General features: G+C 45.7%; 1 protein-coding gene, 1 long non-coding RNA gene and 1 pseudogene across 2 annotated transcripts; 1 reads left to right on the top strand and 2 right to left on the bottom strand.

The window, feature by feature from the left end:
• The first annotated feature begins 48,446 nt into the window (after positions 1-48,446).
• Positions 48,447-49,321, top strand: LOC105093242 (small ubiquitin-related modifier 2-like). Its single transcript, XM_064479559.1, has one exon. It carries the CDS (start codon positions 48,447-48,449, stop codon positions 48,732-48,734), a length of 288 nt encoding a protein of 95 aa, XP_064335629.1. The 3' UTR covers positions 48,735-49,321.
• Positions 49,322-63,616: 14,295 nt separating this feature from the next.
• LOC135319387 (RAC-beta serine/threonine-protein kinase-like) lies at positions 63,617-65,453 on the bottom strand (annotated as a pseudogene).
• A 289-nt stretch (positions 65,454-65,742) lies between these two features.
• LOC135319414 (uncharacterized) lies at positions 65,743-120,816 on the bottom strand. The gene is made up of 3 exons (XR_010377994.1): positions 120,710-120,816; positions 94,807-95,017; positions 65,743-67,725 (listed from the first exon to the last, which is right to left on the bottom strand). It is a non-coding gene; the product is annotated as an uncharacterized LOC135319414 (long non-coding RNA).
• Between the last annotated feature and the right edge of the window lie 1,080 nt (positions 120,817-121,896).

Here is a 121,896-nt window from a genome sequence, read left to right on the forward strand (position 1 = left end):
CTAATGGAAGATTAAAACCATACGATCATCTCAACAGATACAGAAAAAGCATTTCACAAAATTCAACACCTTTTCCTGGTGGAAACTGTCAACATGTTTATTGCAGTAGTATTCACAACTCCGATATACAGGAACAACCTACGTTTTCATCAGTGGATGAATGAATGATGACATTCACTTGGTACATACACAACGGAAATGCTGCCATTTGTGACTGTATGGATGAACCTGGACGATGTTATGCTAAGTGAAATAAGCCAGAGAAAGACAAACACTATGATTTTGCTTACGTGTGGAAGTTAAAAAGTCCTATTTTTAGAACCAGAGATTAGAATGGTGGTTGCCAGGGGCTGGGGGATTGGTGAAATGGGGTGACACTGATTTTGTTGTTGTTGTTGTTGTTGTTGTTGTTGTTGTTGTTTTTTAACATTTTTTACTGATTTATAATCATTTTACAATGTCCTTTTTTTTGTTTGGCCGTTTTTTTTTTTAACTTTTTTATTGATTTTGTTTGTTTTAACATTTTTTATTGATAGGGTGACACTGATTTTTTTAAAAAAAAGTATAAACTATAAACTTTCAACTATAAGTTGCATAAGTTCTGGAGATCTAATGTACAGCACAGTGTTTACAATTCACAATAGCATTGTACTGGATACCTAAAATTCTTGAGAGTAGATTTGTTCTCACCACAAGAAAAAAATGGTAACCATGGAGGTGCAAAACAAATCACTGAAGATATCCTATGAAAATGATTTGTATATTTAATTTCAAGACAGCTTAAACCTCAAGTAGCAAACATGAGTGTCAACAAATAACCAGAGTATCACTCATCTGAATCTTCCTCCCACCTCCCAAAAAAAAGGGCTTTCTCAACTAAAAAGGAGAAATTTATTCTTTGGAGCACATCCCTGTCCCTATGCAACTTTTAATGATGGTGTTCTTGAATAGTGAATAATTACACCTTAAACAGTTTCCTATCTATTGTGAAAGCTACCTAATCCAACCGAGCGAGGGATCAGAAGCCAGATATTTCATAGCCAGCAGTGCCCAAGAGAACTTTCTAACAACAGCCATAGGTGGCTGCAAAGCACTTGAAGTGTGGCTAGTGTGACTAAAGAACTGGTTTTTTAATTAAATTGAATTGAATTTTAATAGCCACATGTCCTGGTGCCATTTCAAACCATTAAAAATTTCAAATAAGAACAAGCTGCTAGACTCTCTGATTTGATCCAGCAGCTCTCTGTGTACAGTGTAACACCTAACCATTATCTTACACTCATTACTAACTACATACCCACTCTTACTGTTTTTAATTCTTTTAACTCTTACATTTTACTCACTTAGGTTTGGACGTTTCCTTGAAGGAGTATTTACACTTTCCTTTAAGGCAATTTCTCAGCTCTTCAAGTATCTGTAGCTGCTTTGCTAGTCGTGCAATGCTTAAACTGACTGTTTTATCAGGTAATGGAAATTCTGCTCTTGAAAAAGTTTGACCTTTACTTATCTAAAATAATAAAATCAGCCAGTTACTTAGGAAATACCCATTTTGTTCCCATGCCTCAAAGAGATTTCATCATTTCATTTATCATATTCAAGTAACTTTTATATTACTCTTATCTATCTATAGCTATAATCAAATACTAGTATTTTACAAGGAGAACTACATAAGCTATTGCCTAGCAATAGAATTATAGGTAGGTGTTGACTTTTACATGTCGAAACTCAAATCCAATCTTCCATTTATTATTTTAATACAGAAGAATTCTAAGCCAGTTAAATAACAATTATAGCAGGATCAGTTAAAGACAATTCAAAATATTTAAAAGAGAATTCTAATCCTTATGATGGAGGAAAAGCTAAAAAAAAAAAAAAAAAAAGCTGTCAAGGCATGGTCCTAGCACCAAGCGAAGAGAAATTCCAACAATGGGAATTTAAATCCCACTCCCTGGAGTGGGATTAAGATACGACAGTAGAAGGAAGTCTGAGACCGTGGGAAGCAGAACCAGTGGCGGGGAAGCAGGGGGTGTAGGAACACCCTGTGGACAGGGGCGAGATCCCAAGTGAGAGGGCAGCGACCATAAACTGAACCTGAGGAGTGACACAGCCATCAGCTAGTCACCCACTTACTGCTGCTCGTCTCAAACCCACCCTTCATTGTCCAGTGTACATTAGTGGAACAGTTCTATCTTGACAGGCAGCATGATGCCAACCGTTGTCAGCAGAGGGTCCCAGACACTAGAGGAAGAGGAAACTTCTTCTAGGACAGTACACTGTACCCAGCAGACTCACCTCCAGGGAGTTTCAAAAGCACCACCCCCACGCTGGCTTCCGGCAAGGCCCCTGGCATGGCACAAGCCCCACAGGCGGTTTCTCCCAGAACTTCTCAGCAAGACACACTAGTGCAGAACCTCCCTTCGGGGAGCTTTCCAGCATGCCACCCTCATGGACAATTTCCCAGCAAGAGGTACAGCCCCTCCCGGGAAGATGGCTTCTTCCAGAACCACAGAGGACAGCTTCCCACTGTGCCACCCTCGTGGGTAGCTTCCCAGTAAGCTCCAGTTCCACCAGCAGGGAACCCCAGGAGACGTCTCTGTCATCCAACAGTGACAGCCACTCCTTGTGCACGAGGCCTGGATCCTAGCTCTGGGCAGGGGGAGGCAGATGGGGGCACTGTTCCTTCCCTGTGAGCTCTGCTTCCTTCCCAGAGGCACAGGCTGCCCCCCTGTGTCGAGTGTCCTTGCATTCTGTGGAGTTGTCTTCACCTCTTTAGTAGCTATATTTTTGTTAGAATTCTTTACATTAAACTCCCCTACTCATTATTTTGTGGTTTTTGTCTTCTGATTGGACCTTAACTGATACAGTGTATTTCCCAGTATGGATTAAATCTGAACATAAATCCTCTCTGGGAGAAGAGCTAATGCCACAGAATTAAAGGAATATGGAATTATCAACCAAGACTTCATCAAAGAGATGTACTGGGCACAGGTTCCAGCAGAAAAGCTGAAACATGAGGCTATACGCTTATCCTAAATTTCTCTAATGCCACTCACCATACATTCTAAAGGCTTCAACATGTGTCTCTGTTAATATAACACAACCACATGCATTACCCCTACCAGTATGTACTGACAATAAACTGTGTCAACAATGAAAACAAGATTATTCCAAGATTCTGAAGTCTTAGTGTGCATAATAATCCTCTATGGGAGTCTGTTAAAGAGGCAGATTCCTAACTCACACATCAAAAAAAAAAAAAAAAAAACTAAAAACACAACAAAACAAACAAAAAAAACTAACTCAGTAAGTCTGATTTGGAGCTCTGCAATGTACATTTGTATCTTGGGTGATGTTTAAACATGATCCACCAACCATTTAAAAAACACTCCTCAAAGGGCAAAGGTAATACAAACACATAGGCAACATATCTGATACAATAAATTAAGAAAATAACCAAGGAGAATAATTATGGCTTCAAATATGAAAAGCTTAAAATTCCAGACAGGAAGTTCAGCTGTCTACTGAATATTATTCCTGATGAACATGAATGCATAAATCAGGACCCAGGCACACTGGAGACAACCAGAACCAGCATTAAGATGCAAAGAATAGACAAAGAGAAAAGAAGACACATTCGACAACTATTTGGGACATAAAATCAAAATCAAAGGACTGAACGTTAAGGACAGACTCAAACTGCCAAGGTGAATTACTGTATTTCTGGCTTATCCAATTGGATAGATGGTACTATCATTCACTGAGATAGGGAACACTTGGGTATGAGTTTAGGGGTAAAAAGTTCTTGATTTTGACCAATTGGGTCTGAGGTGGAACAGTCTAACAGGAAATTATACAAACATTAGGAGTTCAGAGGATGGTTTTGAGCAAGAATATTTCTAAATTACCAGCATAAAAGTAACACTTGAATGGAGAAACTGGATGGGGCTGCCTAGGGGAAAAGCCAAGAGTAAAAAAAAAAAAAAAGGGAACAAGATAAAATCTTCAGGCACTCTTGACATTTAATGGTCAGATAAAGAAGCTGACTCTAAAAAGAGGACAGCCAAAGTGGAGGAAACATTAGCCAGGAAAGCATAATTCACAAAAGCCAAAGTAACAGTGTTTTAAAGATGAGGAAGTCATCAACAATGTTAACATGTCTGAGGTAAATAAAACTGTTCCATCTAACAACATGTAAGCTGGGGAGAACCATACAGAATGTCTCCTGCGTTCTGAAGACACAATCCAGTCTGGATAGGCTGAGAAATGCTTCAGCAGTAAGAACAGAAAACACAGTAAACTGATACAGAAAAAAAAAGAGCTCTGTACCTGTAAAATACGGTGCTCAGCTAAACTGTTAAGGTTTTAAAGGAAATTCATAAACAATTCTAATCTGTTTATTTGCTATGCCTAGTTGGTTCTTTAAAGGAAAGAATGCCCGCATTAACTGCTTCACTAGGTGCCAGTTTCAGGTGATTTAACACTTTTTCTTAAATTCAACTAGTTTTACTGCTCCTAAACTATCTGCAAGGTTTTTTCCTCCCCTATTTTACAAATCTTTGTTTTTGCCTTTATTCTCTGACAACAATCTAACTTCTTCCCTCGTGTGAGTACTTGAATATAATATAGTTTTAAAAAATTGGTTATGAATGTCAAAAGAGAGACAGGCCTACAACCGAAGGGGAATGTGGCATCAAATTGAAGACATGAGCACACTGAAAAACTAAAAGGAAGGACACAACTGAATAAAAAGTTGAGTCTTACATAAGAGAATGATTAATCAAGTTTCTTAAGAGATAAGATCCAAAACAGGTGCGAGACTGAGTTCTGCATGGGACAAGGAACAGTGTCTCTTTTCAGCGGGATGAACGAAAGAAAGAACAAGTATGATATAAGTAAGTTTTTGTTTGGAAGCAAGAACTGAAGGGGTTCTAACCAGTGGCGTGTATTTAAAGCATTTCAAGAGGCTGGCTGAGAGTGAAGATGGAAACACAGCAGAACAGCTGGGTTTCAGATGGCAGAAACTCATTTCAGAAATCCAACAGAATTGCCAGGCAGTACTTGTAATAATTGTGTCTGACCTACTGTGTTACTTTCTTCAGCAGTATTTCAAAGGTAAGCTATAGGCCCAAAGAGTATATAATTACATTTACTCAAAGTTTTGTTCTGTTGACTGAAATAAAATCACACAATGTGAGAGTTGTGGGTTAAGTTTTATTTGAGGCAAGATGAGGACTACAGCCCAGGAGACAGCATCCCAGAGAGCTCTGAGAAAGAGGCCAGGAGAGGCCAGGAGAAAACTCAGTACTAGATACGATTTCAGTGAAGGGGGGTACATGCAGTCAAACACGTTTAGCCAGAGGCTGCTGCTGGTCATGAGGAGCAGATGTCACCGTTAATGACTTTAGTGCTTTTCTAGATATGAGGAGATGCAAGAATTGGGCTCATAAAATCTCTTCCTGAAAATACCTAACTATCTGAAGACCTATTCAGCCAGTTTCCCCAGAGCACAGACCACCCCATTCCTGACCTCCACCCTGAACTCCTTTCAGGGGATGTTGGAGGTCAGTGGCTGCAGTGGCTTGGGACTTAATCCAAGCAGAGGCAGATGGTAAGTGCCAACATGGTCCAATGCTTGTAGAGGCAGATGGCAAGTGCCAAGTTTTAGTTAGCAGTTCTGTTAGACAAGTACAACAAAAAGAGATGAAGGGATTGGGAAGGAATTCACTGACACGAAGTACATAGTCTCCAAGCTGAAAAGAAAAATGAGTAAAAAGACAACAAGAAAGTAAGGGAATAAATGAACTGGTGGTCTTGATGAAGTCAAAGAGTGGCCAGAGCAGTATTTAAAGTAGTAACTGGAAAGACAGAAATTTGTAGTTCAAGAACAAGTTGCTTAAATTAATGATTTTTTAAAATAAAGCTATTTGATTAATGATAAGGTTCAGAGTGTGACTGGAAGTTGGGCCAGAGTTTTTAAAAAAAAAAAAAGAAAGAAAGAAAGAAAAAGAGGGCCCTAGACGTCTGAAGATAAAGAGGTCAAGGACCTGAGAGGTCAGGGGTTTGGGAAGGTCTTACATGCTGACAGGACTAACTGTGAAAAGAAGAAAGTGAGACAAATCTATAAATAAAATAGAATAAAAAGAGGATGGAAGATAAAAGAAGACATAAAGGAAGCCAAACTGCCCAAGTTGCAAAAAAGTACACATTTTACAAGAGGGTCGGGGATAGTGGGCTTCACCTCAACCCTACTTCTCTGCAAAGGTAACAACCAACCCACTACAGTCTAACAGGGACCACTACCGCCGTTCTGAGGTCAGGGATGTCCATGCTCAGGCCAAGAGGGTAAGAGCACAAGAGCTTCCTGCTCTAGTGCCAGAGGTAAAATAAGAAGATGCTAAGAGACAGTTATGATTTCTACCTTTACTCTCTAATTTTATATCTCAAATAAATGAACCTCTCTAATTTAAAGTACCTGGGCTTCAGGAGTATTTAATTTGGCTAAATTGTAAGCATAGCCGAGATAAAACTAGAATAATTCTACAACTCACTAAAGCTACCCTGGAAATCATTCTGCTATAATTAACAGCATACATAAAATATTTTTCAAAATAGAATTTAAAACCCCTAAGGATAGAGACCAGCAGTTTTCAAGCTGGTAGCAAAGTACCTAAAACTAAAAGTTTAAGAAGAAAAATCATTCAAATAACATTAAATTTAAAGAAAACCAATATATAACTTTATGAGTAAGCATATATCATATTATATATGACTTTTTAAATACAGGAAAAAATTTTAAGTTGGTAAGTTTTCTCTTGCCACTTGTTTACTATTTTATTTAAATTATGAAAAAATACTAACTAAATTTCCATTTTTTAATTTTAGGAGAAAGAATGGGCCAAATTCAGAGTATACCAGATACATGCAAGAACACTGTATAATCAATCACTGAGAAATACTTTATTCTGCCCATTTACTCCTCTACCTGAATCAAAAGATTATAACCAATAATTATTTTTAAAATTTTACCTTATATCTCAAACTGGTTTTCAAATCAGTCATAATATTAATTTAATTAACAATTAAGAAATGTTGTATTTACCTCTTCCATCTGATTGACCTGTCGTTGAAACCACTTTATAAAAAAAGGAATAGAAAAGAAATAATATTGACAAATTAATTTCTTCAGTGAAATAAATAGGTGTGTGGGGTGTGTGTGTGTGTGTGTGTGTGTGTGTGAATATCTATCAAATATTAGTCCTGAACAAAACATCATTTATCCTAGGGTTTAGAATGGGGCTAAAGCAACATACAACTGAAACATAAAATTTTTAATATATATAGTAGTAAGTTGGGGAGTTACCTTTACTTCCTCAAAACTTAGAAAACTCTTTTTCAATTACATGTATTTCTACATTAAATTTTAGTAGGCAATATACTGAACATACCTTAAAAAGAGATTCCAAAATCTGGAAAATAAAGTTTTAATTAAAACATTTATAAGTAAGATTCCTCACAATGTATGACATGATAAAATGTTTAAATCAAGTCTGTTGAAATTTTCAATCACAAAAGTGCACAAGTTACTAAAATAAAACTATAAATCTATAACCCAAAATAACAATATGTTTATATTTACAGATAGAGTTTTAGTATACCTTGCATAGACAACTTAGCTCTAGGAAAAAAAAAGAATTTTCCATTCTTACAGATCTATATTAGAAGATCCCAAAATTCACACATATGATCTATTTTCTTAAAATAGGTAAGAAATATTTAAATTCCCCTCAGAAGAGCATTATTTTTGCATATAGCAGAGTACAATAATGAAAAGCATTATCTCACCAACATTACCTCTTCAATGTAACTCTGCTGTGTTAACAAGCCTAAAAATCAAAATACAAAATATTACACTACTACTTGATATTTTAATGGAAAATGCAAAGTACTAGTTTGGAAGATTGTGAGAGAGAATGAATACATAAAACCAATCATACTGTTCAAAATACCAGCATTTATCACTTAGAAAATATGTTACACTAATTACATTTGCCACAAAAAAAAAAAAACCCACTACCAAACCCACTCTATCATATCCAAATAAAAATTCTGAATTAGTTATTAAAGAAATTTTTTATTGCATGCATTCAGGCAGAAGAAAAAAATCAGGCTAGTCTAAAATTTCTCTTCTTCAACACTTACTCTAGATCAAGAGTTCAAAAAATGTGGTCCCACAACCAGCAGCAACATTTGTTTCTAATGCAGATCCCTAGACCCCACCACACCTTGTAACTCCAAAACTCTGGAAGAAGGACCAGCAATTTGTGTTTTAATTAGTCCTCCAGTTGATTCCTTCACATGCTAAAGTTTGAGAATCACTGCACTAAGCAGTAAGAAAGAGTAAGTCTTGGCAAAGAAGACAGAGACGCTCAAGAAAATATACCACAGCAAATTAATGTCCACGTCTGAAGGAAAATATTTTCATCTGTATAAGGATTCAGAAAGAAATGTCCAATTAAGACAAACTGCCTTGGAATAAAGTCATTCTTTCCATTAATCAGAGAGAGTCCAAAATCCTCAAAGTTCCCCTTCCTGCCTGGGAAGACGATGGGAACCCCTAGCATACATCAACGCATCTCCTCTGGACCAGCCACGGTTCTGCAACTATTTAAACTACTTAAAGCCAGGAGGACAGAGGCCATCTTACCTACAGGACCATCAGTAACATACCAACAGTTCCTGGGACTACTCAATCTAGAATCTTACTGATAAAAATAAGTGGGAAATGAAAATTGACAAGTGAGGAAAATCAACATTAGACACATAATACTAAGTAGAAAGAAAAGTCTACAAAATTGTGGAGCAAAGTCTATAAAGTTCTTGGGGAAAATGTTAAACCTCTATTCTAATTTTAAAGATACTGTCATTTAAATGTGAAGCCAAAATGAAACTATTTTCACAAATCGAAAAATTTAGTAACTATTTCACAATAGCCTAACCTAGCAAAACAAAAAGCTAATCTCAGAAAAGTGAGCACAAGAAAAAAGTATGAGTAAAGCAACCCCACTCACAAGACACCCCACTCAAAAAACCGTTAATGGGGCTGGCATTTAATGCAGCTGAGAAGACAGCTTCCTGGAGAGGAAACAGCATGTTTTTCTCGTTTTGTCCATTTCTTCTAGGTTTTCTAAACTTTTTGGTGTATAACTATTCATAGCAATCTCTTATGACCCTTTGCGTTCTGTACTTATCAGCTGTAATGTCTCCTCTTTCATTTCTGATTTTATTTGAGTCTCCCCTCTTTAGTTTGTTTTCTTTTTCTAGTTCCTGGAAGTATAAATGTAGGTTGTTTATTTGAAATCATTCTTTTTTGCTTAATGTAGACATTTATGGTTGTAAACTTCCCTCTTAGAACTGATAGAAACACAAAAGATTCAAACCTATTTCTATTTGTTTCAAGATATTTTTAATATCTTCTTTGACCAACTGGTTGTTCAGGTGTGCGCTGTAAAATTTTTACGTATTTAAATTTTCTTCTAGCTTTGTACTGCAGTAGTTTCTGGTATCATACCAATGTGGTTGTAAAAGAGTCTTGGTATGAGTTCAATCTTCTGAAATTGCCCACTTGTTTTATGATCTATTACATGATCTATCCAAAATATTCATTCTGCACATACTTGAGAAGAAACTGTACCTACTACTGTTGGACCAAATGTTCTGCATTGTCTGATTGAATTATTTGGTAAAAACTATGGTTCAAATCGAACATTTCCATTGATTTTCTGTCCAGATGGCCTATTCACTGTTGGAAGTGGAGAGTCCCCTTACTACTATGGTAGTGTTACTTATTTCTCCCATCAGATCTCTCAGTGTTGGCTTACTACATTTAGGTGTATTTACCATGTTCTATCTTCTTGATGAACTGAGCCCAGTTTCATTATGTAATGACCTTCTTTGTCTCTTAGAACTATTATTGGCCTAAAGTTCATTTTGCCTGATATAAACATACCTATCTCTGCTCTGTTGCTTTCCACTTGCGTGGAATATCTTTTTCCATCCCTTCACTTTGAGCCCACGTGAGTCCTTTAAGTCTCTTGAAGTCAAAATGAGTCTATTACAAGCAGTATTTAATCAGGTCTTCTATTCTTATCCATCCATCACTCTATGTCTTCTGACTGAAGAATTCAATCCATTACATTTAGAGTACTCATTGATCAGTAAGAATTTACTAACGCCATCTTACTGTTTTCTGGATGTCTTGTATTTGCTGCTCCTTTCTTCCTCTCCTGTTCTGTTCCTTTGTAAATTGATTATTTTCTGTAGTGGTATAACTCAAAGTGACGTCAGAAACATGATGCAGTGAAAAATCTACCTCTGTCTCTCCCATTCTATCTACAACCAGTAAAACATCCTAAACTCAACAAAGGTTCTTCTGATCAGCACAATAGGAAGCCAGAGAATTCCACACATCTGTACATCTAAAGGTGGGTGAACTACAGCACACACAGCAGTGAAACGAGTGGAGCAGTGGAGACAGCGCCTGCAGTGCCCACACTCTGACCTTGGCAGTGACGCTTACATTTCCAGAGAACCCAGAAACAACAGGAAAGCAGGGCACACAACCTTGGCCACCCACCCACAAGGGCACCCTTGGCCACAGCTAGCTGGGACACAGCAGCAGTGGAGCCTGTGGCCCTGTCCCTCCAGCAGCTGAGGTGCCACCCCACCCCTATCCACAACGGTAGAGCCCAGCCAACCTCACAACAACAGACAAGGAAGAGGCATCTGTGTGACCCTGGCCCTCAACCACCAATGTGTCTCTCACAGCAAGGCCTGCATCTCAGGGGATTCCAGATGGAATGAAAGAGCCTACCACCCTGGTGGCAGCAGCAGCTCCAGCAAAAGCAAGGCAGCTATGACACCCTAGCACAAGAAGCAAAAACAAAGGCACGGAGCCAAACCTCTTAAAGAGAAGTACCACTCTCAAACATATCCACAGGCAGCGCAGGTAAAAGAAACCAAAAACTTGTACAACAGCGCCACCTACTGGAAAACAAAACAGGCCTCTAACTACTAACCTGTCATTTAGTATCAAATATGCTGGGAGAGAAACAATTTACCAAACGAAAGAACCACATTAACACTATACCACTAAGAGAAAATGACAGGGTTCCAGAAATCAAACTTAAAGTCATAGAATATCGCGATCTACTAGAAAACTCACAATAGCTGTCTTGAAGAAATTCAGTGAGATATAAGAAAACTCAGAAAGTCACTTAAATGAACTCAGGATAAAATCAATGAACAGAAGGGAAAAAAATTAACAGAAGGAATACTTTACCAAAGAGACTGAAACTCTAAAAAAGAACCATCCAGAAATTCTGGAGCTGAAGAATGCAATAAATGAGATGAAGGATGCACAATAAGCAATGGAAATAGAGCAGACCACACAGAAGAGACAATTAGTGAGCCTGAAGTCAGAAATCTAGAAATGATACAGGTAAAAGAAGATACTCAAAAAATGAGGAAATCCTATGATAGCTATCCAACTCTTTTAGGAAGAGCAGCATTAATATGAGTATCTCAGAAGAAAGGGAAAAGAGTACACAGGTTATTCAAAGAAGTAACAGCTCAGAATTCCCCAAATTTGGAAAAGAAACTAGATATACAAATCCATAAGGCTAAGAGAAAACCTAATTGCCTCCATGCAAAAAGATGTTTTCCAAGACACGTTAAATATTAAAGTTGTCAAAAGTAAATGACAAAGCAAAAATTTTAAAGGCAGCCAGGGGAAAAAGAATCATAACCTACAAAGGAACCCACACTGAGCTATCAGATTTCTCAGTAGAAACTCTAAAGACAAGGAAGGAGTAGAGTGACATTTTCAAAATACTGAAAGATAAAAACTGTCACTAGCAACGTTGTCATTCAAATGTGAAGTCTCTCCCAGACAAAGGCTGAAAGAGTTCATCAGCACTTACGAGAGACGCTGAAAGGAGCTTTCCTACCAGAAACTAAACAGCCAAAATACATAAATACATAAAGCTTTTGGGGAAGGTGGTAAATAGGACCAGAAAACTACAACTCTCCATAGGTTTCCAAACACTCTAGTATAAAGGTTAGAGGGAGAAAAGGAAGCAGAAAAATACATACACTATTTTTGTTTGGTGACACACAACACAGAAAGGGATAAATTAAGGCAAGAGAAACATGAGAGCAAGAGGGAAAAACAGTACTCATAGAGGTAAATGAAGATAAGATGCTGTCAGCAAGAAAAGAATTACTTTATCTATGAGGTATTTTACACAAACCTCAGGGTAGCCACAAAACATAGAGCAGAGATATGAAACATTTTTTTTAAAAAGAGGAAACAGAAAATATAATAGAAAACTACAAAACCAAAATCACAAACTAAAGGAAAAAGAAACAGAGATATAAAGAAATTAAAAAATAAAAAATAAAATGACAATACTAAATCCTCATCTATCAATAATTACCCTAAATGTAAATTGTTGGTGTTGCGATATCATGTACACATACACACCGTATGCAGAGAGCTGATGGCTACTCTGTTTATTGATTCTTGTAAAAGGGTTTATATAGGACATGCATGATGCCTTACATACCATCTAAGTTATAACAATGTTAATAATCTTAAGCTATTTAGGTTCCCAGGCTCCTGCAGTAAGCACAGGACGTTACATTATCAAGGACAGATTGTTTTAAATTTCGTCACAAAACTTCATTAAGTAGGCCATCTCTTATCCAGCCAGCTCTGCCTGTCTTAGGTTGTCCTCCTCTGAGGATCTTACCTGTCGTTGGCTACCCAGCCATCCATGCTGGACACATTGAGTAGGCCATCTCTGGTCCAGCCGGCTGTGCCTGTCTTAGGTTGTCCTCCTCTGAGGATCTTACCTGTCATTGGCTATCCAGCCATCCATACTGGGCATATTAAATAGGCCATCTCTTATCCAGCCAGCTACATGACATTTCTCACAGCTTGTTTATCAGTTCAGCCCATGACTTATTCTCTAGAGCCTTCAGGCAGGGGCCTACATAAATGGATTTAATTCATGAACCAAAAGACATAGAGCAAATGGATGGTTTAAAAAAAAAAAAGACTCAACTATATGCTGCCTTCAGGAGATGTAGCTCTAAAGACAAATATAGGCTAAAAGTGAAGGAATAGCAGATAATATTCCAAGCAGATAGCAGCCAAAGTAAAGCAGGTGCAGCCATACTTGTATGAGACAAAACAGACTTCATGACAAAAAAAAAAAGGGTAACAAGAGAGAAAAATGGACAGTACATAAAAATGAAGGGGACAATTAATCAAGACTTAACTGATTAATATATGTGTACCTAACACAGGAGCACCAAAATACATAAAACAATTATTAACAGATATAAAGGGAGAAAGTGACAACAAAACAATTGTAGGGGACTTTACTACCCCACTTACATCAATGGATAGATCATCTGGGCAGAAAGTCAACAAGGATAAACAGTAGCCTTAAATAAAACATTAGACCAGATGGATTTGATAGATATGTACACAACACTTCATCCAAATGCAGCAGAATACACATTCCTCTCAAGAGCACATAGAACATTCTCAAGGATGGACCGTGTTGGGACACAAAACAAGTCTCAGTAAATTTAAGAAAATCCAAATCATATCAAGCATCTTCTCTGAGCATAGTGGAATAAAACTAGAAATCCACTACAAAAAGAAAACTGGAAGAATCAAAAAATATGTGGAGACTGAACAACATGCTACTGAACAACTATTGGGTCAACAAATAAACCAAATAAGAAATCAAAAAAAAAAGATAGATGAAAATTAAAGTATGACATACCAAAATCTATGGGATACAGCAAAAGCAGTACTAAGAGGGAACAACAACAATCTCAAACAATCTAACCTTATACCTAAAGGAAGCAGAAAAAGAACAAATGAAGTTCAAAGCTAGTAAAAGGAAGAAAATAAAGATTAGAATAGAAATAAGTGAAGTAGAGACTAACAGGATAGCAGATAAGAGATCAATGAAATTAAGAGCTGGTTCTTTGAAAAGATAAACAAAATTGAAAAACTGTTGGGCAGGCTCACTAAAAAAAAAAGAGAAAGCCCTAAGAAATTAAATAAGAAATGAAAGAGGAGAAATAACAACAGACGCCACAGAAATACAAAGGAGTATAACAGACTTATGAATATACACCAACAAACTGGACAACCCAGAAGAAGTGGACAAATTCTTAGAACCATACAATATTCTAAGACTGACTCAGGGAGAAAGAAAATCTGAAAAGACCAATCACCAGTACAGAGATTAAAAAAGTAATCAAAAAGCTCCCATAAAATAAAAGATCAGGTCCAGATGGCTACACAGGTGAATTTTACCAAACATTCAAAGATTTAATACCTATCCATCTCAACTGAAGAGAGGCCAAAATCACCCTCATACTAGAACCAGACAATGCAAAAAAGGAAAATTACAGGTCAGTATCTCTTGAACATAAATGCAAAAATCTTCAACAAAATATTAGCAAACAAAATTCAACAATATGTCAAAAAGATCATACACCATGATCAGGTGGAATTTATTCCAGGGACACAAAAAAAAACAGTTCAAGATCCACAAATTGATCAACATGATACACCACATTAACAAATTAGGAGATCTGTACATGCAGAAAAAGCATTTGAAAAGATTCAGCACCCATTTATGATAAAAATGCTCGATAAAATGGGTATAAAAGGGATGTATCTCAACACAATGAAGGATATATACGACAAATCCACAAATAACATTATACTCAATAGTGAACAATTGAAGATCTCTAAGATCCTCTAGGATCAAGAACAAGACAAGGATGCCCATTCTCGCCACTTTTATTCAACACAGTATTAGAGTCCTAGCCAAAGCAATTAGTCAAGAAAAAGAAACAAGCATCCAAATTGGAAAGGAAGAAGTAAAACTGTCACGGATTGCAGATGACATGATATATAGAAAACCCTAAAGACTCAAAAAAAGCTACTAGAAATAGCAAATGAATACAATGATGCATCAGGATACAAAATCTGCTGCATTTCTGTGTGCTAACAATGAGATAACATAGACAGAAATAAGAAAACATCGTCATTTACAATCATACCAAAAAAAAAAGAATAAAACACCTAGGAATAAATTTAATCAAGAAGGTAAAAGATGTGTACACTGAAAACTAGTCATAGTCATATAACATATTGATGAAAGAAACTGAAGAAGACAAATAAATGAAGATATTCTGTGCTCATAGATTGGAAGAATTAACATTGTCAAAATGTCCTTATTACCTAAACAATTTACATATTCAATGCAATCCCTATCAAAATCCCAAGGACATTTTTCACAGAAATAGAACAAAAAATTCAAAAATTTATATGAAACCACCAAAGACCCTGAATAGCCAAAGCAATCCTGAGGAAAAGAAACAAGGCTAGAGGTAACACAATCCCTGATTTCAAACTATATTACAAAGTCATGCTGATCAAAACTGCATAATACAGGCAGGAAAAGCAGGTACACAGACAAGTGGAATAGAATTCAGAACCCAGAAATAAACCCACACATATATAGATAATTTATGATAAAGGAGCAAACATACAATGGAGAGAGGATAGTCTCTCCAATAAGTGGTACTGGAAAAACTGGGCAGCCATATGCAAAAAATCAAACTAGACCAATATCATACACCAAAATTAACGGACTTGGTTTTTAAATTTAATTATTTTAATCAACATGGATTAAAGACTTGAATGTAAGACCTGAAACCATAACACTCCTAGAAAATAACATAGGCAATACATTCTTTGACACCATTCTTAGCAACACCTTTATATACATATGTGTGTGTGTGTGTGTGTGTATGTTTCCTCAGGAAAAGGAAGCAAAAGCAAAAATAAACAAATGGAATTACATCAAACTAAAATGCTTCTGCACAGCAGAGGAAACCTTCAATAAAATGAAAAGACAACCATCAACTGGGAAAAGATATTTGCAAATGATACATCCAATAAGGGATTAATATCTAAACTGCATGAAGAATTTATACATCTCAAAAACAACAAAAAATTTTTTTAATGGGCAGAGAAGCTGAATAGACATTTTTCCAAGGAAGAATACAGATGGCCAACAGGCAAAATGAAAAGATGTTCAACATCACTAACCACCAGAGAAATGAAAATCAAAACTGCAATGAATATCTCTTCACATCTATTGGAATGGTTATTAAAAATGCAGACAATAACACATGTTGGTGAAGATATGGAGAAAAGGAAACCCTCATAATAGTATCAGTGGGAATGTAAAATGGTGCAGCCAACAGGGAAGACAGTACGGAGATTCCTCCAAAAATTAATAGTTACTATATGACCCAGCTATCCCCTTTCTTGGTATTTATCCCAAAAATATGAAAATACTAACCTGAAAAAATATTTGTACCCCCATATTGATTGCATCATTATTTACAATAGCCAAGATATGGAAATAACCTAAGTGTCCATCAAAAGATAAATGGATAAAGATGTGGTATATATACATACAACGGAATACTACTCAGTTGTTTAAAAAAAAGATAAAATCTTGCCAATTGTAACAACACAGGTGGACCCTGAAGGTATTATGCTAAGTGAAATAAGTAGGCTAGAGAAAGACAAATACTATATGATTTCACTCACATGTGGAATATAAAAAACTAACAAACAGGAACAAACAAACCAAAACAAAACAAAGCAAACATCTGGACACAATGAACAGAGTAGGGGTTACCAGAGGGGAAGGGGTAGAGGGAAGGGTGAAATGGGTAAAAGGGATAAACTGTATCATGATGGAGGGAAAATAAAAGTGATCACACTGTAGGGTATACAGAAGTAGAAATATAATGCTGTACACATGAAACATGTTATAAATTAATGCTTCCTCTATTAAAAAATAATAAAATGAAAATAGGATGTCTTTACATCACCAAGAAGTCAGTTCTTTCCAGATTTAAAATTTGAATACAATACAAATGTTATATAAATGAGCTTTCTTATGAAGCTATTTAAGTGGATACTAAAGTTCATATCAAAAAGTAAACATAAGAACAGTTAACATATTAGTTTCCAAGGGTTGCTATAACAAATTACCGCAAGCTGGGCAGTTTAAAACAGAAATTCATTCTCTCACAGTTCTGGAGGTCAGAACTCCAAAATCAAGGTGCTGGTAGAGCTCAATTCTCTTTAGAGGCTCTAGGCGAAATTCTGTTCCTTGCCTCTTCCCAGCTTGCGGTGTTCCTAAGTATCCCTTGGCTATTAGATACGTAACTCCAGTCTCTGCCTCTGTCTTCACGTGATCTTGCCCACTGCGACTTCTCCTCTTCTATCTTTTATAAGGATACTTGTCATGGGATTTAAGACCCACTTGGGTAATCCAAGATGATCTCATCTCAAGAGCTTTAACTTAATTATGTATCAAAGACTCCTTTATTTCCAAATAAGCTTACACTCACAGGTAATGGGGATTAGAACTTAAGACACATATTTTTGGGGTCCAAAAAAATCAATCCACTATAGCTAAGAAAATACTGAAAAGCAAAAACTGTGAGGAAAGATGAGTTAGTCCTGAAGACAGCAAAGCATTATAATTACTTTTAATTATAATAAATTAAAACAACATGGGATATGAATAGAGAGACCACCCAATAGAGTAGAAAAGGTCTAGTAAGACACAAAGGTGTTACAGTTCTAGCATACAATAATGACAGAATCACCAGAGCAAAAGTAGTCTTTGAAAGAAACAGTATGGGAACTGAAAGGCCATTTGGAAAGAGAAGATTAGATCCATTTTTTACATGATAAGCAAGAAGAACCTCTGCATGCATTAGACATCTAAATATAAAAATATGAACTAGGAAAGAAAAGGAGGAGAAAAAAAAAGAGGAGGATGACAATGACCTTGGCATGACCCAAATTATCACAAACAAAATCAAGATAAATGACAACATATATCATAGATACAGGTCAATAACCCATATACAAAGAACTTTCAGAAACTTACTTAGAAAAAAATAGATGAAAACCCTACACAAAACTGGTCAACAATTCACAAAAAATAAAAATGCCCCTTAAGCATATGAAAAAAATGTTCAGTTGTAAAAATGAAATTTAAAACTACAACCAATCTACTAGCAAAATTTCAAAAGGAGATATTTACTCATTTGAAGAAGTTGTGGGGAAATTGGTATAATTTGGTACAATTCCGCAACGCAGAGAAGTTTCCCAAAATCTAACAAAATTCACATGCATTTTTTACCTTATGACACAGCAATCCCAATTACAGAAATTTACCTTGAACATACACTCCTAAAAACATTAACATACATATACCCAAGATTATTCATTGAAGCATTATTTCCAATTGCAAAATATTAAAAAACACCTAAATGTTCACACAGGTTAACTGAATAAACTATGATATATACACTATAAACTATGGCATATTATAAACTCCACAGTATAAGCTATGGTACGTACTCTGACACAAAGAGCTGATCATACAATTGTAAAAAGAATGAGAAAGATCTCTAAAATCTGATATGGAGTAATTCATAGGAGTTAGTGGGAAAAAAAAAAGAACATTTGATATGCTATCCCCTATGTAAGAAAGAAGGCGAAATAAAACAAATATATAGAGAGACAGAAAAATATTTATATTTAAAAGAGAAATATATGAAAGATAAACCAAAAACAAAGTTGGTCACCTACAAGAGGAGAGGAAAGTAGCTGAGGAATGCAAGGGAAAGGAGTACAGGAAAGAACCATACTTCTAAGTATCCCTTTTTACATTATTTTTCATGAAAAAAATTAACCTACTTATGAAAGTAGGTTAACGTTCTACATAATCCTGAAATAAGTCAACAAGGATAGAAAGTGGGAACTAAAACTAAAAAAAAACTTAAAAAGGTGAAACTAATAAAGAAAAAAGAACTAATCCAACTAATTCATGAATATAGAATTTAACATTCACCTTATGCTCAGTCTTGGACAAGGGTGCTAGTGGGGGATGAGCTGCAAACAAATCAGGAGCTATTTCTGGCAGGTCTGGTTTTGCAGTGGTATGGGGGAGAAGATTCTTAATGTTAGAAGTACTATAGAACTGAGCAAATGAATAAATGTGCTGCTGTTCAGAGTAGGATTTTCACTGTGGAAGAAAAGACATACAAATATGAAATGGAGGAAGGCAAGACAAGCCCTGAGAGGAGGGAATAGAGCCGAAGGTGTCTGTGAGAACGCCACACTTCTAGATATGTCTATTTATGTGTATATACAAGTATATGTACACTTCATACATAGCTAGGAATATTTGTGTATGAAATATGTGAATGTATGCTTAGTTGCAGACATTTCCTAGTTCTGTCTGCTGAACAGGCATAGAAGCAAAGACACTCCAGGATCAATGGGTATAGGTAATTATCAGATCTTGGTTTCCATTACCATTTCCCTTAAAAAGGAAGGCTCCATCAGCAAGAAGACAAATAGGACACCAAGATCCTCCTTCCCCCATAAAGACAGGGATTTAACATGAAACCAACCAAATGCTTCTATGAGAAATCAGAAACCAGTTAAAAGGTTGCTGCACCCCCAAGTGAGGACAAAGCCAACCATATCAAAGCCCAGTAGGAAAATTTTTGACACTTTTCACTTTACTTTGGGAAAGCAACACCCCACTCCCACACTTTCTACCTTCCCCTTGGGGATGAAAAAGAGTAGAACACAGGTCCAATATTCTGATACTAGGGGAGCTGCAAAAGAGACCAGTTTCTTTCCTCTATCCAAGTACTGATAGGAACAGAACGGCAGGTTGAGGCTCTCTGATAACAAAGACCATCCACCATGCACCAGAATCTACAGTACCTAAGACAGACACTGGGTAGAGCTCCAGTACTGTGACTTACAACAGCATGAGAGAGGCTGCAGTTACCAGAGACAGCAGGGAGCATGCCTGAACTGAAATCTACAAGCCTCTTCTAACAGATTATATATGCACAAACCAAGAGGGAATGCCTATATAGAAAAGGTTTGGGAGGGCTCCAGAATCCAAGCAGGCTAAGTGAGGAAAGCCCTCCCTGCAGTAAATCAAACCACAAAGTCTGGGTGAATTGGCTGATTCTTCAGATGCCAAAATCCCAACAACAAAAAATAACAAGACATACAGAGAAAAAGGGAACCATAATACACCCAAACAAAAAAGTTAAGTGTCCAGAAACAAATCTTAAAGAAATATATGTGAATTGCCAAAAATTTCAAAATCATCATCCTAAGAAGGTGTCACAATTCAATACAAAAAGAGTTAACTACTGATTTTAAAAAATTAAAAAAAGTTAAAAAGAATAATGAGTTAAAAGAGTTCAGATAGACAACTAAATAAAAGCAGGAAAATGATCCGTGAACAACATGAGAACATCAACAACAACAACAACAACAAAAACAGTATAAATAAAACCAAACAGGAATTCTGGAACTAAAGACTACAGTAACTGAATTTAAAAATTTGTTATAGGGACTAATGAGAAGACTTGACCAGGTAGAAGAAAGAACTAGCAAACTCAAAGACAAGACCTTCAAAATTACTGAGGAAGAAGAGGAAAAAGAAAAAAAGAATGAAGAAAAATGAAGAGAACCTAAGGTCCTTATGAGATATCACGAAGCAGAACAAGACAGATATTATGGGCATCCAAGAAGAAAGAAAGAGACAGAATTTACTTGAAAAAAGAGTGACTGAAAATTTCCCAAGTCTGATGTGAGAAATGGACGTACAAATTCAAGTAACTTAAGGAACTCCAGATAGAAAGATATCTAGAGAAATCTACACCAAGATACATCACAATCAAACTGTCAAAAGTCACAGACAGAGAGAATCATGAAAACAGCAAGAGAAAAATGACTCTCTACAGATAAGGAAGTTCCTAACAGATCATCACAGATTTCTAACCACAAAGCTTTCAGACGAGAAAGGAAAGAGATGATATATTCAAAGGAAAAACCGCCATGAATACTCTATCTAGTGATACTGTCCTTCAAAAATAAGGGAGAAATCAACACTGTTTCAGATAAAATACTGCTGAGAGAGTCCATCACCACTAGACCTTCTTTACAAGAAATGCTGAAGAGAGTCCTACAAATTGAAGAAAAAGAATAAACATCAATACAAAATCATATGAAAATATAGACTTCCCTGGTAAAGGTAAACATGTCAACAAATACAGAATCCTGGAGTATAGTAAAGAAGGTGAGTAAATCACTTATAAATCTGATATAGAATTTTTATTAAAAAGCATAAAAATTGTAAGTTTGTGTTAATGGAGATTCAGTATATAACCATCACCAGTAATAAAGTAGGAGGCAAGGATGTAAAATACCACTTCTTATTTGCAACTGAAGTTGTAATTGGTTTAAAATAGGTTGTTACAACTATAAGAAGTTTTATGTAATTGCAGTGGTAACCACCAAAGAAATAGCTATAGAATACACACGGAGGTAAATGAGAAAGGGATCAAGATATGTGATTATAAAAATCAACAAAACACAAAGGAAGAGAGCAAGAGAGAAAAGAAGAACAAAACAGCCACCAGACAGGCAAAAAACAATTAAAATAGCAATAATAAATCTTTCCCTATTAGTTATTATATTAAATGTAAATGAATGAAATGCACCAATTAAAGGGCAGAGATTAGTTAAACTAATTTTTTAAAAAAGGTCCAACAATATGCTGTCTAGAAGACACTTTGGATCTCAGGACTCACTCAGGCTAAAAGTAAAAGGTTGGAAGAAGATATTCCATGCAACAGGAACCTAAAGACAGCAAGAATAGCCTTTCTTATAACAGATGAAGTACAGCTTAAGGTAAAAAAGACTGTCAAAAAAGACAAATAATAACATTATATAATGATAAAAGAGTCAATTCAACAGGAAGATTTAACAATTATAAATATATGTGGACCTAACATTAGAGCATCCAAATATATGAAGCAAACACTAAAAAGAAACTGAAGGGAGAAACAGAAATCAACAAAATAATAGTAGATCAGTACCCCACTTTCAGTTATGGATAGAATAGACAGAATACCAATAAGAAAACACAGGACTTAAACAATATTATAAACTAAATACACATAACAAACATATACAGAGCACTTCACCCAACAGTAGAAAAATACATATTCTTCTCAACCACACATGGAACATTCTCCAAGACAGACCACATGCCTAACATAGACACATTCTAACACAGAACAAGTATTAACAAAATTAAGAAATGAAAATTATACAAAATATCTTCTTGACCACAAGGAAGTAAAACTAGAAATCAATACCAGAAAGAAATAAGAACATCCACAAATATGTGAAAATTAAACATGCTCCTAATTCATGGTTGAAGAAAAAGATCACAAATTTACAAAATATCTGGAGACAGATGAAAATGAAATACAAAATACCAAAACTTATAGGATTCAGCAAAGGCTGTGCCAAGACAAAATTTATAGTGGTAAATGTTTATATTAAAAAAAAAAAGATTTCAAAACAACAACCTAAACTTACACCTAAAGGAACAACAGAACAAACTGAACCTAAAATGTACAGATGAGAGAAAATAATAAATGTTAGAGTTAAGTGAAATAGAAATAGAAAAAAAAAATCAGTGAAACCAAGAGCTTTTTTTAAAAAGATTAACAAAAGTAACAAGTCCTTGGCTAAATTAAGAAAAATAGAGACAGCAAATAACTAAAATTAGAAATGAAAGAGACATGATGTCCACTGAAAGACCAAATCATAACAGACTCTGAACAATTATAAGACAAAATATTGGATAGCTTAGAAGAAATGGAAAAATTCCTAGAAAAACAGAACCTACCAAGACTGAATCGTGAAAAAGTAAAAACAATATGAAAAGACCTATATAACTAGTGAGGAGACTGAAGCAATAGGCAAAAACCACCACCACCACAGACCCAGAACCAGGTGACTTTGCTGGAGAATTTTAACAAACATAAAAGAATTAACATCAATCCTTCTCAAACTCTTCCAAAGAATCAAAGAGAGAACACCCAGCCTTTTCTGACACTACCTGCTGGGGATGAGGCCCTGATACCAAAAACAGATAAGGACACAAGAGGAAGCTACAGACCAACATCCCCGATTAATGTTGCTGCAAAAATCCTAAACAAAATAGTAGTAAATAAAATTCAAAGGCATATTAAAAGGATCATACAGTATAACCAAGTAGGACTGATACCTGGAACATAATGATGGCTCAACATCTGTAATGATACATAACCATGTAATACACCACACATAAACAAAATGGACAAAAATATGATCATCTCAAGAGATGCATGAAAAGCATCTGACAAAATGTTAATACTCTTTCATGATAACAACACTCAATAACCTAGTAATAGAAGGAAACTAACTCAACATAAAAATCCTATGAACTTGCCAACTGACATTATTTCAAGGAGGAAAGACTGAGAGCTTCTCCTCTAAGATCAAGAACAAGCCAAGGCTGCCCACTCTTGCCACCACTGTTCAACATAGTTCTGAATGTTCTAGACAGAGCAATTAGAAAAGAAGACAATCATAAAAGGCATACAAATAGGAAAAGAAGTAAAATTATCTGCTTGCAAACACCATGATCTTATATATAGAAAATCCTAAAGATTCCAAAGACAAAAATGTTAGAACTAATAAATCCAACAAAGTTGCAGGATAAAAAAATCAACACTCAAAAATCAGTTGCATTTCTATATGTTAACAATGACCAATCAAAAAAGAGAATTAAGAAAATGATCCCATTTACTAAAGCATCAATAAAAGATTAAAATACCCAGGAATAAAATTAACCAAGGAGATGAAAGATTTTAACACAGGAAACTATAAAAACATCACTAAAAGAAATCAAAGAAGATACAAATAGATGGAAAGACATCCCATGGTCATGGATTGGAAGACTTAACACAATTAAAATCCCCACATCATCCAAAACAATGTACAGATTCAGTGCAGTTTCTATCAAAATCTCAGTGGCATTTTTTTTCTGCAGAAAAAGAAAAAATACTAAAATTCATATGGAATCTCAAGGGACCCCTGAATAGCCAAAATAATCTTGAAAAAACAAAACAAAGTTGTAGGTCTCAAACTTCCTGATTTCAAAATACACTACAGCAACAGTAATTAAGACAGTGCTGCACTGGCAGAAAGACAGATTACATATGTACACCTAACACTAATCCAGTGTTACATGTCAATTGTATCTAAAATTTTTTAAATAAAAATTAAAAAATTATTTTACACATATAAACTAGTGGAACAGAACTGAAGCCCAGGAATAAACCCTTGCATACACAGCAAAGTGACTTCCCACAGGAGTGCCGATGAGGGAAGGAAAACCTCTCCAACAAGCAGCGCTGGGAGAACTAATGTCCACGCGTAAAAGAATAAAGTTCGACCCCTCCCTTACACCGCGTACAGAAGTAAGCTTGGAATGGGTCCATGACCTAAACAAAAGATCTAAACCTATTAAACCCCTGAAGAAAACACAGGGGGAAAGCTTCAGGAAACTAGACTTGGCAGTTATTTCTTGAACATAACCAAAAGCTTAGGCTTAACAAAAGCAAAAATAAACAAGTGGGACTTATCAACCTAAAAAGTTACCACACAGCAAAGAAAACAATCAACAAAATGAAAAGGCATCTATGTAATGGTAGAAAATATTTACAAACCATATATATCACTAGGGGTTAATATCTAAAATATATAAGCAACTCATACAACTCAGTAGCAAAAACCCCCAAATAATCTGATTTTAAAATGGGCAAAGAAATCGCAAAATCAATAGACATAAAAATGTCCAACAGGCACATGAAGAGGCTCTCAACATCACAAATCATCAGGGAAATGCAAATCAAAACCACATGAACTATCACCTCACACCTGTGACAATGGCTATTATCAAAAAGAGAAAACAAGCATTGATGAGAATGCAGAAAGAGGGAACCCTCATGCGCTGCTGGTGGGAAAAGAAATTGCAACAGCCACTATGGAAAATAGTATGTAGGTTCCTTGAAAATTAAAAATAGAAGTACCATATGATCTAGCAATCCCACTTTGGACTATATACCCAAAGGAAATAAAATCAGTATCTCAGAAAGATATCTGCACTCCCATGTTCTTTGCAGAATTATTCACAAAAGCCATGATATGGAAACAACCTAAGTCTCCACCAACAGATGCATGGATAAACTGATTTATATACAAAAGGGAATATTATTCAGCCATAAACAAGAAGGAAATCCTGCCATTTGTGACAACACTGATGAATCCATAAGACATTATGGTAAGCGGGATAAACAAGACACAGAAAGACAAATATTGCAGGATCCCACTTATATGTGGACTCAAAACAAACAAAACCTCATAGTAACACAGTAGAATGGTGGTTACCAGGGCCAGAAAGTGGGGGTCATAGGGACTTATTATTTAATACATAGTTTCACTTCTGCAAGATAAAAAGAGTTCTAAAATGGAAGGCAGTAATGGTTACACAATATGAATGTACTTAATATCACTGAACTATACACTTAAAAATGTTTAAGATAGTATGTTTTATGTTTATTTTACAATAAAAAATTGGGAAAATATGTATATAAATGTGTGTGTTATATACATTCACAGAAAACATACTAATATATAAGCACCAATAACATTATAGAGTAAGATTACACATGATTTATTTTCCTATGTACTTTTTTCACTTTGTCAAATGTTCTACAATACTTTCATAATCAGATAAAGCACAATGAATGTTACTTTTCAAAACTCAGAAAATAAGAAAATGCATTACCAAATAATATATAGTATTAACTTTAAGAATAATATGGGTAACTATGGAAAAACAGAAAAGTAAACAAAAATATGTTAACAATAGTTGATTATCTCAGGGAAACAGGATATGGTGATTTTTATTTTCTTCTTTTTGTACATCTTCTTTAGAATTTTTCATTAATTATGACATTTTTGTAACTTACTTATTAAAAAACACAGTAAAACACAAATATTACATATGAAAATACTAATGATCCAGTCAATGTTGTACTTAAAGAAAAATTCACAGATATAAACGGCTGTGTTAAGAATAAAATAAATTTTAAAATATTAAAAAAAATTTTTAAAGGATAAAATAAATAAATTATGCTTTCTAATGTCCTTTTAACTAACTGAGGCACCATATGTAGACCAATATTGCTGACTGGATTATCATATTCAAGTTTAAACAACCAATATAACATTTAATATTTTATTACTACAATGACTGCTAATAACTAGTAATTTAATTAATACCTATTATTAGTTAATATTGCCTTATGGCTAACTAATATTATTGGTAACTAATAACGAAAATACTAGGTAATACTTTATACTTGGCAGTTTATACAAAATACATACATTACATTTTTCGTCAGCTGCTTCTTCTAACTGAGTTGCAAATTCTGAACAATTTGTCAAGAATGAATTCAGATCATCTCCAACCTTATGAAAAAAAGCAATAAAACAGAAAATTACTTTCATTTCACAATCCATATGCACATGCATCTATGTTTTAGTATGTTTAACTACTTTTAAAAAGAGTTTCATGTGTGTAATTTATGTCCTTTCAACTGCATAAGACAAGAAGCCAATGCTATATGAGCAAATTCTCCCAGAAAGAAAGCATGAAAGAAAGCACACTCTGGGGAGCGGTCCATTGATGCCACAGTCCCAGCTGTGCCTCTCCTCGCATCCTCCTCTACACAGCTGCAGAAAATCAAGCACCCCAGCCTTGGACTCCTGAAATTGAAGAGTAGCCAAAAAAAGTACACACTTGTATATGCCTTATAAATAACTTCTTTTGTTGAAAACTGAATGCTGATTATGACTTCTAGGTACACTTGCCCAGAGACATAGTCTTTCACCCTCACTTAATGAACAATAGAAAATTTTGAGGAAAGAAAGTTATGTATTAAAACATCACAATGAATGAATCTCTTCTAGTAGAGCAGTGATTTATAAGTCAGAGAACTGGCCCATGATAAATGAATCTCAGGTGCTCACATACAGTTAGAATTTTCATAAAATGTTCTCCATGAGGAATATGTTCCCTCAACATTAAATTTTAAACACACTCAGTGATTCATTTTTTATCATAGTAGAAACCTATAATCATATAGGAGAGAGGGGAGAAAACTCATTCAGGATGGGGGAAAATGAATGAACTAGAGTTACTAATCACAAGTGTTAACTGACACCATTTCACATACTTCAGGATTTTCTTCCACCCACATTCAGGTGTCACAATAGAGAGAAGATGAAGAACAAGCTGATGAAGGCTGCAGTTTAACTAAGTAAGATCAATAAAGCAGGACAGGGCAAGAGGGATAAGGACATATGCACAGGAGCAAAAATAGTGGACTATGAAATTCAAGCAAGATAAGTAAGAACGCAAGATGGATTTGGGACAGTAAAAAGTAGCAGGACCAATGGATTATGTTTCCCAATGAATCCAAAGGACCTGGACAGACAAATAACAAACTGAATGGGAAACACAAGAGGTAGTGGCCAGAGATTAGGATGACTGAAACTTAAATTACAGAGAAGTTAGTTATGGGTTACAACAAGGACATAGAGGGTACCATCTTGTCAGTAAGTGGCTGATGTGGGATAGAAGACAAGATCACAGGAGGAAAAACTTCCATGAATTGTGATGCCAGATAATTTGGAAAGGTCTTCTACATGGATGTCAAAATCTTCAAAATTTATGAGAGCAGTCATGTTGTGAGACAAGCAGAGCATCTTTGTAATAGAAACTATTAGTCGCCTTCCTTACACTGATTCTTCTTTTCTTCCTTACTAACAGGACCTCAGTTTTGCTGGGGATGGCAATGTGCAGAGGTACTAATAACAATAACTGTAAAATTTGCCAACCTCCCTTACCAACGGGGTAGCCGTGTGTCCCAATCAGGCCAATGAAACAAAAGAAATGTTGGGCAGCTCTTCTACAAAGGATCTCTAAAAGAGGTGCAGAAATAACACTCATGATTAGGGTACAAATAGAAACGAGAGAGAGGCCTTCACTCCAGTGTTAACACCACTAAAAGAAAAAACATATAATATAAAATCATCATCATGCTTTCCTTGAGGATACCAAGAATACGAGGAAAACTTGATGAACTGCATGCCACAGAACACTTTGTACATAAGCAAAAAACCAAGGCCACATCCATACGTAGAGGGAGTAAGGCAGTGGAGACACTTGGCTTAGCACGTGCAGTCAGAAAGCGGGGCTGCCACTGACAAACAGAATTCAGAGGATGAAGAAAAACCAGCTGAGGGTCTGACAGCCATTAAGGCCGGCAGATAGACTAGAATGACGGGGAGCTCCCTAAGCAAATCACTCAACACAACTGTTTTTCTCCCAGCAAACTCCTTCCCGTCTGAAATCTGCCAAGAATGTGGCAGAAAAGGAGGCCTTCATACCATTAGGAATTTGGGTCAGGATGTGGGGTTACTGAAACTCTTATACAGAGCTGGTAGAAATATACAATGGTACTGCCATGTTGGGAAACAGTTGGCAACTGCTCATAAAGTTAAACATATACTTCAAATATAACCTACTGATCTACTCCTAAGTAATTATCCAAGACTAATGAACATGTATGTCCTCACAAAGCCTTGTACACAAATGTTCATAGAAGTTTTATTCATAACAGCCAAAACAGCTACTGGATCCGGCAATCCAAATGTCTATTAACCAGTGAATGGATAAACAAATTGTGGTACAGCCATGAAATCAAATACTCTTCACTGTAAAAGTAACAAACTTTTATATACAGAACAACATGGATGCATCTCAAAAACATTATGATGCAAGGGGAATGGGGAAAGCTAGCTACACAAGGTTACATATTGCATTATTTTACTTAGATTACTTCCAGAAAAGGCAAAACTATAGTGACGAATCAGTAGCTATCTGGAGCCAGAGCAGGAGGAGACAACTGACTGCAAATGGGTACAAGGAGCTTTTTGGAAAAATGAAGATGCTTTATAGTTTGATTATGGTGGCAGTTATTAACAACCACTATAAAGGAGGAATTAAAAAGCAGACAGATCTCATCCTACACATTCTTGCAGTAATTGCACTTTGAAGCTCTGCCAGGACTAAATCAAAACTATCTAAAGTTGAGGTCTAAACTCCTGCTAGCTAAAATATTGGCTTGGAGTTAACAGATACACACTATTGTATATAAAACAGATAAACATTAAGAACCTATGGTATAGCACAGGGAACTGCATTCAATATCTTATAATAACCTATAATGGAAAAAAATTTGACAAATAATACATATAACTCACTTTGCTGCACACCTGAAACTAACATAACATTGTACATCAAGTATACTTCCATTTTTAAAAATTTAATGAGATAAAAATAAAATAAAACACTGGCAAGATCAAAGGAATCAGCCGCTTAGGGGAAGCAGCCACAGGAGAGATTATGGATGAGACAAATTAGATAAGAGCTCAGCCTGACTAAGCACATGCATCAGCTCCTGCTCAACTCTCAGAGGACAGGGAATGAGGAGCCCTTCACCCTAAATGCCAGAATGGAAAGGGCAAGCCTTCTTTACAAAACAAAATATAGTATCACAATTTTCAGCGTTCTTCTAAATACAAAGCTTGGGATCCAATTTAAAAAAACTGCAAAACATACAAAGAGCCAGGAAAATATAATCCATAATGAAAAAATAGTTCAGGCAAACACACTGATAACCCAGATACTGGAATTCACAGACACAAAATTTTTAAAACTCTACTATTGGTAAGACAAAAGAATTTGCAGGAAAATATAGATATACTAGGTAAAGAGAAGTACCCATCTCTAACAGGAGAAATATAAAAACCCCTAAGAAGGAGCCAAAAGATAATCTTAAATGTGAAAACTACAATGCTTGAAATAAAAATTTCACTAGATAAAGCTTATTAACAGATCAGACACCACAGAAAGGAAGAGTGAATCTGAAATAATAGATATTGTCCAAACTGAAGCACAGAAAGAGAAAACATCAAAATAAGTAACCAGTTACTTATTACATCATATCAAGCAGTATAATATATGTATAATTGGAGTCTCATAAAAAAGGGAAGAGAGACAGTAAATAATATGAAGAAATAATGAATGGAAATTTTCCACATCTGATGAAAAACATCATCTCAAAGATTCAGCTTGATGATTTCCAAACAGAACATACAGAAAACATCTCCTAGGCATGTCTTACCAAACTGATGGAATCCAATGATGAAATCCAAAGAGAGAGAAAATCTTTAATAAAACAGTCAAGAAAAAAGGGTAGACAATAATCATAATACAAAACACATAAGTGTGGTAAATTGGCTTATACTGCTGAAAAGTTCTCACATTAGAAATGAAGTAAGATAATATTAACTGAAGATAAATTGTGATAAGTTTAACATATGTACTGAATCCCTAGAGCAAGCCCAAAAACGGACATAGCTATAAAACAAAAAAAAAAAAAAAAAAAAAATGAAAGGCTAAAAAAGAAAACACATAATTAACCCAAATAAAACAGAAAAAAAGTGACTTCCGGGAGAAGATGGCGGAGTAGAAGGACGCTTGCAGGTCACCCTCTCCCACAAATACACCAAGACCCACATCCACAGACCCACTCAGCCAACCAGAGCACCTGCGGAACTCCGACAGAACATCGCCCTCTTCAAAAGATAAAGACGCCAAAAATCTGGTAGGAGAAAAGGAAAAAAGAAAGAACAAAAGGCAAAGCAGCGCAGGACGGGTCCCGCGGGGAGGGAGCAGCAAAGGAGGACTGGCGCTCGCTCGCTGGGTCTCCCCTTTCCAACTGAGAGGCCAGCGGGACGGAGGGGGAGCCTCCTAGGCTCGGATCTGTACATAGCAGCCCTTGACTGACAGAACTAAGTTAAACGGGCACAGAGCGTCCCCCCGACACCCAGCCTGAGACGCGGGCCGGCAGCGGCGGGCAGGGCCAGGCTGCCCAAGCCGGGCGGAGGACGGGGGCGGCTGCACGGAGGCAGCCCCGGGGGAACGCAAGGGGCTGCGCGCCGTGGCTGTGGGTGCACAGGGCAGAACAACCTGGGCCCTCCATAAAAGAGCGAGGTTGATGTGCTCTCGGGGGAAGGGTGCACACCCCCATCTCTGAAAACCCGCGGAAAGTTTTTGGGGGAAGAGAGGCGGGGCTCAGGCACAGCCGCCATATCCTCCGCGCTGAGCACCCAGGCGGGGGCGGGGGCGAAACCTGCATCCGCACCGAAGGGCTTAGCAGCCTCAAAGGCCAGACGGAGACTGGCCTGCAGCCCGGGGCAGATAGGATCCTTCCATCCTGGTCCCTCAGAGAACTTGCTCCACGAAGACAAACAAGGAGCTGGGTTTTGGCTCGGAGCAGGGACAGGGCTGTCCCTCGGTCTTCCCGGAGCCCACCCGTGGAGCGGCGACCAGGGCGGAGCGCGCAGCCGCACAGAGAGTGGAACTACCGGCGGTGCAGGTAGAGGGAGAGCGGCCCCCCCCCGCCTTTCGGGCAGGAACACAGCCCCTGACCGAGGTGCTGGGAGGGGGCACGACCCACCCTCTTACCCGGCCAGTCTGCAACATCTGACTGCGGCATCCAGAGGGGCAGCGACCCGCCCGCCCACAGCAGAGAGCTGCACCTGACCCAGTGTTAGGAGGAGGCGCGATCCGCTTGCCGACAGGTGCTGGGAGCAGCACAGAAGAGGGCGCCAACGGAGGGCCTCTGAAAACAGCAAGCTGAGCTTCCAAAACAGGACGAAGACAGAAAGACTTCACATTAAAAGCACACAGACTCCAGGAGAACACTGACAAACACCCCCCCCTTTTCTTTTTTAAATCTGTTTTTACCTGTTCTATTTTCTATTACTTTCTTAATCTTTACTTCTTAATTCATTTCTATTTCTCTTGGGTTTTGATGTCCTGCTATTGATTAGACACAGGTTTCAAATACATCTATTCATCTCCCCCCCCCCTTTTTTTGTAAAGGTTTTAAAAGGACGTCTCAACCCGATTAATACTCTGCTTCAACTCACTCTTCTATTATTCATTATACACTGTTTTCAAACCCTCTTTCTCCCTTCTTTTAAAATTCTTTCTCTCTCTCTCTTATTTTTTTTCTTTTTTTCCTAAGTTCTATTCCTAAATAGGCATCAGATAGATAAAATCCTTAAGGACCAAAATAAACAACTGATACTCCATAAACCACAGTGCCAAAGAGGTATGAGCAAGATGAGGAAGCAGAAAAACCTTTCCCAATTAAAAGAAAAAGAGAAATCCCCTGAAAGAAAGATCAACGAAATAGACGTCGATAACCTACTAGATCAAGATTTCAAAAAAGGAGTGATCGAATTGCTGAAGGAATTAAAAGAGATAGTGTTTAGAGATATAAAATATGTCAAAAATGAAATTGAAGCTATAAAGAAGAGCCAAGTAGAATGGGTAAACTCATTGACAGAGATGAGGAATGATCTAATAGCTGTGCAAAGCTGACTAGATAATGCAGAGGAACGAATTAGTGATCTAGAAGACAGGGCAATAGAAAGCACCCATTCAGAAGAACTACAAGAGAAGCAAATAAAAAATAATGAAAATAGCGTAAGGGGCCTATGGGATAATATAAAGCATCCCAATCTTCGCATAATAGGGGTCCCAGAAGGAGAAGAAAGATCAAAGGGGATTGAAAAGGTTTTTAAAGAAATCATGACTGAAAACTTCCCAAACTTAAAGAAAGAATCAGATATCCAAGTACAGGAAGCTCAGAGGGTCCCAAACAGGAAGAACCCAAATAGACCCACACCAAGACATATCATAATCAAGATGGCCAGAGTCAAGGATAAAGAAATGATTCTAAAGGCAGCAAGAGAAAAGCAAAGAGTAAGTTACAAGGGAACCCCCATAAGGCTCTCAGCTGATTTCTCTACACAAACACTACAGGCCAGAAGGGAGTGGCAAGATATATTCAAAGTCCTGAATGAAAAAAAGATGCAGCCTAGGATCCTTTATCCAGCAAGGCTACCCTTGAGGATAGAAGGAGAAACAAAGAGTTTCACAGACAAAAAAAAGCTGCAGGAGTTTAGCAACACTAAACCCATGCTAAAAGAAATATTGAAAGGGCTATTCTAAATAGAAAAGCAGCAGGATGCTACAGAAATGAGAAACACACAACTGGAAAGGTGATAACTCATGAATTACAAATAAACATGAAATTATAAAAGAAGACATACAAATCACTAAGAGTGGGAGAGGGAGGCAGGGAAATATAGAATATTTTTTTCTTTCTTTTTAAATTTTTTTTAACAGTAGGATGGGTTTGAGATCATGTTACTATCAGTTTAATAAAAACAGTTATAGTAATGGGTTGATAGATTTACAAAAAAGGGTAACCACAAGCCAAAAATTTACAAAGGAGTCACAAAAATTAAATAAAATCCATGATAATACAAAGGAAAATTACCAAACCACAAAAGGAAGAAGAAAGGAACAAAGAGGATATACCAATTCAACTGCAAAGATAAGTTCAAAATGGCAATAAACACACATCTATCATTAATTACTGTAAATGTTAATGGACTAAATGCTCCAGTCAAAAGACACAGAGTGGCAGACTGTATAATAAAGCAAGAACCTTCAATATGCTGCATACAAGAGACCCACTTTAGGGAGAAGGACACACATAGATTGAGAGTGAAAGGATGGAAAAGGATATTCCATGCAAATGGAAAAGCCAAAAAAGCAGGTGTTGCAGTACTGATTTCAGACAAAATAGACTTTAAAACAAAGGCCATAAAGAAAGATAAAGAAGGACATTTTATAATGATTAAAGGAGTGATACAAGATGAGGATATTACACTCGTTAATATATATGCACCCAATATAGGAGCACCTAAGTACATACAAGAATTACTAACAGAGATAAAAGGGGATATTGATGGGAATACAATCATAGTTGGAGATTTTAACACTGCATTAACATCACTAGACAGATCTTCCAGACAGAAAATAAACAAGGCAACAGAGAAATTAAATACTACAATAGAAAAACTAGATTTGGTGGATATTTTCAGAGCATTACACCCCCAAAAAATAGGATATACATTCTTTTCAAGTGCACATGGAACATTTTCCAGGATCGATCATGTACTTGGGCACAAAAGAAACCTCAACAATTTTAAGAAGATACAAATTATCTCAAGCATCTTTACTGACCACAATGCCATGAAACTGGAAATCAACAACAGAGAAACAAAGGAGAAAAAAAGGAAAGCATGGAGATTAAACAATATGTTATTGAAAAAACAATGGATCAATGAGGAAATCAAAGCTGAAATTAAAAAATACCTTGAGACAAATGAGAATGAAAGCACAACCACTCAAAACCTATGGGACACAGCAAAGGCAGTGCTAAGAAGGAAGTTTATAGCGATACAGGCCTTCCTCAAAAAAGAAGAACAATCTCAAATAAACAATTTAACCCACCACCTGAATGAATTAGAAAAAGAAGAACAAAAAGCCCCAAAAAGCAGCAGAAGGAAGGAAATAATAAAGATCAGAGAGGAATTAAATACAATAGAGATTAACAAGACCATAGATAAAATCAACCAAACCAAAAGCTGGTTTTTTGAAAAAGTAAATAAAATCGACAAACCTCTGGCCAAACTCACAAAGAAGAAAAAAGAGAGAGCACAAATTAGCAAAATAAGAAAGGAAAATGGAGAAATTACAACAAACAAAATAGAAATACAGAATATCATATGAGAATATTATGAAAAACTATATGGAACCAAACTGGATAACCTAGAGGAGATGGACAAGTTTCTGGATACATACTGTCCACCAAAACTGAATCAAGAAGAATCTGAACACTTGAACAATCCGATCACTAGAAAGGAAATAGAAATAGCAATTAAAAACCTCCCTACAAATAAAAGTCCAGGACCGGACGGCTTCACCAGGGAATTTTACCAAACATACAAAGAAGAACTCATACCAGTCCTTCTCAAACTCTTCCAGACGATTGAAAAGGAGGGAATACTCCCAAACTCATTCTATGAAGCCACCATCACCCTGATACCAAAACCAGGCAAAGACACTACAAAAAAAGAGAATTATAGGCCAATATCACTGATGAACATAGACGCCAAAATCCTCACCAAAATTTTAGCAAATAGAATCCAACAACACATAAAAAAGATTATACATCATGACCAAGTGGGGTTCATCCCAGGGACACAAGGCTGGTTCAACATACGCAAATCAATCAGTGTAATACATCACATCAACAAGAGAAAGGACAAAAACCACATGATCATCTCAATCGATGCAGAAAAAGCATTTGATAAAATTCAACACCCATTTATGATAAAAATTCTCACCAAAGTGGGTATTGAGGGAATGTATCTCAACATAATAAAAGCTATATATGACAAACCTACAGCCAGCATAGTACTCAACGGTGAAAAACTCAAAAGCTTCCCACTAAAATCTGGGACAAGGATGCCCACTATCACCACTCCTATTCAACATAGTCCTGGAAGTCCTAGCCACAGCAGTCAGGCAAGAGAAAGAAATAAAAGGGATCCAAATTGGAAAAGAAGAGGTAAAAGTGTCATTATATGCTGATGACATGTTACTATATATAGAAAACCCTAAAAGGTCCACACAAAAGCTACTAGAGCTGATTGAAGAATTCAGCAAGGTAGCAGGTTACAAAATTAACGTTCAAAAATCAGTTGCATTTCTTTACACTAACGATAAATCAACAGAAGAAGAAAGTAAAGAAACAATCCCCTTTAAAATAGCACCCAAAGTAATAAAATATCTGGGAATAAATCTAACCAAGGAGGTGAAAGAATTATACACAGAAAACTATAAACCATGGATGAAGGAAATTAAAGAAGACTTTAAAAAATGGAAAGATATTCCATGCTCTTGGATTGGAAGAATCAATATTGTTAAAATGGTCACACTGCCCAAGGCAATCTACAGATTTAATGCAATCCCTATCCAATTACCCAGGACATATTTCACAGAACTAGAAAAAATCATAATAAAATTCATATGGAACCATCAAAGACCTAGAATTGCCAAAGCATTACTGAAGAGAAAGAAAGAGGCTGGAGGAATAACTCTCCCAGACTTCAGACAATACTATAGAGCTACAGTCATCAAGACAGCATGGTATTGGTACCAAAACAGACATATAGACCAATGGAACAGAATAGAGAGCCCAGAAATGAACCCATAAACTTTTGGTCAACTCATCTTTGACAAAGGAGGCAAGAATATACATTGGAATAAAGACAGTCTCTTCAGCAAATGGTGTTGGGAAAACTGGACAGCAGCATGTAAAACAATGAAGCTAGAACACTCCCTTACACCATATACAAAAATCAACTCAAAATGGATTAAAGACTTAAACATAAGACAAGATACAATAAACCTCCTAGAGGAAAACATAGGCAAAACATTATCTGACATACATGTCAAAAATTTTCTCCTAGAACTAATAAAAGCAAGAATAAACAAATGGGACCTAATGAAACCTACAAGCTTCTGCACAGCAAAGGAAACCAGAAATAAAACAAGAAGAAAACCTACGGAATGGGAGAAAATTTTTGCAAGTGAAACCGACAAAGGCTTGATCTCCAGAATATATAAGCAGCTCATGTGACTCAATAAGAAAAAAATAAACAACCCAATCCAAAAATGGGCAGAAGACCTAAACAAGCAATTCTCCAAGGAAGACATACAAATGATCAAAAAGCACATGAAAAAATGCTCAATATCACTAATTATCAGAGAAATGCAAATCAAAACTACAATGAGGTATCACCTCACACCAGTCAGAATGGCCGTCATTCAAAAATCCACAAATGACAAATGCTGGAGAGGCTGTGGAGAAAGGGGAACCCTCCTACACTGCTGGTGGGAATGCAGTTTGGTGCAGCCACTATGGAAAACAGTGTGGAGATTCCTCAAAAGACTAGGAATAGACTTACCATATGACCCAGGAATCCCACTCCTGGGCTTGTATCCAGAAGGAAATCTACTTCAGGATGACACCTGCACCCCAATGTTCACAGCAGCACTATTTACAATAGCCAAAACACGGAAACAGCCTAAATGTCCATCAACAGGTGACTGGATAAAGAAGAAGTGGTATATTTATACAATGGAATACTACTCAGCCATAAAAACTGACAACATAATGCCATTTGCAGCAACATGGATGCTCCTGGAGAATGTCGTTCTAAGTGAAGTAAGCCAGAAAGAGAAAGAAAAATACCATATGAGATCGCTCATATGTGGAATCTAAAAAACAAAAACAAAAACAAACAAACAAACAAAAACAAAGCGTAAATAAAGGACAGAAATAGACTCACAGACAGAGAATACAGACTTGTGGTTACCAGGGGGGTGGAGGGTGGGAAGGGATAGACTGGGATTTCAAAATTGTAGAATAGACTACACTGTATAGCACAGGGAAATATACACAAAATATTATAACTCACAGAGAAAAAAATGTGACAATGAGTGTGTATATGTCCATGAATAACTGAAAAATTGTGCTGAACACTGGAATTTGACACAACATTGTAAAATGATTATAAATCAATAAAAAATGTTAAAAAAAAAACAGAAAAAAAGTAAAGGAACAAAGAACATATGGAATAAAAACAAAGCCAGATAGTAGACTTAATTCATATTATTTCTATAAAATTTTATAACAATAAATCATGTGACATGACATTGAATTTTATCAATTAAATGTAAATGAACTAAACACACCAATTAAGACAGAGATTATCAGACTGAATAAAAAAGCAAGACAACTATATGTTATTTCAGAGAGATACACAGTAAATACATAATCACAGATAGCTTGGAAGTAAAAGTTTGAAAGAAGACGTACACGCAATGACTAATCATAAGAAAGGTGGTATCAGATAAAGACGACATCAGAACACAGAACTGTATCAAAGATAAAAAATAATTTTGGATTTCCTGTTCTGGCCATCACAGACTAGATCCATTCCTCTAACCTTCCCTCCTACAACTGAACACGCTAGACACAGCACAGTGACAAACACAAGAAGGTTCTGAAAGGTGGAAAGAGAAGACAGGGATACTGGGACTTGAGGAACACGTGAGTTCCTTGGGTTTTCTTTTACCTACATATAAAATGGATGGGGCACAGGAACAGCCTGCAACTGTCAAGCACAGATCCAAAAAAAAAAAAAGCCCCAAGAAAATCCAAAGAACTGTGAAAAGGCACCTCTGCCGTAACACAAAACTTTTGACAATACTATCTTGCCTGAACCAAATACCAAGGAAAACACTACACCACCACCCTACGTGTCAACAGGGCTGAAAAATAATGTGGCGGTGAAAGTTGGCCCTCCATTTCCCCCACCAGGGTGGTGTCAGCAGGAGAGGGTGAACCTCCACCTGACAGTCGCAGGTGGCACTCCAATTCCCCCACCAGAGTGGTGTAGGTGGAGTGAGGCAGGGAAGTAAACTTCCATACTTGTCTGGAAGCAGCAGTCAGAATGAGCAAGGATGCCTGCTCTCGTCACTATTATTAAATATAATACTGGAGGCCAGAGCCAGCACAGTAAGTCAAGAGAAGGAAATAAGAAGCAATCAGATTGGACAGAATGAGGTAAACCTGTTCCTATTTGAAGGTGACATAATTGTCTAAGAAGAAAACCCCAAAGAATCCACAGAAAAACTCCTAGAGTGAAAAAGTACACTGAGCAAGCTTGCAAGATGTAAGATCAACACACAAAAATCAATCATACCTCTATATACTAGTTACAAACAGGAAGAAAGTGAACTTAAAAACGTAATACCATTAAAAATCACTCCCCCTAGAATGAACTATTAATGTCTAAATCTAGCAAGTCATGAATAGGATCTGTATTATGAAAATTACAAAATGCTGATGCAATAAATCAAACAAGACAAAGGACCAATCAAATAAATGGAGAAATAGACCATGTTCATAAGTTGACTCAATACATGTGTTTTATTACATGGAGCCAAATTCAGTTCCTAAGTAACAAAAGTAATTTTAAAAAAACTAATTTTAACATAGAACAACAACACTCTATTAGTAAAGTGTATTAAAGCACAGATGACTATTAAGAAATATGTAAAATAATTTCTCTCATCAATAGATTGAAGGAAAACAGCATCACTTTAACAGTTATATCACTTCAACATACACAACAAAGACATTTGTCAAAACTCAGTAACCTCTATTGTTTTCATTTTTTTAATTTAGCAAACTAGAAATAAAAGAATATATTCTTAACATACTAAAGAATATACATCTCAAACCAACAGCCACCCACCAACTTAACTATTAAACAAGAGAGGCATTAGCATTAAAAGTATGCTCAAGATGTAGGTATGCCTTAATTAAACCTTAAGATAAGTGTTGGCAGAGGATGGGAAAATCAGCACACTACTTTCAAGTTTCCTAAGAAGATTGTTTTCATGGATGAGGAATTCATTCTGAGAACGTATACAGACTCTAAAAGAAAACCTTAGCCCTTTTCAGTGTTAATGTCTCTATGTTACAGTTACATATACTTACAGATGAAGTTAATCCTTCATCTTCAGGCTTTACAACTTGTTCTTTTCCATTTTGAACATTAAATCCGTAGGTTTCTTCGAAAGTAGAAACAATCTATAAGAAAAACAAAGCAAATTATGAACACACATAATGTAAAAATATTAGTTAAATGTAGGAAGATATTAAACAATCATGTCAGAACCATAAGACTTATTTCTGCCAGTGCCATAAATTTTCCATCTCATATCACCCTGAAGAAGTAAGGGCAACAGTCCTTGATCCTCCTCCCTAGCAATGAAGAGAGGCCCTACGACTCCTTCATTTCTGTGCTGAAGAGAGTCTATGAATCGTTGAAACATCAACTCTACTTACTACCAAAGTACCTTCCAAGTCTGCCCAATTTCCTTCTTTGAAGAGAGTGGGGAAAACACAGATGGAGACCACAAAGCAATACATTTTTAAAGGAAATTCTCTGGGATAACCCCTTGAACTTTGAGCAAACTTGGATTTTGAAAGTACGTCTGCTATTCCTCATCGTTCTCACCTGGTAGTCGGAACACTTACAATGCAATTCTGGATAACTATGCAAAAAAGAAATCAAAGAAAGGGAGATTTTTCCCCCAACATTAAGAGCCAGTTTCTACAGTGCAGAGAAGAGTTAACACAGCGGGCACTCACTATTCACTAACAGTAGGTCACTGTCTCTAAATTATTGGTACAAACCATATGATTGATTCTGAATTTGTTTCCTTCAGAGAGTCTGGAATTTGCTACATGCTAGGCAGAGTGCCTGGGTGACCAATCCCCAATGAAACCCTGAGTGCTCAGTCTCTAACGAGTTCCTCTGGGAGACATTTCATATGTGTGGTCACAGTCTGCTGTTGGAGGAATTAAGCATGTCCTATGTGACTCCAAAGAGAAAGGAATCTTGAAAATTTAGACCTGATTTCCTCCAGACTTCATCCCACCCTTTTGCTGACTTTGCTTTTTACCCTTTCACTGTGATATATCTTAGCCATCAATATGACTATATGCTGAATCCAGTGAGCCCTCCCAGCAAATCACTAAACCTGGGGATGGTCATGGGGTCCCCCAACACAGGCACCAACAAGTATCTTACCCTCCTCAGACGTTCGCTAATTTTCCTGATCGATTCATCTTCTGCTATTAGCTCCTTTGTCTTCCTTGATGGAATGGGCAAAGCATACCTTATCATGGATTCTCCTGTTGGTGGAGATCTTAAGACCATTGGTTCAAGTTTATCACGGTCTAATTTTGCACTATGTTTTTCTTTAAGTTTAGGTGACAATGGTGAATTAAGTAGTCCTCTTTTATAAGTTAATGCTGGAACATTTGCCAATTTACTACTAGAGGCCAACAGATGCTTTACTGGCTTCATTGTTTTTTATTTACTTAGCTTCTGAATTACAGATGAAAAAATTTTACTCCTCCCTGTGAACAAAACATTAAGATTTCAGATTAAAAATGACAGCAGGATTATCAGTTGCCATGAGGATGGTGAATCCCAAAATCAACTCAGGAGAAACTACAAAACAGAAAGGAAAACATTCCTAACTAACAACAAATTTAAAAAAAAAATCAGTGAGAAATTCCTAAAGGCGACTGAAAGCTGATCCATGTGCGGGCATGGGAACTGAAGGGAGGGAACGGGACAGTGGCAGCAATAAGAGAATGTATTTAGAAAACTTTAAAAATTTTATTCTTCCCTTTCCCCTATTCTTGAACTAATATACACCTTTTATATATATCATTATTTCCACAGAAGTAACAGCCTGTTCTCAGGGTATCAGCAGAGTAATGTCAGGGCGGCACCAAACCCATGCTGGGGTAAGGAAGTACAGACAGGGCAGGCCTTAAACTTTCTTTCCTCTACTTTTCTCTTTCCAAAGCTGATTAAGACTCAGGACAATGCCTCCTCCCCGAGCAGTTTTAAATTATGCGCCTGATCATGGGAGTTGTCCCGTAGACTGGCAAAATTAAGACAGAAGAGCATTGGTCATTCTTTGTTGTCTGAAGCACTCCACACCTAGACTAGTCCCGTTGTGGGTTAAACTGTCCCCCAAAAAAGATATGTTCAAGTCCTAACTCCTAGCACCTGGGAATATGACGGTATTTGAAAATACAGTCTTTGTAGCTATAATCAAGTTAAGAGGAGGTCACATTGGATTAGGCTGGGCCCTAAATCCAATGATTGGTGTGATTATAAGGAAGCCATGTGCAGAGCCTCAATTAAACCAAAAAAGGCAAAATTATTCACAAAAAAAAAAAAAAAAGCCACGTGAAGATACCTGCACCAAGACATACAGGAAAGGCCATGAAAGCGCAATAGCAGAGGCTGGAGCCGCGCAGCTGCAAGCCCTGCTAAAGCCTGCCAGCATCCACCAGAAACCAGGAAGCCAGGGAAGATTCTTCCCTAGAACCTTCAGGGGAGACACTGATTTCAGCCTCCGAGACGCCAAAGCTGTCAGACCGTAACCCTCTCTCACAACGGTTTCAAGCCACCCTGTCGGTGGCTCTCTGCCACAGCAGCCCTTTACTGACCTAAAGGATCAGCAGAGAGCAAACTGGATATGGCTGGGAGTGAGGGAACTGCTCCGACGATGGCCTTGGGCCAACGGGAGGAAATGGGTTTTCATACACAGACCCCAGGGAAAGTGTGTCTAGAGCAGCAGGCAGGAGGGGGCAGACATGTGGGCTCATTCAAGACGCCAACAGGAAAGGAAGGGGCACTCACCAGGGGCCACAGAACCACCTAATAAATGCGCCCACGGAGCTCACAGAGATTCAAAAACAAAAACTACAGACAATGAGTACTTGTATTCACAAGAAAACACTCAAGGTCACACATGTCCTTCAGCTCTCCTGACGACGGCAGGAGGCGGATACTGCCCCACCCCCACTGTGCCCACGTTCTAGCGGTCACTTCCACCACGAAGACAGACTTCTGGCTCTCCTTCAGGGATTAGCCGGGTGGCCACTCCCAGGCCTTGGTCGGTACATGGCCCACGGGGTCGGAAGGACGCGAGGACAGGGACGCTTGGCCCCGTTTCTCCACCAGCAGCAGCAGGCCCGGCCCGAGGCCACCACGCAGCAGGAAGACGGACGGAAGCAAGGCAGCGAAAACCCGGAGAAACAGACATACAGGCGAGCCAGGCAGGAGGCACTCTGCACCCTTGTTCGGCGGCTGCTCGGCCTTTCCTGGAAGCAGGCTTTGGGGCACACAGACATGGGAACACGTGAACTCTCCCCAGGCAGGCCAGCCCCGCCCGTTTTTGGCTACACTCGTGTTGGTCAGCGTATTTCAAATAAAAAAAATCTTACCACAAAAAAAAAAAAAAAAAAAAAAAAAGAAGGAAAAAAAGCAAGGCGGAGCCCAGCGACAGCCCCCACCAGACCCGGGCCGCGCCTCGCCCTTCGGCGTACCTGCGGGGGCTGCTGGAGGGCGGGCTCCGGCGTGGGGCGGCGAGGCCCTGGCCAGCGGGCTGTGGTGAAACCGCTGGACGTGCTGAGCCACCCAGACTTCCTCCAGGGCGGAAGCCTGCAAACCCTCCGCACGCCAGCCCCGCCGTTTCACAAACGGGCATTCGCGCTGCAGGAGGAGGCCCGGCCTCGGTGTCCCTGGGCCCCAGCAACAAGCAGCGCGGGCTGCCAACCGCCGCCCGGCCGTTAGCGCGACGTCGTGACGCAGACGTTGACGTCAGACGCCGCGGGCGCGAACCGCACATGCCCGCTGGTGGGGGGGGGGGGGGCGAGGACTTCCGGCAGTGGCGGGGTCCTGGAGATTGGTCCTGGGCGAACCGTGGCCATTCTTTCGCGGGTCTGAGTACTTCCGGGCGCTTGGCTCGCGCGGTTCCTTCCAGGTGTTTGGCCTGAAGACAAAACACCTGCGTAGGCGGTGCATTGAGAGCTTGGCCTTCATCAGCAACACCTGAGACCCAGGCCCGGGCCCCAGGCTGCCGTCCTCTGAAGCGCTTTTCAACACCAGGTGTTGTGGAGTCCGTTACCAGACTTTTTTTTTTTTCTTTTTTTTTAACTACTAAACAGTTTTTATTCCGTAATTCTTAGTATGGACATCAAATAGGCAATTGGAAAAATAGCAATGATTGGGATAATAAGAAAGAATTATTCTTAGGGGGAGGGGTATAGCTCTGTGGTAGATTGCGTATGCAGGAGGTCCTGGGTTCAATCCCCAGTACCTCTACTAAAAAGAAAAATTCGACAATAATTTTTACATCAGTCTATGGTAAAATAAAGTAAAAATTCTTTCCCTGTTCTGGGTAAAATAGATAGAAATGATATTCACTTTTTTGAAATTGAGATATAGTTGATGCAGAGTATTAGTTAAGTTTTTGATGTGCAACGTACTGATTCATAATTTTATTCCCTGTGCTGTACAACCTACAACCTACCCTGTAGCTTATTTTCTTTATACCTAGTGCTTTGTACCCCTGAATTCCCCCACTTCCTTCTCCCCACTGATAACCACTATTTGTTCTCTGTATCTGTGTGTCTGTGTCTTTGTTATATTCACTAGTTTCTTTTTTAGATTCCACATATAAGTGATATCATACAGTATTTGTCTTTCTCTTTCTGACTTATTTCACTAAGCATAATGCCCTCCAAGTCCAGACTCTAATCTTCTGCAGAATTGTGCAGCAGCTTCATAGTTTTAAAGGTAAGGTAAACTAGAAAGATGAAGTGTGTTATATAAGTAGTCTCTTGCCATCAGTTTCCATGCACTGCTTTCATATGCAACTATCCAAGGTAGATAGTGTGACTTCAAGGAAATTTTGTCTTTAAAAAAATTGAAGATTATTCATTTAAAACACTCCCCAAATAAGAAGGTTTTTCACTGACCAAAGTAAAATGTTCTCATATGAAAAATATTAACTTGGTTGTCGTTAATTTAATTGTTAATACTGGCTATGCTTAAGAATTGCCTCACCAAATTCTGAAAATTTAACAGCTCTCAAGAGGGGATGCAGGCTACCTCCAGCATACCTTTGGTAGTTAAGAGTTGTTAATGACTAGGAAAGGGATGCAGAAGCCTTCTGGAGTACCGGAAATATTTCCTGCTCTAACTTTCTGGATGTGTCCAGAAAGTCATGAAGGTTTGCAGTTATCATTTGTGCATTTTTCAGTATGCACAAATTACATCAGTAATAAAAAGCAAGAAATACAGGTTTAGTGATCAGATTTATTAAGCAGTATAGCAAGTGGCGGGAGAGGAGAGCTGGCAATAAATTTAATCTGAGGAAATTGTTTACAAAGGATTAAATTACTAAATCCAAAGTCTTCCCAAATCATTGTAAATGAAAGAGGTAGGAAAGAGAAATGTCTCAAAATGTCTCAAAATCATAAAAGACATTTGATTTAAAAGAGATCTCCCCAAACTTTCTAGATTTGACACAGCAGATTGCTACTATTTTTCAGAACCCTGAAGATTGATTATGTCTAGTCATTTCGAATTTTGCTGTTAAGATCTGAATGGTCAAGTTGTCAAATTAACCTTCATGAGCAAACCACTCAACATGAGTTCTAGCCAAAAATCGAGCATCCATATAGCGTGGTGGCCTTAATACTCAACACGGCTGGGAACCAAAGACTAATATTAGTGCTGGTGAAGTAAAAGTGAAGAATTCCAGAAAGTGAATAATAGGTATGGAATGTCAAACTATATAGTGGCTCAAACATTTGACATGAATTAGTCCACTATTCTTTGAAAACAGGTGAACAATACCTAGGAATAGGACACTTTTTCAACTGATGAAGGACATTTGTGAAAATTCTAAGGCTAACATCATATTTAATGGTGAAAAATCAGAAGAGATCGGGCGTGTTCAGGGTGATATGGCCGTAATGGTGAAAAATCAAATAACTTTCCCTTAAGATTGAGAATAAGACAAGGTTATTTGCTCTTACTGTTTCTATTCAATATTGTACTAGAGGTCTTGCCAGTACAAGGTGAGAAAGAGAAATAAATGACATAATGATTCTAATGAAAGAAAGAAAACTTTTTATTTCCAGATAACATGATTGTATTCAAAGAAAATCCAAAGTAACCTACAGACTACTAAAACTAATAATTGATTGTTCCAAGGTCATGAGTTGAAGGTAAATATACAAAAATCAATTGTTTTCCTACATACTGGCAACAAACAATTGAATTCCTTCAAGGCAGAATGTATACTTTTTATAAAATTATTTATACTATGACTAAAAAATATTAAATATTCAGGAACAATTTTAACTTCAAATATGCAAGACTTTTACAAATAAAACTATAAAACATTATTGAGAGAAATTAAATAAGATCCAAATAATGGAAATAAATACCAAGTTCCATGACTCAATATTGATAAAATGTTAACTGTGCTTAAATTGATGTATGTTTATCAACATTAAATTTATAGATTAAATGTAACTCCAATCAAAATCCAAGCAGACTACTTGGTAGAAATTGACAAAATAATTGTGTAACTTATATGGACATGCACAGATCTAGGATAGCCAAAACAATCTTGAAAAATGAACATATATTTAAATAACTTACTCTATATGATTTAAGATGTTATTAGAAACCTGTAGTTATCAAAGCAATACTGTATGGCACAAAGATAGACAGAGTAATGAAACAAAATAGGTCAGAAACACCCACTCATACACATTCAGTTGATTTCAATGGTGTCAATGCACTTCAATGGGAAAAGAAAAATCCAACCAGTAGTCACAAAACAGCTGATATCATTAAAAGGAAAAAAATTGTCCATGACTCCTGGCTAGAGTCATACCTGAAATTTAATTTGAATTGGATCATAGACCTTATACTTTAGACATATACCATTTATATCATTGTTCAAAGCATCATATGAATATTTCTGCTTCCAACCAAAATGGTGTAACAGGGACTGGGTTTATCCTCCGGTCTGGGTCAACTGAAAAACCAGACAAAATATATGGAACAATGAATTTCAAAACATTGGCTAACAGGTAGTGAATGACAGTTTTCTCTGTGTAACAGGAAACAAGCAAGATGAGCCCTATGATTTCCTAAGCTTACTTCCTGAAGAGGAGTTTCCAAGCCATAATGCAAAGAGTGGGGAACACAGAAATATTCCAGCAGTCTCCCTGAGCTGAGGCGAAAAGGATGTCCAGGAAGGCCAAGGAAGCTCAAGTTCAAAGGCGGGAATACTGGAGAAGATTGAAGAACAGACTGTTCCATAAGTCCTCAGACTTTTCAAGTCCAAAGCTGGTCACCATATGCATGTATGGATGCATACACGCTAGACTGGGGGAGGAACCACCTGAAAGCCCCATAGGGTATGATACTCAGCTCACAAACAGCTGGGAGTATTTCATGTTCCCGCCAGCTAGAGTGAAAAGTTGTGTAATTTGGGGTACTAATAAGTACTCAGAACCATTTTGTCCCAGGACGTGGTCAAAATTATTCTTACGCTAAACACTCCTCTGGACCTGCCAAATGAATCTTCAAAGTGAGACCTGAAAGGATCAGTTCTTCCAATAACTTGATGGAGACCCAGAACAGAACTCAAAAATGTTTATAGATGTATCAAAACATCCAGCACCCAAAAAGGTACAAATCACACTGTCCTAGCATCAAATCAAAAGTTGCAAAGCATGATATGAAAGGAAAATACAATGTGTGACATAAAAATCAGTCAAAATAACCCCAGACGTGACAGATGAGCATTAATAGACAGACAATAAAAGTTATTACAACTCTATTCTATATATTCAAGAATCTAGAGGAAAGACTGAACATGTTAAGTAGGGAATAGAAGACATGAAAGCACTCAAATCAACTTTCTAGAAATGAAAATTACAGTGTCTGAGATGAGACAGTTCACTGGATGAGAGAAACAGTAAGTTAGCAATTACAGAAGAGAAGATTCATGAACCTGATGTCATAGCAAGAGAAACTATCCAGAAAGATACAGAAAAGATTTTGTGAGCAATTTCAAGTGACATACATGTATGTGGAGTCCTAAATATTTTTCAAAGTATGATAAAAAGTATAACTCCACAGGTCCAAGAATTTCAATAAACATCAAACACAAGGAACATAAAGGAAACAAGACACATTGTAATCAAGTTGCTTAAAAACACTGAAAAAAGGAAAATCTTTAAATAAACCAGAAGGGAAAGAGCACGTTACATACACAGTAACGAAGATAAGGATGACAACGGATATTTTATCAAACATAGTGCAAGAAGGCAACATTGCTAAATGAGACATCAGACAGAGAAAGACAAGCATGACAGCACTTACATGTAGAATCTAAAAATGTCAAACTCCTAAAATCAGTGAAATGGTGGTTACTAGGGACAGGGGTCAGGAGGATACGATTGATGTTGTTTAAGGGTACAAGCTTGCAACAGCTAAAGAAGCCATAGAGATCTAATGCACGGTATAATGAGTATAGACAACAATATTGTACAAAAGGTAATGTGATAGTGCTAAATATCATCACAATGACAATTATATTACAATATATAAAGTATCAAAAAAATTTTAAATGCAATACAGGACACACTCTCCGTCCTCCACCGCTGCCGCCTCCTTCTTCTGCCACTCCTGGTGCTGCTCGTGTGCTCGTTCGGTGTGGACCTGGTACCTCTTTTGTGAAGCGGTAGCTGAGGAGACTCCAGCACTTGCCATGGCTGACAAAAAGCCCAAGGAAGGAGTCAAGACTGAGAATGACGATCATATTAATTTGAAGGTGGCGGGGCAGGATGGTTCTGTGGTGCAGTTTAAGATTAAGAGGCATACACCACTTAGTAAAATAATGACAGCCTATTGTGAACGACAGGGTTTGTCAATGAGGCAGATCAGATTCCAATTTGAGGGGCAGCCAATCAATGAAACAGACACAACTGCACAGCTGGAAGTGGAGGATGAAGATACAATTGATGTGTTCCAGCAGCAGACAGGAGGTATCTACTAGAAAGGGAACCTACTACTTTACTCCAGAATTCTGTTGCTCCGGACCAAGAAGACATTCTCAGTTAGAAAACGGCAATTTGGTTCCACCACATCCTGACTACAACAGTATAGTTTTCTCTATTCTTTCATTTTCCCTTTCCCCATTCCTTTATTGTACATAAAGACATAAAGTAACTGGTGTATGTGCACAAGCATATTGCATTTTTTTTTTAAACTAAATGGCCAATGGTATGTTTTGATCAACATCAAATGGAGATGGGATGGGGAAAACTACTGGTTCTGTGAAAATACACCCTTTCTCCACTAGTATCATGCTCATTCAGCTCTTATCTTTACATTCCAGTAAGTTATTTTGTGCTCACTGTTTAACAGAAAAAGAACAACATAAAAATCCTTGCATACCTTGTTCGATTGGAGAATTCTAATGTTTTTCATTTATCATTGTAAAACCAAGGACAATTTTATAACTTTTTTGTATGTAGCTGTTACATGTGGGGCAATCTGTCTTTAAGTAGGTATAAATTACTCTAAAAGAAATGAATCCCAGATAGTTTTCCCTTCAAGTCAAGCATCTTGTTGTTTAAATAAACATTGTTTAAAATGAAAAAAAAAATACAGGAGACAAAAGAGCAACATAATTAAAGTACTGAAAGACAAAAAAAAAAAAGCTAATCTACAGTTCTTTACCCAGAGTAATTATCTATCAAAAAATGAGGTGAAATACAGAATTTGCAAAATGCAAAAGCTGAAAAAATTAATCGGTAGCATACAATGTTGGAGCAGTTCTTTCAATCAGAAGGAAAATGACACCAGGTGGAAATCTAAATTTATCAAAGAATTAAAGAGCACTAAAGGAACAGAAACCATGTGAATATATATAAAGATATTTTTCTTATTTAAATTCTGAGAAATAATCGTTTAAAGAACAATCAGTAACAAGGTAGTGAAGAATTTAGAACGTACATAAAAGTAAAATGTAAAACAGTAATAGCCCAAAAGCCAATTGGGAGACGTGGAAATGTATCATTGTAAGGTTTATTCTATACATGAAGTGTTATAATACCACTTGAAAGTAGGCTGTGATGTGGACTGGATAATGGCCCCCAAAGACATTAGGTCTTAACCTCTAGAGCCTGTGAATGTACCTTTTTTGGCAAAGACTTAGCAGATGTGATTAAGTTAAGGATTTTGGTATGAAGAAATTATCTAGGATAATCTGAGTGTCACCAGTCTCCTTACAAGAAGGAGGCAGAGGGAGATTTGACATAGAAAAGGAGAATGCAGTGTTACCATGGAGGCAGAAATTGGAGTAGTGTGGTCACAAGTCAAGGAATGTCAGCAGTCACCAAGAACTGGAAGAGGCAAGAAAGGAATTACACTCGAGAGCTTCTGGAGGCAGTGTAACCCTGTCAGCACTTTGACTTTAGCCCAGTGAAATATTTCAGACTTCATGAGAGAATATGTTCATTTTGTTTTAAGCCACCAAGTTGGTAATAATTTATAATAGAAGCCCTAGGAAGCTAATACAAAGTTTAGTCTTTCAAAGAAGACATACAGATGGCCAACAGATACACGAACTGGTGCTCAACATCATGAATCATCCGGGGAACGCAAATCAAAACCACAGTGAGATACCGCCTCAACCTGTTAGAACGGCTGTTATCAAAAAGACAAGAAATAGTAAGTGTTGGCGATAAGGTGGAGAAGGGAGAACATTTGTGCACTGTTGGTGGGAATGTAAATTGGTGAAACCACTGTGGAATACAGTATAAAATTTCCTTAAAAACTTAAAAAAAAAAAAAACTACCATATGATCCAGCAATCCCACTACGGAATATATATCTGAAGGCAATGAAATCACTAAATCACTATCTCAAAACGATACATGGACTTCCATGTTCATGGAAGCATTATTTACAATAGCCGAGACATGAGAACAACTTGTGTCCATCAACAGATGGATGGATAAAGAAATTGTTAGAATATTATTCAGCTATAAGCAAGCATGAAATCTTGCAGTTTAAAACAACATGGATGGACCTCAAGGGCATCATGCTAAGTGAAATACGTCAGACAGAGGAAGACAAATACAATAGATCTCGCCTATATGTGGAATCTGAAAAAACAAACTCAAAGAAACGGTAGGTTGGTGGTTGCCAGGGGTGGAGGGGTGGGAGGAAGGTAAAATGGGTTACGGTGTACAAAATCAAAGAGTATGATTTCCCAGTTTTAGGATTAAGAAGTTTAAGGGATGTAGTGTTCAGCATAGTGACTATAGTTAACAATACTGTGTTGAATATTTAAAAATTGATAATATGGTTCTCACCACAAAAAACATAAAATTGTAACTAAGTGATCGATATGTTAGCTATCTAACCTTCCTGTGGTACGTATTTCACAATATATACATATATCAAAGCCTTACATTGTACACCTTAAACTTACAGAGTGTTATATGTCAATTTTATCTCAATAAAGCTGAAAAAACAAAAGAATTTTTCATACATAGAGAACTGAAAGAATTCATCATCAGCACACCTGCTGTACCTGAAATGTTAAAGGAAATCCTTCAAGAGGAATGAAGACAAGATCAAATGGAAATCTTGATCTACACAAAGAAATGAAGAGCACCAGGAACAGTAAGTAAGTAGGAACATAGAAACACATTTTGCTTATTACTTAAAGCACATTCAAAGACAGTCAAGTGTTTAAAGCAAAAATGATAACATATGGTGGGGCTTGAAACATGAAGAAGTAAGATGCACGACAATAATAGCACAAAGGCGAAGAAAGAAGAAATAAAAATATACTGTTATGAGGTTCTTTGCTATATATATATAGTGGTAAAGAGTCACGTGACAGTAGACTGTGTAACATTAAAGATATATAATGTAAATGCTGGAGCAACCACTAAAATAATATAACAGAGTTATACGTAATCAGTCAACGAAGGTGATAAAATCATTTTTTAAATAATCAAAAAGATAGGAAAAGAGGAAGAGAGAAACAAAGAGTAAGTAGAAAACATAACAATATGGTAGATAATCACATTAAATATAAATGCTCTAAACACTTCCATCAAAAAGTGGAAATAGGAAAGCAAGATCCAATTATATGCTACCTTAAAGAAACTCACTTTAAATATGAAGGCACAAATAAATTAGAACTAAAGGAATGGAATGATAAATTGTACTAAAACTAAATCAAAATAAAGGAGCAGTGGCTATATTAATATTAGTCAAAGCAGAGTTTAAACCAAAGAATATTACTAGGATAAAAGGGATTATTTCATAATGATAAAAGTATCAGTTTATTAAGAGAACATAGTAATTCTAAATGCTTATGCACCTAATACTGAGCTTTGAAATACACAAAGCAAAAATTAAAAGAACTGCAAACTTCAATTTCAACACCTCTCTCAATAATTTATAGAGGAAACACAGAAAATCAGTAAGGATATAGAAAGTTTGAATACTATCAACCAACTTGATCTAACTGACATTTTCAGAACACTCCATCTAACAACACAAGAATGTATGTTGCCTCTTTCAAATTCACACATACCACGAAACAGAATAGACTGTATTCTGTGTCACAGAACAAGTCCCAACAAATTTATAAAGGTTCAAGTCATATAAAATTTTCTCAGACTGTAATGGAGTAATGCTGGAAAGCAATAACAGATATCTGGACGATCCCCCAAGTATTTGGAAACAAAGTAATGCAGATCTAGAAAAAACAATCAAAGGGGAAAGCATAAAGTATTTTGAGTTGATAGAAAACACACATATAAAAATGTGTGAACTGCAAGAGAAGCAGGAAAAATTGCACTGATTGTAGGTATTAGAAAATTATATATGTCAAATCAATGCCCTCAGTTTCCACCTCAAAAAAAGAACAAATGAAAACCCAAATTAAACATTAAGAAAAAAAAGAAAATAATAGCAATCAGACAAAAAACAATTAACTAACAAACCAACATATGGGAATACTAATAAAACTCAAAGCTTGTTCTCTAAGAGGATAATAAAAATTGATAAATATTTAGCCATAGTGATCAGGAATAAAAGATAGAAGATATAAGTTACTAATATCAGGAAAGAAATGACATCACTACAAATTGTAGAGAAAATAAAATAATTTTAAGAGAATAGTATAATCATTTTATGATCATAAATTCAACACTTTGGATGAGTAGATAAATTCCTTGAAAAGTACAAATTACCAAAGCTCAGTTTCGAGGAGAATTTAAGGCATAGATTCTTCTCAAACTCTTCTAGAAAAATTTGGTAAGAATATATCTTAACTCTTCCAAACAGCATTACTCTTTTACCAAAACCAGATAAAGACACTACAATAAAAGAAATAATAAAAGAAATCTGAAGGCCAATATTCCATATGAGTATATGTGCAAAAAATTCTAAACAGAATTTTAGCAAAATTAAATTCAACGGTATAGTAAAAAATATAATTCATCATGAACAAGTAGGGTTTAATCCCAAGAATGTAAGGTTTTTTAACATTCAAAAATCAATCAGTGTAATTCACTATATTAAAAAGAAAAAGGAAAGACAAGCCATGTCATAATATTACTGTAAAAAAAAAATAGAATTGCCAAAGTCCAACATCCATTTCTGATTTAAAAAACTATTTGCAAACCAGGAATAGAATGGGACTTTCTCAACCTGATAAAAGGCATTAATGAGACAACTGTGTTTAATTTTAAAAATACCATTTGCAATAGCATCAAAAATAAGAAATACTTAAGAATAAATCTGACAAAGTGTGTTCAGTACTTGCACACTGAAAACTATAAACCATTGCTGAGATGAATTAAAGACTGTTTTGGTCCATTTGGGTTGCTATAACAAAATACCGCAGACTGAGCTGTTTATAAACAATAAAAATTTATTTCTCACAGTTATGAAGGCTCAGAAATCTATCAGCAAGTTGCTGGCAGATTCAGCGTCTGGTGAGTTCCTGCTTCTTAGATGCTTGTCTTTTCACTATAACCTCATATGGTGAAAGGGGCAGGGGACCGCTCTCTGGTGCCTGTTTTATAAAGGCACTAATCCATCCCATCCATGAGGGCTCCACTCCAGGACCTAATCACCTCCAGAAGGGCCCATCTCCTAGTACCATCACCTTATAGGTGAGTTTCAACATATGAATTTGGGAGAGACACAAACACTCAGACCATAGCAAAGACTTAATTAGGGAAGTGGGGGAATGCAGAAACAAAGGGACTGCAGGCCCAAATGGTCTTGAAGATACCAGCAGGGGCTGAATGGGGATTGAAATTCATAACCTGTCACATAGGCTCTAAGTAAATATAATGCCAACCATTGCTTCTGCTGTCTCCTAGAAATTAGTTAAAAGATCACAAGACCGTGAGTTACCAATCTGCTTTGCAGGAACACGTAGATCAATCACGATTACTGGGGACAAAGAAAGTTACAAGGTGACGACAAAAAGTCTACAACTGAGATCTTATTGAAAACTTGGAATCACAGAGACCCCTCCCTCCCCTCTCCCCTTTCGCCTTTAAGAATCTTACCCCCTGGCCAGCCAACATGATGAAGTTGTGGCAAATCTAGGTCCCCATTTTCTGGGTTGGTGATCCCTCAACTAATAAACCTTTTCTGCTCCAAATGCCAATGTTGCAGTTTGGTCTCACTGTCTGCTGGGTGCATAAACTTGGGTTCAACAACAAAGTGAGAAATATGTTATTGGACAACAGAGGAAAAGCAATTCTTTTTATAAACTGGCAAATAAGTTCATTAAATTGTGTTCATGTCCTCATCTTTTGCAGAAGGTAGAACAGAGAGGAAAGAAGGGGGCAGAGCATAACCATTAAAAGAATGACAGCAATTGAGGATAGAACATAAACTAGTTAGAACCAATTCAACCCAAGATGGCCGAAGAGTTGACTTCAAGTAGACCTTGCACCTCATCACACACTCATCATAATACATTAGCTGCTAAATGACACACCCACAGGTGCCACGTGTTCCCAGGCTGACCACAAAAGGCCTAAAAGTGGGTGGGGGCCCATTTCCTGGAAATCCCCATCCCTTCCCCAAAATAGTTGGAATAATCCTCCTACACATTAGCATATGAAATTATCAAGCCCCAAACACTAATAACCCCATCTCCAGCCACCTTTCTTGCCTTCTGAGACCCACACTCTGTCTATGGACTGTGTATCTCCCTGAATAAATCTACTCTTATTTTACTATGGCCCGCTCTTAAACTCTTTCCTGCGCAAGACAAGAACCTATTCTCCAGCAACAGAAGTCGTGAGTTATGAAATTAGGTATTTGGCTGAGAAACATCTAAGCAAAGTGTTGAAGGTGTGGCTTGGCTTCTAACTGCTTATAATTAAATGCAAGAAACAGAGCTTAAAATATTTGGAAAATTCTCAGCCTATCTATATTGGAAAAAATGAGAAATTCTGTTAGGGAGAGAACAGAAGGGTGTGGCCAAAACTGATAAGGAAATTACCATGGATAAGCCAACTCAACAAAAAGCTAAAAGCCAAAAATGAAGAAGAAGCTAGAAGCTATTCATCAAGACAATGGGGAGATTAGTGAGCCACCTAAATGAAGACAATGGAAGAATGACCCCACAGGCATTTCAGAAATCTTGAGGGTGCCCCTCCTGTCACAGGAGCAGAGTTAGGATTGTGCAAGCATGGGGCCACTGCAGAATGCCCCTATTAGGGCAACATTCGGCAGAGCCTTGAGGGTGGAACCACCCTCATAAACCCAAAGTGGTAGAGCCACCACTCGATTCCCGCAATGGTGAGCCTCCAGTGCTGTGCCCAGGAACAGAGCTGCCATGGAGGTGGGGACACTGCAGAGAACCCCACAGTGGGCCCAGGAACAGAGCAGCCCCAGAGTCTGGCCACCCAAAGCCGTAAGTGCAGGGTCATCCAGAGCCTTGGGGGCCCAAGTGCCCCAGTGTGCAGAAGGCAGGACCTCTGCCCCAGGGTGCTAGAGGGCCATGCATCTAGCCAAAGATTCTTGAGCCCAGGGTTTTAGACTTGTTTGGGATCTGTTACCCTTTCTTCTTTCCTACTCCATTTAAATGGGGTTGTCTAACCTCGGCCTGTCCCACCATTGTATTTTGGAAATGCAGACTATGTTTGACTTCACAGGCTTACGACTGAAGGAAAATTTGCCTCAATAGAAATTGTGCCTTGAGTTTCACCCATATGTGATTTAGATGATACTTAAGGGAGACTTTAGATTTAGATTTTTAAGTTAATGTTGGAACAAATTAAGACCTTAGGGGCTTTTAGGATGGAATTAATGTATTTTGTATGTGATAAGAGGACATGAATGGGGGGGCAGGGAACAGAAGCAGGAATGGTAATGGTCTGAACATTTGTCTCTCCCTAAAATTCATATTTTGAAATCTAACCCCCAAGGTGATGGTATTAAGAGGTGAAGCCCCTGGAAGATGATTAGGTCTGGAGGGCAAACTCTCATGAACAAGATTAATGTCCTTACGAAAGAGACCTGAGAGGGCTCTATCACCCTTTTCCACCATGTGGGGACTTGGAGAAAAAGAACCTACGAGGAAGTGGGTCTTCACAAGATGCCAGACCTACTGGTGCTTCAACCTTGGATTTCCCAGCCTACAGACTGTGAGAAATACATGTTTGTTGTTCAAAAGTCGCCAGGTCTATGATGTTCTGTTATAGTGTCCTAAACAGACTCAAACAGGGACCAAGGTATAGTGTCGATGGATTTTCAACAAAGTTGCAAATAATCTTTTCAACAAATTGTGCTATAAAACTAGATATTTGTATGCAAAAACAAACAAACTAACTTGGTCCATACCCCCATCATATAAAAATAAAGTGGGTCATAGAGTTAAATGTAACTGAAAACTATAAAATTTCTAGAACAAAATATGGAAGGAAAATCTGTGTAACCTTGGGTTAGACAAAGATTTCTTAGACACTACTCCAAAAGCATAAACCATAAAATAAAAAAAATTGGTACAGTTTCTTAAAAAGTTAAACATCCCTATCATATAATCCAGCCATTCTACTCCCGAGTATATACTTAAGTGAAATGGAAGCTTGCATGTGAATATTCATAGCAACTTTTTCTGAATGCTGTGTGAAACAAGCTAAAGATGGCACATACTGTGTGATTCCATTTTTGTAAGATTCTAGAAAATGCAAAAGCTGCAGTTCCAGAAAACAGAGAAGTAGTTGCCTGGGATGGAGGAAAGGCGAGGAGGAGAGGAAAGGGCTGTTTCAGAGAGGCACAGGAAACTTTTGGAATGATGGTTATATTCCTTGTCTTACTTGTGTTGATGGTTTCACAGGTATATAATTGATACATGCTTTCATACACATGTGTATGAAAATATTAAAGTATGTATTTATAGCAGCTTACTGCATATCCATTATATTTCAATAAAGATGGGGGGTTTTTTTGAGTAAAGGTAGATTTATTTAGAGAGATACATACCACTTAGAGCGCAGGCTGTTTAAGAAGTCTCAATAAAGATACTTTTTAAAAGTAGAAAATAACTCTCTAGTCCCTGATCATAATTAGAAATCCAAATAAAAAGCAATTATTAACAAAAAAATTTATGGAATTAGGTATCCACTGTAGGCTGAGCACTGTGCCAGTTGCTTTTGAAGAACACAAAGAAGTAGCAGAGTCCTTGCACTTAATCACATATCAAAACCAAAATATTTACAAGGCAGCATATCTCAAGAGTATTAAACCCAAGAACTACTAACTAATTTGCATTATAATTAACTTCTTAGATACACACATATAAATATCTATATAAGATATATGTATGCATACATTCCTACACAAGACAGAGATTAATTATTCCCATTTTAGAGTAATATACTAGAGTTCTTTCAAACCAGAGGTTGCTCGTGCATTAAAATACTGTATCTGTAAAGAGTAACTTGCAAGCATTTCAGGAATTGTTCTCCTGTGTAAATTATAATGTACCTTCTTGTAAACAGATTACTACAGAGAGCAGTGTTTCCTTTTAATCAGGGAAAGATCCCCAAAGGAGGTGAGTTTTGGATGACTTTTAAAAGACATGAAAGCTACGGAATGGTAGAGAGGGGCTTGGGTGAGTTATAATGGATGAGGGAAATACCTCATGTGGCAAGTCTAAAATAAAGTGAAAAGTGGGGATACGTTGGAGGGCCAAGGTTGAAGGTCATTAATAAAAAATGTTTTAAAAAAAACCCGACTTTTAAACCTGGCAAACATTACTCAGGAAAGCTATGATAAAGAGTCACCAAGTGTATTTCCACAAGTAATGTTGACCCCACTTGGAACGTTCTCCACAGCTGGGTCATCCTTCCCCCCAAATTCAAAATGGATTGAAGACTTAAATGTGAGACCATAAAACTCCTAGAAGAAAACATGGAAGTAAACTCCCTGACATCTGTTTTAGTGATGAGTTTTGGATATGACACCAAAAGCAAAGGCAACAAAAACAAAGTGGGACAACATCAAAGGAAAAAGCTTCTGCACAGCAAAGGAGACCATCAGCAAAATGGAAAGGTAAGAAAGGAGGAAATATTCATAAATCATATATCTAATAAGGGGTTAATATCGAACCCAAATCACTCATAAAACTCTATAAAAAAAAGGACAATCTGATTAAAAAGTGAATAGATATTTTTTCAAAGAAGATATACAAGTGGAACAACCGGTGCATGAAAAATGCTCAGCATCACTAATAATCAGGGAAACAAAAATCAGAACCACACTGAGATTCCGCCTCGCAGCTGTCAGATCACTGTCATCAACACAGCAAGAGAAAGCAAGTGCTGGTGAGGACATAGAGCGAAAGGAGGCCTGTGCACTGTTGGTGGGAATGTAAATTGGAGCTGCAACTATGAAAAACAGCATGTAGATTCCTGGAAAAAAGTTAGAAATAGAAGTACCATGTGATGTAGCCATCCCACTTCTGGGTCTACGTCTGAAGGAAACAAAATCGTTGTCTTGGAAAGATATGCACCCCGTGTTCGCTGCAGCATAATTCACAAGAGCCAAGACATGGAAACAACCTAAGTGCTAAGCGTCCATCAGCAGATGCATGCATAAACAAAATGTGAGCTGTATATATATATATATATATATATATATAAATATATATGTGTGTGTGTGTGTATATATATGTATATATATATGTATATGTGTATATATATATATATATATATATATGTATATTTTTTCAGTCATTAAAAAAAAGAGAAGGAAATCCTACCACTTGTTACAGCATCAAAGAACTTTGAGGACTTTACTCTAAATGAAATAAGTCAGACAGAGAAAGACAAATACTGCAGGACTGCACTTATATGTAGAAACTAAAAGAACACAACTCAGAAACAGACCACAGACCAGTGGTCAGAGGCACAGGTGGGGAGTGCGTGAAGGAAGTCAAAAGGTACAAACTTCCAGTTATAAGTGAATAAGTCCTGGAGATGTGAGGTACAGCATGGTGACTACAGTTAACAATACTGTTGTATATTTGAAAGTTAAGAGAGTAGATCTTAACAGTTCTCATCCTAAGGGAAAAAAAATTGTAATTATATGAGGAGATGGATGTTAACTAAACTTATTGCGATAATCATTTCCCAACGTATAAGTATTTCAAATAATTATGTTGAACATCCTAAACTAATGAGGGAAATGTTAGCCCCACCTGGGGGTTACCCTCCTCCAGCACACCCCACCTCCTCTTCCTCGTGGTGCAGAGGGAGAAAAGAAATTGTTCCAACGGCTACAAAGAGTGAATAACGGTTGCACTAGGTTGAATCCAAGAGAGTACTTTCTGCTAACCACCAAGACTGCCTTGTGCCTGTTTCCAAGGGGCCAGCTCTAGGGAAGTCAGCCTGCATTCAGTGAAGGTCTTGGAGGAGACCCAAATCACTACATTCAGAAGAGTTCCAGGAACTCTGGGAAGCTGTGCTTTCCAAACAGAGAGAAAGAACAGAAAGCAAGGCTTGACGTGGAGCCCAGGAAGAAATCTAGTAACAGAAGGCATGTGTGGACAATGAGCGTTTTCAATTAAAATTGCTCAGGAATTCCAGAATCCATGGAGAGTCTACATACTTCATGTTTGAAATAACGCTTTTTGACAGCATTCCTTTTTGTTCATTAAACGTCTTAAAACAATGCTGAACAAGAGTGCTAACAGAGATGAGCCTGTGGACAAGAACACTGGCTGATTGCGGGTAATAAACATTCCCATGTGTACATGCACCCAGGTATACCAAGTAGGGTATTAATAAGGAGCATGTTAGTGACTGGAGGATGCTTTCTAAGAACATATTTCACTTTTTACAGTTTCACCATAATAACATGCAGTGTTAGGGGCACTTTTAACACATGAAAAAATGTAATGTTAAATGAAACCTAGGAATTTTGGCAAGTATATCTCAGAAAATTCATTTTTAAAACTAAGTCCAGGAAAGAAAATTCTGACACAGGCCACATCATGGATGAAACTTGAGAGCATTATGCTAAGTGAAATATGCCGGTCACAAAAGGACACTCTACGATTCCACGTGGGTATGTAGCTAGAATCATCAAATTCATGGAAACAGGAAGTAGAGCCGTGGCTGCCAGGAGCTGGGGAGAGGGATACAGGGCTAGTCGTTTAACTGGTGTAGAGTTTCACACTTGCAAAGATGAAAAAGTTCTGGAGATTGGTGGCACAACAATGTGAATATACTTTACGATGCTTCAAAATGTTTAAGAGGGTAAATGTTACGTGTATTTTTCCACAATTCAAAGGCATTTTAAGCAAGAAAAAAAAAAAAAGGAATTCCACCAAGTACCCAGACTTTCCAAGAAGCAATGGCAGAAGGACCAGGTGAACCTTAAAAGCCATGAAATGGATTATTTTTAAGTACGTACTTGGAAGAGAGAATAAATGGGCATTTGTTGGGTTAGCCCAGTACAGACATATCAAGGCCAGATCCTTATACATATGTTTTATCGAATTCTCACAATAAACCTGAAAGTAGATATTCTAGTCTTAATTGTGATATGCTAGTCCTGAAAAAATAGGGGGAAGGGACAAACATGTTGCTTAAGGTCTCGCAGCTGACAAGCAGCCTTGGGGAATAGGGTTGCCTCCTACTGGAGAAAAAGAGTGTCGTTACCATGAGACTTTCGAAAATTAAGGGAAGAACTATTCTTCTATCTTCCCCACTCTATTTTCACTTTCCTTTCTTATTTACTGAACCCTCAAAATAAATTTAAAAGCTAAGTTATTCTAGCATGTATGGCAGAAATTTCAGGAAAAAGATGGCTTCTTAACTTAATTAGCATAAAATTTTGGAGCTGAAGGTAATATAAAGGTACCTGATGGAAAAGGGCCCCCTGAAAAAGTTCTTTTGAACCACGTCATGTACAAAATGATTCTCCAGGGGAAAATAAAATAAGGTCTGGAGCCATGCGCGTGTTCCACGTGGGTCCGCTTAAGTTTTCTTTTTGATATAAAGTGTGTCAGTCAGGATACCAGGTTAGACTGAACTTCTGCCACTGAATACAATTTGACCAAGGAATTGTACTACCAAGATCACAGCAGGAAACAGACGGTACACTCAGACTGAGCACTTTGGAGGAAGTTTAGTAACAGGCTATTCATGGAGGTGTGGGCAGGCTGTGAGGGAACCATGAGGGATGGTGCCGTACCTTGGTGCTGGTGCCCGGGATGTAGCCACCCCGAAGCCCACACGGACAGAGGGAGGAGCTATGACGGAAACGCAGACACACAGGGCTGCCTGGTTGATGCTGTGACTCATCCATTGATGCACAAGTAGGTTATTTCCAAACCTTGGCTATTGTGAATAATGCTGTAATGAACATGGCCGTGCAGGTGTCTCGTTGATATCCTGTTTTCATTTCCTTCAGATACACTCTGAAGTGGGATTCCTGGATCATATGGCACTTCTGTTTTTAGTTTTTTCAGGAACCTCTGTACTATTTTCCATAGTGGCTGTAACAATTTACATTCCCACCAACAGTGCACATTCCTGTCAACGTGTATTGTCTCTTGTCTTTTGATGATAGCCATTAAGAAGTGCGAGAGGGTATCTCATTGTAGTTTTGACTTGCATTTCCTTGATGGCTAGTGATGTTTACCATCTTTTCACGTGTCTGCTGGCCATTTGTATGCCATCTTTGGAAAAATGTCTGGTTCCTCTGACTATTTTTAATTGAATTATTTGTGGGGTTTTTGTTTTTTGGTTTTTTTTTTGCTATTAAGTTGTATGAGTGTTTATATATAGTTTGGATATTAACCGCTGGTCAAATAAATGGTTTGCAAATACCTTCTCCCATTTAATAGGTTGCCTTTTCACTTTGTTGACTGTTTCTTTCACTGTACAGCCTTTTAGTCTTAGGTAGTCACACTTGCTTATTTTGGCCTTTATTTGTGATTTTGGTGTCATATCCAAAAAAATCATTACCACGCTTGATGTCAAGGAACTTTTTCCCTATGTGTTCTTTTTTTTTTTTTCCTGAAATGAGTGTCTTTATTGCTTGTACCGTACAAATACAAGGAATGGGGAAAGGCGAGTGAGAAGGAGGAAGAATTGTCAGATTAACGACATACACACACAGAAAGGGAACAGGACCCCACCCACCCAAGCCAACCCCCACCCCACCCTAGGATGTGTCTCTCTGTGAATTACCTAGCAACAGAAGGTGGGGTGGGGAGACGAAACCCAGAAAAACTAATTCCAAACGCCAAGAGATGTTGGGGGGCAGGGGACAACAGGGCAGCAAGTGGACCTCTGGTGCGGCTTCCCTGCTGGGCCAGCACCCCTCCCCTTGGGATGAAATGCTCAGGCCAGGGGTGGGGCTTGAGCCCACACATACCACACACACTTGAGGCCAGGACACACTGCCCCCGCACACACATACCCAACACAAACGCACACGCACACACACACACACACCATGTGTATCTGCTTCTCAGATGCACGGGAACGCCCACGGACACACAGTCCGAGGCAGGCACACAGGTGCCCACGGCACTGACACACGTTCTCCTTAAGGCTGCAGAATGCGGGGCCCGGAGAGGGGGAGGGGATGAGGTGGCCTGGAGCATCCCTTCTCAGAGGCCCCCACCCTAGTACATACCAGAGACACCCACCCCCACCCCCTCCTCGACCCAAGTCCACGGGGCCCCATACTGTCTCGGTGTGAGATGTGTAACAGCCAAGGCTGGCGCCCCTCCACCCCAGGCAGACAGAAGGGGGAGATCCCGGCCCCCATCCTCAGACGGGGCCGGGGCCAGCAGGAGGTAAGGCTGGCTGGAAGGAAGCCCTGGTAAGGCACGGGGCCAGTGGGCGGGGCGGTTAGCCCCCAAATGTTCCTCCTGCCTCATCCACAGGGTCAGGAGAGCAGCTTGGGGGGGGGGGGGGCAGGGCCAGGAGGCAGTGCTCGTCCTCTGGGCCCCTCCTGGTTTCCCACACGGTAATTCCCCCATCCACTTGAGGGAGCCCTAAACCCCCAATCCTGCACGCAGCTTCCAAAAGCCCACCCCACCCCCTCCCCCGGTCCCTGGACATTATTGCTTTTCTGCCCCCATGGGAGGAGGGTGCTGGACTGCCCCACGCCAGGCCTGTTGGAGCCTAACGACAGGGCAAGGCAGCACCAGGGCGCTGTTCACCGGGCAGCCCACCAGGGGGCAGCCTCTGACAGCAGCAACGCAGAGGCAGGCTGCCTCGGGGCGCTCGGGCCAGAAACTCACGTAGGCCCCACAGCTCCGCCCTTCGCCCCTCAGTGGGGCTTGTGTTGATTAAAAATCGGAATCTCTCCAACTGCCCAAAGGCCTGGTCCTAGGGCAGGCAGTGGAGTGTCCTCAATCCTGGTCTGGGCACAAAGGCGAGGGCAGGACAGGATCCTGGAGGCAGGGCTGCTGGGACCGCTGAGGTGAGTTTGGCAGAGGGCTGAAGAAAAAACTGGAAATGGGGGTGAGGAGGTGAGGGGCGCGGACACAAACAAAAAAGCAAAATAAAAACTTGAAAGAAAGAGAAAGAAAGAAAGGAAAGAAAGGAAAGAAAGGAAAGAAAGGAAAGAAAGAAAGAAAGAAAGAAAGAAAGAAAGAGAAAGAAAGAAAGAAAGAAAGAGAAGGAACGAAGGAACGAAGGAAGGAAGGAAGGAAGGAAAAAGCCCCCCCGCGGTGATGGCGGCCGGGCTTGCGTCCCGCGCGGCGGCGGCGGCGGCGGCGCTGCTCGCTCTCGGATGCTGGCCGAATAGGAGAACTGGGGGAAGTGGTCCGCTGGTCCGGTTCGAGCGAGCCCCGGCTGTCACCGCGGCCCGGGGTGGGGGTGGGGGTGATTGGGATGGACGGGGCGGTGAGCTCGTCGTCAACGTTCCTTGTGCCAACCTCAGATGAGACCTGAGGCTGGAAGGGTGGCAGCAGCGTCTTCTGCACCACGTCCTGCCAGTTGACACTGAGGAAGAACCTGTGCTGCGCGACCTCCTTGGCATCGCTGCGCCCCCCGCCGAGCCTCTGCCTGGGGTCCTTCTTGGGCAGCCCCGCGAGCAGGGCCTTGGCCTCGGGGCTAGCGTGCGCGGGAAGCGGATCTCCTCCGTGAGGATGAGCTCGGAAAGGCGCCCGCGGTCCCGGCCGTAGACGGGCAGGCGGCCGCACATCACCTCGAACGTGCGCACGCCCAGCCCGCAGCGGTCCGCCGCCCGGCCGTAGTCGTCGTCCTCCAGCACCCGGGGGCCGGGCGCTCAGCGGTCCCACAGAAGGGTCTGGTGGCGGCCCCGCCACTGACGCCCTCTCTGCACAGGCCGAAGTCAGCGATGTCGACGTGGCCACCTTTGTCCGGCTTGATGTCGCGGTACCCCGCGTCCCCCGAGAGCAGGTACTCCGGGCCGAGACGATCCCGCGCCGCAGACGCGGGCCCGCCCCTCCGTGAAGACGCGCGCCCGGGGCAGGCGGAACAGCTGGCCGCCGGTGGCTCCGTCGCGAAGCACAGGCGGCCGTGGGTCTGGAAGGCAAGCTTCGGCGCGGGGAGGAGCGGGTGCCTGGTGCTCTGGGGGACCCGGCTCTCGGCGGCTGCGTGGGCGACCCCGCCCTTGGCGACGGTGACCTCCCAACGCGGGATCCTCACGGCGCAGGAGCGGCCCGGGCCTCTTCCCGCGGCAGGATGGCCGTGCCGAACGTGCCCGGCCCCGGCAGGGGGCTGCGGCAGTCGAAGCCGCTCGTGGTCACCGTGGCCCAAGCCCTGCTGACTGCCGCTTCCAGCTCCTCGGCCGCAGAAGGGCGGCTGGGGGAGCCACACGTGCAGCCCCCGGGGTCCCTCCCGCGCCCGCTGCTTGCGGCTGCTGGCGACCCTCGGATGGCCCTCGTCCGCTCCTGCCTGTCCGCCGCAGAGTCTGCACGAAGGCCCTCTCAGTGACCGTGGTCCGCGGCCCGCAGCGCACGACCAAGGCGTTGGGCCGCGGTCTCTCGGTCTTCGTCAGCTGGCTTCTGCGACAGAGACGTTGTTTAAGGGGCGCAGGGTCTGGTCGCGGGCTTCGGGCCGCTCCTTGCCCCCAGTGAAGGAGCCGTCGCTCTTCGGCAGGAAGTACCGGGGCCTCCAGGCCTTGACGTATTCACCGCGCTCGAGGAGCCGGCCTTCCGTGATGACAGACACCTCGCTCACGGTGGCAGCGTGGCACGCCGTCACCCAGTCTGGGGCAGCTCAGGGCAGCAGGACCTGCAGGAGGCGCGGCGGACGGAGCACGGCCCGTCACCGGCGGCCCGCTAGCCTCCCTGGCGGGGTTCCGGCCCTGACCACCGCCGCGGGGCGCTTGCTCCCGCTCCGCGTGCTTCCAGGCGGCGGCGGCGGCGGCGGCGGCGGCAACGCCTTTGCCCCTTCGCCGAGCCAGGCCCCACGGCTCGCCGGCGCGGGCCCCCGCCCCTCCCCCCAGCCCCGCTATGTGTTCTTCTAGGAGTTTTGTTTTTTTTCTGTTACAGTTTCAGGTCTTATGTTTAGGTCTTTAATCAGTTTCATTTTTATGAGTGGTATAAAATAGGAATCCAACTTTTTTTGGGGGGTGAGGGGGAAGGTAATTCGGTTTATTATTTATTTTCAGAGGTTCTAGGGGTGGAACCCAGGACCGCGTGCATGCCAAGCATTCACTCTGCCACTTTAGCTATACCCTCCCCCTCAGCTTGATTGATTTTTGCATCAGATTGTCCAGTTTTACCAGCACCGTTAATTGAAGAGACTGTCCTTTTCCGCTAAGTATTCGTGGCTCCCTTGTCAAATACTAGTTGACTGTAGATGTGCATATTTGTTTCTCAAGGACAGATCCTATGGTAGGTCACAAAGCAAGCCTGAGGAAATGTAAGAAGCTAGAAACCACACCAAGCCCCCCCACCCCCGCGCAGTGGGGCAGAACTCGCTGCTGGACCTTTTCTGCCACGCCCAGTGGTGACACTGATTGTCCCTGGGGACAGATTTCCTTTGTTTTGGAAAAATTACACGAAAGAGCCCTTCAGTTATATTTCCCCCAACTGTTCTGTGGCGGCACAGAACAAGCATTTCGGTTGGTTTTTGTTCGCTTACACGGACGAATGGGTGAAACTAGTCAGTGCTAAGAGGCTCCCAAGCGGTATTATTGAGTGAGAAATGTAAGGCGCACAGGGGTGTGTATAGTGATCCCACTTACGTGAAAAAGCATGCAAGTGTATAAATGTGTTCGTCAACAACCATGTGAACATAGAAGCAGCACATCAGGCTGTACAGCGACCTGTGAGCAAGAGGCAGCCTCGTGGTGCGGGAGAAAAGCAAGACCACGGAAGGCAAGTAAAAACGGGGAAAGACTTTTTAAAAAAGGAAAAAACAAAACAAAACACAAAAAGCAACAGTACCCATGTTACATGAGCCAAAGACTAGACTTCACTAAACTAGTGGTGTGGGGTTCAAAGTTACTATTTTTCCAATATAAAAGGAATGAAACCTTATTTTGTAGCCATAGTCTTGTGATTGGGGTCATCTGTGTTGTAACATGAATACCAAAATACAAAAAAAACAAAACAAAACAAAACAAAAAAACCTCTGTACGTAAACTGGAAGAAAAGTGATGGCAAAACCCTCTATGACAAAAACAAGTACAAATTATCTCAAGTGTTTCTGTTAATCCATTTTAAATTGCAGTTTGAGAGGATAGAGTAGAAGTGTCTCATCCTCAAGAGCAAAGAAAAGAAACGCTAAAGCAAACTTGATTCCAGATCATGGAATGGAGGAGGTAGCCAGGAACAGCTTCTCTCAGTTCTGACTTCCAAGTCCTCCACCACACGTATTGATATAACCATTTTACAGATGATGAAGTTGAGTCTTGGAAAGTTTCAGCAGCTTTCGTGAGATTTCTCTGCTTAAGTTTCAGCCTGCTTACATAATTCCAAAACCCATGTACTTCTCTCTATATAATTGTACACTCTGGTATACTCTCCTTTCTTCCTTCACTCCAGCCTACTTGTTCCATAAACACATAAGCACTTCCTGCCCCAGGGCCTTTGCACTTGCTGCTTCCTCTACCTGGAATATTCTCCCTTCAGATAAGCACTTGCCTTTCCTCTCCTCCTTCACAGTGAATCCTTTCCAGATCAACTAACTTAGAATTATTCTCTCTGTGGCCAATCTTACTCCTCCTAATCCTGCCTCCTGGTTTGTTTGGTTTTTTTCCTATCACTCATCATCATTTGATACATTCTATATTTACTTACTTATTTTGTTTGATTCCTATCACAAGAATGTAAGCTTCATAGGGCTGTGATTTTTCTCTTGCGTTCACAAGCATTTGAAATAGTGCCTGGGACGTATTAAGTACTCCCGAGTGGAGTAAACGAGTAAGTATGCTGCTCTTCTCCTCTCCAGGCTTCAGAGATGATAGCACGGAGTTCGCCAGGTGTGCCCTCTCATCACTACGTCCTGGTCATGCATCTCATCCTAGAAATGTCTATGATTTCTAGACAGAAAAACAGGAGAGACGGGTTACAGGTGAGGAACATGAATCAATCATGTTACTGAAGAAATTGTAATTGTGTAATTGGAAAACATACTTTTTATCCATGCTCATACTTCACACAAAAATGAATCTAGGTAAATTACATACATACTTTTAATAGTGCAAAGCCACAGAAAATAGAATTTTATCTTGTCACTAGAGAGGTAATAAACAATGTCTATATTGCAAAAAAGAATAAATATTTAAAAAATAAAGTTAAGATTTTAGTAGGCAAATGGGAAAGATGTGAAGAAACAATTTACATAATAGATAAACAACTTGTAAACAAACATGGAAAAATCTTCAACAAGTTAATAAAAGATGCAAATGGAAACAATAATATGGTGTCTCTGTCTTGACAATTATATAGCAGTTTGGTGAAACGGTTACGACAATGCTAAATGCAAAAGGCAGAATCCAAAATTACATCTGTCATGTTTACAGTCATGCACATGGACGTGGACAGGGAGGGAACCCAAGAGTGGAAGGCAGTTTGGTCTGCTGGGTTTGTGAGCGTACCAAAATTCAAAGTTTACTTTATTGTTACCCTTACCCTATGTTATGGTATCTCAACTTCTGAGGTCAATACTTGCCTGGCCAGTTTTGGGTTTTGTTGTTGTTGCTATTTTAAAATAAGAAATAATTTTTCTGTCTCTGTCACACAATATGTATATATTTTTTTAGAGCATTGAGCAAATGCAGCATAGTGCAGAGGTTACAAGCACCGATCTAGAGCCAGACTGTCCCAGTGTGAATCCCAGTGCAGCCTCTTACGTGACTTCGGACAATTCACTCAAATGGCTTGGTTTCTGCATCTTTAAAACGGGCATAATAAGAACCCCTAACTCTTGTGGTTATTGCAAGGATTGAATAGTTAATGCATGTAAATCACTCAGGACCGTCCCTGGCACTGGATAACAGTACCTATTACTGTTAGTTAACTATTGTAATTACATGTGTAATTCTCTTCTCTCTCTCCCTCAATATTCAGTTTGCAATCCTCTTGATCAGATTGAATCTCTTAGCAAACATCCTTTCCAACCTTAATAAGAATCACAAGGTTCCTTGCCATAAGTCTGTTGTTTGAAACTGTAGTGATGGGTCAGGTCATCAAAATCTGATCTCTGACGCCATCTCTGTAGACATCCAACCACAGAACACAGCCAGGTTAAGTCACAGTTTCTCCAGGTGGCAGAACAGACTGGAAAATGTTGGCCTCTGGAGCTAAATCACCAACTATATGGGACAGACATGGAAGGGCAGACAGCCTCCTTAGGTGCTAGGAAATTCGGTCAAAACTGAATTTACCAAACATCTGTCATGTCCCAGGTATTGTGCAAAACCTAAAACCAGAGTAGTAAACAACACAGGTGTGGCTTTCATTGGGCTAAAGACAAAGACACACATCAGATAATCAAAGGTGTAGTGAGTGTGCTGAGGGGCGCAGGGGCCGTGGGAGCTGGCGGGCTGGCCAGCAGCTGCTCCACGGCCACAGGCGGCATAACCCAGGTTTCCTCAGCATGGGCTGTCGACAGGGGTGGTGGCACTCGGCACTAAGGAATGAGAGCAAGCATTGCTCAGACATCCCCTGAGGCAGGCAGGGACTCTTTACTCTGGAAGCCCTTGGCAGCAGGCAGGTTCAGGGAGAGAATGTTAGACACTCAGATGGGTAAGATAATGTCACCTCCTGAAGGAGGTGACAAGGATATACCATATTCTAGCTCTGCAAGTCATTCAGGTTGGCTGGAGCCTAGAGTGAGGAGAGCGCAGAGAAATGAAGCCGGGGCGGCCCACGGGGGCAGAGCGCCGCTCACTGGCAGTGCGACCCTGCAGCTCACTGCCCTCTTGCCCCTTCCACCTGCTTCTAGCGCCAAACTGAGCCTCAGCTGGCGGGGAGACAGGAGCCTTTTCCCACCACATTAGTGATACCCAAGTGGTCCAAACCCACACTCAGAAGAACTTGTAACGAGTAGGGCTTGTAACTTTGTACATAAGGGCACAAATAAGAATGAGATTCCCTCTCCTGTCTGTCTCTCTGTCTCATTTTCTCTCTCCTGCTTTTTTTAGCTTGAAGTCCAACAACTTCTCCTTTTCTAATAAATAGCTTAATGTTTACTTTACCTTCTCCCTCATATTCTAAAGGAAATGATAATATAGCCCTTAATTTTTCTTGCAAAAATGATATTTGCTGAAGGTGGGGTTAGGGTTAGTGGGCGGCTGTGTGGAAGGATTCTCTGCTGGGAGCTCTCAGTCCACAGGAAAGAAACATGCTCGTTTCCACCGGAAAAGTGGGATACGCCCCTTTATCTCATCCATTAGTTGTTTTTCTGCAACTGCGTTTCTTGGAATCATGCTGATACTCACTTTTTTGTCTTTCTGAAACTATACAACTTTGGAACCCTATTTGTTTCAGAAACACTGTATGCTTAGAGTGCACAGATTACCTTTTTGGAAATAATTTTGGATTTATAGAAAAGTCGGCATCCTTCTGTAAGGAAAGCTTTCCCTCTCCCTATGTATTTATGTATTCACCTCTGACTGGACTTGTGGATTCCTGTTTTACTTAATGCGTGGTAATCGGTCACTGTCGCTGCTTACTTTGATGCTTAACGTGGCTCAGATTTGGCCAGAGAGGATCCTTGCAAGCCGGCGTCTATGGTCTTTGAAAATGTCTGCAATTCCTTGAGCATTTCCTTACTTTCTTGAGCAACAGGTGACCCACAACCATCTTGTAGTTCCTCTGCCTCAACCCTGCCTGGAGCCAATATTTCCAACAAGTACTGGTTCCCTTTAGTGGATATTGATATGAGGACACCAAGATCTGGGCACTCAATGTGTTTATTTCCGCCGGAGTGTCATTGTTTCTAAACCCTCTTGGAGAGCAGAGCTGGGAAGTATGCACATGTGCACACGTAGACACACAAACATACAGACACATCCAGCTGCATTTCTCTCTCTCTCAGTGTAGCTATATTTTAAACGCATTAGTTTACACACCGGTGCTTCCAATTCCAATCCAACACCTCAGGGTTCTCTCCAGCCCCTCTCTTTCCATATTTATAAAAAACACCTCCAACAGGATGTACTTCTTGGCTCAGTCTCCTTGTGTGTAACTGATCTTTCTACCATGCCAGTTGCCTCCTCAGCCTCCAGGGGCTGCCACCTCCATGGCTACTGCCTCTTTCAAGAGAGAAGAATGGGTAGAAAGAGTGGCCTGATGGAAAGGAAGGGAGGAAGGAAGGGAGAGAGGGAAATAGAGAGGAAGGGAAAAAGGCAGGCACTCATTCTATCTCAAGGCTTATCACCTACACATTGTTCAAAAAACCAAGAGCTTACTCAAAGCGAAGGGTTCAATACTGTTTCCAAAAGCTAAATAGGAAAAGAAATGGATACAATTACAATAGCCAAGAGATAGCAACAACCCAAATGTCCACTGACAGATGACTGGATAAAGATGTGGCAGGATATCTATACAATGGAATACTACTCAGCTATAAAAAAAGAGTAAAATAATGCCATCTGCAGAACCATGGATGGACCTGGAGATTGTCATTCTAAGTGAAGTAAGCCAGAAAGAGAAAGAAAAATACCGTATAATATCACTCATATGTGGAATCTTAAAAAAAGACAAAGGAACTTATTTACAAAACAGAAATAGACTCACAGACATAGAAAACAAATGTATGGTTACCAGGGGGAAGGGGTGGGAAGGGATAAATTGGGAGTTTGAAATCTGCTGTGATTTTCTTCCTCATTTGAACAACTTCTAAGCCTTCTATTACTTCAAACAACTTTTATCATTTATTTTTAAAACTTTTAATGGAAGTTTAGTTGACTTACAATGTTGTGCTAGTTTCAAGTGTACAGCATAGTGATTCAGTTATACACACATATATATGTATTCTTTTTCAGATTCTTTTCTATTATAGGCTGTTACAAGCTTTTGAATATAGTTCCCCGTGCTGGGGGACCTTGTTTATCTATTCTGTATAAAGTAGTTTGTATCTTAAGCCCTTTATTCTAAGCATACACTGTTTTTGCTCTTCTTGGCCTGTCTTACCACTCACAATCTACATGTCGGGTTCCCCAAACTTTCTAGGTGGAGCCACAGTGGGGGAAATGGTGTCAAGCCTGGTGCCCTCTGGCTTCAGCGCCATGTCCTGCCACTGGGCTCTCATTTGCAGTTGCAAACCTCCATTAGCTCCTTCAAAGCCTGATGCCTGATGGTCCGGCGACTCCCTGCACTTGGCAAAGGAACTGTCTTCTCTCTTCCTCACAGATAATGGCCAGTGATGAAAAAGATAAATGGTTCTGAAGCTTTTCCAGATGGGGAAAGCGATGGCACAGAACATGGTGCCGCCTGCGCGCTGGTCTGCAGTGTGTGCGGTGGGTCCCGTGACTGTCAGAGATAAACGACACCCTCCTGAATTCCCAATCCCTGTGTCGGGACAGCAGTGAAAAGTATTGTCTTATTGTCTTATATGTCAAGGTGATCTTCTGTTCTAGTAAGTGAAACTCTTCTCCCACTAACAAAATCCCCCTTTAAAATAACAGTTAAGTAAAACTGTCATTAAATTAAAGAACTTTTAAATAAATAATAGTAAATAATAGTAAAAGTGTACAAGGACATGGCAAAAATTGTGATAATCCAATGACTGAAGTCTGTGAAACCTCACTATTTTGGAAACACTGTGAAGTCTGGTAGGTAACTGACTGAGCAACTGAGATTCCGCTGTCACTCGCTCTGTTCTCTGGAGGACACATAAGGACAGCTCCCCTTCTGACATCGATCTAGGTCATAACGGCCAGAGCCCTTCCTAGGTTTTCTGTTCGGCCTTAATGCAGCCAAAGGCTGACTTCGTCAGGGAATATGCTGACAGGGTCCAATCTGAGTGACAGTCTTCAAGTCCTGTGAAAAGCCATAAAATTAACCCAAATAAGGAAGCAGGCAAGTTGGCCAGGACCGGGCGTAGAGACTGGCGTGCCGCCTCCCACTTGGAACAGCAGTCTAAGGGCTTCCCCTTTTTGGCTCTTTCTGGGAGGCAGATGCACGCCCTGGGGCGAGTACAACAGGGACAGCAAGAGCAGTGCTCTCGGAGACCCTGAAAGTCCACCAGGACGTCGTAAGTTGGGGGCCATCTTTGCTTGACAGGGTTATGGTATTTCTGTTATAGCAAGTATTATTTTAGCTTAAAAAAAAGATAAATATCTTATTTAAGTGGCAGGTTGTAGGAATGGTAATTCTGTTCTTGGCAAAGTCTTAAGAGGAAAAGCCATGTGGTGGGGCGGCAGGGGCAGAGGGGCAGGGGGAGCGGGGGAGATGAATGCAGAGCCTGTTTATTCCTTATTTATTTTGCTCACCTCAGCCCCTTTACTTCTGGGAGTGATTCCAACTCAAAAAAAAAAAAAAAAACAACAAAACAAAAAACAACCGAAGAAACCAACACACACAATCAATTAAGAGACAAGCTGCTTGCAAATTGCCAGGAAATGAGAAAAGGCCTCCCCTACTTGCTATCAGGCCCCTCTCCTTAAACATTTGGATTTCATCTTTAAACAGAAACCACTGATGAGCTGTGTGATCTGACTCAGGCAACTCTGGGCCCAAGGTTCCTTCTGTCCACAGTGAGGGAGTCATACTATTTCTCCCCAGTCTGTAATCTTTTTTGGGGTCACCGACTTCTTTGAGAATGGGAAGAAAGCGGAAGATTTACCCCCCATTTCACCTTCTAGACATACACAAAATGCGGCCTGTAGTAGCAGGGGCCCCCGGAACCCCGAGCAGCCTCACGAGAGGGGTCCCGGGGTCTCCCGCAGCCCTGCCGGGAGAGGCAAACTGAAGACCGACATCCCTCCTCAGCCCTCTGCTCCAGGGACAGACAAGGACCAGGCAGGCCTTCCTGGGAGGCCCTGAGAGTGGAAATCCAGCTTCCCTGGCCTAGCCTGAGGCACTGCTTTTGGAACGCTGCCGTTTAGGCAACCAGCGCTGATGTGACATTTGTTTAATTTGCAGGAACACACTTTGCCTTTTTTTTCCTTTTTTTTAAGACAGAGCCAGGGAAGGTGGGGGAGTCACCCTCATAAAACCTTTTACTTTCTTGCTCTAACGGGACACATAAAGGCTGATGGGACAGGAGGAGCCTGCAGGCTGTGCGGGGAGGGCGCCAGCCGCCCCAGGGTGGGAGGGACAGCCTTAGGGGGACAGATGATGCAGCCTTCGGTGGTGTAGCCTTCAGGCCCCCACACTGGGGTCTCACCTCCTCCTTCTCCCCCTCTCACTTCCACCTGAACAAAGCTGCCAGCACCACCCCCTGGAACCTTCTGCCAGAGGATTTCAGCCGCCCACTCGGTGGTCAGGGGCTGAGGGCCCTGCTGGGACATTTCTCCTGTGTCAGGCCCTGGGCGAGGTGCTCAAGCCAATGAAGGAAAGAATAAGACCCACACCAGCCAATATTTTTAACCAGTCCTGGTTGCACGAGGCACCAAAGGCCTTTCACCTTTGGGTCCCAGGCCTGGGGGCCCGGCTCTGTCCGACTTGCCCCCAGAGTCATTCACCTGAGAAAGCTGAGCTGGGGAAGGGCCACGGTGTTCACACGGCTGACAGCCCTGTTCTCCCCCTGTTGGAAGGTTTCAGGGGAACCTTGAACTAAGGCCTGAGGGCCTAATAGTACCCAAGGCAGGCTGCCTGGGAACTGGTTTCCACAAATCTCTGATTATAGCAGTTTCTACTCAGAAGACAGGTCGCCATGGCCTTGGAAGCACAGGAAAGAGGATGGTGGGGGGAGGGCAGGGGGAAGGAACAGAATCCGAGATGAAGCTGTCAAGGCATACAGAGACTCCATCACTGCACAGATCCTTCTGAACCTCTCCCTCCTTCAAAGAGCCTAAAATTCTCTGGTCTGCATTTCCCAGGTCATGTGGGAAAAACCATGTAACGTTCAGATGGACAAACCAGAACACGCTGTGAGCCCTAGAGAAGGGACAGGAAGGGGGCACAGAGCTGCTCCCTCCTTCATCTCTGCAGCTGCAGACGGAGCAGGGACGGTCCCCACCACCAAGTCCAAACATGCACTCCCAGGCATCTGAAGCATCTGGTCCAGAGAAATAAGAATAATAAAAAGATAATGGCCGGTTATGAGAACGTGGATAAACTACCAAAGGGCGGTTTTGTTTCCTCATTCTCTACATGTTAAAAACAATACAACAACAGGAACCAAAAAAAAACAAAAACAAAAACAAAAAACCATCTGTCTGGAAACAGCCTTGGTGACATCCTGTCCAGATATCAGTAAGTCCCCTCTCCAACCCGTAGCTGACAGGACCAGGAGTCATGAAATGATCTTCCGAAGAACACTGCCCTTTGCGGTGGACTGCAAAGTGACCGCGAAGCTTCCCATCTCTGGATGCGTGCGTGTGGCCCTCCCATCAAGAGCCGGAGTCTCTCCTCCACCCCGCGAATCCGGCCTTGGACACATGGCTTCCTTGGCCAACTGGACATTAGAAGACATGTAGTAAGAGGGGCTCTAAAAGTGCCTGTACGTTGGGGCTTCCCTCCCTTGCTGCTCGGAACCTTCCATCCAAACATGAATGAGTCCAGAAAGACAGGGTTCAAACCAGCAGAGCTACTTTCAAAGGGGAAAGATGTTTATCTAGGGCTACATCCATGTCAGTGGCTGTATCTACATATGAAATTCAAAGAAGAGGCCAGGCCTGGGCAAGCCTCCTAGAGGACGCGACCATCTGGCCCTTGCCCCAGGGGCTACTGACGCAGGCCGCCCCGGACCTGCCAGTCCCCCTCAAGCCACCCCAGACCACAGGAGCCACGCAGCTAACACAGAGCCGTGAAAAAGCACAGTTTGTTGTTTGAAGCCTCTAAGTTTGGGGGAGGTCTGTTATGCCGCAGAAATTACCCTCCCTGCCATCCACTCTCAAGGAAAAGAACTGGCTGGTTCCTAAGGGATGCTGGGCCGACTGGACCCAGTGGGCCAGGAAAGCGCCCCGGGGCCAGAGGGAAAGAGCACTCAGCACCGGAAGCCTGAATTCAAACCACCGTCCCGCCGTGTCGTTCACCGCGCGCGCCCTTGGCGAGAGGCAGAATACGTCTCCGAGCCTCAGCGTCCCTACCTGCACGCTGCGGACGGCCAGCCACCGCGTCCCGTCCTCGTGGGAAGGAAGTGAGGGCGCGTCTGCGGAGACCAGTGCCCGGTAAGAGCCTGCCTCACTTTTACTTGTCTTCACCGGCTCTCGCAGACCCCAGACCTGCTCACACGGGAGGGCCTCGCCAGGGCGGCAGGGAAAGCCTGTCGCTCAACCAGCCGCTCCGATCTGCGGCCGAGGCACTTGGGTTTTTAATCTCTCTGAGGAAAGAGACATTTCATCTAACATTCACCGCATCAGCAACTCTGTAAGTAAAATGTAGAAACTACAATGTCTTTATTCATTCCATCAAGCGGTAATTAGGGCCCGGAACAGGAGCCTTCCGTCGGCAGGCACTCTGGCTCCTAACAGCCAGGTAGGTTTCTAACTGGGCGAGAGGACGACTCTGGGGGGGTCGCGCAGGGTCTGTGGAAGAAGGCCTCATCCAGAGCCGCAATTTCCCTTCTCCGTTCACAGCCTCGGAGAAAAAATCAGAATGTTGAGCTGTATGAGGAAATTAGGCAAAGTGGGAGCCGCACTAAACAGACAGAACACACATAGCCCACAACCTGCAGGATCCCCGCAGATCCCTTAATGTAAACACGCTGGCAAGGCGCTCGGCTGAGGCAGCCAAGGAAGACGGAGAGGCAATTTTAATTTTGTTGTTCAAAAAGAAGCAGCTAAAGAAACTGCCTTTATGTTATACCGAGAAGCTGCTGCCCGCCACTGGGCTCCGGTGCAGAGCCGGGGCTCGGGCAGGGAGTGAGGGCAGGTCAACAACACCTGTTGGGGAGAGCAGCCAAGAAGAGGAAGAGGAAGGAAAGAGAAGTGACAGTTCTCGGGCTCCAGGGATGGCAGGTCCTAGGAGAGGAGCTCTGCCTACCTGACCCCACTGAGTCCTCTTGGGGGCCCTATGAGAGAAGCATCATCCATCACCTCATGGGAAGGGATGTGCCCCGGTCACCCAGCAGGTGGGGAGCACTGAATCCTCACCTACCAACACCGGGAAGGCAGGAAGGGTGGCTTGGAGGCAACTCCCCCCCCCATGCAGAACTCTCTCACAAGGTCAGTGCATCTTTCCTAGACGTGGCCAGCAGAACTTCTCTTAAGTCCATGGCGCAGAAGCAGTCCCACTCTGAAACCAATCGTTGGCAATGGCGTCATGACGTGACCACAGTTAGCTTAGATCAACCATGGTCACGTCCCGTGGAGGGGAGAAGGGCTCACCTTCTCTGAAAACGTCACCACCTCTTTCATGAAAAAAATTCGTAGCTGAGCAAAACTGGGGTTCTACTACAATGGAAGACGGGCGGAGATGGCTGCTGGGAGGGCAGCCGATCGAGAAGTGCAAGATGAGGGCAGGAAGTTAGATGGACAGGCCAGATCATACAGAGCCTTATATGGCACAGCGAGGAGTTAGGATTTTATTCTCAGGATAATGAATAACCTTTAAGCAGAGGAATAACATGAGACAACTGATATTTTTGAAATGCTGTGCTGTGTAAAGAACACTTGGCAAGAGTGGCAGTAAAGACACCAATTAGGAAGCTATTGTCCTAGGTCAGGGGAGAGACGATGGTGGCCGGGGCTAGAGGGTGGCAAGGGAGATGGAGAGAAGGGTGTTCATTCGAGACACACGTTGGAGGTAAACTGGCAGAACCTGGTGGGAGACGAGATGTCAGAGGGGAGAGAGAGGAGAAACCGGGGCTTTGCAAATGGGTGGGCAAGGGCGCTATTTACTGAGCTGGGGGAAGATTTAGGGAGAAACAGATTTGAGAACACAAATCAAGAGTTTGGTTTCTTTTCATATGTTTGGGATATCTGTAGAACATTCAAATGAAAAATTCAAGGAGACAGACAGAATTGCAAGACGAAAGCTCAAGAGAGGAATTTGGAAGTCATCACTATATAGACGGTATTTAAAGCTTGATAACAGGTGAGCTCACCTAGCAAGGGTGTGCAGATGGAGAAACAGGCTGAGGGCCAAGACTTGGGATGTCCAATATTTAGACGATAGAAAAGGAGGAATAAACAGAAGGGGAGGGGGAAGGCAGAGGAGCACAGCCTGGAGACAGTGTCTCCGAGAAGGAGAGGGTGTGGGATGCTGCGGAGAAGCCAAGGTGAGGACGACAAAGTGTCGGTGGGGGCGGGCGACATGGAAGCTGCCGGTGACCTCCCCGAGTTGTGAAGTGGCGTGCTGGGGAGGGGTGCCAGACTGAAGCGGGCAGGAGGGTGGCTGGGAGGTGGACAGGAGGAGGCCATCTGTGCAGACAATTCTTTTGAGTCGTTCGGCGGCGAAAGAGAGCAGAGATGGAGCAGGAGCTGAAAGACGTATGACAATCGCAGGCGGCTTGTGACGTTTTCAAAGACAACGGATAAAAGAGCAGGTCTGTACACTGCTGGGAAGGACCCCAGGCGAGTCCTTAAGAAGGAAAGAGGCTGGGATGCAGAGCCCACGTGGAGAGACTGGCTCTCCGAGTTTCAGGAGGGATGAGTCTGAGCGCAGCAGCAGGCGGGCTCGTGGACTTAGGGGAGGAAGGGTGAGGGGGCTCCAGTCTGAAGCCTTCATCTCCTCCATCACGTCCTGAAGTCTGAGGTGCGATGCTGAGCTCAGAGCGAGATGTGGGGGGTGAGGTGGGAGATCTGAAGTAAGAGGAGGGAAGAGAAAGGAGCTCTGAGGACTGAAAAGGGAGGCTACTAGAGGAACATCAGACAATAAAAAATCTTAAAAGGCCATTGACTTGAACTCTGGTTTTCAGTTAGGCAATCTCCCAGCCAGCCTACCGGATCGCAGAGCTGAGCGGACAGGGATCAATCAGGGAACTGGCACAGAAAGCTTAGTTCTGCTCTCAGTGCTCATCATTAAAGAAAACAGGTACGTTTCTGTAGGGGCCCCAGCAAGCAAGTCTGAAGGGTGTGTGTGCAGCCACGCTTCGGCGAGTCAGCCTGCCTTTGCTTGCCGGCTTACATACAATTTCTGGGCTGCATCATCATCATTTCAGAAGAATCTGTAACGGGCACTGGTTCTTAAGCTTGAACACAAAGTTTTCTGGTCCCTAAATTTCCCCTGTCAAATACTTAATGACCTGTAAACTACTTAAATACACCAAAAGAGCTCCAATTTTAAAGGACCTACCAGTAAATCCTTTCGTAAAGTGACCTTGTTTTTTTTTTTTTTTTTTTTTTTTGTAACGCAAATAGCCTGGACCTAGAGGTTTTTCTAAAGAGAGGCCCGCCTGCGTTCTGGAGCTTTGTGGCCAGAGCAGCAAGCGCAGGTGGTTGGTACTGACATCTTGTATTTCCGAGGACATTGACACACATTTGCTCAAATTAATTACTCTTCCAAGATCTCTCCCCTGACTCGTTTGATGGGAACAAGAGCTCCTGGGCCGATGCGAATACAGAGGGGAGGGTGGGGTGGAGGCCAGCAGAGCAGGCCTGGGACAGACAGTGTGCCACTCATCAGAATGGAACCAACGGCACTTCACTTACACCCAGAAGTTTGTCTGTGAGCATCAATCCCCAAGCAGCAAATACCAGAGCCACGTGGGACAAAGACTGGGAGAGAAGAAAGCTGTCGTGAGGGTCCGGACCAGGGAGGGGAGTGTGCGGGTGGGGTGACCTCCAAGAAAATGAGGGGGGAGGGGAAAGGAGAGGGGAGGAGGTAGAAGCAGCTGGGGTGAACCACTGAGGGCATCCACGGTTAACCCCACCAACACACTTTTAAGTTAAACTTCTGATACCATTAGCACTATGGTTACAATGAAAAGGTATGAGAGGCAGGGTGTGAAAAGCAGATCAAGTTGTATACAGAAGGTGGCCAAGGGATATGCCCCATGAAGCACTGCTGAACAGTGGCACAGCCAGGCCCCAGGCCCACCTGCCACTGTCACAGCCCAGCTACAGGCTTGGGTGGAGGGAAGAGAGATGCGGCCGACCTCCCAGTATGGTGACTGGCCTCAGTTTATCCCTCCAGTCGGGAAGGAAGCAGGTTAAGGAGCCAGATCGCCTGTGATTTAACCACTGTACACACTACCCCTTGGCAATGACCATCACAATTTGTGAGTGTCTCAGGCCTCAGGTCAGGGTCTGCCTATAGACACCCAGGGAAGGGAGGGAGCGGAGGATAAGTCACATCCCTAACCTCTCAGCATCTTCACTTAACCTGCCCATAAAAGAGAGCTAGAAGGACCCATCTCAGGGGTTGCTGGGAGAACCAACAGCATGGGTGAGTCACTTAGCATGCCGCCTGGCGTCAGTAAGGACTCCGCAAATGACAGGTTTGGTGGAGCCTGGAGGAAGGGACCCTGTGGCAGAGGCTGCCTCCAAAAGCCGTCAGATCCCAGTGAGATGGGTCACTGAATCATGCCTGTGTCACCACAGGGTCAGCCTTGAGGTTCCCAGACCAGGGGTGAGTAAAGCATATATTCACACATCCACTGAGTCACTCTACAATTGAACTGAGGGCCAATTACATTTCAGGCACTGTGCACCGCATGGAAATACAGCAATGAGGAGACAGCAGGCCAGCAGAGGGGGCACCTGGACCTCAGGGAGCAGCCACAGACCCCAGACCACCAGGCTGATATGCATGCCCCAGGGTTCATTCTGGGCAGGACAGCAGAGCCTGCCTGATTTCATTCTGTTTCTCTGGGGAGGACAAAGCCTGAGGCTATGAGGAAATGTGCTGCCCAGGCAGGATGAACTCAGAAACGGGGTGCTAGTAGGGGCCTCCTGGGACCAGCTGAAAGGAAGCAGAGGCAGGGGTCACCGGCAGGTGCTGGGCCGGGGCTGTATTTCTGCTCATTAACCAGTGAGCACTGCCCTGGGTTGGAGACCCTCTTCCCCTACCTGCCCCTCCCCACTCGGCTATGCTCCGTTGTACCTCTGACAGTACTGGGTCTGCTAAATGCTTTATAGTCCGTTTGCCAACGCAGGGATGATGCAGAACAAGATTGGGTTATTACAGATTCAGGAGGCACTACACACCCGGCTGTCATGTTTCAGTTACCCTTTCTCTCGGTTTAATAAAATTTGCCACACTAATACAAAGCCATCTTTTATCGTTTTCCCTGCAGTTGTAACAACTTGTCCAGCTCCCTCCTGCTAATTAAAGGAGGAGGGGACACAGCAGCTCATTGGAAAGCCAGTTTCCAGGGAGGCTGTCAGTATCTTCGCAGCCATTTAGCTCTGGTTCTTATGGACCTTTAATGGCCCTCTCCGTCATGATTTGAACCCTAATGAGGTCAGCAGCTGGTGGCCACCGCCGGCAAAGCCCTGCTTGGCGGCAGCGCGGGCACCTCCGCCCGCTGGCAGCACAGCACTCCCCCTGGGCTGGATGACGTGGGCTCCGCAGTCCGTCCTCCCACGCCTGTCTGGCCCGGCATCACTGCCTCGGCCCTGATATGTGTGACAGCCTCCCAGGCAAAGGGTCCCCAACAGAATAACCAGGATTGGAGGTGGGTGGTTAGACAGGGCCCCCTTGCCCCACCCCCGCCCCTTGGTGGAGCAGATAACCGGAAAAGGGGAGAAGGTGGGAGAAAAGGAAATGGGAAGAGAAAAAGGAGCTGTAAACAAAGAGCTGCCCTTGTGCTAAGTCCTGAGATGGGTCCAAATCAGCCCGCGTCCGGAGGGCCCACGCTTTGTTCGTCATCCCACTCGGGAGCCTTTAGGGAGCGAGGCAGGGAGAAGGGCGCCTGTCTTCACGGCGAACCTCTACCTCCGCGCGCGTCCTCGTCTGTCCGGCTAATTACCTGCTACAGCAGCTGGGCTGCTGCCCTTTAAACCAAGGAGGCGCGGGCGAGCGGGCGCATCATCATTCCCGGCGCAGGCGGCCTCCCCTGGCGGGGCGGGCAGGCGCCCCCGCCGGAGGGCTGCGGCTGCAGGAGGCCCAGGCACTGGGGACTAGAGCGCCCCCAGGGCAGGGCAGGAGTCGACCGCGTCCTTGTAGGGGGAGGGGGGCTTCCTCCAGGAGACGCCTGTCTTCTCTCGGGGCTCTAAGACCCTTTCCATCCGTGAGCTTCGACCCCACTCCTTGCGCAAAGTCGGGGAATCAGAACAGGCCAAGCCAAGGTCAACGCTGGGGCGGGGGCGCTTGGGGCCGGTCGGCCCTGCCAGCCCCTCGGCTCAGCCCGCGCCCCTGCGTAGTATGCAGTGGTCGTCGCCCCGGCTGTCCCCCGCGGCGGCCTGGATTCCCCGGCCCTCTTCCCCGCGCGCACACTAATAAGTTTACAGATGGAAGCCGGTGGCGCCGGTTGCAATAAAAGGCAGCAGCTCCGCTCCTGAGCTTCAGTGAGAGCATTTTCCCCTGTAACAAGGGGCTGGATTCAGCGGCCCGCTGCCGTCTGAGCGGGGCGAGTTGCCAGAGTAACGAAGGCCTAGCGCACCCGTGGTGAGAGGGAGCAGGGCGGGGGGGTCCAGGGCGCAGCAGCCTCCGCTGCCATCCAGGCCCAGGCCCTGGGGCCCTTCCTCGGGCTGCCAATCCCTTCCTGCTAAGCATGTCTCCCCGGCCCCAACTCTCCCTCACGGTCCTGCCCCCACCCCACACACCCTCAGCCTTTAAGAGGTCCTCTGGGAGCTTGTATTACGTTCATGAGACACACCTGGAGCACCTCGTCTGAGACGGGTAATGGGTCAGGCCATCGGGACTCAGCTGGGAGTCACACTGGACAGTGGCTGTGCCCATGGTGGGCCTGGGAGGCATAGCCCACCCCAGACGTGGCGGGTAACAGCCAGAGAGAAAGCAGATGGGGGTTCCTGTCTGTCTGAACAACAGCTGGGCTTTTCTGCAGGGTGGGGAGGAACTCAGAGCCAAAAAGCCGGGAGTGCGTGTGTCTGATTTCCTTGGATGGAGGCTGGTCAGAGGACAGAGTTCCGGAAGTGCTTGGGCCTGCTAAGCTGCGGGAGGAAGCCAGCAGGACGATGAGCAAAGCCTACCCATCCTGCTCATAACCGCAGGAGGGCGGCTGCTGCTCTTCCCCAGCCCTTGGCCTGGTCAAGGCTGAACTTGGCTTTTAGTCCTCAGTTTTCAGAAGTTCACATTTTACTCCAGAAAGTTAAGGTTGCATTCCACCCTGCTTTCCTCCCAGGGACCTAAAAAGTTAAGGATTGTCTTAACTCCTTTTACAAGCTTCTTCTTGGGCACCGGGTTCACCCAGGCCCCAGAAGTTGTTTCCTAGAGCCCAGAGAAGCTGGAGTATGGGGGATCCCGGAAGCACCCCCGGGTTCTCACAGCTCCTCTCCTGAAGCTAGGCTGAGGGCTTCAGGGCAGCTGCATTCCAGACGGCCGTGTGCTGGTATCCTAGGAGCAGCTAGGTCCAAAAGCAGTGCTGGCTGGCCAAGTAACCCTGAGGCCACATGGGAAAAGAGGGCAGCAATAGACACTGTCCATATGTCCAATGCACAGAGAGTTGCTTTCCTTTGTAACTGACAAACAAGAGGTTGTGCCTAGGGGGAAGATGAGGTGGGGACGCCCACTTCCCTAGGCCAGTTCCTGGGAGCTGGGCCAGCTGGGTCCCTGCCTGCATGACTGACATCTCAATAGTCACATGCATCCCGCAGCCCAGAGGTCATAAATCATCTACTTCAACCACATGAAGCCGGAACAGGGCGGGTGTCCACAGTGAGGGTCCCCACTGCCAATAAGCAGGCAAGCTGCACGTATTTGGGAACTGGCTGCCCACTCTGGTCCGCCAGACGTGGCTCCTCCCTTCTCCACAAATGACACTCCCCATGTCCAATCAGCACTGAGTCCTGTCAACTGGCCGTTGTAGAGAGTCAAATTTACCCCCTTCCAGACCTTTCTCACTGGTATCTGCAGCAGGCCTCATGTTTTGTTTTGTTTTGTTTTTTGCCTCCTATCCAGCTGCCCAGAGGGTCTCAACCTGTGCCCTTTTGTAGACATCCCCGCAGGGGCTTCTTTGTGCCTTTAGCCTCACGTACAAGACCCTTCACAATTTGATCTCTGCCATATCTCTGGCTTCTCTCTCCCCTCACACCTTGGCTCCAGCCTGCTTGCTGTGACCTAAACAAAAGTCTTTGCTGGCTTCTGTGCATTTGTTGAAGCTCTTCTCACAGCCTCACAATACCCTACACCTCCCATTCTTCTCTTCCCCCTGCTGGCTCCTAATATATATCTCCTGCTAGATTCAGCTCCGGCATCACCTCCTCCAGGAAGCCCTCCCTGGTTCCTTGCCATCCATGCCAGGCTGAGTTTCCCCCTCAAATATATTCGTGTGCTCTCCATCTAGATTCTGAGCTTCTCAGGGGCAAGGCCTGGCTCCCTCAACTTTTCAGCAAGACCTTACTGGCAAGCGATTCCGAGTGACTGAAAGGCAGACATGGGTTTGATTCTCAGCTCTTGCATCTGGGAAGGTCACTTAACTTTTCCGACTCCCTTATTTAAGTGGATAATGATAACATAAGGCTCTTAGGGTTAAGTGAATTAATGTGTTTAAAGGATTTAGCACGATGCTCCACACAAGGTGAGATGGACTCTGTACTATCTGTGTCTCCTCGGCAGCCAGCCCAGCTGGCACATTCTAGCCACCTCCTCAAAATCGCCGAGTGAACCCGCACGTGAAAGGAAGAGCCGGCATGGCTCCAAGTCTCCGCACCCCCGGCCCGCCTCCCCAAGATAGGCTTGGGTTGGTCTGTAGCCCTCTTCCAGTGGGTCATGAAGAACTGGTGACCAGCTGACATGCCCCTCACCAGACGTATGCAGCCCCGCAGTCGAGAGTCAGATCCAGACACATGAACGGGTGAGAAGGCAGGAGACAGAAGCACAGATGAGACTGAAGGTGGGTGCCTGTCTCTGGGTCATCGTGAGGCTCGAGGGAGGGGAGAAGGAGCGCTGGGGATGGTCCTGTCCTACATAAAGAACTTCACCTACATCTCCTCGCCTGCTGTTTCCTGCTCCCGAGAGAGACCTGTGCTGCCCCGCTGTGTGGTCTGGGAGGCCGTGTCTACACGTGAGAGCCTCTCCCAGCGTGTGCTGTTGCTGGGGCTAAGCATGCCCAGAGCAGGCTCCTGCTTCCCGAGCGGCTGTCCCGCAGCGCCAGGAACTGCTGGGACTGATGCTTCCACTGGGGCAGGAGAAGGGAGGGACGGGGCCTGGCGGGTGGGTGGGTAGACGGGAAGGCCGAAACAGGAGGGAAAGAAGAGAAGAGAGGCTTGAAGCCCTGATGCAGATCTAGGGGGAAGCCTCTGTCAGAACCATCTGAACTTCCAAGTGGGCCGAGCTGAGGACCGGCAGCAACCAGCCCTCTCGGGACCGCCCTGAGCCCCGGGGCTGCTCCTCTTCCAGCTCCACAGCTGCTGCTGCCCGTGGCTCCACCCACCCTCGCCCCCCACCCCCGAGACCACACACCAGGGAGCAGGACCAGCTTGCTCCCTCCCTGGCTGGTTTGCAATTTTGATTTCTCACCTTCCCAAACAGCCAGGATTTATGGCTCACTTGACAGAAATATTTAATTTTCCAAATGTCTATTATTCAAAGGCTGTGGAAATCTCCAGACCTAACATTTCTGCATTAATATCCATATAAGCTGAAGCCAAATAAAGATCTTCCCAGAGGCGTGGGAGGGGGAAACGAGGAGGATGAAATCCTGGGCAGAAAAGGAAAGGGCCCTAGACAAGCCCCCGTGAAGCTCGCACCGGCCCCACCAGAGGCACCAAGCCAAGCACCAAAGCTTTGTTATCGTCCTATTAACACCAGCAAGCGCTGAGCGCATGCCCAGTGTCGCACTAAGCGATTTGAACAGCCAGGATGTCGTGTAATCCTCACAGCCCTGTAATCAGCCCACTTCTCAGATGAGGAAACTGAGGCATAAAGTAATCTAAGATCACCCAACTAGAACCCCAACTTTACTGACTCTTATCCACTATCAAACCGTCTCTTTTGTATACATGATGGAAATTCTCTTTCTTTCTAATGGTATAACTATTTCTATTTTCAGTGGAACTAACTATTCAATTCAATTCTGTCTCATTAGATTCAGTGATGAATTCAATGTGTACATATGTGTAGGGACCCAGCTATGCATGGAGCACTGCTGCGGACATAATAAATGTAAAGTCAGGCCCCTCGTCGACCACAACCACGACCTGAAAATCTCTTTGGAAAGCTGGGCACATGCAGCGTCAACACAGGCAGCAGGGTAACGCCACCCGCTAGCGGACTCAACCCTACTGAGATAAAGAAGGGAACAAAAAAGACTCAGAGCAAACAAGAGAGACCCTGCCAGGCCCCACTCCAAGCCTGATGCCGAGAGCGTTCATTCACACTAAGTGCAGGACAGGGGAGAGGAGAAGGGAGGCGGGCGAGCTGGCAAAAGTGAGGCAACTGAAAAATCACAGAAGGTGGATAAGGAAACCAGGAAGCCCAGCTGCGGGGACAGAATACCCGCGAAGCTCCGGAGTCCTGGCTCGCTAGCACACAGAGTGGTAGGGTGGTTTCCAGTAACAACCCCGAGTGATGAGAGTGATCGAGCTGTGTTCTGAGCACACTGGTTAAGGAAGCATGGCTGTTGGTCACACTTTCCTTATGTCCATTCACATGAAAGTATTTCATTCAAGCTGCCAAAGTACTTTTTTTTTTTTTTAAGTTTTGTTGCTTAAAGAAGTTAAGTTACATTCTGTAACTGGCTCTGTAATTAAGCACCACAGCCAGGCAGGACTGGCAGCTCCTGCTGGACAAGAAGATTGTGTCTGGCCCTCGCTACTCAGGGCCCAGCACAGGTAAGCACTGAACCAGAGATGAGGGTCCTGGGGCTGCTGGTGCCTCATTCATGCACAGCCGAGAAGGCAGGGGGAGCTAGGGAGTCTCTGCCCCTCTGCCCCAAAGTCAGTCCTGGGGGGCCAAGACCTCATTCCCCAGCTCCCAGGAGGCCAAGCTTAGAGTAGAATTGCCACCCCGTGGCCCCAGGGGTCCTCTGCTATCCCCTGGGGGTCACTGTCACAGACTTCTTGGGAGTCCCAATCCAAGCATCAGCAGACGATAAAGGAGCATCCTCACCCCCCTTTGTCCAGTCCTCCATGGCTCTAGTTAGTTGCCGCCTAGAAAAGTGACAGGAAGAGCAAACGAAGCAAAAAGATGAGGCCGCACCACCATCACTGTGGTGAGGCTTTACTAAGGATCTCAGAAATCTCCATAGAACCAAACCCTCACAGCTACCGAGCCAGAGCGAGAAAAAAAAGCACGACCCAGAGAGAGACCAACCTAGGACACCCACACCCACCATGTCTGGCAGGTGAGAACGTCTGCCTGCTTGCTTTCTGCGTGAATCGAAAATGTCCCGAGTCCATCTGCCTCTATCAAGTACGTTCATCCAACTGTTAACTTGTATGCACTCTACTCGCTCATTAATCTATCATTTATGTTGCGTGTAGATGCCACTGCATCAGCCTGGCTGATGTGAAGACGTCCGCGGGGTTTTTAACTTACTGCGTATGGGGGGAAAGGAAGTAATATTTAGAGCACGTTTACTATAATGCAGACACTTCACGTAGGTTTCTTTCTTTTCACCTCATAACAGCCCCCTGGAGAGGTATCATTTCCGTTTTACACATAAGAAAACTGAGGCTCAGAGAGGCCAAGTAAGTTGCTCAGAGTCGCACAGCTAGTAAGTGTCAGAGCGGAGATTGTTTCAAGTGCATCTGACCCTGACTCCGATACCACTAACGATGCCTTCTTGATGTTGTCACCAGCAAAAGCGCAGTGCGAGGCCTCTCAGGTGGCAAATCTGGAGACAAGAATGCTCTTCCTTTTTGCCCTGAGCCTGGCTGGCATTTCAGGGGCTGACTTACATGATGAACGGGCTCAGGGCACACATGAGATGTAATACGTCTTGATTTAGTGAAGCACTTGATAGGTCGTCTGATTAAATTTTATTTGTAAAATTAATTCAGATTGTCTTGGCTGGGTGCTCCCGTCACCCAGACAGCAGAGAGGCTGGGAACCTGTAAACAAGTGGTCAAGAGAAGAGGCTGATGATGGCAGGAGCGCAGCCCCAGGGGCAGGCGACTTCGACAGCAGTGCCCCCAGCGTGGCGGAACTAGGGCTGGGGCATGAAGACTGTGGGTAGACGGAAGGGGCGCCATGCGGAACGGAGAGCCCGGACGCGGGAAGAGGGTTCCTTCTCCGCTGGTGATGGTCGGACCGTGCTGGGCGATGGAGGAGGCCAGGGAGGGGCGTTTTCAGTCCCTGAGTTCTCTGTGGTCATAACACATGGCCCAGAAACACCCTGAGCGGGCCACAGGAGGGCAAGAGTCAGCCCTGGTTCCTGGATGGTGTCAGCAGGAGCTCCAAGAAGCAGCCAACGGCCAGGGTGACTGAAGCCTCAGTCAGGCCAACAGGGCAGCGGGAGTTGCAGATCGGGGCCTTCTTTGAGCAGGAGGGCGGCCTAGACGGCGTCGGCTCCAGTAGGGATGTCAGCTCACACCGGGAAGGGGAGGCCCACTGGCAGGCTGGGGACCCAGGGCCGGGAGGGAGAGGGACAAACTGACGGTGAGGGGCAGTCAGGGGCCTGGTGCCGAGTGGAGGGAAACTGACACAGGAGTGGGAACGGGACTGCCATTCTCCATGAACAGAGGAGGAGAGAGGAGATGAATCGTTGTAATTGTGAACCTATGGGGCACAGTCAAAAAAGAAGAAACAGGTGTCCTCTTGTGAGTGTGTGCAGCAGGCGAGGGGGCTGCCGTTGTCTTGTTCTCCTAAAGCAGAGTGTAGGGGTTAAGCCCATTCCAAAGGCAGGTAACACCCAGGATGCTGAGGAGAAACCTCGGGACTTAGACAGAGTGGGTGGGCGGAAAGGAAACCAGGCAAGACCCCAGAAGAAAGCAGGCACCTGAGGAATCTCGACCCCCGCCTGTGTGGAGCTGGCAGGAGGTAAGGGGAACTGACTGGAGCGGGGCGGAGGGCGGGAGGCACAGCCTCCAGGATGCGCGCTGCATTATCCTTGTGAGGTGACTAGACCTGACTTGCATTTGAAAGGTTTACTCTGGCAGTGACGTTTAGAACAGACTGTGGGGAAGGGGACAGGGCGGACAAATGAGGAAGAGGAATTTGAAAAGAGGATGGCGGTTCGGACTAGGATGGTGGTACCTAGCAAAAAGTTTAAAGTGGTGAAATTTGGGCTGTATTTTTTCAGGTAAAACAAACAGGGCTGTTGAAGATTTGAATTCGGGGTGTGAGAGAAGAAAGAAAGGACTCGTGAATGAATGAATGAATGTATGCACGCATGCACGCGTGTACACGTGCCCCAGCCTGGCTGCATCGTTGCGCAGACCCGGTGGGACGTCCTCTCCGTCTCCCGGGCCAACCCCCCCTTGCTCCTCTTCAATTTAAACCTTGACCGAGACCTGTCGCTTCCAACAAGCTGACAATTTACTTTAATCCAAGTGAGACAGCCCTTTGTGTGCTGGCATGGAAACCTAACCACCACCTGAAAATGCATTTCCATGAAAAGAATTGTTTTCAAGTAGCCAACAGCCAATTTATAAATAATTGCTAGAAATATGACCTGTTCCTAAGTGGGAAGCGCCTGGATAAACGCTGTCATCGCCTAAACTGTCAAATCCGAGGCAAAGCAATTTCTGTTGCCTCCAAGACTAATGGGCCCAGCCCGGCCGTGACTCTTAGGCGACAAGGCCATGGAGAGTGAAAAGAAGCCCCAAGGCCCCTCGTGATGACAGAGCAGCTGGGGACAGAGGGGAAAGGGACGTGCAGAGTTCACGCCACTCACAGCTCTCCCAGGAGGTCGGAGGGGCCGACAAGAGAGTAGACAGCAGACCTTGTCTCTGCTCCCCCACCCCACCACTCCCACCTCACCACCTAGACACTGGGCGCTTCTCAATGCTATCTGCCAAGTAAGAAACTGCCGAGAAGGGAAAGGCAGGTGGACAGTGAGAGGGAAGGCTGCCTGCTGTGTGCACCTGGCAGCAGCCTCTGTCCCAGAGCGAATTCCACTGAGGGAAGATGAGAACGTCTGGGAGTGTGGGCTGGGCGAATGAGTGTGCCAGCAGACCCGAGTGCAAAGCACTGTTAGCAACCTCCAGGCAAATCAGAGCAGCGGAGACACAAGCCCGGCCTGTGACCTCTGTGTCCGCTCCAGAGACGCCCTCCCACCCTCACCTGGCCCCGCGCCTCCCTGTGGCTTCTGGTCCGCCATCGGGTAATGAGAGCGCCCAGTGAGTAAGCAGGAAGCTGCTCACCGGGCTCTGCATTCAGAATCCCCACCAGTGAAAAACATCAGAAACACTGACTTTCTGGGTCTGGCAATTTACAAAACTCCATTTGCAAGAGTTAAGTGTGAAGTCATGGTGAGGCTTGGTAGACAGCACGGTGCCGCCCGTGCTTTGACCCAAGTGTGCGTGGCCTGGAGGAGGTCCAGGGCTGCAGAGAGCAGCAGCAGCAACCGCCCCTCCAGCAGGCCTCTGTGGACCACCCTTTCAGGATGCCCGGTTGCACTGTGGTTTCCGTCTCCTCGCCACGCTCCCAAGCCGAGCAGACATCCCCCATTTGGAAGGAGGGGAAAGGGCATGGGGCATCTGAGCTCACCCACGGGAGACTAGACAGGAAGAGGAAGCCAGGCCACCCCTGCAACTTTACGCCATACACCAGCAGGAAAGAGAAACTGGGAGAAAAACAACCAAAGTGGAGGCAGGAGTCCACGCAGGGGCCGTAAGTAAGGTTGAGAGATACCGTGGTCCAGGGCCGACTCCCGATCCTGACACTGAAAGAGATGGACGCAGGACGTGCGGCGAGAACACAAAGGCTTTCGTGGCAAAGAATGGCGAACTGCCCCCTCCAGCGATCCAGGGCTTTTTTAGAGCATAAACTGTCACTGCCAAGATATCCTGGGCTCAAAAACTCACATCTACAGACGTTTTTGCTGGTTCCACTGGGGTCCGACTCTAGGTTTTTTAACTTCAGATATTCACTCACCTTTCTGTGGCTCACGGGGGCTATTCCAGGTACTGGGGGTGGGGTGTGAAACCTGTAACATTGTCCCTAATGTAAATGTCCCACAGGCACCCAGCCTGGTCACCTCTGTGCCTCCCTGCAAAGTGGTTTCTCTGTTTGAAAGCCTGGCCTTGACACTGTGGGCTGGCCCTTCCTGACCGCACCCTCACTTCCCGCCCCGTCCCATCCCCTCCACTCCGCCGGAGGCGCTGGGAGTGCACAAGCTGCTTTACTCCGGAGTGGGAAATCTCCAGGCACAAGTGACACACGGGCAGGCAATTTACAGTTACTCACTTGTTCAGATGCCTCAGGACCCAGTCCTCACTCCTGCCGGTTCCCTGACCCCTTTCCATGCCTGCTTCCCTCCCTAGGCCCAGAGGGTCCTCTCACTCACAGCTCTGGGCCCAGGGGAAGCCAAGTGCCGTTTTCTGGTTCCAAATATAACCCCTGAGTTCAGGTCATAGCTTCTTTTCCCGTAGCCTCTTGGAAAATTAATCCATTTCTCATTCCTCTGACCTGGGTCAAGTTCCCTAGGTTCCTAACACTGTTAACCCTCCGACCCCACTCCACTTTTCCCACACCACGTTCCTCTGAAAGCACTTCCAGCTAGGTCACCAGGGACTTCTAAAGTCACAATTCCGGGACTTCTTGGACGCATGGGATGCTGCTGGCCATCCCTGCTCTTTCCTTTGTTTTCCATGACACCACCTCCCCCCCGGCCCCGTTTCCTCCCTCTCAGTCACCCCGAAGGCTCCTCCTCTCACCCCTTAAGTGTTGAGTCTCAGATTTGATCACTGGCCCTCTTCTTTCCCATGCCGCCCCCTCCCTGGGCAATCTCGTCCAACCCTTAGCTGATGGTCCCAAATCTGTACTTCCAGCATCTTTTCTATCTCCCAAATTCTTGGATTTGTGTAATTATTGCTCATTATCATCTCTCCCTTGGAAATAACCTCAAACCCTGCCTCCCTCCTTCCACTCCCCAAGCTGAATCCCAAGTCCACCTGCACCCAACACTCCATCTTCTCCACGCCTGCACCCCAGCAACTGAACCGTCCTGGAGGAAACCACAGAGCCGGGGTGACTACTGGCACTTAAATTTTATAGCCACAAGTTTCAAACAGGCACTCAGCATCGCCCTGTATTCGCCCTACAGATCCCGGTAAGGTCATCCCCCGGTGCTTTCAGACTGCGGTTTGATGCCTTTCTTTCCTCTTATGTCAACTCCCCTCAAGACCCTCATCTCGTTGCCTCACCCTGTGGTCCGTCGAGAAAACAAGTAAACAGGAATCCCCTTAATTTCCCGCCACCAAATCTGCAGCCTTCCCTCCTCCCGATCTCATATTCTCAGTCATCCCCCCATTTATTCTCCCAGGAGAGGCCAGACTAGCAGTTTTCCAACCCCTCGCCTTCTCGAGCTCTTCATTCTAGAAGGGATCCCCCTCTTTCCTGGATTATCAATTTATTCCCCCGACACTAGGTCATTCCCATCACTCTACGCATGCTCCGCCATTCCTGTCTTTAAAAGTAAGATGCCCTCCCTGGAACCCACGTCCCCCTCCAGCCGCAGCTCCACTGGTCTGCTGCTCTCACAGCGCACCTCAAAGCGCCCTCTGGGCCCGCTCCCCCACTCCCCTCCTCCCGTTCACTCTTTGTTTACTCCAGCCTGGCTTCCTATCAAGGTCACCCATGACCGCCATGTTGCCAAATCCTGTGCACACTTCTGTGTTCTTCTTCTGTGTGACCCCTCGGCACCACTGGACACAGCTGGCCTCTCCCGCCTGGGTGCTGTGGCCCCACCCTGCCCTGGCTGGCCTCCTCTCTCTCTGGCCACCCTCTCTCCATGTCCACTGCTGGCCTCTCCACCTCTACCTGACTCTAAGATTGGCAAACGCCCGGGCTCAGTCCTCAGCCCTCCATATCTCTGTTTTCTTCCTACATTACTTTTATTTTCTCCTTCATCACTAGTGACATCCAAATTAACCCTGACTTTCCGCCTGGGCAAGAGACTGATATCCGACTGCTGACCTGTCGTCTCTGCTCAGTTGTCTAATTGGCATCTCCAGTGTAATCTGCTCCAAAGAGAAGTCCCAGCCTGTCCCCCTGACCAGCCCAGCACTCCTCAAACCCTGTTCCTAGTCAGCACTGCCAAGGGCCCCACCGTCCTCCCAACCACTCCCATCCTCCCAGTCCACCCACGCCAGTCTTGTTGATTCTACACCAGTGACACCACGACTCTGCTGGCATCTGCCCACTCTGCTATGACCCCCCGAATTTAAGCCACTTTTCCCGCCTGCACGGCTACAACGGCCTCTCGGGGGGTCTCCTGGTTCTACTCCAGCCCCTCTACAGCCCACTCTCTCTCGGCAGCCCCAGCTCCACCAGCCGCCCACAGCCTCCCTCCTCAGCCTCTGCCCGTGCTGGTCCCAGGCTTCTGCTCTGAGCCCAGCAGCGTTCTGTGGCTCGAAACCTTTCCAGGCTTCGGGTGGGGGTGTTCGCCATGCCTCTCCCATCCCCATTCCAGCCCCACGTCCTTTTAAAAGACAGCAACCTTTAAACACGAAGCTTCAGCTCCCATGAAGGGAACCCTCTTCCTTTGTCACACTTTATGTCTGTCCACAACCACCACGTAACAATACCCCCTGGGGGACATGTTTCTCCTGAAAAGAAAGAGCCAAGAAACAGAGCCTCCCCCGCCCCCACCCCGCCCCGGTCCCTGGGATGACAGCCGGTGCTGGGCCTGCCTGGGCTGTGCACCCACCCCTGCGTGTCCGACAGGCATTGCACGGCGCCAGGTTCCCCCGGGGAGCAGGTGCCCCCGAGCCGAGGTGCTTCCCCGTGCAGAGCGCCCTTTCTCCCCTGCAAATCCGCCACTCCTGCTGAGTGACTTTCAAGGAAACAGCGAGCCTCTCGGGGCTTGGATGTCCTGTCTATAAAATGCAGGGGCCGGGAGAGTGATCTTTGGGCTATTCTGGCTCAAATATGCGATGCTTCTCTGGTCTAGAATGTTGGTGTGGAGTTATGTTTCCACACAAAAGGCCTGGCCCCGAAGCAAAAAGCTTGCTGGTACAACACAAAGGGTGTTGGGGCTGGGGGCAGGCGCCCAGGGACATACCTCTGCTCCAGGGTGTCTGTGCCGGAGCCCTGCACAGGTGGCAAGACTCCCCAGCACACACACCTGTCCCACCTGTCCATCCTCCAGTCCGGCCGCGGCCAGCACTTATAACACGGCACGATGCGTATTTTCACGCATCAGGGAGCTCCTGGGTGCCAGGCAGGGTACGGGAGGGAGCGTGGGCCTGGAGTCTGGCAGCCTGGACTACTAGCATCATGCTTCGGTGCCTTCCGGCACCAGGCAACAGGTGATGACTCACGCAAAGGCTTTACTCAGGACGCCTGTGCGGGCATCTCCCCAGTGTCCGTCCCGGACACGGCCCCCCACCGCGGACCCTCGGGACTCACCCTGACATGAGACCAAGCAACCCTGCCCACTCTGGCAGGCGCCCGGCAGCGGTAGTTGCAGATCCCCTCGCATCCAGCACACCTGGCCCCCTAATGAGAAGTTTCTCACACTCTAACCAGACTCCCTCCATTGGGCAGGTTCAGTAAAAGATTCTCATAAAAAGAAATTCAGCACATTTAACCCAGATTTCAGCACATTAGTTGACCCGCAGGTAGGAGCCTGAAGTTTCCAAATTATCGGGCAGTTGCTGTCTTTTAATTAAAAAATAATAATGATGAACTCATGTAATTTCTGGTCTCTCCCTGAGAAAGGTTTTCTGATTTCGCATGTAAGATACTGCAGTGGAAAAACCAAGTGTTTATGTTGGGAAAAAAACCACGTCTGAGTGGCTGGAAACAGGTAAGTCTTCCCTGCTTGGTCGTGGCAGCTCCAACCTCCCCTCCATCCCCCCCCACCCACCCCAGCTCCTTCTGCCTCCACTTACCTGATCGCTGCCCTGAAAGCGTGTGTGAGGCTGCACGTCTGTGCGGGCGTCTGGCCATCCCTGATGCTTCTGCCTGAGCCCCGCTCAGCAGCTCCACAGTATTCCTCCCTCTGCGTCCCTCCAGCCGTCCAGCCACCTGTTGAGGCCTCTGCGTGCCAGGAGCCAGACATGCCTGAGGCAAGGTCTCTGACCTGTAGGGTTCACAGTCCAGCTGCAAAGAGAGATCTCAGAGTAATTGAGCACAGATGCTCAGGGCCGCGGTGGTCACACGCCCAGGGTGTTCCAGGGGCAAGAAGACGGAACTGTTTCTAGGAAAGGCTTCCAGGTGAGGCTTCACGGAGGAGATGACCACTGAGATGACTCCTGAGGATGAGTGGAGGGGAGAGGGGCGGGCGCTTCAAGCAGATAAGACTGCCGTTCAAAGGGGCGGGGGCACGAGCATATAGAGGGAGTGGTGCCAGAGCCCAAGGGCCAGGCTGCCAGGGGAGGCCCCCACAGCTCTGCGGGCAGGAGACTTAAGCTGGACAGTCAGGCAAAGCCACACCCACCCCTCGCTGTTCTGAAGCTGTGCTCGGCCCCAGAGCCTGGGATTAGAGAGAGAACAAAATGGTATTTGGTTCCTCCAGCAAGATTCTGAGTCATCTCCTTGTATTTCTGATTCATACCCAGTTCACGGAGGCCTGAAGCCCCTGAAATTCCACCCTTATTCCTAGTAGCCACAGAGTGGGGAGGGGACTATGGGAGAGGGGCGGTATCCGTGACTCAGAAAGGGGAGTGACACATAGGTACTCAAGCCGAGGCAGGAGGGGACAGGCTGTGCCCAGGCCCCCTCAAGGTGCTGGACTCTCGCCCAGACCGCAGTCCCCTTCCTCTGAGTGCACCTCTTCAGAGAAGGAGTCAGGCTGTTGGAACGGCAGGTGCAGAAGCCACAAACGCCCAGCGTGGCAGGAAACAGGCAGGCACGGTCCCCCAGGAAGTTCTCCGCCATTCCAGAAAGAATCCCTCCAAACTGCTTGGTCTGTTCTCACGTGGCCACCCTTGCCCCACCCCCTCACCCTCCTTGATCACTGCTCTGGACCAGACCTCATCCTGAGGAATGCACAAGCAAACCCACATCCACCGGGGATGAACCAAGCGAACAGGAACGGACGGCCACGCGGGACTGTAAGGGGAGGCTTTCAGTGCGGCGTGCTGCCTGCCAGCACCTCCCTTCTCCTCTGCACACTGGTTCCCACGGGAGGAAGCTGCCCCAAGGACCCCGTTAGAAGCACAGGACAGCTGTGCCTCGGGGTCAACATCTGGACCAACTCAGGAGGACCAAGGACTCTGGCCATTGGCCACAGCGGCACCAAGGGGAGAAACCGAGGGCACCCAGGCCACAGTGTGGGCACCAGATCACAAAGCGGAGCCCAGGGGAGCTCAGCCCTGAGCCACGCCCCTTGCCAGGGAGGGAGGGAGGCTGCCGTCCTTGGTTCATCTCTGAGCGCGCAGCCTCAGCTCAGCAGTTCTCAGCTCCTTTTCTGTCTTCACAAAGCCTGAGTTAAAGAACCACTAGGTGCCGTTACCTGAAGATTCCTGAAACTGGTGGTCCCCACCGGGCCATTTTAATCACGATTTCTCGAGTCCCGAGTAGGCAAACCCCAGTAATGAACAGCTTCAACGCCTCCCTTCCCGAATGCATCGCTATTGCTATTTCACACAAGAAAAGAGGGCATTAAGGGCCTGAGCCCTGTGTATGTTAAAATCTCATCATTTCCTGGCTGTGTGACCTTTGCCAAGTTACTTCACCTCTCTGAGTCTGTTTTCGTCACACATAACAAAGGGTTAATAATAATAGTGCCTTAAAGCCCTTAGAATAGTGCTTACAACACAGTATTCAACACACGTCAGTTATTATCATTAACATTATTATATGTGGTAGGATTATGGGCGATTCCCACCCTCTTACGTGTACCTTACTGTATTTTTAAACTCTCTTCAATGAGCATACATCATTTTATAATAAGAAAAAATTATCATGGGGAAAAACCTTCAATTAAATTAATTCAATATAGTTTCAGCCAAAAGAACATTCTAAAGACTAGCGACAAGGTGGTTTGGAGTGAGCAGAGCTGCATCTCTGGTGTGACTGCATAACGCACACACGTGCTCTCGGTCCCTCTTTAGCAAACACGCCCATGTCTCCTCACAACCGTGGCTGAGGTTTACACCATTACACCCCGCAGCGTGAGCGGCCGAGGCGGCTGGTCTGGCCACCCCCAGGCCCGGCCCCGACCGTCTCTGGTTCGTCGATGCCTCTCTGGCCCCGAGAGCACAGCCACGGGAGACAGCAAAGCCCTGCCTCGCGGCTGGACCCCTGCAGCTGAGTTCTGACCCTGCCACCGACCAGCTGTGTGGTTTCGGCCAGCCGTGCGACCTCCCTGCCTCAGTTTCCCCACCCACAAACGAGAGACAACAGGAACCTCCAGCAGACGGTTGCTGTGAAGACCCAGTGAGGCACCTCAGGCACCACGCCAGGCACCTGGGAGCCTGCGCTGCGCTCCCCACCCTCGGGTCCTCCGTCACCCAGGTGCTGCCTGGCTTCCTCTTTCTGGTGCATTTGTGGAATGGGCCACATATGGTTTCCTCGACGACATCTCTAGTGGTTCTCCCCAGCTGTCCGAGTCCAGCCCTGACCCCTCTCCTACTTCAGGACCAGAGCTCTGATGCCCCCCGGAATGGTTCCCTTCCTTGTTTGCCCTGGTAAGTCAAACGCAGTCAGCTCCAAACCCAAGCAAACATCACCGGCGAGGGACACAGCTTCCTTGTAACAACAGTGTTGCAGTTCTTCCAATGTCCAAGGAGTATTTTTATTGATACCTACCTGTTGTGGCCATTTTGGCTGAAAGGGCTTATTCAGGTCAATTTAACACATCTTATCAATGGTTTACTCAAAAGGTTTACTCAGAAAGGAAGAGGGTCACCCCTGCCCTCAAGAAATGCTTAGTGTTCTGGGTGAAATAAACACAGGAATAAATAATTTTAATACACTGAGTGGTAGATTCTCCGATAAACCTGCTGAAGGTTTGATGATGGCTCAAAGGAGGGGTCTGTCGGCTCCGCCCAGAGGGGAGGGGTCAGCAAAGGCTTGAGCTGGGCCTTGCAGGATGAGCAGGAGTTTAGCAGGTGGGCAGGGAGGCAAAGATAGAGAGAGCAGAGCCGACAAAGGCCCTGGAACGCGAACGAGCAGAGCACGTTCAGGAGGCTGCGCCTAAAGCCGCGCCTGCTCCCCGGGCTGTGGGAGCAGGTGATGGAACACACTGGAGGGCCCCACGCAGGGACGAGTGGTGCTTTTTGAGGCCACAGCCCTCTTCGAGAACCTGATGAATGCTACCGACCTTGTGCCTCAAAGGCACAGATTCACAATTTTGCATCCAACTCTGAAGACCTCCCACCAACCCCCGAACCCTTTCAAGGACCCCTGTGTTGATGACACCCAGGTTCTGCACCCTGCGCGAGCATCCTCAGGAAGAAACCTGGTAACTAACGTGCCCCGACCCTGCATTCTGCAGCGTGGGTTATCCCTCCCTAAAAGCATCGCGACACACTTCCCCACATCAAAGCTGCCTCACTTTTTCCCGGTCACCGACCCAGGCCTGCGAGATCTCTGGTGATCTCTCCCCAGAGGCCAGGAAGCGCCTCCGTCACCCTTGGGGTCACCATCATGTCCATAGGTGCCACCAGCCCAAGAGACACTCCATTCTCTGCCTGTCCACCTCACCCTTCACTTTCCATCGCCAGCTTCTCCACCGGTGACAAAGCCACAGCCCCAGCCCCACAGTAACTCAATTATTTAAAAACTGCACCCTTGAGAAGGCCTTTGGAAGCCAAGCAGGTTAGAGCTGCTGGTTCCCCTTTACCTGGCTGCCTCCTTCCCCCTCAGGGACCCCACTGTCTCATCCCCACTCACATTCCCTGTGCAGAGACTCACCAATGGGATCCCCGTGGAGGCATCTGGCTGATGTGTTTGGTGACCCTCCTTAGCTGGGAAAAGCTGACATGGCTTTAAATATTTAACCACTTTAAATACATAGGTAATGATAGTAACTTTGCTGATGGCAGCTTGAATGAAGCTCCAGATCAAATAAGATTTGTTGAAGCTAAAATACTTCCAATTAAGTCCCCGGCCAGCTTCCCTCACAGCAAACAGCCACAAGGGACAGCTGTGTATCCCGCGAGAGCACTGGACTTGGAGTCCACCTGCAAAGAGGGGCAGACAGTACTCTTTTCCACTGTGTAGTCGTGAAAATCAAATGAGATTGTGTCTGCAAAACCGCTTCCTTTGGGGACCTATTATTAAGTGGATACAGATGTAAGGGATAACTATCACTGATAGTTTAAGTTGCTCCCTACTCGTCTAAAGGGTCCATCCTATGATTTGCCAAACCTCTTAGTCAGAATCTCTTTAGGACAGCAGGGACACAGGCCCCGGGCTGTCCCACAGGCCCCCAGAAGCCACCCCAGCACTGACACGAGGGCTGTACTCTCCTCCCACAGAAGATGCTCCATTTCAAGACGTCATCCCCTAGACAGAGTGTACCGTGTGCTTCCTCTGACCTTGGTTAGACCCTGGGCTGAGTGCCTCTGACCTGCTCCGGAAGTGGCTCTGGCCTTTCCTTCCCTTGCACAGAGTTCCTCAGGAGAAAAGCAGCCTCTCACCTGACCCCTGGACCAGTGAGGACACTGACCTTCCCCCGGATACCTCCCCTGGGAGGACCCCAGGCCATCCCGGGATACAGTCAGGGCGCTGAGCCCCAGTGGGCACCAGCGGAGTCGTCCTGCAGGCTTACCTGGATTGCCTTGACCTGACGATGGAGAAACTCTATGCCTTCCCCCCTCCGACTTCTTCCTTCTCTGGAGCGAGCTAAATCGTTGAACAGGAGGGCTGCCAGTTTAAAGGTCTCAAGCAGCAAACTCCAGCACCTGGCCCACCTCAGCACTTCAGGAGGAGAAGGGACCTGAGGCAGCCTGCCCAGCCAGCCCGAAGCGGCAAGGAAGCCAAGGATGATGGCCAATAAAATACACACAATTTCATTACTAATGTGAAAACAGATTCTAACTCATGGAGAAAGAAGAGGGAAATCTGCTCGGAATACTAAGTCCCAAGGATTTGGAGTGGCTGGATGGGCTTGTCCTGAGACAGTGGGCCTTTTACAAAACAGACTTCACGGGGAGGGAATCAGATAGACACGTGCCTGGTAGACCGGGGTGGCACTGGAGGTGGGGGCCGTCACCTGGCACCTTCTACTTCCCGGAACAAGCACCCGCCTGTAACTACTGTGCCCCATTCTTTCTTCCCAAGAGGAGCAGCATCGCCAGAAACACCCCTCCTCCCCACTGGCCTAGAACCAAACCCGTCCTGGAGAGCAGACCCAGAGACAGGCCCGTGTCTGGGGGGACGTGCGGAGCTTCTGAGACCAGGAGCGGTACTGGATACCCAAGCTTCTCCCTATCTCTAAAGGCTTCCGCCCTCATTAGAGCGATGTGATATGTGAACGTCCGTGGCTATGACACCTAAACACACTTTTGTTTATTACGGCTAAATAACTAAGACAAGGGTTTTACTTAAGCATTGGCCTTGGCAGTAAATCTCAAGCTTGCTCTCCGGGTTTCCTGGCTGTGTGATCTGTAGATACTGATCCCCGCCCTCCACCCTGGGTCCAGCCCCTAACAAGGAAAACTCATTCAAAGGTCTGCTTTTACAAAGAACGAGGGAGTCTGTGTTCCAACCTGTACACAGAAAAGCGCGTATTTGCTCTGCTGCAGATTCACTCATTCATTATTGAGCATCTACTTTGTGCGTGGCGCGGGGCCCGCACTGAGGTGAAAGCAGGCCCGGGCAGCCCTGCGGTGCGGTGGGGAGGAGCTGCAGACGCCCCTCGGTCAGGCACCTCGCCAGGCGCGCGGTGAGGCGGGCACGGGGCGTCCGGAGCCCAGAGAAGAAGCAGTGATTAGCTCAGCCTCGGGGTCTGGGGACAACCCCCAGGAGGTACTTGCATTTGCCCCCCTCACTGTGGGTTTCCGGGTAGGACTCCCGCAGGCAGGACAGAGACTGCTCTGGTGAGAGACCCCACGGATCCCAGTTGTACCCACCCATCCTCGTTCTCCTCGTGCCCCATAAAGAGCAGCGCGACAGCCCTGCTCAGGGCAGTGACTTTATTCTGAAGCTTGCTCTTTGGCTGGGACGCTGTGAAGCATTTGTACACAGGAGGTCCCCCACCCCCGACCACAGCCCAGACTTCCTCCTGCCTTCATCCTCTCATTTCCAAAGAAACTGTTGGCCAGGTAAGGAGGGGATGACCGAACTGCAGAAAGGAAGGGGAGTGGGGGGAGGGGTCCTGTGTGTCCGCTGATGAGCAAAGAGCAGGGGACAGTGACACAGATCAGTAAAGCTCGCTCTCCTTTAACCGCACTGTAGACCTTCAAACGTTTGACGCAATCACCCTGAGTCCTCTCTCCCACCTTCCTGCAGCCCCCTGGCCATGTCGCCAGCCCGCTCCTGGATGCACTGTGGATTTATTCAGTGTGTCTCAGGGTGAGGCGCTCGGTCCTCGGTGCCACGTGCCCCCCGACATGCTCTAATCAGGGTCCTTCCTATAGCTCGCATCGGGGGCCTCACGGAGGTTGTGTCAGCCCCACCTCCAAGTCCTCTGCCCAAAACGAGGCCAAGGCAGGTCGCCCCATTCTGTGTTCAAAAATCTGGACGCGAGACTTCTCATTCACTCGTGGTTAATTCCATCGTGTTGGCTTTGGCCCGTTGTTCTGCCTGTCCATCACCCACAGGCAGATTCAAGTCACCCGGTGGAGTAGCTCCCCTCCCTCCCAGCCCGGCAGCATGTGCGCATTTGATAATCTGCCTCCTCGCTCTTCATCCAAGACATCAATAGATATGTCACCCCGGATGGGCCCATGATGACACCGTTGGCACCAGAGACCTACAGGAAGGGCTCAGCTAATATTTGTCATGCAAATAAGTAACCGAAGGAAAGCCTAGAAAAGGTGAGTTCTCTCTGGGTCCACCCTGCTCCTTAATCAACGCTCTGGGTCCGACTACAAACCAGCTGTAAATCCACCTGTCTGCACATAAGGGCTGTTTACAGCTTCTCATCTTATTCCTAAGGACACAGTCAAGGCTTGGCTCAAGGCTGCCTGAAGTTAAGACACCCGTGTCTAAGATACTTAGACACAGTAAGCTTTTAAAAAAAAAAAAAAGAGCAGGTGAGGTTGACCTGCTTGCTCTTTGTGAGAGCTGCCGGCCCCGGGGAGCACCCACGTCCCCAGAGCTGCAGAACCATCTGCTCCACGCACTCTTTCCAAATGCTGGAGGAAAATAGCAGGACACAGAATGCTTTGTAGTATTTTTAATCTACTTTTTTCTTCTCTGAAAACGTCTGCCTGTCTTCAGTCTTCTGGCACCCCCCACCCTCCTCCCTGCGATTTCTCAGCCCAGTGCCTCTTCCCCTGCGCCCCTAAGGATGTTTGTCGTCATCTCACACGGATCCGCAGCTTTGACCCACCGGGGTATAAACGCAGCCCTGTGGTCAGGAGAGGCCAGTCAAGCTGGCCAATACTGTCCTCATGTGTATTCATGCCTACTACCGAGAAACACAAACTACGCCCGCTGATTGGAGGCGGGTTATAGCATCGCTTCATGCCTCGAGGGCCGCTCGCGATGTGCGGCACTGCAGATGTGCGTGGATATGTGTGCCAAACAGCACTCAACATTCGGAGTTCCTGCTACAGTAATAATAGTGAATGCTTGTGTCACTTCTCTGCTCAGGTGCTAAGTGCCTCATGTATGTCGCTCGCTTAATCCTCACTTCAGTCCTGTAAGGTGGGTACTAGTGTTCTCTCCACTTCACAGCTAACGGAAGCACGCCGCGGGAAGCAGTACACCTGTGCCTGGAACCCAGACAAATCCAAGCCCGAGTTTGGGCTCTCAGCTACTGCCGCCTTTTCTTAGGCATGTTTACATACATCAGCAAGACCCCGTCCCAAGATGTCCACTTCACTCCTTCCAGCCCACCGGCACACATCACATTCTCTACATCTGGCTACTCCTCATCGTTCCCTGAACATTCCACGTACTTTCACACCACAGGTGCCTCTGTTCATGCTATTGGCTCTGCCTAGAATCCCCTTTCTCCTCTTTTCTACCTTGAAAACTCCTGTTCATCCTTCAAAGCCCAGTTCAACGTCATCTTTTCAGTGAAGCATGTCCTACTCCCATCCTGGACAGGATGATTTGTTCCCTCCCTTCCCGTCCAAGAGCAATCTGCTTGCACTGCACAGTATGATAACTGGCTACAGCAAGTTTTATGAATAGTGCAGGATTCTGGAACAGGGGGGTAGAAGCCAGGTGGCTAACAAAAAAAATAGTAAGAATAAAGCTTGCAGTTTGTTGGGCTTTCACTCACTCACTCATTCGATAAACACTTACTTAACGTCTACTGTGTGCGAGGCTCTGTTCCAGACACCAGGGATAGAGCAGTGAGCAAAACACAGCGATCCCCGCCCTCACGGAGGCTACGTGCTAGTGAGGGGAGACAGGCAATAAGCAAGACATGTGAGTAAACGTACTAGAAGGTACTAAGTGCCGAGAGGAGGGGAAAATGGGGGGAGGGACAGGGATGTTTTGTCATGGGATCCTGATCTCAGAGACTCATGCTCAGTTGCCACAGGAAGGTTCCAACCAGAATGGCACAGAGGGAGTCCCTTTAACTACGCACAGAACGTGGCCAGGGCTTCAGAGAACACGTGGGTCCCTCCACTGTCTCACTTCCAGCTCTCGCGGTGGTGATGGGGAGCCAAGGCTGTTCCATTACTTTGAGGAGGCAGATACAGACGAAAAAGACCACCTGATGGCACAGCTGGGACTGACACACCCAGAGCAACCACACCTAACAGTGACGGAGGGGTGTCCGTACACACAGGTGCGCTGCCCAGCACTTTACATGGATCATTTCTTCACATCCCACAGCTTTAGAAGGTGAATGCTGATATCAGCCACCTTGTGTAGGTGAAAAAACTGAGGCTTGGAGAAGTTAAGCATCCTGACCGAGGACCCACAGAGGTTAAATGATGGAACTGGGACTCAAACACGGGTCTGACTCCGAGGCCACTACACCACCTCCCCAAACCCCAGAAGTCATTAGTCTAGAGCTAATCGGCCAGGAGTCTTATTCTCTGGGTCATCCCTAAAACGTGCCCACGAGCAGAGACAAGACACCAGGAGGGAGCAGAGGAGGACTCTCAAAGCCAAGCCTGTTCCAAAGAGGGAGCCTGCATGGTCCTAGGATGACAGCTGGGCTCCTGGAATAAGAGTTCGGTTCTGCAGCCAGCGTGAGGGGCTTGGTTGAGGGGAGAGGCTCCAAACCCAGGCCTGACCGGGCACGTCCCTCCTGGGCTCCCCACACGCCTCTCCTGCCCCCCAGACCCAGCCCAGTGCTGCCGTCACCACACCCCAACCTGCCCTGCACAGGAGGCTGGAGAGGCTTCCCGGGAACCTGTGCCCCTGCCAGGGGCTTCTCCTGCTCTCTCCTCCCTTCTCCCACCAGGCCGCGGAGACCACCTGCCACAAGTCCTGTCTGACACTCCTCCATTACTGCAGTTACCTGCTTCCCGTCCCCATCCAGGAAGGTCACCAAGGACCCCTGAGTTGCCAGATCCCTAAGCACAGTTTGCCCTCGTCTTACTTCCCGTACCTTCCTGCAGCGTTCCGTGCTGTGGACTACTCCCCCACTTCTTCCTGGGTTTCTGCGACACCTTTCTCTCCTGGCTGGCCTTCTACCTCTGGCTGCTTCCCTGGTCCCTCCCGTGGACTCAGGCCCTCAGTGCAGGTGGCTCCAGGGCCCCGTCATCAGCTCTCCTCTCTTTTCACATTAAACGTTCTTTCAAGGGGCTCTCATCCAAACCCGTGCACCCCGTTTGCCTCGGTTACAAAATCTGCATCCCCGGCCTCGGCCTCCCTCCTGGGCTCTGGGTGCGGATGTTCGACTGCTGGCTGGACACCTCCACGTGGATGTTCCACAGTCACTTCAAATCAGCTAGTCTAAAACAGAGCTGAGGCCATCACCTGCTACTGCAATCTAGCCCTCCCCTGTACGCCCTGTCTTGGTGAATGGCTCCCAGCTGCCCTAGACGGAGACTCAGTGATCACAAATGCTGGTGAGGATGCGGAGAAGAGGGACCCCTTGTGCACTACTGGTGGGAATGTAAACTGGTGCATGGAGGTTCCTCAAAGCATTAAACATAGAACCACCATATGATCGAGCAATCCCACTTCTGGGAATATATCCAAGGGAAATGAAAACACTATGTCAAAGAGATATTCGCACCCCCTCATGGTCATAGCAGCCTTATTTACAATAACAAGACGTGGAAACAACCTAAGTGTCCACTGACGGATGACTGGATAAAGAAAACGTGGCATATATATACAATGGAGTATTACTCAGCCACTTAAATAAACCAGGGAAATCCTGCTATTTGGGACAACACGGATGGACCCTGAAGGCATTTTGCTAAATGAAATAGGTCAGACAGAGAAAGACAACATCTGCATGATCTCACTTACAGATGGAACCTAAAACCCAACAAACCTAATACACAGAAAAAGAGATCAGACTTGTGGTGACCAGAGGTGGGGGGAGGGGTGGTGTTGAAGGAAAATGGTCAAAAACTTCCAGTTACAAGACAGATAAGCATCAGGGATGCAACACACAGCACGGGATGGTTAACTCGCCGTGGGACACACAGGCAAGTTGCTATGAGAATGAATCCTAAGAGTCCTGATCACAAGGAGAAAATTTGTTTTTTGGGTTTTTTTTGTTTTGCTTTCTCTTTTCATTGTATCTAGATGAGATTATGGATGGCAACTAAATGCACTGCAGTAATCATCTCACAATATATGTAAGTCAAACCATTACGCTGTAGCCCTTAAACTCATACAGTGATGTATGCCAATTATATCTCAATAAAACTGAAAAAAAAAAAAACCCTCTGTCCTATGAGAGTAACTCGTATTAGGAATTCTGTAACTAATGGGCCTTACAGTTACATTAAAAGGGTATGAAGTATCGGAATGCTTTTTTTTTTAATTAAATCACGTTTAGTTAGTTTTAATATTGCATATATTTTCTGTCTTGGAAAACATGCTATTAACTAATTAATGCTAGTGAGTCAATAATACATCAACTTACAGTCTTCAAGTCAGGATTCGGGCCATATCTCAGACTTCGAATCAGCGCGGTGAAGCTGGAAGGGATTCCGTTTCTCACTTCAGGGACCATGAGCGTGTGGTCTTTATAGGGTAAAGATGTTTTTATTGATTTGGGAACTGTGGTATTGTGATTTATAATAAGATATGTATATATATAGTAAGATATATAAATATATATATATATATATATATTTAGTCTACATCCCCATTTCTGGCACAGAGCTCCTAAAACCCTTGGAATTTCCTAAGCGGTGAGCATGATAAAGTGTCTCGTTATGTTAATGAGGTGACTTCTGGACCCCACCTGAAGACAGAGCTGGTTGCCAGATCTGACCACGTGATTAGAGGGTTCTGGGAGAGGAGAGGGGCTGGAGGTCGAATCAATTGCCAATGGCCAAGGATTTAATGAATCACGGCTATGTAATGAAACCTCCATAAAACTCCCAGAGGACAGAGTTCAGATAGCTACCTGGTTGGTGAACCCAGGGAGTTCTGGGGAGAGCGGTGCCCCCGGAGAAGGCATGGAGCCGCATGCCCTTTCCTGTACCCTGTCCTCTGCATCTCTTCCATCTGGCTGTTCCCCGGTTACATCCTTTTACCAGTAATCTGGTAAGAAACGTGTTTCCTGAGTTCTGTGAGTCGCTCTAGCAAATTCATCGAACCCGAGGAGGAGGTCGTGGGAGCCTCTGATTTACAGTCCATCAGTCATCCTGAGTTGGAGGGGGTCGTGGGAACCTCCAATCCGTAGCCAGTGGGTCAGAAGCACAGGGAGCAGCCTGGACTTGCCGCTGGCATCTGAAGTGGGGCATGGTCTTGTGGGACTGAGCCCGTCACCAGGGGAACCTGATTCTGCCTCCAGGTAGATGGTGTCAGAACCGAGCTGAATTCTTGAACACCCTTTTGGTGTTTGAGGATCGCCTGGTGCTGTGAGGGAAACCCCTCTCCAATCCCCTGGGAATTGGTCTCAGAACACCAAAAGAGGGGCTGTAACAGGTAAGAATTTGCCTTTTGATGAGACTTCATCCATGTACTTTATAAAAATTAATCTTTGTTAAAAAAAAAAAAGACCTAAGAATCATCTAAAAACCTGCCTACACCCACCCTCCCTCAGCCTCATCCAATCAGCCCGGAGATGCCCTGCAGATCCTACCTCCTCTGTGCCTCTGGGGCCCCATGGGCCCCTCTGCACCTCAACTCCCCAACCTTCGCCAGCCCGCAGCCCTCCTGGCAGGGCCACTGGCCGGCTCAGTAGCTCCCTCCGTGCCTCCAGGCTGGACGCTGCAGCTGGAGTGATTATTTCCACAAACAAGCCGTGATTACATAGCCGTGATTCATTAAATCCTTTTACACTGATTTCTCCGTGTAAAATTCCTCAGTGGCTCTCTGTAGCTTTCCAGATAAAGTTAACACTTTCTGATGTACACACATAAGACCCTCCATAATCTGGCTCAGCCAAGGACACCCCAAGGTCACTGACCCAACCCTTGGTGCAACATCCCTAGGACAGACACAGCCATGAGGCAGCAGGTGCTGAAGGAGCCGGCACTCCTGAACAGACGCCTGAGTTCATGGCTCTGGGCCTCCACCAGGACAGGCGGGACCCGGGCTCCGCCACCTTAGCCATCGAGGGAGGTGCTGACGGTACCTACGTGTGGGGTTGTTATAAGGACTAAACTAGATAGTCTAAGGAGCCCTTCGACACTGTCCCATGCTCAGTGAGTGCTCAGGATGGTATCATTATTGCCATTGCTCTCAGCCCCTAGCCTGACTCCAGGTGCCCCCCTGGCCCCGCCATCACGGATGCTCCCTCTGCCAGGTGACTCCTCCTTGTCCTTTGAAATGCAGCTCAAGCTGGACTGCAGGCACTGCTCCTCCTCCAGGAGGCCTTTCCTTCTGCCCACATCTGACTTCAGTGTCCCCATGCCCCGCCCCCCGACCACCACGCCGCACTGTATCACCTGTTCACATCTCCCACAGAGCGCTGGACTCAGGAATCTGTCCCCTGAGGGACACAGGCTGATCACAGGGCCTGGCTTTGACTCTTGCCTCATTGAATGAATGAATGATGCAGCAAAACCAGGGCTGGTCCCCTAAGTCTCCAGGCCACTGCCCTTTCCACTCCCTTCCAGAGAAGGTCTCAAAGCATTTAAATCCCAGAAGAAATGCACCAGGAAGACTCTGTCCATCCTGAGTCTCCAGATACTCCACAAAACACCAGCTGAGGAATGAGTTATGGGAATCCACTTGAGAGGGCCCAGGGACCACCGGGAGGCCAGCGCCAGAAAACAGAAGATGCTCATTATGAAGCCAGTGGAATGAAACCCAGGTTGAGGGCGCAGGGAAGGGATCACATTAGAGAAAGAAAAACGAGGGCCAGGCAAGCAAACTACTTAAGCGGCCAGCTGGGACTAGAAGGGAAAGACACGCTAAATCAAACCCCTGACAGGCATTTGATGGACATTCAATTAACAGTTACAATATTACTAATTTACACAAAATGCCTAAACAGTACCCACTCCCCCCATTGTGAAGATCCTGTGTTCAGCGCCTCCCAGCTGTTCAGACATTCCTGCTAACACCGCAGGGCCACCAGGCCACTGTGCCCATGCCCAGGGTAGACCCCATGGCACTGGGGCAGCCAGATCAAAAGAAGCTGGGGTGAAGGGAGGGCCACGGTGGATGCCCAGGGCTTGGCCTGAGGTTGGGGAAAGGATGTTCAGCGCAGCATGGGCAGGGCGCTTCTGGAGCTGCGGAGACACAACCGACCATTCAAAGAGGCCAAAGTCAGAATCAGGCAATCAGCTCTGCTCTGCGGCCCGGGAGTCCGCACACACACGGTCTTTGGATGTCTCTCTCCCTCAGTCCACGGCGCTCCGAAGGTCAAATGCCTGCTGGGTGCACTGAGGCCTTTCTTCATGCTCAGAGCATCCAGAGATGAGGCAGGAGGAGGGTCTCCATTTGGGAGTAAAAGAGAGGAAGGGAGATGGCACCCACTTCCCAGGGACACCCCGAGGTCACTGACCCAACCCTTGGCATGGCAGCCTTGGGCCAGAACCTTGAGGCGGCAGGATGCGGAAGGAGCCAGGCAGAGCTCAATTCTAACAGGACCTCAGGCAGGCCCCTCACTGCTCTAGGCCTCAGTTTCCCACTTCTGTAAAACGGAATAATACTGGTGCCCACCTCAAGACCAGCTGAGGATTGGAGAGCATGGGTGCCGAGTGCTGGGTCCTCAGTGCTGGCGATTCTTGGTGACCGAGCACTCATTTGGGCAGGGCTGCAGGGCTGGTGCCCGTGGTGGGGGTGGGAGGGCAAAGGGAGGAGGGGGCGGAGGGCAGTGCGGGCCCTCATGCCACCACTGCTGATGGAGGAAATCCGAACGGTGCTGCAGGTACCACCCGCACACAAATCCCAAATCCCCTCACATTTCCTAAGCCCTCCAAAAGCCCAGCTTTAAGCAAAGCAATTTCCCAAGGAAAGCACGAGGGCTGCCTCCAGATATATGAAGGGCTGTCATGTCCCTTCTGCTTACACGTCCCTGTTTTCCCTCTTGATCCTAAGAAGCGGGCCCAGCAGGTCTCATATCCCCATTCTATGGATGAGGAAATTCACACACAGAGAGGTTAACTGACTCCCTCAGCGTCACACAGTAGCAGGTCGTCTCTTTCTTAAATTATATTTTTTCCAGCCCATGATTCTCTTGGGACACAGCAGGACAGATGAATTATAGGGACAAAGATGTGTCTCCTGTAGGGGAGAGGGGTGGTGGCTCTGAGTCCCCTCAGCACCCAGGGCCCTCCCTCTCTCTCCCCCTACTTCCCAGACATCATGGAGCCTGTGATGTGTCCCTCGGTTTTCTTAGACTCTTCTTAGGTCTCTGCCCTGCCTGGCAGGACCTGGCTTGCTCTGGAACTCAGGTGTCAGAAACACAGGCACCCACTGGATGGCAGGCATGGGGCCTTGTAGGAAGCGACGTTTCACATTATGCATTTTAAGCACAGGTAATTGAAGCAGACGTTGGAGAGCTATTCCCCCGGCCAAACAGCCACCTCCTCAGCCTGGAGACACTGCCACCGCCACCGGCGGCAAATGTGCTTTCAGCAAGTTGTAACATGCAGATTAATGACTTCCCAGACTGGACCAGGAACCAGGCCGGGAGTGAAGAGCTGCTCCCCTGCCCGCCCCACCCAGATAAGCCCTCCCATCCCACACCCCAGCAAGGACCCTGCAGTGGCTCAGTCCCCGCTGTCACTCGTCTCCACGAAGTACCCTTCCCCGCATCCTCTCCCCACAGGCCATCGACCAATTCATTTGCTCACCATTATTTTTAAAACTCAAATTTTACTAGCAGTGGAGCGTGAGCAATAAATACTAATACACTGTTCGCACTTGAATTAGCCCTGCATGTCCTGGGACCACAGGGCTGTTTGCCAAAGCCAGACTTGCTCCCCACCGGCACTTTGCGGTCGGGACACAGGCCTTCCAAGGTCATGGACTCTCAGGTGCCAAGCAAGGACAGGGAGGTGCTCTGAGGACTCACACTTCGGGGCTCCCTGATTTCTAGGCAGGGAATGGAGCTTCCTGGAAGGAAGGGCAGCAATGGTGGGGCTGCAATGCTAAAAAAATGAACTGGATCCCAGCTCTGCTGCTTATAAGCCAGGTGACTGGGCCACATCCACTTAGCTACTCTGAACTTTCATCTCCTCATCTGTAAAGTGGGCCAATAACACCCACCTCCCATGGTTGCTGGGGGGATTAAATGAGAAACTGGCTATGAAAGCGTCTGAAAGCAAACTTGCACACAGTGGGCACGGGGAGCACGAGGGAGGGAGGCTTCCCTCCACCAGGAGCCCAGGGCCCCTGAAACCACTGCCACCAGTTCCAGCTCCGTGGAAGGATAAAGGATGGGCAGCGCCTTTCTGGGTCACCCCCAGCTCAGCGCCCAGCGTGGCAGATGGAGCAGTGGACAGTGCCCGTGGGGAGCGCTCAGAAGGGAAGGAGAGCAGGAGGGGGAGGGGCAGGAGCAGCGAGAGGCCCTATTCAGGCTGCAGGAGGCAGCAGGAAAGGGCTTCATGGAAGAGGAACAGATAAGCAAGAGTGATACAAAAGAAGGAAAGGAGGTGAAGGAAGGGGTTCCAAGCAGGTGGAAAGCGTGTGCAAAGGTCCTGAGGCAGAGTCAATGCTACACTGGGGAACTAGAGCCAGCACTAAAGACTGGCACCTGCTACATGGATGGAATCCCTAAGGGAGGCCCATAGTCCCTGCCCTCAGCCAGCCTCCAGTCAAATAAGGGTGGCAGGGCTGACATACTGGAGATAAACTTAAGACAAAAACAACCATAAACAACCATCACTTGCTAATGCACTTCCTCTATTCACAGTGTGTCCATCCTTGCTGAGGGCTGGGAGGTAGCCATCAAGAGCTGAAGGGGTTAATCAGGGCAGGCCTCTCAGAGGAGGTGAGCAGCTCAGCTGGAAGGAAGCTGTCTGGTCTCCAGTACTCTGAATGACACCACCAGGCCCTCTTTTCCCCAAATGATTGGAAACCTTGGACAACAATAAGGCTTTAATCTGCTTTGCCAGTTGCATATAAACGCAAACACATTGCCATCTCTCTCCCACTAGACAAGGCCACAGGGCAGAGTTGCTTAGTCTGAGTTCGGCTGACTTGCTTAGCCAAAGAATCAAGGCAACAAAAGTGCCTGGCTTCCCATCTTCCTCCCAGCCCCCAGCCCACCCCGGGAAGATGCAAGCGTGCCCCGAGCTTCTCCAGCTGAGCAGTAAGGCCTCTGCGAAGATGCAAATCCCCCACCACAGGCTCGGAAACGGTGAGGGAATTCAAGTTATGCATAAAAGCTCCCCCCTCCCCTCGGGTGCTGGGAGGAGAAATACTGCCAAATCTCCCTCTCACCCGGCAGGGATCTGCCCTGGAGGGTTTTAATTGAACCCTGGAGCCTCCACACAGCCTCCTCCCTACCGAGACCCTTGGAGATGCCCTCCCACTCCACCAGCATGGAGCACAGCACCGAGCACAGCACGGAGCACAGCACGTCTCGCTGCTCTCCAGACAAATGCCTCCCTTCTGGTTCCTGCTTCCCACTTACTCCCATCCTGGAGGCATCTCCAGACTGGGACCCGCAGGGGAGCAGCTGTTCTGCACATTCCACCCCAAGCTGTGAGCCAGCAGGACCCTGGCACAGTCAGGGTTAAACGACAAGCCAGACCCAGGAAACGCCCCCCAGTTAGCCCAGGAAGGGGTCCGGGCAACATTTAGGTCTTCCCTGCTCCACGGAGAATGCAGCTCTGGAGTCAGACCTGTTCTGAACCTACCTCTGCCCCAGGCTAGCTGTGTGACTTTGGGCAACTAATACAACCTCTCTGAGCCTCCGTCTCCCCATTTGTAAAACAGGGGCTGTCGTAAGGATTAAATGAGAAAATGCATGTGAAGGAATTGGCACACTGCCTGAAATATTCCACAGAAAGCAGCTGTTTCTAGTAACGTCATTCCGAGTCTCCTCTTGGACATTCTGTCAAACGATGGCCATTATAACCTGACCATTTTAAGCATTATAAGCACTTTATTAAAAAAAATTTTTAATTGAAGTGTAATGTACATACAGAAAAGTGCACAAAAGTGTAGAGTTCAGTGAATTGTCCATAGAACCAGCTCTTGGATCAAGAAACAGCATTATCAGTACTCTAGAGCACCCCACCACCCCTGGCCCCCCTTCCAAGGGTAACTCCTCTCCTAATTTCTATTACCGCAGATTACTTTGACTATTCTGGAATCTATATAAAGCCACCCAGTATGTACTGAAAGCACCTTATTTAAGAAGCCCTTCCATAGATGTTAACCGATTTGCTCTTCCCCAAGCCCTAGCAGATAACGCTGTTTTATTACCCCATTTTATTGCTGAGCAGAGGCTTCAGACATGGTAACAGACTTTCCCAAGGCTGCATAGTAAGTAAAGTGGTGGGGACTCCAACCCCAGGCTGCCCAAGGCCCTCTCCTGTCACCTTTCTACCACTCCAGGCTCCTTTCCACACATCACACCAGACTCCCCTACCCCCATGCTGCAGGGAACCCCCTCCTCCAGGAAGCTTCCTGGGATTGCTCAGAGAGGAGCCGTCAGCCTGTCCTGCTCTGCCCATTTCAGCCTAGACACCGGGTCTCAATACGCTGCTAACCTGGGAACGTCCCTGATGGGCATGTGTCCACTGCCTGCTGTGGGTCTGCACCATGTCTCTGCCTGTCTCTTCACCTCATGCCTCTTGGGGGTCACAACTCCCAGAGGGCAGGGCCTGCTCCATGGCTCGTTCTCTGCTCTGCCCAAGACAGAGGGGCTGGCTAGTCGCCGGGGAGAGTGGGGACACAAATGGTGGGCCAGGTAGGGAGCAGTAGAGCAGGGCGCCAGCTCCACTGGTTTGATAAGAGGCTCCTGGAGAGTCCACCTAGTGAGAGGCATGAGACAAGAAAGAACCAGGGGCCAGAGGACCCCATTTTTAATCCTGATGCTGCAAGTCACGTGACCTTGGGCAAGTTACTACCTGAGTCTTGCTTTCCTCACTTGTAAAATGAGATGATTGGACTAAATCTGACCTGACAAATGCATTGCACCCTGTGCCCGCAGCAGACATCCCAAGTCAACCCAGGCCCCGTCCTAGGGACATTCCGCCGCAGGCCCCTCTTAACCCAGCGCTGCAGGTACCCAGGCCAATCAGCAGAAGTGGGCACAGGAGAAAACCTAGCAGACACCACTGACCGTGGCCGGCACCGGGCGGCAGGAGTCATGGGGGCTCTGCATCCACGTGCTGCTCCTGACCATGCCCCGAGATCCAGGGATGAAAGGTCAAAAGTGTCTCAGCTCACGCTCTGAATCCTGGGGCCCTCCGTCCCTACACAAACGCAGTCCTTCCCTAGGTCCTCTGCTCCCACAGTCCCTAAGCCCCACCCTGCACGCTGCCCTCACATAACTAACTCTTCCCGGGAACAAATGAATTCTGTGGGCACAGGGCCCCTGCTCACACTGCGTGTCTAGAGGAACAACCCTGGGGCTCAGGCCTCTGCTCCCAGGCCTCCTCTGCACTCGTGGGAGCAGCAGTGCCCCTCAACCCTGATCTGGAGGTCTGAGCTCTCAGCACACAAGCCACCTCCACTCTCATTGGACACCCCTGTCTGGTCCCCTGGGCCTATAACCCAGCAGGACCCTGTGGGGCCTTCCAGGGTCAGACCCCTCCTCCATACTCCTTGCTGCAGCTCCTCTCTGAAGTACCCAGATAACAGTATCTCATGTATATTTCCTGAGTTTTTCAGATGCTAAAACCACCACCAAAGGGAAGAAATTAACTACCTGATGACTGACAGCACATGGCCCCAGACCGTCTGGCCCCTAGGGGTTGACAGTGTTGACCGCCCTGTTACCTCTATGTCAACCAGTTAGAGAACTGTGCACGAGTCGATCACGCCCCTCGCGACCCGCCTCCCTGACCTGGCCTTTGTGCTCTGCTGAAACCCTTCAGGGAGCTCAGGGTTTTCTGGGGCATGAGCCATCCCGTCCTCCTTGCTTGGCCCTGTAATAATCATCTCTCTGCATCAAACTTCAGTGTTTCAGTTTGCCTGGCCTCATGGTGCGGCGGGCATGTGAACTTGCCTTCGGTAACAGGCCCCTGGTGCCATGCTCAGCTGGGTTCGAGGAGGAGCTGAAGTGCTTGGGGCCAAGGTCCCGTCGGGCCAGGGCTGCCCTCTGTACTGGGTCAGTTCCATTAGGGGCTGCGTTAATCCCACGATCCACCAGGGAAATGTGCTCTGAGATCCACAACTAACCCTTTGATCCAGTAGGTCTCTGAGTTGAAGCAGCCCTCCCAAGATTTCCGGAGCCGAGGCTCCACCATCCAGGGCCTCTGTGCGCAAGGGGCTCCCCAGAGAAGCCATCCATTCAACAAGTATGCATTGAGCACCTACTACATGCCGGTCCCGTCCTAGCTGTGGGGGCTGCAATGCTGAGAAATGGACATAGACCCCGTGCCAGGGGAGCTCAGGTCCTGGGGAGACAGACGATGACCTCTGCTGACCTCCCTGAAGCATCCAAGTGTGGCCTGACCTGTCATGGTCACCAGCCCTTGGCCCTCTTCCAGGTGAGCTGCTTAAGCTTCTCCCGGGCAGGGGCTGGAGGCTGGAGCAGAGACACCTACTGGCTCCCTGGGGAGGCACTGGCCACCAGGAGAAGCCATGTGTATAGAAGAAAAGGGGTGATGCTATGTATGGTCCAGCCGTGTGACCTCAGGGTGCTCTGGGAGCATCCATTCCCTCCTGGGTCAAATGGAACCAACAGTGCCTATCGTGCAAGGCTGCGGTGAGGATTTGCCAAGACATATGAGGACGGACACTTGAGACGCGGCAAGACGGACAGCACTGCTGGCCCAGGAACATGGGACAAAGGTCGGCTCCACCCCAGCTCCTGAGGCCCAAGGTCAAGTCCTGAGCATCCGCCTCTGCCAAACCCCCTCCCCAAAGAGGAGCTCGGGGGAGGGGCTGCCCACGAGCAGCCAGCCTGGCCGGACTCGCGGATAGAAGTGCACTTCCTCGGCTGGCTTCCCACTACTCATGTCATCCCACTGCCTTGCTTACTTCTGACCTGCAGCCTACCTGGCAGGTCCACGCTCCAGCCCGTTTACTCTGGCCTCTGCCAGGACCCCTGCCTGTCAAAGGAGAAGGGCAGGGTGCTGCTTTCAGCCAATAGACTGGGTGGGCTTTCTCCACCTACTCGCCTACCCTCAGAGTTGGGTCATCAGAACTTTCTGGCCCACTGGTGGGGTGTCTGCAGCATCACCCAGTCCCACAGGAGCACGTGGTCACCTCGGTGCTCAGACCCCTGCCCCCAGGACCTGAGGCCCAATCCATCCTCTGACAGATTCAGAAGATACCTGTGCACATATTTACTAAGGGCCCAGCCCAGGGGTGAGCTCACCCCGCGCCCCTCTGAGGCCGTGCCTGGCACCCAAGAGGCACTCGGGAAATGTGTGCTGACCAAGGATCAGGCACCAACCTGCCCAACAGGCCAGTCCCAGCCTTGCACATTTCCTGGAGTCCCCCCCCCCCCCCTCCAGGCCATCATCTTCCTGCTAGGGGACTCTGGGGAAAAGCGTCCTGGACAGAAGCCCAGGTAGGAGGAGACTGAATCCTGGCTTTGCTTCTTGCTCATGAGGTGTCTTTACATCCCAAGGACGGGAAGGGGAAGAAGGGGCTCCAAGGAGGGGTGCAGAACAAGGACCCGTGGGAAGTAGACTTGGCTCATTATAAGGCATTGATGGACCTGGGACGGCTGGATTTGAACCCCGTGCCATCTGGTCTAGGAGCGCCACCACCGCCCCACATAGCCGCTGGACGAGGAACAGGGCTGCCCTGCTCGGGCTACCTGACAGGCAGAGAGAAGCAGAGAGCTGTCCCTGAAAGGTGACAGCGACACTTCATCCCCAAACCCAGCCCCCTACTCAGGAGCCCTGCCAGGCTGAAGAGCAGAAACCACTTCAGCTGCCCCGGCCCCCCCCCCCCGGCCCCCGGGATGAGCCTCCACCACCCTCCTCGGCCTCTTGAACTTCTCTTTTTTATTAAGTGTGCCTCGTAGCCGCATCTTAACCTCCTCTGGGCTGTTCCTTGGAAATGTCACTCAAGTGCACCCCTTCTGCCGTCACCTCCAGGTCCTCACCCCTCTTTGGGTGCCTGAGGATGCTGAACGCCTTCTCTTTGGCTCTCAAGGTCCTGTGGACTCAAGTGAGCTCAGCCCCACCCCTGCCCACCCTTCTCCCCTTAGGCAGGACCCTTCCTCACCTGCCCCCTCCCTCCTGCCCATCACCAAGCTTCAGGACACCCCTTGTCCCTGCTCAGCCCGTGCAGCCCCTCCTTGCCGGGAAGCCCTTCCTCCCGGTCCCTGCTAAGTGTAAGGCAAACCCTATTTTATGTAACCAAATGTTATAATCCAGTCACAACCATTTCTTACGTTCCTACTAGGAGCAGGGGCCGATTTATGGGATGCTGAAGGAGAGTGCTTGCTCTGTTGGAGGCGAGGATGTGAAAGGCACCAGGCAAAGGCGACACTCGGGGCACTTGTCAGCTGAGTGCAGGGACAAACAGGGACCGGGGATTATCCACAGCAGGCAGGAGCTGGGAGCTAAACCACAGAGGCAGCGTGGGAGGAGCCCCCTAGGGGAGGCTCCGCGGGCCCCTCCTGGGCTGCTCATCACAAGGGCAAACCACATTCCCATCGTGCACACATTCATGCCAACAACAACCCTTTGAGGCAGGTGAGATCATCCCCATTTTACAGGTGAGGCAAGTGAGGCTCAGAAAGGTTAAGTGATTTGTTTTAAGTCACTCAGGAAGTGACACCAGGATAGGAACCCAGGTCTGCCTGACACTGAGCAGCTGAAGCTGCCACCACTTCCTGCTGGGACTGAGGGTCGGGGTGTTGGGGGGGGGGCTTCCCAGGAAAAGGTGTAGAGGGCCTCGGGCGAGGGTGGGCAAAGAGGGGACAGAGGGTCACATCCAGAGGCATAAAGCTGGGGCCAGCCCATGGATGCCATAAACTCCAAGCCACCATCTGGAAACTCCATGCAGGAGCCCCAGGGCCAATGAGCCTCTTGTGACCAGGTCGCATGTTACCTTTGCAGGAAGGCAGGTGCGGCATCAGGGTGCCCAGGGAGGAGGCTGTTACCCTTCCCCAGGGGTGCACCACTGGAGCCCCAGGTGGGACGGTGATGGGGGGGGGAAAGGTCAGGCTGGGCCCCGGCAGTGCCCCAAAGCACCGAGGCTGAAGCGATATGGTGCAGGAGAGTGGGCTGGGGGCGCTGCGTGCCTGGGAGAACCTGGAAGGGGTCCAGAGGAAGTGCCGGTCTGGGGTGGGGGTGGCAGGGCGCTAATCTAGGGGCAGGGAGAATGCAGAACCAAGGACCGGCCAGGCCCCAGACCCAGGGTGGGGGCAGGGAGCCAGCCACCCCCCCACCCAGTGGGAGAAAGTGTTGAGCTGACAGACAGACAGAAGCATGGGATATGACAGAGGGAGGGCTGAACAGCTGAGACTTTAAAAAGCAACAAGCAGGGGCACAAGAGCCCGGGGCTGGGAGTCCAGGGGCCTCACGGGTGGCGGCAGAGCCTTGGACAAGTCACTTGACCTCTCTGAGCCTCAGTTTCCGGGGGATCGATAACCGTCCCCGCAGGGTGCTGGGACAGACGAAGTGCTTGTCTGGTTCAGATCCAGTGAAGGAATTTTTCTAAGAAGCATTTGGAAAACTGCAGAGCTCGATCCACACATAAGGGATGCGTACTACGCAGAAGCAACAAGACATGCTCTCTCCACACACGTTCCCGGCCACTGCCCGCCCGCACCAGCCACATGGCCACCAGGCCCCTCCTCGCTGTTCCTCTGGTTTTCCAAGCATTTTTCCCGCTCACCCAGGGCAGGTCTTCCTGCCCTTCTTCCTTCCTTCCGTCTCCACTGGGCTGAGACCCACACTGGGGGCGGCTGAGGCTCTCAGTCCAGGAGGCCCTGCATCCCGGCAGCTGGGACCTTCTCCCGCGAGTCTCTGCCTCTCTCCCACCACGCAAAGTTCCCTCTCCATCCTCAAGCCAGACCAAGAAGCAGACCTGGTCTCTAGGAAGAACTTTTGGTGCTGGGGAGAATGCCAGCCAATGATCAGGACGCCTAGGGGACGGGGAAAACATAGAAAACCAAAATCTCCTGTCACCCCCCCCCCACTAACCCCCGCCTCCTCCCCACCAGGCACTCCCAAGAGCTCCAGGGACCAGCCTCCTCTCTGGTCTCCACTGGCAGGTCCAGAGGAGGACAGGCACGGATGGAGCTGGAGAGGCAGGCGGGAGGCTGGTAGGCAAGCCCGGGCCATAGCTCCACGGAAGCCTTGATCCACAAGAAATGAACAAAACACGGAAAATTAAACAAACCCAGACACTGTAATGTGTGCATAATTAGATTAACTCTCCAAAGGGTTGTGACCTTGAGGAACACATCCAGCCAGTGAGGAAAATAATAAACCTGATTAATGCCAAGGCATGAGCTGCAGCTTCAGCAAATACGAGCCTGACGATGCCCAGCAGAGTTCCTGGGGCTTCCTCCCCGGTGGGGCTGGAGCACAGCTGACCTCTCCAGGCCCTCACCCTATCACACGTGCACAGACGCTCAGCGAGCAAGCAGGACCAGATTTCCCTCTCAGGCACCCGCTGCCAACCCAGACAGCCTCTATCCCAGGGGATGCCATACCCACTGATGGCAGGTGCTCCTAGAAGCGTCACTGTCACCCAGGTGACCCACAGGGAGCTTAGGTGAAGGTAGTTCTCTTTGTTCCTGGCAGGGCTCGCGGCCAGTCCTGGGACCTCCCAGCCTGGACTCGAGAGACGCCTGCTGCCTGGCACAGGGGCCCAGCCAAGCCCAAAGCTGCCTCCTCTCTCCAGACAACCCAGGCCCTTGGGAGACATGCCCAGGAGAGCCACTGGAGGGAGGCAGGGAAGTGGCACCTCGTGGCATCACCAGACAACAGCACCAGGAGGAAGACAGCAGCACAAAGTAGAGATGCCAAGAGCTGAGCAGCCAAAGGTCCGGCGAGGGAGAAGCTCGGCCGCATTGCCCGGCCACTGCCAGGCTGGCGGGCCAGAGGGCCCAAGGCCTCCCCCAACCACCAGCTCCCCCACCCCAAAGGCCCTGCCCACACTCCCTGGGCTCCAACTCCTCCCCTCTCACTTTCTCCAGCTCAAGGGAGCCAGGGAAAGAGACACAGGTGCTGTCGGTGCCTTGAAACCCCCGTCCCAGCTGTCGCAAGCTGGCCCTCCACCCTGGCCAGGTCTGAGCAGCTCACCAGAGCCCTCACTGGAGAGAAGCTCAGTCAGCTCCCCTCCCCCTTCGCCTGCCCAGCCCCCTCCCCCATCACACGCCCAAATGCAGGTCTCTAGAGTTTCTCCCTCACTTCCCACTCGGGTGAACGAGGGTGGGATGGGTGGGAGCCCCATTAGTCCAGGGAAAGAGGGTCATTTCTGATAGGACGCTGCTCCGCCCAAGCCAGACGGCGTGTAGAGTTGGGGGGGTGGCCGGAGTCCAGGGCAGGGGCCGGGGCAGTCGAGGCAGATGGCAATGAGGCAAGGGGAAGGGGGCTTCGTGGGCTCCAGGGCTGAGCTGGCACGGGGCACTGCAGCCGGGGACTGGGGCGACTGGACAAGCGGAGGGGGACAGAGTGCGGGGGAGAAGCGCCGGGGCGGGGAAGGGGCCGTCATCCCTGCAGGGGGCAGAGGCAGGGCTGGGAGTTGTACAGGGGCGGGGGGAGGACCAGAGCGGGAGGACGGCAAGCCCGAGGAAGGCATGCGGAGAGAGGGAGACCTGGATGGAGACTGAAGGAACTATGGGCGCAGAGCGATGCGGGTTCGGAGCCCGATCCGGAGACGCAGGGGCCGGAGTGCAGGGGACAGGCTGGCTGACGGCGGGAGAGGGGAGGAAGGGCGCAGGGGAGGGTGGGGGCGGGGGCCGGGAGGGCAGGAGAGGCAGAGACGTCAGAAGGAGGGGGTACGGGCGCAGGAGGGGGCGCGCGCGGGGGGCGCGGGGGCAGCGCAGGTGCGGGCCGGGGGCGCCGCGGCGGGCCCTGCCCTTACCTGGGCGGCTCCGCACTCCGAGGGCTGCGCTGGGGCCGGGCGCTGCTCCGCCGGCCGCCGGACTGTTGTTTTCCTTTTTCCCTTCTTCCGCAGCAGCCGCGGCGGCTCCAGCGTGATCCGCCGGCAGCTGAAGGCGGCGTCTGTGTCCGGCGGCGACCGAGCGGGGAGCGGGCGGCGCGGGAGGAGCGCGGCCGAGGCGCGGGGCGCCGCCCGGCGGGCAGCGCGGGAACTGCGGCGGCCCGCGCACACCTGCCCGGGGTGGGGTGGGGGGGCGCCCCTTCGGGGCCCGCGCGTCCAGCGGCCCGCACGCCCTCGCCGCCCGCCCGCCGCCTCGCCCGGGGCGCCCCGGGGCGGAGGCGTGGGAGGGGCGCGGCGGGCGGCGGCGGCGGCGGCGGGGCCGAGCGGCCGGGGCCAAACTTGCCGCCGCCCCGGGGGCGCCGAGGCCGAGCAGCAGGCGCGGGGCTGGGGACGCGGCGCCGGGCAGGGGCACGAGGGGCGCGCGCGGCCGAGTGGCCGCGGGACGAAGTGCCAGCACTGCGGTGGATCGACCTCCGGGGGACCGCGGCGCAGCCCGCACCCTGCACCGCCCTGCGCAAAGGGGCGCCCACCCCGGCCCCGAGGAGTTCGAGCCCGGCCCGCTTCGGAGGGCAAAGGGCGCCTCCTGGTGGGGCTTTGGGGAACAGCGCGAGGGACCAGCGTGCCGCTTACTGGGGACTGTGGCCTCAGTGGCGGCGAGGATGGAGAGCGCGAGGTTTAAGGGAGAGAAAAGAACAAACTGTTCCAGGAGGCGGAAGAGAGACAGCTTGCATTTAGTAGTTCCAGGGCGCTATTTTATGAATACAAACATCTTGGGAGGAGCTGTCATCCCCATGTCACGGATGAGGACCCCGAGGCTAGGAGGGTGAAGGGACCAGCCTAGGATCCCAAGGCTCCAGGTGAACGAGGTGGCTAGTGGAGGACGAAGAGGGCAACCAAGCTTTCTAACATGTGGTCATGGCTCATTTTACTGCGTCACAGCTGCCCTCAGGAGGATCTGGGGAATCGGGGATCCTGAGGAAGGCGGTCCAAGGACACATGACCTCCTCAGACTTGAGTTCCTCCTTTACCACCCACATGGTCTCTGTCTTGGGCAAACAACGAACTGATGACAGAGCCCTCCCATCTTCCACGCCTAGGACCCCACACTC

The sequence above is a fragment of the Camelus dromedarius genome, chromosome 26, assembly GCF_036321535.1.
Source record: "Camelus dromedarius isolate mCamDro1 chromosome 26, mCamDro1.pat, whole genome shotgun sequence".
In the NCBI taxonomy this organism is placed as follows: domain Eukaryota; kingdom Metazoa; phylum Chordata; class Mammalia; order Artiodactyla; family Camelidae; genus Camelus; species Camelus dromedarius.

What these genes read in the sequence shown, in the direction of transcription:
- LOC105093242 (XM_064479559.1), top strand. Translation starts at nt 48,447, where the DNA reads ATGGCTGACAAAAAGCCCAAGGAAGGAGTCAAGACTGAGAATGACGAT.